Source organism: Panicum virgatum, chromosome 7K (assembly GCF_016808335.1).
Source record: "Panicum virgatum strain AP13 chromosome 7K, P.virgatum_v5, whole genome shotgun sequence".
In the NCBI taxonomy this organism is placed as follows: domain Eukaryota; kingdom Viridiplantae; phylum Streptophyta; class Magnoliopsida; order Poales; family Poaceae; genus Panicum; species Panicum virgatum.
In genome coordinates this window covers 13032930-13175896 of record NC_053142.1, presented here as the reverse complement: position 1 = coordinate 13175896, position 142967 = coordinate 13032930, and the positions used below count along the sequence as shown (strand labels likewise).

At 49.4% G+C, this 142967-nt stretch overlaps 5 protein-coding genes and 2 long non-coding RNA genes across 7 annotated transcripts; 3 read left to right on the top strand and 4 right to left on the bottom strand.

The window, feature by feature from the left end:
- Positions 1–5665: 5665 nt before the first annotated feature.
- LOC120639937 (ABC transporter G family member 1-like) lies at positions 5666–11555 on the bottom strand. Its single transcript, XM_039915854.1, has 8 exons — positions 11297–11555; positions 11068–11147; positions 10479–10943; positions 7184–7265; positions 6937–7065; positions 6656–6858; positions 6484–6570; positions 5666–6394 (listed from the first exon to the last, which is right to left on the bottom strand). The coding sequence occupies exons 1-8, from the start codon at positions 11553–11555 to the stop codon at positions 5774–5776; spliced, it is 1926 nt and encodes a 641-aa protein (XP_039771788.1). The 3' UTR covers positions 5666–5773.
- A 19017-nt stretch (positions 11556–30572) lies between these two features.
- Positions 30573–36982, top strand: LOC120639936 (putative cysteine-rich receptor-like protein kinase 35). The gene is given in 6 exon segments (XM_039915852.1): positions 30573–30594; positions 30872–31057; positions 31168–31290; positions 31293–31404; positions 31494–31581; positions 36968–36982. Coding segments are annotated over 6 exon segments (546 nt in total).
- Positions 36983–59909: 22927 nt separating this feature from the next.
- Positions 59910–66229, top strand: LOC120639816 (1-aminocyclopropane-1-carboxylate oxidase homolog 1-like). Its single transcript, XM_039915759.1, has 3 exons — positions 59910–60462; positions 65395–65716; positions 65794–66229. The coding sequence occupies exons 1-3, from the start codon at positions 59963–59965 to the stop codon at positions 66052–66054; spliced, it is 1083 nt and encodes a 360-aa protein (XP_039771693.1). The 5' UTR covers positions 59910–59962; the 3' UTR covers positions 66055–66229.
- On the bottom strand, positions 60782–64587 carry LOC120639817. Its single transcript, XR_005661677.1, has 4 exons — positions 63575–64587; positions 62801–63303; positions 61668–62254; positions 60782–61062 (listed from the first exon to the last, which is right to left on the bottom strand). It is a non-coding gene; the product is annotated as an uncharacterized LOC120639817 (long non-coding RNA).
- A 1287-nt stretch (positions 66230–67516) lies between the features above and the next one.
- LOC120639935 (subtilisin-like protease 4) lies at positions 67517–69790 on the bottom strand. The gene has a single exon (XM_039915851.1). It carries the CDS (start codon positions 69788–69790, stop codon positions 67517–67519), a length of 2274 nt encoding a protein of 757 aa, XP_039771785.1.
- Positions 69791–71624: 1834 nt separating this feature from the next.
- LOC120642902 lies at positions 71625–71950 on the bottom strand. Its single transcript, XR_005662783.1, has 2 exons — positions 71784–71950; positions 71625–71698 (listed from the first exon to the last, which is right to left on the bottom strand). It is a non-coding gene; the product is annotated as an uncharacterized LOC120642902 (long non-coding RNA).
- A 9587-nt stretch (positions 71951–81537) lies between these two features.
- LOC120639815 lies at positions 81538–127631 on the top strand. Its single transcript, XM_039915758.1, has 22 exons — positions 81538–82723; positions 84365–84480; positions 85313–85521; positions 86125–86244; positions 86665–86793; positions 86872–86997; positions 95631–95686; positions 95771–95870; positions 96604–96721; positions 96820–97032; positions 97439–97763; positions 98665–98758; positions 99117–99225; positions 99355–99623; positions 111341–111468; positions 111721–111955; positions 112794–112982; positions 124183–124466; positions 124560–124767; positions 124865–125104; positions 125590–125675; positions 126982–127631. Exons 1-22 carry the CDS (start codon positions 81888–81890, stop codon positions 127139–127141), a joined length of 4350 nt encoding a protein of 1449 aa, XP_039771692.1. The 5' UTR covers positions 81538–81887; the 3' UTR covers positions 127142–127631.
- The last annotated feature ends 15336 nt before the right edge of the window (positions 127632–142967 follow it).

Sequence of the window (142967 nt, the reverse complement as noted above, 5' to 3'; positions counted from 1 at the left end):
CTAATGTCTCTGAACCTCTGAATATAATCGGTGACAGGTTCATCATTCCTTTGCTTGATCGCCATCAGGTCGGTGATCTTCATCTCATGCACTCCTGCAAAGAAGTACTTGTGGAACTGTTTTTCCAAATCGGCCCACATGATGATGGAGTTGGGTGGTAATGAAGTAAACCGCGCAAAGTCCGATCCAGAGAGAGATAATAGGAAAGAGTCGAATCCTCAGAGCATCAACTGAGGAAGTGTCCCAACACTAGATCAGGAACCGGCTGATGTGCTCCACGGTAGTCAGGTTATCCTATATATCTAGAGAACTTGGTAAAATCTGGCACTCTATATCAAGATGGTAAAGCAATCATATCATAAGCCTCAGGATAAGGCTTACGATACATGACTGCCGGCTCTTTAAGCTTCAAACCGAATTGATTTCTCATCACATCGGCTATCTGTGCTGACCAGTCAACAGCTTGAGGTGTAGCAACTTCGTGAGAAACAAATGGTTGTTGTACCTGGGCTTGCACATGTTGTGTCGGTTGCGGAGTTGGAGACGCAAAAGTCTGAACTGGAACTTGATGCTGCTCTGTCAGCGTTTGCTGTTGGTATTCAGGAATATATTGTTGCTGATGTGTTGCCCCCCTGAGCTGGCTCATTCACCATGTGTGCCATAGAGTTCAACGTTGCCTAGATAGTGTACGGATCATACTACAGGTGTGGTGCTATCAGATACGGACCCGATACCAAAGTGTACGATCCACCAGCCTCTTGCTGAAGCTGCTAGTGCATTACCAGCAGCAAAGATCTCTAAGGCAACGGTAAAGCACCTTGATTGGATCCCATCTGGCCTGCAGGATTCACAGCCTATGGCCACACGCCTGCCATCATCTGTGGGGGCATCCCAAAAGAAGAAGTTGGCACGTATCCAGGCAGTGTGTTAAATAGATTTCTTGGCGCCGATGTGATCGTCGGTGATGGTGTGGCAAATACCGAAGCCATTGCACCGGAGTTCCAAATGATTGGGACATTGTCGGCTGAGAAGACTGTACGGGCATGGGAGTAGACCTAGTGGCTGGGAGCTAATGCCCGCTGTAGCCGACGCCGTTCCTCTGCTTGCTGCGGTGGCCAATGACCCCGGTTGGGAGTAACACAGCCCTGTGTATCCAGGAGTCTAGTTGTTCCACATAATCTTGTAGATTGCATTTTGAACTGAGTTCGACATGATCTCAGGTTGATTGATCAAGGCATGATGCATGGCCATGTCGAACATCTCCTGGAACTTGACAGTATCTTCAGTGATGGTAATATGGCGTGGCGTGGGAAAACTATTATTTGTATCACCTTGCCTCCTCTGCCGACCATACTAAATTTCATGAGACACTCGTCTTCAAAATTCTCAACAACTTTGGCAAGCTGCTGCTTCTGATCATCATTGAGCTGCTCCTTTGCCACCTTGATGGTGATTTTGGGGTGAACTTCTGCACGGGTGTTACCTTTGTCGGCTTTGGCTTCGTCAGTTTCGCCAACCTCAGCCATGTAGATGTAGCCGTACATGATGTTGTCGTGGCTGTTGATGACGAGTCCCATCAGGCATGCCAAGAAGCGTGTTGATGCGAAAATCCCACTGTAGGGGACTCTCACACTCCACGGACACTAGGGCTGGGGAGATCTACTTTGCTCCGACGTACCGAACCCAATCGGCATACGTACAGTACGCTAGGCATGCTAGTCAATTTGACCTGCAATTAACAAGGAAGTTAGACATTAAATTCTAGGAGGTTATTGGCTAGCCAGCCGATAATGATAGGCACGCACAGATTGGCCATCGTACAACCAATTCGTGGGGTTTCAGGCCACACTCATAGTGGCGCAACCTGCATGCGACACCTAGATCCCATCACGATCGGCTGTCGTTGAATCCGACACGATGATAGCTAATAGAGAACATATCTTGGCTGGATAAATATGATGTAAACATAAAACAAACTAGATTAAAAACAACCTAGCAAGATCTAAGCATACATTGATAACTTGGTGGTAAAAGCAACAACAAGCTAGACTAATCGAATCAAATTAATCTAGCATATCACTAACTTTTACCGATAATTGGTGAGCTAACCAGACGCCGCAGAATGGATCTGGAGAGCTCGATAACTAGTGAACAGTTAGACCCTACCGGATGGATCTAACATGCTCGATAACTTTGAGAGGCATAGACGGAGGAAGAAGTGATGCGCCGTCTACTTGAACCCATCTACGCAACTCTACTCGGAACTTTCCAATAATTGATGGAACATACCTGGTAAGAACTCATAAAGGGAAAAAGCTAGTGCAACTAGGGCGAAGCCTCCGTGCAGAAAGGTAGATGCATTGAATGTAAATGTTTTGTTTGGATGTGGTTTATCAAAGTTTACAAATGACGGAGGTCAACTATTTATAACCTAACCCTAACCTCCCTTGCCGATACGGCAAGATTACAGCTTGAAACATGTGAAAGAAACTTGCCTAACTTAAACAGAATCAAATCCAAAAGATTACTTGCTAACTTCATTCATCAGTTCTTTCTATAGCTCCATCAGCTGCGATGCATTCCCCTAGCCCAAAGGCCCAATATGCTTTTTCCTCTTCTCCGATCTAGCGCTGGCCCATTCTCCATCGGCCGCTTGCCCAACAGATTGACACGGGCCAAAAAAATATTGTCAACAACCGGTTAGACCGGTCTAGTTACCGGTCAGACCGCCCTAGGGACCGGTCAGACCGCTCGACGAACCAGTCTGACCAGTCAGTTTGTTATCGGTCCTCTTTTCTTTGTCTTGCCCCCTGAGTGTTGAATTCTTTGTTGCAGCTCAAGAAGTCTTGTTCTGCAGCATCTTCTTCTCAGGTCTCTCTTCTCCATTGATCACATTTTTTTTCTATTGTCGATTCGGCTTGACTTCTCCAAACTAATACATTGGGATTCTTCAAACCGAGCACATGCATAAGCATTGGAAAAGGATTTTGGTCAATTTGCATTGTAGGAGGAATCAATCTTCCTTCATCTATGGCCGATTGTATTTTTTTACGAAGCACATTGTAATCATTAGTAGCATGAGAAAAAATATTATGGAATTTGCAATAAGCACCCCACTTTAACTCTTCTATTGAAGGAATTGTGTGAGAAAACTTAATTTTTCCAAGATTTGCTAATTCATCGAAGATTCTCTCACACTTGGACACATAGGAAGTAAACTTGATCTCTTCCTTCTGATTTTTTAATCGGCTTTAAAGAAGAACAAGTACTTGGCTTGTCATTCGGTGACCACACAAATTCAGGGGCATAAACCTCTTTAGACTCATCTTCTGAAGAATCTGAATGATACTCAAGAGCATGACTATTGGAACGATGATGCCTATGACTTTCTTGAATCTCTTTGCTTCGGCTTTCTGCCGCCAAAGCTCTTTGATGCACTTGACTAACAGCAAAAAAAAAATCATGGCCCTCTAATTTTTCTTTAACAAGAGATCGCAAGCCATTAAAAGATAAATCTGCTAAGACTTTTGTCAAGATTGACATTAAAGCATCGGTTTTTTGTATCGCAGAATCTTCTAATGTAATGATTAACAGACTCATCGCGCATTTGAATAGCCGATGTCAAATGGGACAATATAAGCTCATAATTTCCAGAAAAGAAATAATCATGAAATGCTCTAATTGTTCCCATGAAGTAATGGAGTTAGGAGCCAAATAACTAAACTAAGAGAAAGCGGTTCCAGTCAAAGATAAAGAAAATAAGCGCATTTTCAATTCGCTTATAGAACCAGCTTCTTCTAATTGGGCAAGATATTGGCTAATATGTTCAATAGTGCTTTTTTATTATCTTTCACATTAAACTTAAAAAACTCAGGCAACCTAAAACCAGTAGGATAATTAACCGTATTAAAAGAAATAGGATACGACATTTCATTAGCTTGAGTTTTGCCTCTAACATCTACTCCAAGATTTTCCTTGATCATTTTAGCCAAATCATTCTTACATTCATCAAGTATTTTCTCAATATTAATTGAAGAATTTGGCTGTATGGGGGTAGACACAATTTGCTAGTTTGGGACTGCGTGACCGGTTGATACGACCGCTCTGACAAGCTGGGGTGAACCGGTCTGACCAGTTGTTGGGGTCGGTCTGACCGGTTGTTGCCCATTTTGCCAACGCTGCACATATCGGTCAAACATCTCATCTGTGATAGGACCGATAGGTGGCATAGTACCTCTGGGGTGGTACTAGTGGTGTATTATACGCATGAGCGGAATATGGAGGTGAAGAATTTTCCATCTCATACATTTGGCGAAAGTTAGCCGAACTAGGGATGCTTGTAAGCGGATCAGAATATGTTTGCTGAGCCACCATCGCATCCGTTGGTGTTACTGTTTGACCACTGAAATAATGCATCGGCATTCCATACTATTGACTCACTGGTAACATTGCCGATGATTGAGAGACCGGAATTTCAGCAGGAACAACAATAGAAACAGGTGATGTATCATCAGTTATCTCAAGCTGTTTGCCGGCTGCTATCCGCGACTTAGCACTAATCAGATTAACTAAACGTACATCTCGCTCAGAGAGCAAATTCTCAACTTGCTCAAGAGTAACACCAGTAGATGTTGCACTTACAGGGGTTGTTACCTTAGCAGATGCATCTGTAGTAGGTGTAGAAGGAATGATGATGTCTTTGTCCTTGGTGACCCTCCCATGTCGATCTATGGAGAAGTGCGACATATAGTGCTTGATGACTTCTTCCTCTTGTTGTCGAATCTCCTCCTTCTCCTCTCTGATCTTCTTCTTGATTTTATCGAAAGCTTTCTGATCTTCGGCCGAGAGTTGTTCAAAATTCGGCCTTTTGATGTTTTTGGCATCAATATCACCGGGTTTAGGGATTTTACCGGCCATGGGAGCTGATTGATTTTTTCCCCTTTTCCCAGCAGAGTTGCCAAAATTGTGTTGACGCCTTTTTTGGATCAACACATGAGTGCGCACGATCGCGCGGCGTGAGGAGGAACTCGCTGCAGTGCCTCCTGCGTGGAGCGGTCAGACCGGTCAGGGGGATCGGTCAGACCGGTCGCCGGGGTGAATCGGCGAAGTCTGACAAATGCTTGCCTGGGAGAGACCCCGTCAGGGCAGGTGCATGTAGAGTTGTTCTAAAGTCGGCAGGCCACCTATAACACCTTCAGACGTCACGGAGACGAAGAAAGAACAGCAGATATGAGATTGGAAGAGCTAGGATTTAGAGATAAAAGTAAAGGCAATAAAAGATAAACAAAAGTAATGTATTGTTGTGTTTTTGATCGATTGGATATCCTCAATCGGCCGTGGCCCCTTATATTTATAGTGTACCGCAAGAAATCCTTTTACATATCTAAATCTATGAACAATCACTAGTTATACTTGGACTCTGCATGGACTGGTCAGACAGGTCAAACCCACCGGTTAGACTGGTCGGTCATGCTAGACCGGTTACGGGGAACAGTGTCGGTTAGACTGTTTCGGCACACTGGTTAGAACGATCTGTTTATTTGGGCCAATTTTGGTCGTCAACACTAAATTATGGAGTGGTCTCAAATGTAAAATAACATAATAAAATTGTAGGCTAAATGCGCAATCAATTTCAAAATTTTATGATATCCTTGAAGAATTATCATATTCAAAATCAAATTTAAATTCTGGTTTAATTTAAAAAGAATTTATAGGACAATTGTTATATACTTGTGACCATAATTGACTAGCCACTAAATATAAATTAACATCATTAAACTTTCATACATCGACATTTGATGATCGGTCCACGCGTCTCAGCCAGCTTTATCATAGCCAAGAAAGTTGCCCGGTAGATTATAACCATTGCACACAAAATTGCAAGATCTACCCACTTAGAGTAGCCCATCTCCACTTGTAATCTCTTTAGTACGTGGTCACCTCCCGTGAGAAGTCCATTAGGATTCAGTTGGTCCCCAAATGCTAATCCAAGGAATTCGTTCTTGTACAATCCCTGCATTCCGTACTTGTGATAGGAGATGAAGTACATTGGGTACTTCCATATAGGTTTTGGGAGGTCATCAGGGAACCTGAAGAATCCACAACTGAGCAGCAGGAGCGCTTGTATTCCAGATCCAAGGGCGACCCCAAGGAGAATATCAGGCACCATCGCTGCAACAGTCATCATCAGTCCTTCCACTAGCATTGTATTTGCCCACAATACTGCCACAAAGTAGATGAAATGGTCCATTCCTCGTTGGAGACCAGTCATGTAGTATATTATTGCACCTGGTATTATGCACATTAATCCTAAGAATGGAGCTGATGAGAGTGTGTTGGCGATCACAAATGCAGTGGCACCATAATGCCCATTCAGCCTTTCCTTTCGAAATACCTGAATTCCCAAAGGAAAATTTCTTTATTATAAAAGCTGCAGAATTTCAGTTTCTTGCGGACAGTTGAAAAGTTTCATTAGAATAACACCTTCATGTCCTCTGCAAAAGATGGGAATCCTCCAAGTGAAGTCATTGTCAGTATTGTTGTTATACACATGATCAATGATACTCTAGCCTGGAATGCGTATGTTATTAGTCATTGATTTTTCTCTTTCTGTCTCATATGGTTTCCGCTACATATTAAATTGTATACATCTTACCTGGATGGATCCCATACTAGTGTCGCCAATATTATAGAAAATACTGCCAATGCAGAGGCAGACACAAGTGAAAATTGCAAATCTCAACCAGTAGTAGCCTATGTCTCGGTGCATATTGACGCATGATCTTCTGATGAGCACAAGCAATTTGATGAAGAAACCAGCTTGCCTTTCCTTAATTAATGGCGGAACCGGTGAAAAATAAATAAAATAATAAAGTTCTTTATGTGTTTAGAAAAGCTCACCTTATTTGGGGGAATGAACTAATTAAAGGATATATACATCATTCTCTGTCCCAATGGTCTGAATGTTGGTTGCCAAACTATGGAGAGATCTGAAAGAGTTAATGAGAGTTTCAATAGCTTCAGCTGCACTTGGAGACTTGAGACTGGATCCGTTTTTTATTTCCTGTTCCACCAAATCACGTTAATGCTAGACAAAATGTATACGTATTAACAATTTTTAATTTCTAGATATTATAACCATTCCAATAAACGAATTAGGAGTCAGAGAAGGTGTATACCTCATCAAAATCTTTGTTTATAATTCGTAGGTAGTGATCAGAAGGATTCCTCCTCAAGGGACAAGGAAAGCCATTGGCTGTGAAGAACTACAACATTGTAGAGAGATAAGGAAAACCATCAGCACTGAAGGACAACAAAAAGTTGTGTCCGCAACATATATTGAACAAAACAATAGTACTGATTGCTACATTATGCATTCTAAAAAGATTGAAGACCCATTTTGCCCTAAAACTTGTCTTTCAGTTTGAGCACCCCCGAGATCCTTGCTACTTGAAACTCTCGAAACCGTTCCGATTACCAACCCCCCCTCTGGCATGGGATATATGTGGCATGTCAGTCCCACATGCCAGATTCCAACTCAATGTTTTGCTACTTCAGTTACATTGGCCCCACCTGCAAACCCCCTTCTTTAATTTGTGTGTTCTGCTTAATGTCTGAACGACGCCAACATCCAATTGGCAGTCCTCCGACCGTTGAGGAGGTCGAGTCGAACAAGAAATTCTTACCTGCATGGCCGAGTTTGATACTCCCATCCAAAAGCAACAGAACCCACAAAACCAATCTTGATGACAAATTGAATTCATGTAACATAATTCAATCAATTGAGAAGTAACAAGCGAATGAGATGAATTTCCATCACCGCCTAGGCTCAGATGACTTTCAAGGATGTCTCTGTTGAGTAACCATAGAGGATGTCTTTGAATGGAGTCGAGTTGAGCCTCAAGACAGAGGAGGCAGTTGAGGGAGGTGCTAGTGGATGGATATCCCCTTGTGATGCTATCGAGAGAGCCAGAGATGGGGATGTAGGGCATCGACGAACCAGGGAATCATCATGGAGGGATCTGAGCTAGACGAGGATTGATATTTGGTGGGGAGGAGGAAAAGTTTGATTTAGGAGGTGCATGTGCATTAGCCGCTGGAGGATGAGGGGATGAGGTGGTTGTATAATTGTCGACAAGGTCCTCATCATTGATGGAGACGGAGATGAGTGAGTTGAGGTTCTCATTGGAGATATGGTTCTTGAGCGTGAAGAAGTAACTGCAAGAGGAACTTATGCATCAACCATCCAGTAATGAGTTGTGCATCAACCGAAGTCAGTCTCCGCCACCGGCCACTGCCCACCGCCGCAAAGGATGGAAAAAATGAGAAAACAAGAAGTCGATTTGAGAAAGGGAAGGAAGGGACGGGGCATTCGCTAGAGGGAAAAAGAGCTTGCCGGGGCCAGTGTTGGACGTCACAAAAGTAATAATCTGAACTGAACTCCTACGCCTAGGACCCGCATGCCATCGCCATGTCAGCAAAATACCTTGGAAACCACTTTGAATTGCCTTTGGAGTTCAATAAATATTTCTGTGTTTGGAGTTCATGTTCTTTTTAAACTTAGAGATAAATTTGAGGGTGGATTGGCCTTTACTCTTTTAAAAATAATAAATATGTTGTTTAGCCTACTACCTAGGCCTTGTTTAGTTTCCTTCGAAATTCCAAAACTTTACAAGATTCCCATCACATCGAATTTTTCAATACATGCATGAAGTATTAAATGTAGCTAAACGAAATAACTAATTACACAGTTTATCTGTAATTTGCGAGACGAATCTTTTGAGCCTAGTTAATCCATGATGGGACATTAATTACCAAATACAAATGAAAGTGCTACATTATTTTACATCCAAAAGTTTTTGCATCTAAACAAGGCCCTAGTTTGGACTCCATTTTAGGAATAGTCACTAGAAAATGTAGGTGTTTTGTTGGAGATAAGGATAACGGGTATCCCAAACATAGTCCGTTAAGGTGTGTTAGGCCAAGTAATAACCAAGCAATACGGAACAACCGAGGCCCAACATGACAACCAATAGATCGGAAGGCCCATGGGTGGAGGGAACGGCCCACTCCCCTTGGGAGGCCGCCGTCTCACTCAAACGCCCGACCCCCACAGAAGGGGGGCCTGTCTCGACCGACCTCTGTGGGAGGGTTCCGCCTCGCTCGACCCTCACGCAGAGGGGTTCCACCTCGCCCGACCCTCGCGTAGGAGGGCCCACACAGCCCGTAATCATGGCTCTCCTGGATATCGGGAGAGATCCCGGATAAAGGCTGGCTGCCGGAGTGGACCCAAAAAGTCAGGGACATGACCGCCCTCCACTCCTGTACGGAGACGGAGTGAGTGACAGGTAAGCTCGCGCCGATTCAGGAGGAGGCACGGTCTGGCCACTCCGCCATGTCATGACGGGACTAAGAGCCATGCCCCACAAATGGAGGACGCGGCAGCCAGGCTGGAATCCGGCTGGCAGGCAGAAATCCCGTCTCCCACGACGCTACGATAGATTTTGTGTCAGAACGTACGGACTGGACGTCCCCAACAACTCAAGTCAAGATAAGTCAACAGGACCCACCGTTGAGTCATCAAGCAGGGTCGGGAGTCGCCAGATCCCCACTCTCTCTCTCTCAGTGTAAATCCTCACCCCTTGGGCTATAAAAGGGGGAGGGCGCACCCTTTGCAGGGGATCCGAACATTCCCACTCCCGCACTCGCCACACACACACGCACAACTAAAGACTTGAGATCCTTGCTCCCTCTCTCTCGCCCGTTTGTACCCCTACTGCAAACATTTGAGTACAAGAGCACGAGAGCTCGAACTGGACGTTGGGACGTTCCGCCCGATCCAGTATAAAACCTTGTCTTTACTTTACTACCATCCGATCCTGTGACGCGTAAACAAATTTACTAGCCGGTGATCCGAAACGCGGACATGTTTGTACTCCCAGGCCTTCCCTATGTTATTGATTCAAATAAATTCTAAAGGAACTGTCTTCCCAAAAAAAAATGTATAGAATGATTGTTTGTCACATTCCGACTTGATTATACGAAACTACTCCCTCCTTCCCCGTTTATAAGGCATACACGTATATCAAGATTCAAACCTTCTCATCTTTGACCAATAATTTGACTATTAAATTTTTGTTTTTATAATGCAAATTTCATATGATTGGATTCATAATCAAATATAGTTTACAATGATTATAAGTTTATAATCAAAAGTGATATAATATATGATAAATAAATGGTCAAAGTGTTGTTTAGAAGACTGTGTCATGTTCCACCATGCCTTATAAACGGGGAAGGAGGGAGTATTTGTCATTAATTACGTGGTAATCTATGAAATAGTAACGGTTAGGTATTTTGATACTGGGCACGACTCTGAAGTATTTAGTATTTGTCAATTTCTAAGGCTTAGCAAATGAGGAGTGCACGAGACTTATTTTTTTTAAAAAAAATCAAACCGGTTAAAAGACCGTACTAACCTCAGCTGCCTCAGGAGTTGGCCCAAAGTACACCATCCTCCCATTCGCAAGCAGGCAGAGCCCATGGAAGAGGTCGAACACCTCCGTGCTCGGCTGGTGAACGGCGGCGACCACCGTTGTCCCCGTGGTCCTCGCGAGCCTGGCGATGTGCGCCAAGACATGGTACGCAGCGGCGCTATCGAGCCCGCTGGTGGGCTCGTCGAGGAAGAGCAGGCGCGGCGACGCGAGCAGCTCCATGCAGATGCTCACCCGCTTCCTCTCCCCGCCGCTGATGCCCTTGCACACCCGGCCGCCGATCCGCGAGCTGGCCACCGCGCCCAGCCCCATCTCCCAGATGGCGCGGTCGGCGCGCGTCAGCTTCTTGGCCAGCGGCATGGAGCCCGGCAGCTGGAGCAGCGCCGAGTAGCGGATGGCTTCGCTCACCGTCAGCGTGGTCATCAGCGTGTTCTCTTGGGTTACATAGGCCTGCGATAACACTCATCATGCTGCAATCCGGCAGCTCTGCGTATATGCAAAATGAAATACTACTAGAGAATTATGGTGTGTCATCACTTCTCATCAGATTACAAGAAGGAATGGAATGTCTTACCAAGGTGCCGTAAGAAAGCCTTTTCCGCCGGCCATTGATCAAGATGTCGCCTGTGCCATTCATGTCTACCCCGAGTCGACCTACATTTGCATTAATTCAATGGGGAATAGGAATACTGATGATCTCACCTGCTCCAAGTTTTCTACTTCCAAGAAATAGAGGGAAACTTCGTAACCGAGATCCTGATTACACAATGAACGGAATAAACGAAAGATTGTTTCTGCGTTACCGGACAGGGTGTCGAGAAGCGTGGTCTTGCCGCTGCCGGAGGCTCCCATGAGAGCCAGCACTTGGCCGGGGCGGGCGCAGCCGGTGATCCGGTCGAGAATCTGCTTGTGCCTCCCATTCTCGTCGACAGCCGTCACCGAAACATCCCGCCAGGTGAGGAAAACCCCATGGCCGGTCTCGTGCTCGCCGCCGACGTTGAGCGGCGTCGTCGGGCACGGCGATGGTGTCCAACGCTGCAGCATCGCCGACGACACCGCCATTGCTACTTGCTAGCTTCTCGCAGCGGTGGGTAGACGTGCGGGACTGGTCCTATATATTTGCGCAGCTGCTTCCCTTGCAGTTGACAAAGCGAATATTTATAGCTTGTTATTTATCCTTGATATCTATGTCACAAAATTAACCAGAGTCTCATAAAATTAAACTATATATGCGTTAGTCAAACTAGGACAAATATAAATATATAATCATAAATGATGAGCCACGTCGCCAACGTAGTTCTCAGTTGAAATTGCAGCTGCCTGGTTTAATTTTAAAAGAGCTCCATAGATGCGTGATCATGTGCATGGCAAGGTGCGCTCCGCATGTGGCGCGAAATTTATATATATCTTGTTGGCATGAGATCTCATACGGAGTACAATAATAGAACGTGTAGGGCACGAGAACTGTCTTAATTAGCTGGCATAAGATACCGAAGCCCTCCGCTTTATATTCTGAAACATTTTTAAAGACGAGATCGGATCGTCTTCAGATATACGAAGTCAGGATGAAAAAAGATCAACAAAACCACTTGTAAGTAAACTGGCTAGCTTGAGTTTAAGTAGTTTGATTGCAGTTAATCTTGATCAAACCCACTATACTAATAACATCCCAAACTTCATAGCACTATTCCCGTGCACTTCCGTGCAATTTTTGAGCATGCAATGTTATTTATATCATTTGAATTGAACTCCGTAAATTTATTCGAGCCTTAAGTTTTATGGTGAAAATTCCATTCCTTTATGATGGAATTTTGGTCTTGGCCCATTATGAAATTCAGAAATTCTAAATAAATCTCAAAGACTCATATGTGTGTGGCAGAACCACCTGAATTATCCCGGCTCAAGTGCGCAGACCATCACCATAAAGGCAACACCGGCTCAAACGCACTTCAAACGGAACAATTCTTGGTCTGTCGGTTAACCACCGGTTCTTGGATCGAACAAGCATACCCCGCACGAAGGCGAGTCCAGAGATATTACAACCACAATTTTACAACACAGGCAAAGTAGTGATTACAACATGTTTCAAAGTACTTATTACAGAACCAAACTTTGTAAAACAGTTATACAAGCCATAAGTGTAAAGCTTTAGAGTTTAAACAGCGGAAGATAACACACGACGGCTACAACACGTCGCAAAAGTATACCAGGCTAGCCCAAGCATGGTATCACTCGTCAGGGTCATTGCCGGCCGAAGACGTATCCCACTCTACGGACCAGCCAGGAGGCAAAGAGCAGGGCCAAGACAAACTAGCGACCTGGTCCTCAAAACTCATACCTGAAAAAGGTTTCAACAGTAAGGCTGAGTATTCTAATACTCAGCAAGACTTAACCGTCAACGGGTATACGTAGCCCACCTAACTAGACTATGCAAGGTTCCGTGAGGCTCTGGTTTTCCTTTTTGCTGAAAAGCAATAAAGAGTAGGTCCTTACTTTCAAGTTTTAGCTTCCAAGATTCTAGTTGATTAACCATTCTATGTAAGCAACTACTATCCAATCATGGTAGAACTCTAAGCAAACATCAAGATTGATCATAATAATGTTGCTCTTATTACTCTGTGTGGCAAAGGGATCAAGCAGTCCCAAACCATGAGAAACGGACGATTCGAATCGAATTTGTTAACCTGGCCAGGCAGACCTAACACACACGTTTGGAACACCGTCGGGTCGTTCCCAAACAACCGTTTACCTTTCTTTCCGGCTTGTGGATAGGGTCACTCTCCCCGACTACAGGGCTCCAAGGTCCAACCTTGTCCCTCGAGGTCGCAGTGTTGCGCAACATAAAAAAATAAAACCTATCCCTAAGAGAGAGTGAAAGGTATATCCACTCCCCGGTCCAATCGGCAACTAGGCTTACTGCGTACCATATTTACGGCATGTGGCTAGTACGTTCAAAAATTTAACCACCGCTACCACACACCGCGACCTTAGCAAGTTCATCAACACAGACGGGGTCTCACATAAGGTCATGATATTAAACACAACCCCGTCTATCGTCCTTATATTGATAACAGAAAGTAAACAAGCAATTCCTATAGAGCTCGCGAGTGACAGGCAATCACTCGACTTTTACCGGTCCTATAAGCTTAGCAATTATTCGAACTCAGTTCTAGTGTTCAGTACATAGGTTCCTAGGATCATGCACCTAGGGTTTCAATTCAAATCCTAAGAACTGTAAATGCGCAAGTAAGTAATAACAGTAAATAGTAATAATTTGAAATATAGGTTATGTCTGAGGCTTGCCTTCTCGGTAGTCACTAACTATTTCAGCCATGGGCTCTTCTGAACTTTGGTCCGGGGCTTCAGTTAGTATAGCAGTGTTCACCTGGGCTTCGAGATCACCTCCTTCGGAATCCGGGATCAGCTCGTACGTCCCGTCCGATAAAGCAGTCGTATCTATATGTGATGCAAGAGATGAAATTATAAACAAACTCCACTTCACGATAAAGTTGTAGTCTAACAATTAACAAACATACTTATCACATGGGCAATCGTTTATAGAGTAGTAACTTAACATTTCTAACTACACAAGGCATCATGATCAACGGCACATAAGAAGCTTACTAACTTCAAAAACAAGTGGTAGTTGTTTCCTATAGCAAGTAAATCATGGTTTGCTAATAAGTAAACAACTCAGCACCCATAGAGTAGTAAATTCATAAAAAATTACATAAAATAGAACGTAATCAGAGTGATCTACCCTGAAAATTTCATACTAAAACATGCAGCCATTTATTCAGGACAAAACATTTATTCAGACAACTCCTAGAACAAGATTGAATTCAACAGAACAAACCACAATACTTATGAAGCTCAAAATTTTTCATAATAGACTTCATATGATTATAAACACCTCATAAATTATTCAGAATTTATTCTGCATAGAATTAATTCTGAGAAAATAAAAAAACTGACAGTAATTTAACAAGATTCATTTTTTAGCTTCTGTTCTAATCATGAACTGGAGCTCAAATTTTAAATACAGTAACACAATACTAAAACAAGGTTCTACAAAAATTACCAGGATTTTCTAGATAAGGAAACTATTTAACATGATTAAATCTTTCTTAACAAGTATTAATTAAAATAAATAGCTAAACATGAGAACTGACCACGAAATTTTTATATAAATACTAGAGTTACATGAACAAACCACTATAAAAATTTCAGAGCATAAGAAGGCTTCAAGCAATAGTTAAGAAAAAGATAATACAACTAGTCTTTTTGTAGCTAGTAATATAAATCTACTTCTACAGCAAAAACTTTCAACTAACACTCATCATATTATGATCCTACTACATATACCTACTCTCAAGGATTCCAAAACATCAAGGTTTACATTTTTTTGAATTTCCTACGAATTTCTATGGAATATCAAAGTTTACAGCAAAAAATAACAAAGTGGTCCTTGCTGCTACTATTCATATGAGTCTTGGGCTATTCAAATAACCCCCTATGTTCCCTTGAATTCTAACCGAGGGGTCCCTGCCGAGGTCACAGAGAGAGGGCGCGGGGTTTGACCGCCAAATCCGGCGAGAGGGGTCACCGGCGGCGAGGTTTAGGGTGGGGAAAACGGAGAGGAGCCCGAGGCGAACTCTTGGGTGGCTTGGGAGCTCGAGAGGAGGACCGGAGCTATGGCGTCGATGGCGAGCAACGGCTGGCGGAGCTCGGCTACGGCGGCGGGGTGGTTCCAGTGAGGATTGGGCAAGGAGGAGGGGTGGGGGAGCTGCGCCACGACACGGCGGAGCTGCTGGTGAGGTCGATTGAGGGCGGGGAAGGGCGGAGGAGGGGGTTCAACAGTGAGGTCGAGCTCGCCGGGGTTCGAGCGGAGCGGCGGCGGTGTTCTGGAGCGTGGAAGCGAGTAAAAGGCGAAAGAGCGAGGGGAACGGGTCGCTGGGGTATTTGTAGTGCTGCTGCGCGCGAGAGGAGAGAGCGGCGGGCTCTATCCCGAGCTCTCCACGGCGGCGACGAGGTGGCGGCCGCGGGCGGTTCTGGGCGCGTGGCACGGAGAGGAGAGCGCCAGCGCGAGGCAAAAGGGCGGTGGAGACGGTCGGGCGCGATGCGTGGGTGCCAGCGCAAGCAGGAGGTGGCCCGGAAGGCGGCCCAGTGCGGCGGGTGGCGCTGCCCAGTGGCAGCGAGGAGCAGAGCAGGCAAGCAGGCTGGAGGAAGGGGAAAAGGGACCGGTTTGTAATTTCCAAAAATTCCAGGGACCCAACTGTAAACCAGCAATAACTTTTAATCTAGGGCTCAAATGAAAAAGTGCCCAACATGAAAGTTGTTCAACTTTTCAAGATCTACAACTTTGATGTTGTGCAAAAATTGATTTGATCAAAGGATAAAGAGCTATTTTTGAAAACATAGAAGGGATTTTGAATTCGAAGGACTTTTGTCTTTTTCAAGGTAAATTCACTTTAAACTTAGGCTGAAATGAAAGATTTCCTGCCATGCAATGATTGCACTACAATTTGCAAAAACACCCTCCACAAAAGCTATAATTCCACAACCTATTCAAATATAACTATAAAGATGACCCTGGAACAATTCATAATTGCACAAAGGTCCTTAAAGTTTTAAAATAGGCCCTTGCTCAAACAATTCACACATGAAGCATAGTAAATAAATGTAGTTTTCTTGTGCAGACACCTAGGGTGTCACAATGTGTGTGCATGATGGAGCTAGTAGTGCAAGACTTTATTCCCACCTTGCTTGTGGAAGATTAGAATGGTTAACTTAAATAGTGAGGCTATTCTTGCCTCTCCAAGCTATGTGTGTGGGAGAGAAAGAAAGCTCCACACACGCGCTCACAACTCTTAGATGTTGTATGGTAGGTAAGTTATGTGCCTTAATGTGTTTATAAGATATGTTGAACCTCTAGGAGACTTGGTTAATCTGTAGCAAGCTCATGATGAATATACTCTATCTGTGGAGTAGGCTACTGGCACACGTGTACTGGACTCTGAGTGAAACTTGTTCTCACTAAACGTCCATGTGAATGGTCTGCCAAAATCCGGCTCCTCGCATTGCAGGGGTGCGGCTTTCTTTTGCTGTTTTATTTTTTGGTTACTTGCCCATTAAATTTATAAGATATGGAAGGTCTAATCTATATCCTAATCAGATTACGGATCCGATCACGACGCGAGGTCGTGGGCTCTCCTATAGCATGTTTTAGATTAAATTCTTTTACAAAACTAATTGGAGTCATAGGCTAAGATTTTAAGTTTTCTAATTCACCTTCCTACCCCTCTTAGGCTACGAGCACCCGATCAATTTCAAATGCTTTGTTGTCACACCCGGTTTCAGAATAAAACCGAATGCATCTTATATATGCGCCAGGATCAAGTTTACACACATATAATAGATAACTTTATTACACTCCGATAAATAGACACGAAGGTCTTTAGAGGTGCCACTGATATCCTAAGCGAACAACTTCTTCCATAGGCAATTGACTGGCGAACGCACGCCTAGAACTCCTTGAAGTGCTCCACTTCCACATTCTCTTCTGAACAACAATAAGGCAAGGGTGAGTACTCTTATGGTTGGTACCCAACAAGTGGGGGAAGAATGCAAGGCCATCAAGAGAGGCGGGTGTTTATTGTAGTTAGCATTTATAGTTCATATTTCATTAGCAAGCACCTATTATCTAGGTATAAATTTATACCAGCCCAGTTAAGCATATAAAAGATACATCATCATAACAAAATCATAGAAATCACAGATCAAATTATTCTTCAAGTTTGATTATCATGTGAGGGTCCAGGCCGCTCGTGTCCGTGAGCACGGTTGACATATCAATTTTACACTCTGCAGAGGTTGTATACTTTCACCACAAGTCGCATAAAGTTCAGAAGATCTTTGGACCCAAGCATGCTGTGCTGATCAGGCACAATACCAAACTTCCGAGGTGTGATTGCATAGAGATGCTATGAAGCCTTTACAAAAAATTCCCTAGTAAGTTGTCCGCCAAAATTTCCAGGGCAGTAGCAGAGCATAACCCTCCTTAATGGGCATAGTGTCTTAGCAAAGCCCACTTCCCAAGATGACTGGGTTATACCCTGTATGTCACCGCCTCTCTTGCCCTTTCGGTAAGACCGCTTCAAACTATAGAGTCTCTAATTAATTAGCCAAGACCAGAGTCATATGCTTCTTGTGGTTGTACTATTTTTTTGGGTGAGTCATATGATCTTGTAATTATCCCAGTATAACAATAAATAAATTCATGATTAACATTCCAAAGATTATATTATAACCATCCCAATATAAAAGCATCTAAGCATTTCTACCAAACATATAAATTAAAGGAAAAAGTCTATATCACCCCCTCACCAATGGAGGGTGGACTACATAATCCTCCAAACTATGAAACGGTCTATATCACCCCTGAACGTTCCAAAACCGGTCAAATTACCCCCTAAAAAGTTTTGAAAAATCATAGTAAATCACAGAAAAATCATAAAATGGAAAACTCAATTGCGTTGGACTCCAAATGAGTAGATCTAAACTGTGAACATATAATATGGTATGCTTTAGTACATTTTTTACAGCTATGAAGAAAAACATAAATCTAAAGCTATAGCAAAAAAAATATACTAAAGCATACCATATTATATATTCACTATGTAGATCTACTTATTTGGAGTCTAACACAATTGGATTTTCCATTTTATGATTTTTCTATAATTTACTATGATTTTTCAAAACTGCTTTAGGGGGTAATTTGACCAGTTTTGAAAAGTTCAGGGGGTAATATAGACCATTTCATAGTTTGGGGAGTTATGTAGTCCACCCTCCATAGGTTTCGGGAGTAAAAGACAAGGTAAAATCCTTAATTGGGCTCCCATCATGTTTATGCAACAACACTAAAGTAATGTGAATTTATCATGCAATTTGTTGGGATCAAAATATATTTTGTAAGGGGAGAAGTCCACTTGCCTTCCATTTCAAATTGTTGTGTCTTCCTCGAACTGTTGCTCCTGATTTCCCTCGAACAATGCATTGTCGACACGATGAAGCAAGCAAAAGATAAACAATATAAGAAACAACACAACAAACAGTATAAACAAAGAATGATATGGTGATAAAGATGGCGTGCACATTGCAAGGATCGCATGAGCGTGAGAATCGATGAAAATAAAGTTAAAACAAAGAAGATATGGCTAAAATAAGGTTCCAAGAGCTAGATCTGAACCAATCAAGGGCTAGAACATAATTAAATGTTAGATTCAAGGGGTAGCATGCAAAAAGACAGGTTCTGGATGGCGGGTTCTATTTTACAAGAACTCAGCGGTTAAAATGAAAGAAAAAGGGACCTTTTGCAACTATATTTGAAAAGCGCAGGATTGCGGGTTGATTTGCGAAACAAGGGCCTTTTTGCAAAACTGCCAAGGGTTGCCCGGTATTGTGGTTGATTTGACTCGACTGTGTTGGATCTCATCCGTTGGATCAAGATCCAATGGTGCAGAACGGATTGGGCGGCTCGGCTCACGGCGGGTGGCTCGACGGCGACTCGGTTGAGCGCTGGGCAGAGCCGGTGGCGATGCGCGATGGCGAGTGGCGGCGGGTGTCGGTGAGGTCGCCGGAGTAGGCCGGAATAGCATTCCGAGGCTTGGTTAGTGGTGTGGAAAGGTAAGAGAGGGAGAGGAGGTAAGGGAGTGAGTGAAGCACGTCCATCAGCGAAGAGGAGCGGCGGTGTAACTCCGGCGAGCAATTGCTGGCACATGGAGGCGTAGCGATGGTGCGTCGACGTGGTTGAGAGCTCGGGCGGCAGTGCTCCGATGTGCTGTGGAGCAGGGGCGAGTAGCGGAAGTGAGGGAGGGGAGGGAAAGGGGATGCAGGGTCTCAAGGCGTGCATTTTATAGAGGGAGTGAGGGAGGAGAAAGGAGGGCAGTGGCAGTCAGGGCATGGTGGTTACCGGTCATGAAGGCAGTGAAGGCGGTGGCCATTACCGGCCGAGGGAGGAGGGGAGGCAAAGGGATAATGGCCGCAGTGATGGAGGCATTCAAGGCGGGCCGAGGCGTGGTGGAGAGGGAGGCGAGCGGATGTGGGGAAGGGGAAGCGTGCGATAGGGAGAGGAGGCGGAGCGGCTAGAGGTGGCGGAAGGAGCTGACGGACGGGGCCTGGTTGGAAGGGATAGGGAGAGAGGGGAGAGGTGGAACGGGCCGGTGCAGCTTACTGGGCCGGACGCTGGCCGTGCGGGACAGAAAGAAGGGAGGGAGAGGAAGAAATGGGGCGGGCTGAAGGGGGAAGAAAAGAAAAGAAAAGAAAGGGGAGAAAAGAGTTGGGCCGGCTTGGTAGAAGGAAAGGAGTGAGGAAAAAGAAAAGTTTTTTTACAAAGCAAAAAGGATCATTTGAATAAAATTATTTTGAATTAAAAAAAATTTGATTTTGGGTGTTACATTTTCTGAAACATGTTTGGACTTTTTTATTTACCTGCAAGGTTAAAGGGAACATATCTGGTAGAAACCACAACCTTCGTGAAAACCCGTGCAAACCACGGCAAACAAAGTCATCTAAATTCACGAAAAAAATAACACATGTAGATGATATGATAATACACAACCTTAAAAAATATCATATCCAAACTCAACTTCGTTTGTGAGATATAAAAATAACAAATTTCTTCGATGAAATTTGTTATTTTTATATCTCACAAACAAAGTTGAGTTTGTACAAGATGTTTTACAAAATTGTATATCATCATATTATCTACAATATATGGGTCATGTAACATATTATCTAAATTACCAATATATCAGAGTAAGATATTTTACCATGTATTTGTACCAATTTGTTACGACCAAACAAACAGTTTTTGAAAGCAGATGTGGGAAGAATGGAACTGGAGAGATGTAATGAAACAACAAGCTTCGCTTTTGACCTCCTATATATGAACAATATGGCTTAGGCCTGGGCATTACATTTTTAAAGACAAAAAAGATGATGAAAAGAGAGTTCAGTCTACATGTTGAATTCAAGAACGATCTGGAGACATGAATCCTTATGAGTTTTAAGAAAGGTACCACTATATAAAAGTTATATTTCTATGAGAAAATTCCCTATGTAGCATCCATAAAACTTGCTCTTCCCTCTATAGCACCCAAACTCAAAAACTTCCCCATGACTTTACCACTGAAATTTTTGTTCCCTATCTAGCACTTCCGTCCATTCCGTCAGCCTTTTCCATGAGTTTGGTTGTGAATCTAGCATGAAAAGACTAAAATACCCCTTGCCTCCCCACTCAGTCCACCAAAATCCCGTGCGCCTCTCTCTTCTTTCCCTCACTAATGTCTGAACCCTAGATCTAGAGAATGGCTGGTGAGGCCCTCGACGGCGAGGACGGTGAGGCCGCTCGCGCGGAGCCCTAGAGGGACAGTGAGGCCGCGGGTGCGGATGGCCCCGGGCGGCGCGAGGCCGCAGGCGGCCATGGGAGGCGGTCGGCCGCTGCCGTGGACGCGCCTGGGGGCGGCGAGGCTGCTCACGCGAACGGCCCTGTACGGCGGTCGGCCGCTGCCGTGGACGCCCCTGGGGACGGCGAGGCCGCTCGCATGGAGGGACCTGGGGGCGGCGAGGCCGCTCGCGCAGACGGCCATGTGCAGCAGGCGGCCGCTCGCGCGGAGCCCCCGGGTCGGCGCTCGGTCGCGGGCGCGGAGGGCCCTGTGGCAGAACCGCCCGAATTAATCCGGCTCAAGTGCGCTAACCATCACCATAAATGTAATTCCGGCTAACACGCACTTCAAAAGGAGTAATCCGACAGTCCAGTCGGGTAAAGTCCCGATGAAACCACCTGAGCTGCCATCGAAACCCAAAGCTTACATGCAACTCACACGAAGTTCGAAATCTCATAAAGGTACTTGAAATTCAAATTTAAAGTAGTTCAGTGTTCAACTGTAATGGAAATAAAGCGAGTTCTAAATGACGATACAATATGTCATGATGAAGCCCGTACATGACATCACTCGGCATTGTCATCGTTGGCCGGAGTCGGATCCCACTCCACCGACCAACCAGGAGGTAAGGTACACGACCAAGTCAAGCTAGCTATCTAATCTTCAAACATATCACCTGAAAATAAAGTTGAGCCACAAGTAAGGCTGAGTATACTAATACTCAGCAAGACTTACCTGACTATGGGTATACTTAGCCCACTACCTAGACATGCAAGGCTTTTGGCTGGAGGGGTTTGTTTCGTCGAAAAGCAACTAAGAGTAAATCCTTAATTTCCGATTTTAGCTTCAAAATTCTAGTTCAAATATTCATTCTAAGTGAGCATCTATCCAATAGCATACATGGTGGAAAATAATTATTTTTCATCATTCAACCATATTCATCATCATCATTGTTCCACTTCTTACTCTATGTGGCAAAAGGGTTAAGCAATCTCAATAACCGCGAGAAACGGACGATTTGAATTGAATTTGTTAACATGGCCAAGCAGACCTAAACACACGCATGGGGGATGAAGCCACCCACGCGACTTTTCCCCGGGCATGAAACAGGCCCACCGCCCTAGGGTGCCCTGCACCCATGCGTAAACAAAGACCAGACAGTAGGGAGTATGTTCTACGGCCGGTTCCATCAGGTACTTAAGCTTACTGATTACCATATTCTCGGCATGTGGTTAGTGCGTTCAAACGCTTAACCACCACTACCACACACTACGGCCTTAACATTTTTTACTAAACAGACAGGGCATCCACAAGTACCATAGCCCCTCCCGTGGACCTTATGATTGCAGCATGTAGTAGACATTCAACTCCTATAAGCTCGCGAGTGACAAGAAATCACTCGATTTCTACCGAATCATTAGCATAGCTATCTAGCGACCTACACATACTACTGTTCAAACATAGGTACCTACGATCATGCAACTAAGATTTCAGTCAACTCCTGTAAACTTAAATGCACAAGTGTATAGAGACAATAAGTGGCATAAAGTTGAAGGTAATAGGTCATGCTCCAGGGCTTGCCTTCCTGAGCGTAGCTAGCCTTGGGCTCTTCCAAAACTTGGTTCGGGTCTTCAATGGCTTCTATTAGATTCACTTGAGCTTCACATTGCTCACTCTCGGACTTCGGCACCAGCTCGTACGTACCGTCGGCGAGAGTAGTCAAATCTATATGAGATGCATATGCGTGAGTTGTTTTTGTTAGAAAAGAAACATCAAGCACTCCGCTACAAGTTTGCACAGCCACAAGCTCAAATAAATTTGTACAACAATTTAGTTATAAATCACTGGGGCAGTTGTTTATCGGGTTTAATTTAAACTGACTAACCTCATCAAGTAAGTGAGGGTTTTGTTATTTTTAGAAATGATTATTTTCATGTGCAAGCATGGAATATTCAAAACAGATGATAGGTATAGTTTCTGAAGATGGAATTTTTTTTTATGGAGAACCAATTACTTAAGTACAAACCTACCATAAAATTTTCAGCTATTTCCATTGAGCATATTAATTATTAAAAATATATTAAACAGCTACTGCTAGGATCAGGATTCATTTGTACAGAACAAACCATACAAGTAAAGATGCTACAATTTTTACTGAGTGCTCCTAAACTTATGGTAAGTCTACTGTAAATTCTTCAGATTTAAAGGAGAAAGTAACAGAGCATGATAAATAGGACAAAATAATGCTGCATTAATCAGGTTTAATTCCTTCAGATAGTTATAGCAAGTTCCAGAGCCTCATCTTTTACCAGCATGGTTCTATACTCAAGGTTAACCCATAGAAAAATTATTAGAATTTTATATGTGAAGGAACAATTTTTATTGAATTAGCACATTTACTCATGCTATTAATTTGTTGGGCCAGTTACACTTAACTAAAAAGTTCCAAAATTTTTCTACCGTAACTATACCATGGCATAGATATACTATAGAATTTACAGCTGAAGAAACATAGCATAACAACTTGAATAAATAAATCTACTTAACCTAGGCATAAAGCAAGACCTAAATAAACCTATAGCTAGGCATGATAACTGACTATGAAACTTTTACACAAAGCTATACTTCTAGTGTCTAACTCACTGGCCAAAGATGGCTACTAGAACATGCATAAAACTTGAGATACAATAAAAGCTACATATTCTTTGTATTTTAAATAAAGAAAAAACTATTGAGCAAATGAAAAAGTTCTTGTAACAAAAGTTGTAGATCTATTTGCAAGGATTCGAGAATAGTTGAGTTTGCATTTTTACGATTTTTCTATGATTTATAACCGAATTTACAAATTTGCTGTTTTTGAAAACAAAAGAAAAAGAAAAGGAAACTTTGCAGTTGGGCCCCTGGAAGATTTTGGGGGCTTGCAATCCCACCCTTGGCCGGACAGGGACAGGGGAGGTGGCGGCCGGCCGAAATCCGGCGAGCTCGCTCGCCGGCAGCGAGGGCCCTAAGGGGGAGAGGCAAGAGGAGGGCGAGGGCTACCCCTGGGTGGATCGGGTTGGTCTCAGGGTGGCCGGAGGCGGCCCGCCGGCGTGGAGCAGGGCCGGTGGCCGGTGGCGGACGGCGGCGGCGCCGCTCTGGCGTTCCGGGGCGGAGGCGAGCGGGTCTGGGAGCTTCACGGTGCCATGAGAAGGTCTCTGTGGGGTCTATTGGGACCGAGGAGTACCGGAGGTAGGGGCTCCGCGGCGGCTTGGCTTGGCGGTGGCAATGGTGGCCGGCGGTGGTGTTTTTGGCGCAGGGAGGGAGCTGGCACTTGGTTCTTGGGGTGAGCAGTGGAGAGAGGAGGGGTGAGTGAGCTTCGGCTCGAAGAAAAGGGGAGGGCCGGGGCGAGCTGCAGGGATGGAACTGGGCATGGCCGTGTGCGGGGTTGGTGGCGTCGCCATGAGTGTCGTCGAGCGGCAATAAAGGCCGGGCAGAGAAGCAGCGAGGAGGGGGGCTGCGGTGCCGTAGCGGTGACGAGACGGAGTGAGCTTCAAGCTCATCATGGAAGGCCATGAGTAGGAGCGCAGCGAGGAGGAGAGGCGACGTTGACGCGCGGTGGCAGGACACGCTCCTCCGCTCCGGCTCTGGGTCAAAGGCATTCCTGCGGGAGCTCGGTTGCGCGTGGTTGTCGTCGAGCGTCCATCGGGGTGTGGCTGTCGAGGCATGCAGCAGCAGGCGGTCGCTGCCCACCTTGCCATGGCGCCAGAGAAAGAACAGAGGAGGGAGAGAGAAGGAAGAAAGAGAGAGAAGAGGGTCAACTAAGGTTTGACTCAAATTGATTTAAATTTTTGTATTAAAACTTGAAAAATGGTGAACATCAAAGTTGTAGGAAATTCAAAGAGCTACAACCTTCGTGTTGGGCAAAATTTCATTCGAGCAATTGGTTTGAAGGTTATTTAAAATTTTCAAAAACTATGATCCAAAAATACTTGTCATTTCATGTGGAATCATTATTATTTTGATCATGATGTCAACTAGACTTTTCTAGACCCTATGAATAGGGATGTGTAGATGCATTTTACTAGCCATTTTTGAGTTATTTATGAAAAGTTCCAAAGGCACCATATACTTGCACACATACACATGTACACATACATACATACACATGCCTTTGTAAACCTACAAAAAATGCATTATTTGATTTAATCTTGATGATTATGCATGATGCTATGTTTAACATTTCATGTTTAGTATTTTACGCACTCGAGGTGTCACAGGCCCTGGGCGGTGCGAGGCAGCCGGCGTGGCCCCTGGGCAGCGCTAGTCTGCGGGCGCGACCGTGGCTGGCGGTCGGCTGCAGCTAGCCCTAGCGCAGGCGGCACGGGCGAGCACGCTGCAGGGAGCTTCGGAGACATGGAGGGAAGCAATGGATCCATGGAGACAAACCCAACATTGAAAGGCTCCGGATTAATAGCACGCAGGCCAGCTGGGTGGGTGTTGAATTTACGTACGCAGTAATTTTCCAGAACGTCCAATCCAACAGGCTAATTAAAATAAATGCCTACTCTGCCAAACACCCAACTACTTTCAAAGGACACACCCCTTGCACACCTAGCAGCCTACATCTTCCAGACATAACTTGCAGTGTTGTTAGCAGTCGGAAGCGACGCGCCTTGAAACCATAGCAGTCAGATAAACATGTTTCATGTTGACAGTGGGGGGTGGGCAGCCGGCCACCGTTGTAGCAAATCCACACTCATATATATATATATATATATATATATATATATATATATATATATATATATATATATATATATATATGTATATGTATATGTAGGTCAAGGAGTGGCTCAAATCAGCCCACGGCTGATCACACAGTTGAAGTAGATAAGAACAGGAAGGGCAAAACAAAGAAAAAGGTTGTTGCAAAAAAGATTAAAAAAACTAAGCAGCCGCCGTTTGATAACCCAGCAATGGCCACAAGAAGCAAAATGGTTGATGTTGCTGCCACTCCTGCAATGAGTACAAGGAGTAAACGAAGATTGAATCTGTGATGGTGATATATAATAATGTCATATGACTAATTTGTGGTTATGTGTGGATGTGAACTTTTGAACTTGTACTGTGAATCTGTATGCAAATTCACTCTATTTCTGTAATAAAGTCCTGGATGATTGTGGTTATGTGTGGATGCAAATTTGGATCTTCTCCAAAATTTATTTGGTTAATTGTCATGTTGCAATCCTATATGCAAGGATATGTTGTTTGACATATTATCAGGTCAGCTCTGCAAAAATTTGAAGCTTCTATAGTATGTGAAAAATATAACATAGTGTATAAAATGAGAGGCAAAAAAATACAAGCACATACCCAAAATATTTGGCACCAAACAAATCTGTGTTTCAAAATAGCTCAAAACCTCAAAATATAGAGCACAAATGTAACAGATATGATGCAACCCAAAGAGGGGCAAAAGGGACCTTTTCCCTTACAGTTAACACCGTTAGGTGTCCTTACCAACGGAAGTGCTAGATAGGGAACAAAAATTTCGGTGGTGCAGTCATAGGGAAGTTTTTGAGCTTGGATGCTATAGAGGGAAGAGCAAGTTTTATGGATGCTACATAGGGAATTTTCTCTATTTCTATTGCAATTAGTGTTTATTGTTTCAAGATTTGTCAATGGATATGCCTCCCTCTTGCTGAATATTATATTTTGTTATTTTGAAAATGGATAAAGATGTGAACTTTTGCATCATCCAATGCATACGGTCATTGTCGATTATTTCATCATCATGCCAATGACATATTTGAAAAATTATAAAAATAAATTTCTCTAGATGATATGATATTTTATATCATTCACATAATCTAAAGAAAAATTGCCAGCCATTCTTTGTGTTACCTCCATCGCCACCACTTCTAAAGTGTGGTAAGCTCTCTAGATATTGTCCCTTCTCACCTCCTTTTGCAATAGCTTCCAGAATAATCTGCATATTAAATTTTGTAGAATGTGTATAGGCTCATATGGTTTTCCTCTTCAGCTGTTAATCTTTCAAATTTGACCATATAACCACATCCATAATGCTTACCGATAACATATTTTCTGTTTATAATAATGCTTGTACAAACTGTTTTCTAATCTTATTTTTTATAATAATTTTATTTTTCACTTCAACTCAAATCCACCGTAATTTTATTCAATATACATGCTTTTACAGTGCAATTGTTCCCTAGGTGGCTAGCTCAAACATGGCGTGGTTTTCTAGTCTAGTCATGGAATCTGGCAATCTGGCACGGTTGCCTCATGGAATCTGGCAATCTGGCACGGTTCCCTCATGGCTGACGCCAGTATCAGTCACCGAGTCTATCTATCTATCTACACTATAAAAAACCAAAATAATTGAGAACACTTTCCACCAAAAAAAAAATATCCCCATACCCCTCAGAATAGCCCCACATGGCAGGCTCGAAGTGGTAGAAAGTTTTTTTGGGAGAAGAAAAAAACTATAGAATGCAAACCGTTTCTGCCGATTCCTTTGATTTTTTTTCACCGGACCTCTCCCCTTACCCTCCGCGCGTACCCACCCTATCCTCCGCACCATCCCCGCGCGTGATTGATCAATGTCATTAATCAATCAAAATTGGAATCAAGCAGCTGCCACCTTCCATTTGATCGCTCCCCCTGTCCTCCAAGCAGGATCATCAGGCGCTCTGGGAAAATCCGCGTAGAAGTTCCACCCTTGAGAGGCCAGGCGGCCGGCCCCTGCTCGGCAGAGGCGGCGATATCCCCGACAGAGGCAGGCACAATGGCCCGTGGCCGTTCCGGCGCCGCTCCAGTCTCCGCCCCAGCCCGCCATGCCTCAATCCGCGACGGCTTGCCTTCCCCATCCCGCGGCCGTTCCGACGCCGCGCCCCGAACCCGCCCGCTGTTAGTTACTACGCTGTGCTGCTCCGCTGCGCACGGCCTTCGGGAGGTCTGAGGAGGAGCTCCAGGAGGGGGCGTGCGCTGTTGCCTCGCCCGACGTGAGTGGTTGGCCGGGATCCCTGCGAAGCATGCGCCCAGGAGGAAGAGACGAAGAGGGGGACGGAGGTGGTGTGCAACGGATCGCCACCGCAGCTCGAAAGGCACTGCCGCCAGGCCGCGCCGCTCCGCAGCGCACGACCTCCAAGTGGTCAGAGGACGAGCTCCAGGAGGGGGCGGGCGCGACTTCCACGCCCGGCGTCGAGCGACCGGCCGGCACCCCGCGACAACACCGTGGACACGCCGATGTGCAGGCGCCTCGACGGGTTCGAGGCTGCCGATGCCGAGGTGTTGGGCGGCGGCGCCTTCTCGCGGGGGTGCCGGCGGAAGGAAGCGCTGTGGTGAGCGGCTTCTTGCCTTTGCCGGTGATGAAGTGGCCAGACAAGTTTCTGCTCGTCGCGAATCGCTCGAGGAGTGCGCTGTGGAGTGCACCACCAGGACGGCGAGGGACAAGACGAGGTGCAAGCTTGGTGTGGGCCGGCAACCTGATCGATACCGAGAAGATTGGTGGCGTGATCGGCAGCAACACGCTGTACCTCCGGCTTGCAGGCTTGGATCACTAACCATTTCGTCTTCTGCATTTAGAGTGGATTATTTGTGTGCTATACATGTATGGATACAACTTTATATATACTTGTTTTTGCATAGGTCTCAGAAGACAGAGCAATGCAGTGAGGCCATTGCTGCGCCTACAGTCTTGACGAGTGCCATTCTGATAATCATAGGAATTATCCTTGCCTGGTTTAAATTCAAAGGTACAGACTATAAATTTGTACATCGTCAGAGTGGAATTGGTTACTGAAATTTGGGTGCAGGTAAAAGAAGAAACAATAATAAAGGTAACACTAAGATAAGTCCGGTCTCTACGAGTAAGTCTGACAAACTCCCTGAAGGAAGCCCTACTGAAGACTTCGAACTTCCTTTCACCAAATTCGAGGATATTGAGGCTGCAACACACAATTCCTCATAAGCGTATAAGATTGGACAAGGAGGCTTTGGTAAAGTTTATAAGGTACTTCGCTCCATTTAGTAGCAGCAGCAGCAGCTGCTGCTGCTTTCTCATATCAATTTGTTCGACTTTCAGTAATTACGTTGGATTGTCCACATTGCCGTGTGCCAAAACCATTGTTGTGTGCCATATGTCGGGCACACGGCAAACGCTGTCGGGCACACGGCAAACGCTGCCTTTGGCGTGTGTCGAAGTTGCAGCGCACGGCAAAGAGTTGGGCACACGGCAAAGCCTAGCAAACAAAAGACACACGGCGAAGGTTACATGTTTGCCGTGTGCTACATCAAAAACACACGGCAAAGTGTTAGCACACGGCAAAACATTCTCCAAAAATCTTGATTCTGCCATTGCAACATTTATGGGTAACTTGATATTTTATGTGGGACTCAATTATATTTTGGTAGTTTTTCTTGATCTTTTGCTATATTTAACTTTTTTATTTCAAGAAATGAAATTTCATAGAATAAGTGAAGTTTGAATTGCAATACTTTTACATGGAGTAATAATGAAATAAAAAAATTATATTCACATCATGAGATCCCATGTGAGATCATATCAAAAAATGAATGGAAAATTTGAAGTTCTTGATCATGAACCATGCCCTCGAGCATGTGGCCCGACAGTTTTAAATTTCTATAAAAAGCAAATGAAGTCTGAAAAATGTGAAATTTGTAATGATACAATGATTTCATACGTGGACGATATGGTAAAAATTTAAAAAAGTTTCGCACAAGTTATCACCTGTTCTCCTTATAAATCGAAGCACCTCCATAAAGGATCTATATAGTTGAATATGAGCTGTTGAGATTTGAAGCGAAAGTGACGGTCAATTTGGCTGTTGACTTGGAAACTTTTTATGCAAGCAATACATATCTTACAATCATCCATGCCAATGTTTGGCTATTTTTCAATTTCCTTTGATAATTTAAAAAAAATTTGCAATAAAATAACGAATCTTTGCCGTGTGCCAGACCCTAGGGCACACGGCAAAGTCTTTGCCGTGTGTTTAATGTGGGGCACACGGCAAACTTATCCGGCCCAATAAACACCCCAGCCCGGCCCAACACACACGCCCCTCCCCCACCACAAAACCCTACCCCTCGACCTCCCACTCCTGCCGCCGCCCTCCCCCACCCTCCCTCCTCTCCTCCTCTCCTCTCCGCCGCCACCGCCACCCCTCCCTCCTCTCCGCCGGCGCCGCCGCCCCGACCGCTTCGGCCGGATCCAGATCCGGCGGGCACGGAGTGGCTGCTCTGGCCTTCGGTGCGCAGCCCCCTCCCTTTCCTCTCCCGCCGCGGACAGAGCGGGAGGACGGGCGCCCAGCCGGCCTCCTCCAGCCAGCTCGCCGCGAGGCGCCTCCCTCTCCTCTCCCGGCGCGACGATATCGGCCTCTGGTCCTCCTTCTCCGGTGGCGGTGGTGGCTTCCCCTGCTCCTCCTCCTCCTCCGACGCGCGGCCCCCTACCTCTCCTCTCCCACCGCCGGATCCACGGCCCCGGACCCTCCTTCCCCGGTGGAGGCCACACCGTCACCGGGAGGCATGGCGGCGTGGCCGGATCCGGCCACCACGCGTCGGCCGCCCCCTCCCCTCCTTCCTCGACGGGAGGCTGCACCAGGGGACGGCGATGGCGACGACCTCTTCCTCTGGTGCTCGACATCGACGGTGGAGGGGGAGATGGCTCCAGCGGCGGCTTCCGGTGGTGGCGGCCTGGTGGCATGCGGCGGCAGGCAGGGCAGCAGCGGGCAGTTGGTGGTGGCGGCCCCAGCGGCGTGGTCGTGGCAGCGGCGGCGGGGCGGATTTTTTTTATTTCTGGTCCATTTTTTTGCCGAGTGTCAAAAGTGCACACGGCAAAGCATTTGCCGTGTGCCCTTTGCCGTGTGCTCATATGTATTTTGTTCTTACATTTTGCCAAGGCAATTCTAGGTGGTCAGGAAGTTGCTATCAAAAGGCTAACTAAGGATTCCTTGCAAGGAACTGAGGAATTCAGGAATGAAGTTATTCTATTGCAACATAAAAATTTGATTCAACTACATGGTTGTGTCGAGGGAGGTGAAAAGATCATGATATATGAGTATTTGCCTAATAGAAACTTAGATGCTATGCTTTTCGGTAAGCTTTAGTAACACACACTTCACAAGCTGGTTTATATATATAAACTAAGAAATAGCATTTTCATAGCAAACATCTCAAACACTGCTTTTATTTGAATATGCATGCAGATAGCTCAAGAAAAATATCGTTAGATTGGCCAAATCGATTTAACATAATAAAGGGAGTTGCAAGTGGACTTCTTTACCTCCACCAAGATTCAAGCTTGGCCATAGTTCATAGAGATCTCAAAACTGCAATGTTTTGCTAGACGTGGAGATGAGACCTAAGATAGCAGACTTTGACATGGCAAGGATCTTCGATGGTAACCAGAAAAATGCAAACACACGGCGTGTCGTCGTAACATAGTGAGTATATGATTGAATTAAGTGCTCAAATTAATATGGTTAAATTCAATGTTTTTGCAATAACTTTTGGAAGTGAATTTCGAAAATAGTGTGGACATGGTTCCTGAATACGCAATGTAAGGAGTCTTCTCAATGATGTCTGATGTCTATAGCTTTGGTGTCCTAATTTTGGAGCTTGTAACTCGTATACAGAGAAGCAGTTTGCAAAAAAAAATTAAGGGTTTTCCAAACCTTACGATCGATGTGAGTATATAGCTTCTGAAGTCGGTCACCAATTTCATTTTCTTTTATTTAGTTTCTATAAACACGTGCGTGTCGCACGTGCACTACTAGAAAACAGGCCTTCAGCACCGGTTGAGAAGGGCCTAAGGTACTGGTTTCACAACCGGTGCCCTACAACTGAGACCATTGGCTTGGGTCTAAAACACCGGGTATTTAACCCGGTGCCTTAGGCACCCATTGGTACCGGTTGGAAAGTCCAACCAGTACCAAAGAGGCTACCACGCTGACGCAAGGTGGCAGCCCCTTTGGTACCGGTTGGTCTTTCCAACCGGTACCAATGATATTTTCCCATTTTTCCCAAATCCAGTTTTTTTTGTTATATTTATTAATGTTTATTCTTTTATAATTGCTAAACCCACTCAAGCTCTACAGTACTATACGTTCATTGGTCGTTCGTGTTCGTTTTCAAAGAATATTTGAAACTAACTAAAAGTGAAATGCGAGCATATAATTAAGCTAAATAGATGAACTAATATATTTACAAATTTACAAACATCAAGGCATAACATTTAAAAATATTTACAAATGTACAAGTCATGTTTGTAGTCCAACTACTGGTCTCCTCAGGAGGTCGATGGAAGTCCTCTATGGATGTGACCGTCGTGGTAAAACTCGCCTCTAGGATCCAAGATCTCATTCAAAATGAATCCGGCAAGCTGCTCGCACACGGCGTTGATCCGATCAGTAGAGTAACATTTATCCCCCATTTGAGACATCTATCATTTAGGAAAAAAGGATTAACATCATGTGCGTTAGTACAATTATGAAAATATACTAGTGAATGGTTTGGACGTACTCTCGTGTCTTCTTCAGTAGCCTTACCGCATGGAGTCATGATGTGCAAGTAGTCGCATACGTAGTACCCGCACCAATTAGTTCCTTGTTGTTGTCTCGCACACTTAAGGAGAAATAAATAAATTACTCAATTTAGAACAATTTGGGATTATATACTTCCCTAGACAAATCTTTATGAATCAACATACCGGATAATCCATGTTAATGTTCAGTTCGGGACTCCATTGACCACGTCCTTTGTTATTTTTCACAAATTTTTTCCAAACCCTGCGCTCAAAGTTAAGTTTGATATTCAGGAATTGTTATTAATAGAAAAAGGATTTGATTGTGCAAACTGAACTTATCTGTTCAAGGGGTCTATGATATGTTGGATTGCGAACTTTAGATTTCTCATTGAGTCAAAGACTATAAGATTGCCGGTCTCTACGGAAAGTATGAGTAAAATCCAATGGTAACTGCAGATATAGATAGGATATATACATACATGCATTAGACAACTTAGTATTTATTTAGTAATATAACAGAGGATTGAGTCGACCAAGGCTTACCCAAAGTTGTATGGTATGAATATATAGGATTTGTAACTTTGCCTAGTCAACGAATCGTACATGTTTTGGCACGTTTCCTTGTAATTTTCGTTGAGCACTTTCTGGTTGACTACCAAAGGAGACATGAAGCCGATCTGATGGTGCCATCCATGTTTTCGGCTTCTTTGGGTCTCCTGTCTAAACGATACAATAGAAATTTTATAATGCACACATATAAGTATGTTCTTGTTAACAAAAAGTATTAATGTAGAGGTAAGTGATACTTACAAAACCCAAATGGTGATGATAGAGGCATCGAGGGCTTGTCGATGGTAAATGTGATATAAATTTTCGAAGTACACCCAGAAGTCGTCCTCCCCGCGGAAGAAATCATGGTCACGATACTTGACTCCCAACATTTTCCCTTCGTCATTCGACATTCGCAGGTACCATCTATGCAAATCAAACATCTGCGTGCCTAGACTTTTCTCCTCTTCCTCAGCGACAAAAGGTTTTCCATGCTGGAATGGAGTAATAACGGGAGCGACAGGGATTTCCGCCTCCACTTGCCCCGTTGCCTCCTCTAGCGTTAATCCAGTTTCAGAAAGAAATATAGCGGTCTGTAGGTCCGCCTGGAGTTGTACGTCCGTCGGGTGTAGGAGTGGCAACCCTGGCACCCGTAGGGGCTCGAGTTCTTTTTGTTGTGTGCCAAGCTGAGGAATGGTCTTGCCACATTTTTTCTTCAGATTTCTCACCTTGTGTGCCTTTGTCAGAGTACGATCATAGTCCGAGGGTAAGCTTATCGGTTTTGGTGGGTTGTCTAGGTTTGCGAGAAGCTTTTTCCCTAGTTCTAGAGATACCTTTTCCCTCGGCGGGGGGACTTTAGGCTTCAATTGTTCTTTTATATATCGATCAGTCTCCTCTTCCAACTCCTCAGCGGTTATCTCGTAGGTTAATTTTCTTTCGACCGTTTTCTGCTTCTTCTTTGAGGGTCCAGCCGCTGGGAAGGATGTTGTCTTCTTCTTTCCTTTTTCTGGTGCAGGAGGAGTTGGAGTACTCGTGGCCCTTTGCGCCAGCAGAGACGGTGGTGAAGGAGGTGGTTGTGGGGATGGCGGTGAGGGAGGCCGCGGAGACGGGCGATCAGTCTGCACGGGAGCCATTGTGCTTGCAGTAAGTTTGATGTCGGCCTTGCGCCATAGAACGACCCCGTGCAGTGCGTCTCCCAATGTCTTCTCTCCATCCCCTCCAATGAAGTCGAGCTCAAGATCCTTATTGTTTCCAACTATCTGTTCGACTGTGACGGAGGTGTAGCCAGGGGGTATCGTCCTTCCATGAATTGTAGTAGAAGGATTCAGGGGCAGGGCTGACCCGTATGCGACATGAATGAATATATTTCTTGCTCGCACAAGAATCTCGCACGGTGTCGGTATGGTGACATCATCCACTGGATACCTCTGGTCACCTACCGCCGTTGGCTCAATCTGGGGTTGCTGTTCCGCTTGTACGTCGGGCGCCGCCGTGGATGCACAGCTGCTGCGTCGCTGAGAGGCCAAGCTTATCACAATATCCGGGTGCGACCCAGCAGTGCCCCTTTGGCTCAGAGCTAGCTGCACTACCTCATTGACCCTGGCGTCCATCTGAGATTCCAAGGACGCAACTTTCCTGTTCATCTCTTCTTGTGTGGCACGAAATTTCTCTTCCTGTTCGGCTTTGCTCTTTCGGTGAGTCTTTTAAGAGGAATCTCCGGCCCAAGCAACTTTCCATGGGACCACGCCGATGCCGCGGGCTCGTCTAGGGTGTTCCGGATTCTTTAATGCCCTTGTCAGCTCATCATTCTCCCTTTGAGGCTGGAATGTTCCTTGTTGGGTCTCATCTATTGCAGCGACTAGATCGCGAGACACTTCTTGCATATGCTCGGGCACGACCAAACTTCCATCCAACTAGTTTAGTGGCACGCCATTAGCAAATAACCACAACTTGGATCTATCCGGCCAATCCCAAGTCGTCGGCCTGATGCCTCTATCCATAAGGTCCTGCTCCATCTTCTGCCATTTTTTAACTGACTTCTTGTACCCGGCAGCCCCAAGGTGGTGGATGTAGTTCTTATTTGCTGCATTCACCTTGACCTGTTCGGATTTTTCTTGGGCTTCCTCTGATAGTTTGTATTGTTTGAACTCCTCCCAGTATGGTTTAACCTGAGGAAGTTCATCCCAGTTCGGCTCCTTATCCTTCTTGATGTAATTGATGTACAACTTCTTCTTGAAAGTTGCAAAGGCAAGGGCCATCTTTTTCAAGGCACATTTCTTCACAAGTTCTTGGTCAACTCCTTCAGGAAGAGTGGACATATCCTTGAGTTCTGCCCATAGCATTTTCTTCTGATGTGCAGGCACAACGTATTGCTGTTCTTCGGGTTTGCTCGTTTTCCATAGTCTTGTGGTGATCGGAATTCTTACCCGAACAATAACCCCACATTGGTTGACAAATTTTGTGCTAGCAGCCTCTGGAGCACTTGGACAGCCCTCTGTGTCCACTTCTGTGACGACCTATCTTCCCTCCATTTTCTTAATTAGCCGGCGTCTCCCTTTTGACTGGCTCAATGAAGTCGATGCGGAGGTCAACTAAATTACAGAAAAGTATGTTAATCGCAAAACTAATCTACTGAAGTCACCATGCATATAGTTTTAAGATTCATACTGGAACATGCTGCTGTTGATTGGGCGGAGGCGCAAAGTCATCATCTTCTTCATCGGCATCTCCAGACATATTCAGGAATGAATCAGCTGTCCGAGCATCTTCTTCAACGATTGGCTGGGTGGTGTTGGCCCTCGTATCTTCGTTTATTGTGTCCAACATGTATTGTTGCTTGGCGACCTCGTCATCACCGAAGGGGTCCATACTTAACTGAAGGGGTCCATCCTTAACTGAAACCGTAAAAATGTGTTAGAGTATGTGTCCATCCTTAAATGAAGTAGAAGAATTCAATTCTTTGAACGAATATGCGTGTTTGAGTGTGCGTGTGCGTGTGTGTTAGAGGGACAGAGAAAGAGAGAGAGTTAGTGAGTGTGTGTGTGTGTGTGTGTGCGAGTCAGTGTGTGTGTGGGTGTGTGTGTCCGTGTGTTTGTGTCTAAGTGGGATAGAGAAAGGGAGAGAGAGTTAGTGTGTGTGTGTGAGTCAGTGTGAGTGAGTATGTGTGTGTGTCAAGGGTCGAGGGTCGATACTTTATATAAATGTGTTAGAGTGAGCCACTCAAGCACAGAGCACAGAGGGCCACTCCCAGAATTAAGTTGCATATACCATTAATCAAATTAATTAAAAAGGACCAAGTGTGTTATAGCGCGGCACCTAGCACAACTAACCAAAATGCAACCCAAGGGATATATATATAAAGGATATAAAGTGGCTAGGAAAGTCCTTATAGGCATACAGTATTAAAATGCAGTATGAAATTGTATTTAAAGGTGATAGGAATGTTCATGCTATACTTGCCTTCCTCAAACTGCTCCTGCTGCTCGAAGTGTCCCGCGGAAGCTGGCTCTTGGTACTCCTCCGACTGCTCAATGTCTACTCACGATCGCAATGCCAAAACAAGATCCAGCACATACACATACATGCAAACAAAGGCAAAAGCTAAGAAACAGTACAACAATACATAAAACAGCAAAAAAAACTCTGCTAGAACTATTCTACGCGTTACAACGATGGCGTGGATATAAAGAACACCTAAAACGGAGCTAGAACGCGAAAACTAGGGCTAAAACAAGGTCCAGGGACTAAACTGCGAGAAAACTAGAACTACAGGGGGTTCTGCGCAAAAACCAGGGACTAAAACATAATTAAAGGTTAGATCTAGGGTCTAACACACAAAAAGACAGGTGCTGGATGGCGGGTTTGATTTCTAAAAAGGTCAGGGGCTTAAACATTAAAAACTGGGCTGTTCTGCAATTATTTTTGAACTGCAGTGGACCACGGGTTAATTCCCGAAAACTCCAGGGGCTCTTTAACAAAAAAGGCCAGGCCGAACCGGTACGCGCGGATCTGATCCGTTGGCTCACGATCCTGCGGTTCAGATCAAAGGGGTATGCCGTTCTAATCCTGCGCATCGGCGTTAGATCGGGCGGTCAGGATTGGTTGGGCGCACGGGGCGGCGGCGAGGGTCGCCGGAGACCATTCTCCGCGGCGGCGCGCGGTGGAAACTCGCCGGAGTTCACCAATCTTGGTGCTCCGGGGGTCTATTCGAGCGGGTCTTAGGTTTGGGAGGACCAGCAGGACATGGCGAACACATTTGGGCACTCAGGACGAGCGGTCTGGGATTGCACGTGGCTCGCCACGGCCAGGGGCGGCACTGGGTCACCGGTGAACTGCGCGAACGCAGTTCGGGCCCAAGTTTGGGCTGGGTTTCGCACGGGTCAGCACCAGCGTGGCACGGCCTAGCTTCCTAGGTACTCAGGTCGGGCTGCAGCACAGCGGATAGGGCCGTCGCCATGGCACGACGGCGCTGTGTGCGGCGGCGTGCACCGGTAAGCGGTGTTCTTGCCTCTAGAACAACCTACGGGCCTCAACATCTAGCGCAAAAGAAGGGGGAGGTCGTGGGGATGCTCACCAAGCCCTGGAAATGGGAGGGGAGACCCAGTGCAGAGAGGTCGACATCGAGGTCCGGGCGGCGAGTCGTGGCGGAGCTCGCGAAGGAGGTCGAAGCAGGGGTGCTCCGGGCCGGTTGATCCACCAGGGAGGTCCGTGCGGGCTCCTGGTGCTCAGGCGGAGCTCCGGCGGGGGTTCTTGGCTGCAGCGGTCCAAGGGACGGTGGCGTCGACACGGCGAGGGGGTGGCGGAGGCCGAAGGGGCGGCGGCGTCGAGGAGGCCCGTAGAGGAGGCGCCAAGAGGAATGGCGGCGGCGCACCGGGGTTCGGCGTCGAGGGGTCGTCGAGGAAGACGGAGAGGTCAAGGCGAGGCGGCGGAGCGCGCGGGGCGGCGGCGAAGGACGATCGGCGCGGTACGTGGAAGGAAGAAGTGAGGAAGAAGAGAAAAAAAACAGGGCACGGCCTTATATACACCAAAGGCCTTAGGCACCGGGTGATAATTTCAACGGGTGCCTTTGAGGGCCTAAGGCACCGGTTTGTAACCCACCCGGTGCCTTAGGTAACCCAAAGGCACCGGGTGATAATTCCACCCGGTACCTTAGGGCTACAACGGGCGGGAGTTGAAAAGTGCCTAAGGCACCGGTTAGTAACAAAAAAACCGGTGCCTAAGGCTGCTGAAATATTTGTACTTTAAAGCTTTTCCGCCAAATCTACCGAAAGCACTAAGTAACGCAGTGGTAACCCTAAGTTTTCTAATCGCAGAGGCCCGGGTTCGACTCCCGCGCGCCACTTTTTTTTTGCCAAAAATTTGGTACCGGTTGAAACCTTCAACCGGTGCCAATAGGTTATTTACAAAATCGATTAATTGAATAGTAAATCTTTTCAATGTATAACTAATCATATTAATTATAATAAATCATAATAAATCAAATAATTGCATAATAAAGTATTTAACTGCATAATAATTCTAATTACTGAATAGTAAATCATTTAGGTGCATAACTAATTATTTTAATAGCATAATAAATGATAATAAATCAAATAATTGCATAATAAAGTATTTAAATGCATAATAATTCTAATTACTAAATAGTAAATCATTTAGGTGCATAACTAATTATTTTAATTGCATAATAAATCTTAATAAATCAAATAATTGCATAATAAATCATTTAAATGCACAATAATTTTAATTACTATATAATAAATCATTTAGGTGCATAACTAATTATTTTAATTGCATAATAAATCATAATAAATCAAATAATTGCATAATAAATCATTTAAATGCACAATAATTCTAATTACTACAAGATAAATCATTTAGGTGCATAACTAATCATTTTAATTGCATAATAAATCATAATAAATTAAGTAATTGCATAATAAATCATTTAATTGCCCAATAAATTAATTCATTGCATAAGAAATCTGATAATGTTCACAGAAAATATTACAAGACATAATCATTCAACTAAGGGAATATTAACGATGGTTCGCTTTACAATCGTCCCTTCATTATGATCATGACATGCGTACGGAGCCTCCTCTTCGTCTAAAAGAATACTTGTGTCAACCTCCACTGCGAACGGAGTCATATCTTCATCCTTATTGTATTCTTCTTCATCTGTGACATCGTCGACTCCCACAATTTTCCTTTTTCCTGCCAGAACAATATGGCGTTTTGGCTCATCTCCGGCACCTACAAAACTTGATTTATTCCTTGACTTGTCCTTTCTCGGTTTGCTAGACATGTCCTGCACATAGAAAATTTGAGTGACATCTTTAGTTAGGGCGAATGGTTCGTCTCGATAGCCAAGCTCTTTGAGGTCTACCGTTGTCATTCCGTACTCGTCGATATCGACACCTTTTCCTGTGAGTTTAACCCATTGACAACGAAATAGAGGTATCTTCAACAGCCCATAGTCGAGTTCCCAGATCTCTTCAATGAAACCAAAATATGAGTTCGTTTGGCCACTAGAGTCGGTGGCATCTATACAGACACCACTATTTTAATTGGTGCTTTTGTTATCTTGGGCTCTTGTATAAAATGTGTAACCATTAATTTCATATCCTTGGTACATCAGGATTGAATTTGCCAGACCCCTGGCCAGCCAAGCTAGCTGCTCATGAATTTGATCGTTGGCCATGACTTCCTTCTGCAACCAGGTGGTGAATGTATCATTATGATGTTTTGTAATCCATGTCTCAGACTTCAAAGGGTATATGCTTCGCACAATTTGCATGTGCTCCTCCATGTATGGAGCCACCAAGGCTGATTGTTGCAGAACTGTGAGATGTGCTTTGCTCAACGTGGCATGATCTGTGGCATTTACTGATTTTCTTCCAAGTGTGCCCTTTCCAATCAGCCGCCCCTCATGACGTGATACTGGAATCCCAATTGGGCAGAGTTCTTCCACAGAGTCAACACAAAACTCAATGACCTCCTTTGTGACGTAACCCTTCGCAATGCTTCCTTCTGGACGAGCCCGATTACGAACGTATTTCTTTAGGACTGCAAAGTATCGTTCGAAAGGGAACATATTATGAAGGAAAACAGGACCGAGAATACTAATATCTTTGACCAGGCGAACTAGAAGATGCATCATAATATTGAAGAATGATGGAGGAAATATCATTTCAAGACTGACTAAACTTTGAACAACATCCTCTTGTAGCCTGCTTAAACTCGATGGATCGATTGCCTTCTGAGAAATTATGTTGAGAAAGGCGCATAGCTTTATAATTGTTGCTCGAACATTAGCTGGTAGAATACCTCTAAATGCAACTGGAATCAATTGCGTCATCAACATGTGACAGTCATGGGACTTTACGTGTGCGAATTTCTGCTCTTTCAAGTTCAGTAGCCTCTTTATATTCGAAGAGTAGCCTGATGGGACCTTGATACTGTTCAAACAGTCGAACATACTTTGCTTCTCTTCCTTACTAAGAGTGTAGCACGCAGGACCTAGATAATGACGTCCTTTATCCCTTTTTTCTGGATGTAGGGCGGCCCGTTGTTTCATACGTTGAAGATCTTACCGCGCTTCCAATGTATCCTTTGGCTTTCCATAGACACCAAGGAAGCCTAGAAGGTTCACACAAAGATTTTTTGTTAGGTGCATCACATCAATTGCGTGGCGGACGTCTAAGACTTCCCAATAAGGTAACTCCCAAAAAAATACTCTTCTTCTTCCACATAGGTGCACGTCCGTCATCACTCTGCACTGATCTACTGCCGGGTCCTTTTCCAAATACTACTTTTATATCTTTGACCATTTCAAACACCATTTTCCCACAACGGTGCCTAGGATTGGTACGATGATCTGCCTTTCCATCGTAGTGAGCATGCCTCCTCCTTAATGGGTGCTTGATCGGAAGAAAATGACGATGACACATATATACGATCTTCCTACACTGCTTGAGGTACGTGCTGTCGGTTTCTTCTAAACAATGGGTGCATGCCCTATAACCCTTATTGGATTGTCTGTAGAGGTTATTTAGTGCTGGCCAATCATTGGTGGTTACGAAAAGCAATGCACGAAGGTTAAAATGATCCTTTGTGTGCGCATCCCACATACGAACACCCTCCTCTTTCCACAACAATAAAAGATCCTCAATCAGTGGTTTCAGATACACATCTATATCATTACCGGATTGCTTCAGGCCGGGGATAAGCACCGGCATCATAATTGTCGGTGTCCTGACCTGGGGGTCCGGATCCCAACTAGCAAATGATGCGTGTTTCCTCGTCCCAAATGTTGATGCAAGAGGCAACACAGTAACACACGGGTTTATCCTGGTTCCGGCCGCGGGGCCGTACGTCCAGCAAGAGGGTGTGCGAGGGCACTGTATTATCTTGCACCCGGAGTGCTTGTAGTAGGGGGTACAAGCGAGGCGAGAGAGGGAGGGAGGCTCCCAAGTCTCTGCTAGAAGAGGAGTTGAGCGTGACGAATAGCGATATTGGGGCTAGGAGCGAGCGTGTGCTCTGTGGATGGTGTTATGCCTAGAGAGCCGACCGACCCCCCTTAAGGGAAGCCCGCCTCCTCCTTTTATAGACACAAGGAGGGACGGGTACATGTACAGGGGATCGCGGAAGTCGTCGTTTTCTCCCCGAGCTGTGGGGATACAATAGTCGAGTGCTGTGGGAAGTACACTGTGGGGTATGGCGTCGGGCGTGGTGGACATCCTGGGCATCGTCCTTGACCTCGCGGAGATCGCACCGGCATCCTGCCAACCCCAGCAAGCAGCGTGATCGTCACTGTAGGGTGTACAGTCCTCCAAACGTGGCGTGGTGGCGTCCCGTGGGCCCGGCAAGTCAGGGTCTTGTGCTCTAGCGGCAACGGGGCACGTGGCGATCCCGGACCCCCTGGACAAAGTGCCGACGTGCGCATTAAGGTGGTCTGAGGGTCACGTGGAGGTCCCGGACCCCTCGAAGGGGGAGGCCCGAGCCCCCGGTTGCTAGCGCTGGGCGTACCTCTCCGAGGGGCTCGTGGTGACACCGGACCCCTTCCCGGGCAAGGGGCGGGTCCAGTGCCATACGCGTGATGAGGTGGAGTCATGACGGCCGGAGTTGGTAGAATAGTAATGGAACTATGCCGAGCGCGCTTCGTCCCGCGCCGCAGGTCCCACAGTGTTGCCACAGCGTCCGGGATGGCAGAGCAGGGACCGAAGTTGGCGGATGGGACTCCGGTCACAGCCACTATGGGGAATGGCGGCATGACTCAGTCTGTCCTGGGCGCTGTGGAGGAGTGGTTGACACTTAATGCCTCTGTACGACGGGCGGGTGAGCGGCAGGGCCGTTTGTCCCTTGTGCCGAGAGGTGGTCTCGAGCGAGGCGGAGATGAGTTGCCCGCTCGAGGGTAGATTCGCTACCCTCGAGGGAGGCGGAGATGAGTTGCCCGCTCGAGGGTAGATTCGCTACCCTCGAGCGAGGCGGAGATGCGAGGCGCAGTCGAGGGTTTTGATGGGAGCCCTCGAGCAAGGCAGAGATCGCTCCTCGGGTCCGGGGGGATGCGAATGGGCCTCATGATGGGCTTCTTTGAGTCCTTTTCTTTCTTCCAGATTGGAAGGAGCCCGTGGGCCTTTGTGGGCCCAGTTGCCTTAACATGTGTTTGCGTTTTTTAGGGTGATCTTAGTACCCCGATTAGGGTGCCCCTAATCGTGGTACCCGGCAGTAGCCCCCGAGGCTTTGGTCGAGTCAAGGGATTTGGCCAAAGGGTAATTCGGCGATTTCCCCCTTGACGTGATCGGTCGGTGCCGTGCACCCGCCAAGTGCACCTAGGTGCCAGCCCAGCGGATGTGACAACTCGCCGGTCGGGGTAGTGCGCCTGCGGGGAGAGTGCTTCGGGGCGTGTGCCCTTTTTGGTTCGTTCCGGGGACGAGACGCATCCGCGTGCTATATGAGCCAGGGCGACGGTGGCGCCCGCTGCTCAGCAGCTGGTGCTTTCGTCGCGCTGTCCCGTGCTCAGGGCCTCGGCCCCGCTTTCCCTGGTCGCCTTGTGACGCGCCGTTCGAGGGCGGCCGGCCTAGGCCGATGCTGTGCCGCTTAGCGTCCAGGGGCTCGGCTTTATTTTGTTCGATCATGTCTTGGCGCGATAACCGAGGGCTTCTTTTGCTTGTGGAGTGCCGCGCCATCACGGGCTGCCCAAACCTTCGCCCTTCGACAGGCTTGAAGCTTGGAGCCCGACGCAGCTATAAATAGGGGTTAAGGGACTCCCTTTCTTCTCCAACTTTCCTGCTCTTACTTCCAGCATCGCCTAAGTCTCGTAATGTTTTCCCTTGCCCTTTGCGACCGGCCCCCAGATGGGGTGGCTTTGTGTTCTTAGGCTTTGATGCTAGAAGAATGCTTGCGAGCGGCGGGAGAAAGCCGGAGAGGGCATGCGCACCATCCCTTAGCTTCAGTGGGATCAGCAGAAGAACATCGGGCCCGTGGGGTCCTGCTTCTGCAATGTCCCCTAGCCTGAAGGGGGATGGAGACGCCTGACCATGGCATTAGTGCCAGGTTTGGTGGCTGTTCTTCGCATCGTCCCCCCCGGCAACAAGGTTGCTCTCGGGGAGACGATGTGGAGGGTGATGTCCGCCAGCATGACCCCCTGCATAGTCTTCGGTGGAGGAGATGCTAGAAGAAAGCTTGCGAGGAGAGCATCCCGCTGGACCCGTGCGGTCTGGGGGCTGTTCCTCGCATCCCGAGAAGCCTAGCCGCCATGTCGGCCAAGAACTCGGTGCTCTTCACCAGCGCTCGCTCCTCTCCAAGACAGGGAAAATTGCCACACAGGTGGCAACGTGTTTGTATTTTTCGACGGCTTCGCGCCGGTAACCCTTTGTAATCTTTATTTGCATCGAGCAATAAAGTCCCTTTCTCCTTTACGGGGAGGATGACCGAGGGTATAGGGGTATACAAAGGGTTTCAGTCCTCGAATATGTGTGAAGTTCCCTCCGTGGGGGCGCGTCAGCGCACCCGCGGGTGTAGCCCCCAAGGCCTTGGAGGAGTGTTTGTACACGTCCAAGGGCTATAAACGTCGCCCCGCTGGGTTGCTTCACTGGGGTGGCCGTCCAGCGTCTTTTTCAGCCGGCATCGGCACTCTTTCAGCCGCCCTCAGCATTCTTAGTGCTGGTACAGCGACCCGGCATTCAGCTTAACCATCAGGCGGGCGCGCGTTAATAGTAGGGGATTTGGTTAGACACGCGGAGCTTCACAATCGACGGTCGTCGACTCGTTCGAGGGTGCGGTCTAAGCCGTGGTGTGCGAGGAGCCCCCGAGCCTAGGCCCACGTGAAGGCATTCAGGGGAACCCTCGACTTTGATTACGACCCTCGTCGCCCTTCCGCAGGGAGGAGGGGTGAAGCGCACCATGCTACCCATGCCCGAGCCGCGAGCTATGGCTGCTTAGGTGAGCTATTAGCAGGTAGTTCAAGCGGACGTCCGTGCCCCGTTCGATAAGTGTCGGCTCCTGGTCCATGGACACGTCACATAAAGCGCTTGCGAAGGTTCGCTAGGCGGGGCTCGGACCCGTTCGATAGGGTCCAAGGGCTCGATGCTCTCCCTCGATGGGATCCCCCTACTAGGCACCCTCAACTGGCCATGAACACTGCGTAGGATGTCTCAAACTCCACGTTCGAGGGTAGCTTGTATGGCACATCCATGCAGTCCCTGAATCTGGCGATCTGGGGCGCCTGTCGAACCCTCGACGGGCCAGGCTTTGAACCCCTGATCAGTAAGGCCTCGGAACATGATTCCTTCGAGGGTGAAGAGCCCCCGGGAGGAATATTCCGTCACAATTCGCGAACGGCATGGAATCGCAGGTTACGCGAGTGAGTTTTTCGCCGATCGTGGGCGACGTGGCCTGGTTCGTGCGGTGCAGTGCGGGCGCGCCTTTTCAGGCGTCTACCTCGGGTAAGCGAAGCGGCGTGGGCGGCGGCTGACGGATGGAACAGCGCAACAGTCGCGCCGCGCCCGTCGGTTACCGTGCCGTAATTATTGCCGAGTGCGCGCGTGGGAGACTCCGCGCTCGTGGGACCCGGCCGTCAGTGACAGCAAAAATCTCCCGCATTCAATGTGGTAGATTTTGGCCGTGGCAGCGGACCCGTCCATTACGGTGAATAAAAGCGAGGAGAAAGGGGGTGTTTTGGGCTGACCTGGCCATTTACCTCCGCCTCCCCTGCCCTATTCACCCCCCTGCATTCTGAGCACATAGCCAAGAGCGAGAGGAAGTAGAGGAAGGGAAGCGAGAGCGCACCTTAGCCACCGCAGAGCTTGCCTACCCATGTCCTCCCTTGGTCTAAAGTAATGGCGGACATCCAGGAGTCGTTGCCGTGGGGGAGATCCACCGCCCCCGAGGCGGTTTTGGAACAGCTAGTCGAGGACAGGTTGCTCCCGCTGAACCCCGACTCAGGGGCGCCGGCGTGGATCTCCCCGCGGACGGAGGAGACAGAGCCGAATCCCCCCGAGGGCTACGTCGTGAGCCTTGTGAGGCTCCATGAGTGGGGATTCGGCGTTCCCGTGGGGCGATTCATAAGGGCGTTGTGCGACCATTATGGAGCGGAGCTGCACAATTTCAGCCCCAACTCCATCTCGCAGGTGGCGGTCTTCGTCGCCGTCTGCGAGTGATATTTAGGGATCGAGGCACACTGGGATCTATGGATCCACCTCTTCCGCGGTGAGCTCTTCGTCGAGCACGTGCGGAATCAAGCGAAGAGGTGCGCGCGCGCAGGAGGCCTGACACTCCACTTGCGTCCCAGCTGGAAGAATTTGTACATCTCCAACAAGATGACAACAAACAACGCCGGGTGGTCGCGAGGGTGGTTCTACCTGCACAACTTCAGCAGCAAGCTCCCGGCGTTCACCAACAGGGTGCTCCGGGAGAGGCCCGAGAAGTGGAATTGGGGGGTATCGCCCCCAGCGCAGCAAGCCAAGCTCAAGGTCCTCACCGACGCGCTGGAGCGCCTGGATCGAAGAGGGTTGACGGCGGGTGCCGTCATTACGAATTTCCACCGGCAGAGGGTGATCCCTCTCATGGAGCGGGTCCTGCCGATCTTCAAGCTCATCCCCGGGGCCCGGGCCTCGGGCTCGAGGACGTCGGTCGAGCTGCTCCCCCGGGACATCGCTGCCCGGAGGGCGAGGAGTGCGGTGGCAGAGTTCCCCAATGACCAAGAAGATCTTTGGAGGATCAAGTTGCGCCCCGAGCCGGGGTACATTTCTCTGGTGAGTCTCGATGCCAGATTCGTTGTTGTCTTGTGCTGTTCCTTTCCCCGCCTCTCGACTTCAACTTGGTTGTGTTTGCAGGGGTTGAAGTGCCACCCCTCGAGGCCTCCGGTCCCGGAAGAACGCCAAATCAACCGCCTGCACGCAGAGGCGGTGAAGAGGTGGAAAGACGCGGCAGAGGCGATGGCCGAGAGGAAGAGGAAGAGGAAGGAGAGGTACGACAAGGCGTGCAATATTGCACGCGCAGAGGGGAAACCGCGGCCTGCCACGCCCGAATCCACGGACAACGAGGAGGAGGCCTCGGATGCCAAGGCTCACCCCTCAGGCGATGACGAGGTGGCGGCAGCGGCGGGCGCGAGTTCCCCGCTGGTCTATCAGGGGGATGGCGATGAGGTGCCAGCGACGGCGGAATAGAGATCGCCCACGCCGGCGGCGGGTCGAGGGTCGCCCACGCCGGCGGCGGGTCGAGGGTCACCCTCGCCGGCGGTGGGTGGTGGAGGATCGTGTGCGCCCGCGACAGAGCGGAGGTTGCCCCAGCCAGCGACGTCGAGGGGGTCCCCGCGCCCACGATGTCGACGGGCGACGTCGGGTCCGCAACGAGCGTGGAGGTGTCCGCGTAGATGGCCTCGAGGCCTCAGCCTGCTCCGGGGGTGACACCCTCGGATCAGGCATCGAGGGGCGTCGGTGTGCCGCGGGCCCGAAGGAGCGGCACAGGCAAGCGCAGCATGAGTGCCCGGTAAGTGTCTCTGGTTTTATTTGTCGTGTTTATCTGATCGCTCCCCCAATCCTGCTAACCCCAACCTTCCTTCCCCGATTTCCAGCACCGGGGCCGCTGCCAAGAACGCGGCCCCGCTCGCGCTGGTCAAAGCCCTCAAGACCGGGGCACGCGCCACGCCGCACACGGCGCCGCAACCTCCGCCCGTTGTAGATATCGTGGCGGAGGCCACGAAGCTGCGGGCGGCGATGGCCCGAGGGACTCAAGCGGCGCAGTAGGTTCTAGCGCCGGGGAACGGGGGGGACGCTAGCCAGAGCGGAGCCGAAGCCACCGCTCCGGTCGACGCCGCGGGGGATGACGGCCGGGGCGTCGCAGATGACGCCGCCCGGCCGGTCGCCGAGGAAGGATCTGGTGGGGGTGCACAGGAGTGCCTCGCTGGCCAGGCGGAGGTGGAGACCCTCGTCCCCGAGCCCCCGAGGGCTGGGGTCAAGGGAGTCGCAGAGGAGTCGGTGCAGAGAGCACCGATGGTGGAGGAAACTCGCGTCTTGGCGCCCGGAGAGGTCCAGGACGTGGGTGTTGTTGCGGTAATGGCTGCGTCGACAGTGACGGCGCAGGCGGCGACGGACTACGCGATCCCGGTGGTGCAGCTGCCAGATTGCAGCGGGGAATACGGGGATTCGAGAGACATCGACCCCAAAGCTGCGGCGAGCATCGCCGACAAGATCACCGAGTTCACGTCGGCCTGCGCGGAGGTGCTCGGCGAGAGGACATCCGGGGGGCCCCAGCATGGGGCAATCATTCGGTCTGTGGTCCCCCCGGAGCTTCTCCGCAACGAGCAAGAGGAGGAGGAGGCCATCTAGCAAGCGCAGTACGAGGCTGGTTCTCAGATTCAGAACCACCTCAAACGCGCCCTGGAGCTTCATCGGACGACGGACTACCATATCAGCCAGGTAAGCAGCTCCTCCCCAAGAATCGTTCATATTTTTTGCCCTGATTTTTCTTGTTTTACCCACGTCTTTCCTTTCGCAGCGGCTGAAGGATATCTCGCGCAGAAAGAGCGCCGAGATGACCCGACTGCACTCCCAGATAGGCTGGCTTGGGCAACACAACGCCGAGTTGGTGCTCAAGAACATCGAGGCCAACACCAGGATGACGGATCTGGGGGCGCGTCAGCGTGTGCTGGAGGAGGAATTAGCACGGGTTACCGGCGAGCGTGACGCCCAGAAGGTCGCAACAGAGCCGAAGGCTCGGGAAGTCGAGGAGCAGGCTGCCGAGCTGCAACGCCTTAGGACCGCACTTGATCAAAAGGAGACTGAGCTTCTCCAGAAAGAGGTGACCATCGTCACGCTATCCGGGACCCTCCAGGAGATGGGCAAAGCCCTCGAGGAGAAGGAGGTGGCTATCCAGATCGTGGAGGCCGCCCTCAAGGAGAAGGAAAACTCCTTGTGCTCACTCGAGGAGGCCGCCCGAGTCCAGAGGGAGGAGGCACAAAAGAGCATCGTGGGTAAGTACTCGAATTTTCGCTGTAGTTGGGTTTTACTTTTTCACAGCTGGTCTTGACTCTTTTGATCAGAGCTGAGGCAGAGGGTGGCGGACGAGACCGCGGCGAAAGAAGCGGTAGGCACCACGCTCATGGCAGCTCAAATGGAGTACGCTGACCTTGAGCGGACCGCCGTGAGCGTGTGCCAAGAGCTCGAGGGGGAGGGCGCTGTATCTGGCAGCTCGGTGATCAGTCGCCTGCGAGCGCTAGGTGGCCGGATCACTAAGCACGACAAGAGCACCTTCCGCCCCGGTGTCCTTCGCGCCCTCGCCGTGGCCTCGACGCACTACCTCATGGACCTGAAGAGGGTGTCGTTGGGGTACGTGGTTCCAGACGACGCCGATGCGGATGCCGCGTCAGCCATCATGGACGACGCCGATGCAGCCGCCGAGTAGTTCGCCGTGGTGCTCGCCGAGAAGCTCGAAGCCGACATCCCCCCGATAGCTGAGTTTGACGCTGTCGCAGATCCACAAAGGGGGGGGTGACAACCTGTAGATAGGCTAGGCCTCGAAGCCCATGTAATAGATTATTGTTCATTGTAATCGCACTTTATATTTATGAATAAAGAATTTCGTTATCGTTAAAATCGACTGTGTGGCCCATCGAGGCCTTGTGCGTTCGGGCCTTCGTTTTCTTTACTTTATTTCCGTGTTCTCGTATGCGACTTAGATAGACTTCTGCGAGGAATTTCGCGTTCATAAGCGACATAGGCATGGGGGTGAGGGGGGTGCCGTACGTATGTGGCCCCACGACTCGGCCGGCCCCATACCGTAGTTGCTTACATCTCGCGTTCGTTTTTTCCAAGTATAGGAGAAGCTTAGAGACGAGACGGAAATATTTCGAAAAAACGTTGGGTATTTTTGGGGACGTTCGGGGTTTCCCCCCGTAGTAGCCCCCGAGGGAGGCTTGGCTTTGCCGAGGGTAAAGCCAAGCGTACCTCAGTGTTCGTACGCGTCCGAGCCCTCGAGGGTTCGGAAGGTTCCCAAAAAATAAACAAGTAAAGCGTGCTTCTTTATTATTTTGGGAAATCGAAAATGTGAGTACAAACGATGTACAAATAGCTCGGAATTCTAAGGATAGAAGCGACGTAGCTGCTGTATGTTCCAAGCGTTGGTGAGGACTTCGTCTTTGTCGTTCGCCAGCTTGTACGTGCCGGGTTTGAGCACCTCGGCAATTATGTACAGGCCCTCCCATGGCGGTGAGAGCTTGTGGCGGCCCCTGCTGTCCTGTCGAAGCCTCAGCACCAAGTCCCCCTTGTTGAGGTCTCGGCGCCGGACTCTCTGCGCTTGATATCTTCGTAAAGACTGCTGGTAGCGCGCAGAGTGTAGGAGTGCCACATCTCGAGTCCCGTCCACTTGGTCCAGCGAGTCTTCGCGAGCTCGCTGGTTCTGCTACTCTTAGTATGCCTTGAGCCTGGGTGACCCGTACTCCAAGTCCGTGGGGAGTATGGCCTCGGCGCCATAGACGAGGAAGGACGGGGTAAAACCCGTGGCTCTGCTTGGGGTCGTCCTCAGGCTCCAAATGACCGAGGGTAGCTTCGTGAGCCACCTCCGGCCAAACCTGTTCAACTTGTTGAAGATTCTTGGCTTCAGTCCCTGGAGGATCATGCCATTGGCACGCTCCACTTGCCCGTTCGTCTGTGGGTGTGCCACAGCCGACCAGTCCACACGTATGTGGAAATTGTCGCAGAATGCCAAGAACTTCTTGCCTGTGAACTGGGTGTCATTGTCGGTGATGATCGAGTTCGGGACCCCGAACCTGAAGACGATGTCAGTGAAGAATAGAACCGCTTGCTCGGATTTGATCTTGCCGCTGGGTCGAGCCTCGATCCACTTGGAGAATTTGTCAACTGCCACCAGCAAGTGGGTGAAGCCCCCGGGCGCCTTCTGCAGCGGACCGACGAGGTCAAGTCCCCACACAGTGAAAGGCCATGTGATGGGGATGGTCTGCAGAACGTGCGCGGGGAGGTGCGTTTTTCGAGCGTAAAATTGGCAACCCTCGTAGGTCCGCACGACGTCGGTGGCGTCGACAACTGCGGTGGGCCAGAAAAAACCTTGCCGAAACACGTTACCCACGAGGGTACGTGGCGCGGCATGGTGGCCGCAGACGCCAGCGTGGATGTCGCGGATCAGCTCCTTGCCCTCGGGGATGGGGATGCATCGCTGCAGGACTCCCGAGGGACTGCGCTTGTATAGCTCGTTGTCGATTAGGACAAAAGACTTGGCCCGCCTAGCGAGGTGCCGCGCCTGAGCGTTGTTTGAGGGTAGGACCCCTCGAATCATCCAGTCAAGGTACTGGGCGCACCAATCTTGTGAAGTGGGGGCCTCGTCGATCTCCATTGCTTCGGCCCTATCCGCGGAGGAAGTCCCGAAGTCAATGTCCATGGGCTCGACCTCGTCCGCCGGGGGGTTCCCGCCGGAGGGCCCAGTGGATGAGGGGCCTGACTCTGTCGGATCCTTGAATTCGATGGAGGGCTTGGTGATGTCGTGAGCGAAGATGTTCGGGGGGACGGTGGTCCGCCCCGACACGATCTTGGCTAGTTCGTCAGCGTCCTCGTTGTACTTGCGCGGGACATGATTGAGTTCTAGGCCATCGAACTTTTCTTCGAGGCGGCGCACTGCTTTGCAGTATGCCTCCATCTTCGGGTCGTGGCAGCTAGACTCTTTCATCACTTGGTCGATGACAAGTTGAGAGTCACCGCGCACGTCGAGGCGTTTGACGCCGAGCTCAATGGCGATGAGGAGGCCACTGAGGAGGGCCTCATACTATGCCATATTGTTAGACGCAGGGAAGTGCAAGCGTATCACATACCACATATGGTCTCTGAGGGGTGAGATGAAAAGGAGGCCGGCACCGGCGCCGGTTTTCATCACCGACCCGTCGAAGAACATGGTCCAGCATTCAGCCTGGATTTGTGGTGGGGGTAGCTGAATGTCCGTCCATTCAGCCACGAAGTCAGCCAAGATTTGGGACTTGATCGCTTTGCGGGGGGGCGTAGGTGAGAGTTTTTCCCATCAGTTCCACAGACCATTTGGCAATTCTACTCTCGGCTTCCCTGTTGCGGACTATCTCTCCCAAAGGAAAAGACGAGACCACGGTGACGGGATGGGCCTCGAAGTAGTGGCGCAGCTTGCGCCTAGCCAAAACCACCGCGTAGAGCAACGTCTGAATCTGCGGATAGCGTGTCTTAGTTTCAAACAACACCTCGCTGATGTAGTACACCGGCCGTTGGACGGGCAGAGCATGGCCCTCCTCTTGTCTTTCGACAACGACCACCACGCTGACCACTTGGGTCGTCGCAGCTACGTACAGATAGAGGGGCTCGCCGTCCGTGGGTGGTATGAGAATGGGAGCGTGAGTGAGCGATGCCTTCAGCCTGTCGAGGGCTTCTTGAGCCTCGGGGGTCCACGTGAAGCGCTCGGTTTTCCTCAAGAGTCGATACAGGGGTAAGCCTTTCTCGCCGAGGCGCGAGATGAACCGGCTGAGGGACGCTAGGCATCCCATGACCCTCTGTACCCCCTTTAGGTCTCGGATCGGTCCCATCCGAGTGATGGCCGAGACTTTCTCAGGGTTGGGTTCGATGCCCCGCTTGGAGACAATGAAGCCCAAGAGCATGCCTCGAAGCACCCCGAACACTCACTTCTCGGGATTGAGTTTTACCCCTTTGGCCCGTAGGCAATCAAACGCGATCCTAAGATCAGTAACCAGGTCGTCCGCCTTCCTGGATTTTACAACAATATCGTCGACGTATGCCTCTACGTTGCACCCGAGATGGTCTCCGAAAACATGGAGCATACACCGCTGATATGTAGCTCCAGCGTTTTTGAGGCCAAAGGGCATCGTAACGTAGCAGTACATGCCGAATGGTGTGATAAAAGAGGTCGCGAGCTAATCGGACTCTTTCATTTTGATTTGGTGATAGCCGGAATAAGCATCAAGAAAGGATAAAAGTTCACATCCCGCAGTTGAATCTATGATTTGATCAATACGTGGCAAAGGAAAGGGAACCTTCAGACAAACTTTATTTAAACTAGTGTAATCTACACACATCCTCCAGTTTCCGTTCTTTTTCTTCACTAATACAGGATTAGCTAGCCACTCGGGATGGAATACCTCCTTGATGAACCCGGCCGCCAGAAGTTTCTGCAATTCCTCGCCGATCGCTCGGCGCTTGAGCTCGTCGAAGCGTCGCAGGCACTGCTTCACCGGCTTGGAGTTGGGTCGGATATCAAGGGAGTGCTCGGCGACCTCCCTCGGTATGCCAGGCATATCCGAGGGGCTCCACGCGAAAATGTCGCGTTGGCGCGGAGAAAGTCGAAGAGCACCACTTCCTATTTGCTGTCGATGGTGGCGCTGATCTGCAACGCCTTGTCGTCGGGGTGGCTCGGGTCGAGGGGCACCTTCTTGATACCCTCGGCGGGTTCGAAGCTCCCCATGTGTCGGTGTGTGGAGTCCAAAGCCTCGCTTGCCAATCTGTCGAGGGTGGCTGCGAGGGCCTCGTCCTCCGCTTGAGCCTCCGCATGCTCAACGCACTCGACGTCGCACTCGTAGGCATGCTCGAATGAAGAGCCGACGGTGATGACGCCCTTCGGACCCGGCATCTTCAGCTTGAGGTAGGTGTAGTTGGGGATGGCCATGAACTTGGCGTAGCAAGGACGTCCAAGGATGGCATGATAGGATCCCCGAAACCCCACCACCTTAAAGGTGAGTACTTCCTTGCGGAAGTTGGCTGCCATGCCGAAGCAGACAGGCAGATCGATCTGGCCGAGGGGTTGGACGCGCTTTCCCGGTGCAACGCCATGAAATGGCGACTTGCAGGGACGAAGCTTGTTCAGTCCAATCCCCATGAGCTCCAAGGTGTAGGCGTACATGATGTTGAGGCTGTTGCCTCCATCCATGAGCACCTTGGAGAAGCGAGTGTTGCCGATGATGGGGTCGACAACGAGCGGATACCGTCCCGGATGCGGAACGTAGTCGGGGTGGTCCTCGCAGCCAAAGGAAATGGTGTCCTTCGACCAGTCGAGGCAGGATGGCGTGGCCTTGGAGACGGAGAACACTTCTCGGCACTCACGCTTGCGTTGCCGAGAGGTCATGTTCGTCGTTGGTCCTCCGAAGATGAAAAAGGTGTTCTCCACCGGGGGGAACTCGTCATCTCCACCTTTGTCGCCAGCATCCTTCTTCCTGTCTTCGTCGCGATGTGTGACGCGGTTGTAATACTTCTTGAGCATTTCGCACTGCTCGAGGGTATGATTGACCGAGCCCTTGTGGTAAGGACACGGCTTCTTAAGGATGTCGTCGAACAGGCCACCACCGCCTCGAGGGGGGCCTCGAGGTCCTTTGCGGTCTAGGGTGGCAGCGAAGGCCTCCTCGGAGTCATCTGCCCGCCCCAATCCGCGCTGGTTTGGTGGGACCAGCTTCTTTCCCTTCCTCCCCCGCTTCTGTTTCTTGGCGGGGGCGTTGGGCTTGACGTTGCTGCCCTCCGCGGGCGCATCGTCCTTGCGCTTGTTCGGCTTATCATCGAAAATGGCACCAACAGCCTCCTCGCCGGCGGCGTAGTTGGTGGCGGCGTCGAACAACTCGTTGGTGTTGGCGGGTCGGCTTCTCGCAAGCTCGTGCACCAGGTTCCTGCACGTCGAACCCTCGAGGAAGGTGTTGATGACCTCGACGTGGTTGACGCTGGGGAGCTCGGTGCATTGCTTAGAGAAGCGCCGCACGTAGTCGCGCAGGGACTCGTTGGGCTTCTAGCGACAACCTTTGAGGTCCCAAGAGTTCCCAGGGCGCATGTATGTGACCTGGAAATTGCCCACGAAGATCTTGACTAAGTCAGCCCAGTTGTGGATCTGGTCCGCGGGCAAGTGCTCGAGCCACGTTCGTGTGGCGTCAGCAAGGTGAAGAGGAAGGTTGCGGATGATGACCGCGTCATCCGTTGCACCACCCAGCTGGCATGCTAGGCGATAGTCATTGAGCCAGACCGCAGGATCTGTCTCGCCCGAGTACTTGACGAGGGTGGTGGGCTGTCGAAAGCGCGGGGGAAAAGAAGCGGTACGAATCTCCCGGCTGAACACCCGAGTGCCCGGAGGCTCCGGTGACTCGCCCCTGTCATGCTCGGGGTCAAAACGTCCACCCCGTCGAGAGGTGTATTTCCTGCCGCCGACGATGTAGCAGGCGTCGTCGTCGTCGGCGTGCCCGCGCGTGTCGTGGAGTCGATCCTTTACGGGAGTCTTTCCGATGCGGCCGTGCACCGAGGGTGCCTTCACACCGGGTGCTACGACTGTCTTGCCCTGCCCAGCTGGTGGAGTGTGCACAGAAGCCTCATGGTCCTGATGCGTAATCCCACCGGCAGGCTTCGGTACGATCGAGCATATACGAGACGCAGAGCTCTTGGCCTGCTGCACAGCAGCTTGCTCGATGAGCACCTGTGCCTCACGGCGCAGATTATGGCCCGAAGGCGTCGATGGCTCGGGCATGGCTTGGAGTAGGTTGGCCACAGCGACGAGTTTTTCGCCGGTCGTCTTCAGTTCCAGAGGTTTGTCGATGTTGTCATCGGCCAGGATGTGCTCCCGGCAACGCGCGCCGCCGCCTGGGCATGTGCACCACGCGCGGTGCGCTACTGCTTGAGTGCGGTGCGCAACTCCTGTGTCTGCTGGCGTTGCTCGTCGAGCTTGGCTTGAAGCTCTTTGAGCTGTGCCTGTCGAGCTGTGCTTGTCCAGCTGTGCTTGTCGCGCTGCCGGGCTTGACGAAGAAGAAGGGGCCACAGGCGGCACCACCGGTTGGTTCGCCTATGCGTCTGCCCCGCCGTCCCCGTCGTCTCCCAGGGCGTTGTCGTTTTGCTCATCCGCAAGATCAGCCATGAAGCACTCCCGAGTGGGATTGTACTCCTCCTCACTGGAGTCCTCAGAGCAAGTGAGGCAATAAGCCGTCGCGAGATGGAACAAGCGAAAAGCGTCGGGGTCGCGGACCCCGGAGTAGTCCTCGGCCTCCTCGGCCGTGAAGTTGTTCATGAAGAAGTTGATGTCGTCGGCGATTGAGCTCGCCGTTTCGGGGTAGGATTCGTCGGGAGATGATGCGATGACGTTGCGGATCGACAGAAGATGATGACCCAGCAGATCCTCATACTCGGTGAAGTTAGTGCTGATTGAAGAGGCGTAGGTGGCAGCGTTGCGCATCCCGAAGGGAAAAGGCGACGGTGAGGTCGAGCCCCCCTGGGAGGCACTGGTGCTGCAGCAGATGATGATGCCGGCGCAGATGACGCCGAGGCACGTGATGACGAAGAGATGGCCCCGTTGGCTGCGATGCTGAGTTGCGACATGCCAGCCTCAACCCACATAGGGGAGCTGTGGCGTGCCGCACGGCACCGCTCCGCGCGTGCTTATCACGAATGATGGCCCGAGCGCCTGTTGCGCTGGGCTGGTGAAGTCAGAGTGACGGTGTTGCGTTTGGGCGAGAGGAGCTCCATGAGGTAACCGTTGCCGATTGCTTTGAACTCGAGACTCCCGAACCAGATCACGTATCCCGCTGGGAGCGGATCCGAGACGCCCATGGGGTATGGGTTTGATCTGCCCACCATCCCTGGAGATCAAATGGGAACAAGAGAGAAAATGTCACGCAGCGCCCCCTACCTGGCACGCCAACTGTCGGTGTCCTGACCCGGGGGTCCGGATCCCAACTAGTAAATGATGCGTGTTTCCTCGTCCCAAATGTTGATGCAAGAGGCAACACAGTAACGCACGGGTTTATCCTGGTTCCGGCCGCGGGGCCGTACGTCTAGCAAGAGGGTGTGCGAGGGCACTGTATTATCTTGCACCCGGAGTGCTTGTTGTAGGGGGTACAAGCGAGGCGAGAGAGGGAGGGAGGCTCCCAAGTCTCTGCTAGAAGAGGAGTTGAGCGTGACGAATAGCGATGTTGGGGCTAGGAGCGAACGTGTGCTCTGTGGATGGTGTTATGCCTAGAGAGCCAACCGACCCCCCTTAAGGGAAGCTCGCCTCCTCCTTTTATAGACACAAGGAGGAACGGGTACATGTACAGGGGATCGCGGAAGTCGTCGTGCTCTCCCCGAGCTGTGGGGATACAATAGTCGAGTGATGTGGGAAGTACCATGTGGGTATGGCATCGGGCGTGGTGGTCATCCTGGGCATCGTCCTTGACCTCGCGGAGATCGCACCGGCGTCCTGCCAACCCTAGCGGGCGGCGTGATCGTCACTGTAGGGTGTACAGTCCTCCAGACGTGGCGTGGTGGCGTCCCATGGGCCCGGCAAGTCAGGGTCTTGTGCTCTAGCAGCAACGGGGCACGTGGCGATCCCGGCCCCCCTGGACAAAGTGCCGACGTGCGCATTAAGGAGGTCCGAGGGTCGCGTGGAGGTCCCAGACCCCTCGAAGGGGGAGGCCCGGGCCCCCGGCTGCTAGCGCTGGGCGTCCCTCTCCGAGGGGCTCGTGGCGACACCAGACCCCTTCCCGGGCAGGGGGCGGGTCCGGTGCCACACGCGTGATGAGGTGGAGTCATGACGGCCGGAGTTGGCAGAATAGTAACGGAACTGTGCCGAGTGCGCTTCGTCCCGCGCCGCAGGTCCCACAATGTTGCCACAGCGTCCGGGATGGCAGAGCAGGGACCGGAGTTGGCGGATGGGACTCCGGTCACAGCCACTGTGGGTAATGGCGGCATGACGCCGTGTGTCCTGGGCGCTGTGGAGGAGTGGTTGGCACTTAATGCCTCTGTACGACGGGCGGGTGAGCGGCAGGGCCGTTTGTCCCTTATGCCGAGAGGTGGTCTCGAGCGAGGCGGAGATGAGTTGCCCGCTCGAGGGTAGATTCGCTACCCTCGAGTGAGGCGGAGATGAGTTGCCCGCTCGAGGGTAGATTCGCTACCCTCGAGCGAGGCGGAGATGCGAGGCGCTGTCGAGGGTTTTGATGGGAGCCCTCGAGCGAGGCGGAGATCGCTCCGCGAGTCCGGGGGGGATGCGAATGGGCCTCATGATGGGCTTCTTTGAGTCCTTTTCTTTCTTCCAGATTGGAAGGAGCCCGTGGGCCTTCGTGGGCCCAGTTGCCTTAGCATGTGTTTGCGTTTTTTAGGGTGATCTTAGTACCCCGATTAGGGTGCCCCTAATCGTGGTACCCGACAATAATGAATTTTCGTTTCATACACAACCAGGGAGGAAGATTGTATATACAGAGTGTTACAGGCCAGGTACTATGGCCACTGCTCTGCTCACCGAAAGGATTCATGCCATCCGTACTTAAGCCGAACCTTATATTTCTCGCATCATTTGCAAATGTTGGGAATGTTCTGTCCACTTTTCTCCACTGCGACCCATCAGCGGGGTGTCTCAACATATTGTCTTGCTTACATTCTTTTTTGTGCCATCGCATCAATTTAGCATTCGTTTTATTCATGAACAAACGTTTCAGACGTGGTATTAGAGGGAAATACCACATCACCTTGGCAGGCACCCTCTTCTTGACACGCATCCCCTCAACGTCGCCTGGATCATCTCGAGGGATCTTATACCGGCATGCGTTGCATACAGGGCATGAATCCAAATTTTCATACTCACCTCGATATAGGATGCAGTCATTAGGACAAGCATGTATCTTTTGTGCCTCTAATTCTAAAGGACAAACAGCTTTTTTTGTCTCGTATGTTGTCGTCGGCAAGGTGTTACCCTCAGGGAGTAAGTTTTTTATAAGTTTCAGCAACTCCTCAAATCCCTTGTCAGACAAACCATTTGATGCCTTCCATTGCAACAATTCCAATGTCGTACCCAACTTCTTTTGGTCTTGTTTGCAATCAGGGTACAACAATGTTCTGTAGTCCTCCAACATACGCTTCAGATCTCTCGATTCATTTTCTGTTTCACAACCTTCCTCAGTTTCGCGCAGCATCTGACCAAGATCATCTTCGACAACATATCTTTCAGTATCTTCTTCAGGCTCACCCATTGCAGTGTAATTGAAAAAGGCATTATAATTGGCTGCAAAGTCAGGAATCCTGTCCTCTTCTTCTACATTATTATCCAGCATAATTCCTCTTTCGCCATGCTTGGTCCAAACATAGTAGTTCGGCATGAAACCACTATTGAACAAGTGACTGTGGATGGTTCTAGATGATGAGTAATCCTTCTCATTCTTACAGAATTTACATGGACAACGAACGAAACTGTCATACTTGTGTTTCTCGGCCGCTTCTGTGAATTCATGCACGCCATCAATGAACTCCTTTGAACGCCGGTCGGCCATGTACATCCATTGCGGACTCATCTGGTTTCACAATACATTTATATACATCATTGTAGTGTACAAATAGTTCATTCATACTACCAATTTATAACTAATATTGAATACGCTATTAATAAAACTGAACTACAAAATTATAACGATGCATATGGCCTTCTGACTGCATGACTGTGTAAAAACTTTGTTTCTCTATATGGAACTTTATATTTTGGTATAAGAAACGACGCATGTGGCCTTCTGGCCTAGCTGAGCTGCGGGTCTCGAATTGGCGCAGCATGCATCTCGAATGTGAAATCTTGTAAAGTTTTGGAATTTTGAAGGGAACTAAATAAAACACCCTTGCATATGTAATTAATAATATTTCCATACAAAATTTGAATTCAAATATATAATTGATAATGCATATAACTATAATAAATAGATACTATTCACTTATCAAATAAATTGATAAAACATATAAATACAATAATTTGATAGTATTCACATATCAAATAAATTGATAACACATATAACTACAATAAAATGCTACAACTAAAAATAATTATCACATGTATAAACTAAATTAAGTGATAACTGTTTCTAAAAACCAATTGCTAAGTTATGGAGAAAAATAACTAACTTTTTTTTAAAAAACAAAAATTTGTCTCCCCTCCCCTCACTCAGCTGCCATGAACAGTGAGTTCACGGCAGCTTGGAGGGGTTAGGGTATTTATAGGCGTGGCTCAAAAGCACCGGTTAGTGCTCAACAACTGGTGCCAAACAATAGGCATAGACACCGGTTGAAGTTACCAACCAGTGCCTTTGTTGTGGGCACGTGGCGGTACCGGGTTATGGCAAAACCCGGTGCCATTATCCGCCCTTTAGGCACCGGTTGGTGCCACCAACCGATACATATACCTCTTTGTTCTTTTGGTACCGGTTGTTGGCACTAACCAGTGTCTATACTGGGGTTTTGGTACCGGGTAATGCTTTAACTTGGTACCAAATCCCTTACTTTTGATCGCCGCTGGCCAAAAGTAGCATCTGTACCGGTTGCAAAAGCAGCTGATAACTTTGGTCAGGACCTTTGGCCCGTTTTGACCTTTGTCCCGTTTTAGTGGTGCATCCTACTCGTCAGAAAAAATAAAGGAAAAGAAACAAATAAATACGCACAAGTCGCGGTCTCCACCAAACACAACTCGTCGACGTCACCATGTCCGTCGCCCCCGCCAACGACGACCGCACCGCCGAGCTCCACGCGCTGGACGCAACCCTCGCCGGCGTTCGCGGCCTCGTGGCGTCAGGCGCGACGCATGTCCCGCACATCTTCCGCCTCCCCGACCCGGTGGAGCAGCTCCGGGATCCTCCTCCCTCGGCGCCCGTCCCGGTGATCGACCTCGGCGGCGACCGCGCGGCCGTGGTGGACGCCGTCGGCCGGGCCGCGTCGGAGTGGGGGTTCTTCCAGGTGACGGGCCACGGGGTGCCCGAGGAGGCGATGGCCTCAGCCGTGGCGGCGGTGCGGGCGTTCCACGAGGCGGACGGTGGGGAGGGCAGCGACAAGGCGCGGCTCTACTCGCGGGAGCCCGGGAAGGCGGTCAAGTTTCACTGCAACTTCGACCTGTACCAGTCGCCGGTGGCCAACTGGAGGGACACGCTCTACCTGCGCATGGCGCCCGACCCGCCGTCCTCCGACGAGCTGCCGGAGAGCTGCCGGTGAGCGTGCTCAGCTCTCTTTTTGCGCGCCTCATTCCAGTATTAAATTAAATCTTGGTCAGTACTTCGTGATTCGATGGTGACTAGTCAAGAGACAGAGATACAATTTGTCAGTTCTCTGGATTCATTCGTGGTTCGATAGGCTTAATCAAATGAGCATGCATGATTAGGTACTCCGTGATTTGTTGATTTGGCGTACCCTGTATGTAGTCCTTGTGGTAATCTCTAGGAATCAGATAGTATTCTTTCTTATCACTAAAAAAATGATTTCATCAATTACTAGTTGAATGCCCGTGCATTACTACGGGAGCTAAAAAAATAAAGTGTAAAAAGATATAAATCTACCAACACATAACAATATTCATCATACATAATGCTGTCGTTCCAAAAAGAATTGAGATAAATCGAACTCATTGTTCACAATTGTCATCAAGGTAAACTAAATACTCAAATAAATGTACACTACATTCTATTTTATATCCTTGCCTATGATACGGCTAAGATAATCTTTTATGTTCGCAGAAAAAGTAGTTTTCAATAAGCATTCAAGTCTGACGCCAATACATTGATGATGAAGTTCTCCCGCATAGTACGGGCAATCTGCAAACAATTTGGATACATAAGTATACATTCCATATGTGATGTATGTTATAACTATGATTTACATTGAATTATTGACAACTGTGGCTGAAACAACCCATTTAGAATAGAAAAACAGTTTGCTGATAACACTGACCATAATGTCCTATATAAGATCGATGTGTGAACCATCCATAAGATGTGTTTTTAATGAAGTTTCAATAAACACAATTCACACGTGGTAACCATTTAGTACAGACTGGAAGGGAGAAAGCCCTGCATCTTCTAATAGAGATGTATAAAAATCAGTATCAATACCTAGTAAACCATTCCTTTACTAATTAATAAGTGGATAAATTACAGAGTCAAGGTCCGTTGATGCATCACAGAGTACAGGCAATGAAAAAGATATTGAGCACATGGTCTGAAACTGTCGCCCTTTTAGATTAGCGTTCACTATTGCCAAATACATATATGGTACAAACAATGATAGTACAAAGATGCCAACAGGCAAATTAGCTCCAATCAAGCATGATAGTTCAATATAACATCACAGAGATACATTTTCGAAGAACTGATTTCTAATGGTGCAATGGTAGAAGCAGAGATGAAAGGGCGTCACATACCTTTAGCAGACCAGTCGCAAGCAATGAACTATAAGCATGGCCAGTAATCTCTTATCCTCAAAACTCCTCAACTTGGTCAGTGGAAACGAAAGAAATAAGACGTGAGCGAGTGATCGATACCAGAGAATGGACAGTAGAGATCCCTTCTTTTGGCTGTGTTGTCAGGAAAATGTGTGGTGAAAATAAAGGGTGTCACATAAAAAATCATGATCAGCGCACACAGTGACAATCTCCCAAAAACTTATCAGAATGTGCTGTCAACAGAATAAAAAATTTGGCAGGATAGAGAATTTGCAGCACACACACCAGAATGGAGAAAAACAGTGACGGTAGAAAAGGAACCATGGCAGTTTTTGCTTATATCTCTTGAACTCAGAACACCCCAAACCTCATTTTTTTTTCTCTTAAATCTATTGTAAAGGCTTTAATTCAGAATGGCACTTAACTCTGCAAGTAATCATCCATAACCAGTCCTAGCATTAACATTCTTAAAGTTCACATAATCAATAAGACAATGTACATCACCTAGTACTATCTTTTTATCCTTCATACGGATTGTCCATTGCATAGAACAAGTAGAGTCGTGCCTATGAACATGGTATATGAGAGAAATGTCAGCTTTTTTCTATACATAGGATGATTCAGAATCTAAGCTAAAAACTCTGAATAAAAAGGAAATCAAATAATGTGAATTGCATGAAAGTAATGTTGTCCCATTTTTTCTAACCAATGAAAGTTTCACCCTTACAGATATTTACAGTATAAAAAAGCATATATTGAAGTTGTTAACCACAGAATCATATAATCTTAGTTTCAGAAGCCATCTATGCGCATGACGATTGTAAAAAAAAATCACTCAAATAACTGCAAGGGGCTTTTTAACAAATATGGAATTCATGCAAAGGCCTAGATATACACAGCAAGTTCAGTATTGAAAAAGAAAGCATGCAAATGAATGCAACTAAAGATCAATGGTTGCCCCAAGGAAGCAGAAAAACATAAATATCGTCCTTCGTCAGATCACAGCAACAGTTCACATTGAATGGCACAACAACAGTTAAAAAAATTCCTCTGGGTGTCTCCAAATCATCAGAAATTCAAAACAGAGCAAAAGATTAAAAAAAATTGCTCACCAACCAACAGCCCACAAACTCATCATCTTCGTCTTGTCCTCCTTTTTCTATTGACCGGCTAAGAGAGCCAGCAGTCCCACCTGCGGCGAAGGGCTAGCACTCTCACTTGCGTGGGTGCTTAACACAGAAGTGGCAACACCCCACCTGCAGCGGCTGGCACATGAGTCCACGATCCCCGGCAGCAGCGATGCCCCGAGGAGTTCCACATGCTCCTCTGGTAGCAGCACTGTCCATCCGAGGAACGTGGGAGGACCTTCCAATGCGCGCCGACTCAAAGTCGCCGTCGCGCTCCTCTACCACACCACACGTCCACCGCCTCCGATACACCTCAGGCATCCACGCCCACTCCTCCATCGCATGCCTGACCCGACAGCCATGGGTATTGAGGTGCATCAGCAATGGATAATGGCGGACGGTGGGTCAGCGGCGCATGTCTTCGGAAGGCAGGGATGCAGAATTAGGGAAGCATGGCAGGGGCGTCTGATCCACCTTGTTATTTTCAGCTGCAAGTAAAACAGAAGATATACATGAGAAACTTTTCGCTAAAACTTTGTCCAAGTATATGGGATGAACAAGAGCATTGGTCCATGTGCAGAATTCAGCTGGAAACAATTACTGATGGCAGCAACACAAAGCAAAACTATTTATTAGCAAGGGCGCAAGGCGCCACCAGTTCATTTCTTGCAATAATTGAAGAGTCTTGCAGCAATCAGGGCCTACAGCATATGAGGGGCATTCAATTTGGGGAGGGAGGGAGGGAGGGAGCTCCGTCACCTAGAATATGGAGGTGGCGCAGTGGTGGAAATGTATGGCCGTTCCAGCTCCGATGTAGCGTCGATCCTGCACTCCTGGGAACAGGAGGGGGACGGGGCAGCTCACCATGGAGATGGGATGGGGCAACTCCAGCGGCGAGGAGGATGGGCTAGTTGGTGCTGCTAGTGCTAGCGAGATGGGTAGGTCTCTGCACTCGATGCAACTGAGGAGAGGGAGTGAGGCAGCGCCGGCAGCGAGGAGGATTGGCGGGCGAGAGTTGCCATGGCGATTGGCGAGCGAGATGGGCAGGTATCGCCGGCGCCGGCAATGAGGGGGGTCTGGCGGCGCTGGCGGCAAGAACTTGGGCTATCGGTTGTTTGGATCGATTCGATAGCTGGCGGGGGCGGTACGGCATGGTTGCTGACGGGGGACGGTGCGGCGGGGAGGACGGCATCAAGGGCGGGCCGGTGCTCCAGCTACCAACAGAACGGTGGCGATGGTGATGGCGGCAGGGGCGCGGAGGCGGAGGAAGAGATGAGGCAGGGGCGCGTGGGTGGTGGATCGGAGGAGGTCGCGAGGAACCGCCGGGAGCAGGACAGCCGTGGCTGGCGCCGTGCGAAGGGAAGGTCAGCGTCCTGCCTCGGCACCGGCGGCGGCGTCACACCGGCGAGCGCGCGGGCGCCGAGGGAGACGCCGGGCCAGCCGCGCGCATGGATCCGCAGGAGGTCGAGGCGGGGCGAGCGTGCGGCGGTGCCGGGCGCCGGGCGAAGGGGAGGGAGGCGTCCTCGCTCGGGGAGGCAGGGCAAGCGTGCGGCGGCCGGGTCGCACCGTCGAGCGCGCGTGCGTCGGCGGCGCGGACAGCGCTGCGGCGGGGACGTTGAGCGCGCGTGCGGCGGTGCCGAGCGCGTGGATGTGCACGAAGTGGAGCGGCGGCGGCGCGGCAGCGGCGACGGCGAGCAGGGACGGAGCGGTGAACCGTGGAGAGGGGCGAGCAGGGACGGAGCGGCGAGTAGGGAAGGGACGGAGTGCGCGAGTGGGGGAAAGAATAGGACGAGCGGTTTCTTTTTCGTACGGGAGCGGCGAGACGGGGAGAGGCGGACACACAGCGCAGTGGCAGACACACACGGGTGAGGCAGACGCACGAGAGAGAGAGAGATCAGACTCATTTCGTTTTTTTATGTAGTAGTAGATAACAGCTGAACCATGATATAAGAGCGCATCTAACAATAAAATTAGCATCTCCCGCCATTCCGAATTGCAAGTAGACTGTTTTGGCAAATCTAGATATACTATAATTTTATTATGTAGTACATCTAGATGCATAGCAAAAACTATGGATCAAGATTTATCAAAACTACTAACAATTAATAACAGAGTGAGTATATGGTTGTCCATGTAAAACAATGGGCTTAATAGTAAATAACATCTCTAATGATCTGGCTATGTCTTATTCTTCAGAGCTTATATAGGGTCCATATATAATGGGGACATTAAGATGCTCCATACGTATATGTGTCGTAGACTATCTACCAGTCTTTCTCTATCTTCAATTATTCTCTCCGTCACGTATAAACAAATGATGTTGGCACTTTATATACCTAGCTGTTCTGTTGAGTGTTGACGGTGATGTAAAACGCTGGAACTTTTTGTCCTTGTCTAAAAGAATCTATTACCACACTGAACCCTTGAACAGCACATCTTTAAAAGCCTCTTTCCTATCGATCGTAGATAAACTGTTTGCTTATTTCTTCCCGTCACATGGTAGACTCACTCCATATTTGATTAACTAGTCAGGCTTTCTGTTAATAGTAGTTCTTATATTGGAGTACGATGATTTGCAGAGATGCGCTATTTGAATATGCGAAACAAGTGAAGAATTTGGGAGACATATTGTTCGAGCTGCTCTCCGAAGCTCTTGGCCTCAAACCGAGCTACTTAACAGATATAGAGTGCAATCAGGGACAAATTATACTTTCCCACTACTACCCTCCGTGCCCCCAGCCTGAACTTGCCATTGGAACAAGCCGGCATTCCGACTCAGGCTTCCTGACCATACTTCTGCAAGACGAAGTTGGGGGCCTGCAGATCCTCCGTGAGGATCAGTGGGTCGACATTACACCGACCCCTGGAGCGTTCATCGTCAACATAGCTGATCTCTTGCAGGTATGGTTGGATCAACGAGGCTTTGATTGAAAACCAGAACATGCTGGGACTGACTAATTATTTATTTACATGTTCAGTTAATCTCCAACGACAAGTTCAGTAGTGTGGAGCACAGAGTGGTAGCGAAGAATGCCGAACCGAGAGTTTCGATCGCATGCTTTTTCAGCACGCATTTTCATCCTGCTTCGACAAGAACATATGGTCCAATCAAGGAGTTGCTGTCAAAAGAGAACCCTCCTTTGTATAGGGAAACACGAGTCAGAGATTATATTGCACATTACTACTCTCTTGGATTGGATGGCAGGGAGAAGACTGCCCTATCTGGTTTCCGGTTGTGAATCCTGAAAGAAAGTGTTTTACCAGCAAGAAGCAAAGATTTGAACAGTGGTTATCGTGTAACTGGTCATAAGATGTCCTAATATAAATTTAAGCTTACCACAATATTTATACTCTCGAACTATTACAAAATTCTGATTTTCAACTTTCAATTACAAAACCAGATAACAGAGGCCATCCAACTGTTGAAACTGGACAAATTTAGCCCCTTAGGTGATTTTGAAAGTGATTTTCTATTTTTTTAGAATTAAAAATATTCAATTTTAAACTAAAAATTAATAATTGATTTATTTTAAATCAAAAAATTATAAAATGGGTTCATAAGTTTTCTAAAAATGTAACCTATCTATTGGCACAATACTTGTCAGTTATTCAGATCCAATTCTTTTATGTTTATAATATTTGGTTGCTTGTAATTATGCCTATTATTTTTTTAATAACTAAGATTCAAATGGAGCAATAATAGATAGTTTACATTTTTAGAAAAAAAAATTGGTGCTAGTTTCATATTTTTTCTGATTTAAAATGAATTTGTTTTGATTTTTTAAGATCTAATTAGATTTTTTCTATTTTATAAAAAATGCAAACCACCTTCAAAACCACCCAATGGCCAAATTTGTCGGGTTTCATTAGTTGGATGGTCTATGTTGTCTGGTTTTATAGTTGAAGGTCGCAAAATGGACTTTTGCAATAGTTCAAGGGGTAAATCGGACTTTTTCCATAAACGTTGTGTAGAAGCCTAATAAATTGAACAGGATTCAGTAGTTTGGTGTCTGCACATTTATTTGTGTGACAGATATGTTTATGAACTTCCAATCCAAAAAAAAAAAGATGTTCACAACCTCGCAAAAAAAAAAGATGTTCACGAACTTTATGTTTCTTTCTGAAAGCAAGTATGGCCACGAAGATAGTAGATTGATTATGGAGAGGAAACCCTCATATATATTATAGGCAAGGAACCCTAACATGATAGCTTATAGAATTTTTTTTCTCAAATACACAGGAGAGTTGCGCATCTTTGCATTAAGAGGAAAAGAATTATAGTTTGATTACAAACACATTACGTGCAATTCCTTATACGGATTACTAACAAAAGAGACAACCTAATTTACGCCCTCCAGGAGCAATCCAAGACATCGTCCTTGAGATAGCTTATAGAATCAAAACCAATCAAGGGAGTCTTGCCTATATATTAAGCAATCCTATCATCACAAGGAAAGGTCGAGCGCACTTCGGATGCCTTAACATTGTAATTTTAGAGAGAAGGGAGGAAACTGCTCTTCTCTTCAGTTACGTTCCATGGCACTGTGCTGACCAAGGGCCTACGACTCGTCGCAAAAGTCAAAAAGCGAGCTCGATCAGAGGAGATGATCTATGAAGTCTTTGGCACTGATATTAAATTAACCTTTGCCGATTAATGATGCTTTAGTCAAGCAATCAAAATACATACAGTAGCTAATACTCCTAAACCAATTTCATTGTCCCATCAAGGACGACGATTGGGCTGCGTACGGAGTACTTGCCGGAGACCCACCGGAGGCTGCCTTCCACCGTGCCGTTGACGGGATTGGCAGCTCTGCGGAACCTTACACTGAAATCCATCTTCTGGTTCACAGTGCTGAACTGCAGCCTCGGCGGCACCACCTCGACCGCCACGGTGTTGGGTGCCACGACCTCCGCCGCGTACACCGACACGGCCTGGCCGATGTTGGTCACCGTTCGCTTGACCTCGACCACCGGCGCGGCCGGCGTGAGCGTCACCAGGAACGACGGATAGTTCAGGTCCTTGCCCTCGATCTTGCCGGAGGTCGCGCAGCTCGCGTTCCGTAGCGGCTGCGCGATGATGTCGTTGACGAAGCTGTCGTTGTACCCGAGGCCGCAGATGTAGCGAAGGTAATCATTGGTAGTGAGGTCGTAGATGAGGCCCGGGTCTAGCGCCTTGGTGGGGTTCACTATCCCGGAGCCCATGAGGAGGTGTGACGCCGGCTTGCCGGTGATCTCGTCGGTGATCGGCGTGCCGTCCGGGTGCGTCACGTCGGCTGTTGTCATCAACGCCGATCTGATCGCGGAGGGCGACCACCCTGGGCGCGCTCGCTTCAGCACGGCTGCGATCCCCGAGAGGTGCGGCGCGGCCATGGATGTGCCGCTGAGCATGTCGAAGGTGCGGCTGGGCACGCCGGCGCTCCCGCCCGGGACGGCGGCGATGATGTTCGTGCCGGGGCCGGTGATGTCGGGTTTGAGCACGCCGAGGTTTGACATGTTGCAGGGGCCCCGTGAGGAGTACTCCGCGATGGCCGGCTGGAAGGCCGGGTCCAGCACAATGCCGGTGAAATAGAGGCTCGCCGTGGGGTTGGCCGTGGAGTTGACGTACGCCATGATCTTGGCGCCGTCGGCCTGGCTAACGCGTGCCGCCGCGATGGTCACGTTCCCCATGGCCCGTGTCGCGGCGCCCTCGGTCTCGTCGTTGAACATGATGATGCCCACGCCACCGGCAGCGCGGACCATCTCGCTGCGCATGGTAGGGCCCTCCGAGCGGTCACAGAGCACGATCTTCCCACGGACGTCGACGGCCTTGAGTGCGCCATTCTCGAACACGCCGGAGACGTACACGATCGGGGTTGCCTTGAGGGCCTTGTACCTCCTGTTGGCCTCGCCTTGGAACACCAGCCCATTGCCGATCTTGACCGTGGAGATGACGCGCCGGGTCATGGTGCTCGCAGCCACGGTGAGCACCCAAGGCGCGCAGTTGGTGACGGTCCCGAGGTCCGAGCCGGCGTTTCCAGCGCTGGTGCTCACGAAGACGCCCGACATGACGGCTGAGAAGCTCCCGACGGCGGTGAGGTCCTTGTAGAACGGCTTCTGCGTGTCGTCCCCGGCCGAGATGGAGATGACGTCCACGCCGTCGACGAACGCGCCCTGCTCTATGGCGATGAGCTGCTTCGTGGACGGGCACGTATCCTCGAAGCAGACCTCGTACGACGCCAGGTGCGCGCGCGGCGCCATGCCGGAGGCCGTGCCGACGCTCGACCGGAGCACCTGGACGTCGCTCACGAAGGCGCCCACGGCGGTGCTGGAGGTGTGCGTGCCGTGCTCCCCTGCCGTCTGCGACCGCCCGCCGATGAGCTTCTTGTTGCACGGCGCGCCCCCGAACTCGCACTTTCCCCGCCACTTGGCGGGCGGCGGCGGCATGCCGACGTCGGCGTAGGACACGTGGCGCGGGTCGATGCCGTTGTCGAGGACGGCGACGATGATGCCCTCCCCCATGCTGCGCGCCGCGGCCCACATGCCAGCCTGGGGCGTGCTCACCCCGAGCAGCGCCGGCGTGAACGTTGTCCTCAGCCGGTAGTCGACGTCCGGGATGGCGTCGACGCACCAGTTGAGCTTGCGCAGCTCGTCCAGCTGCTGCGTCGTGAGCCGCGCGGCGAACCCGCTCACGACGTGCTGGTACGAGTAGACGAGCTGCCCGCCGCCGTCCGGAGACCGCGCCTCTTCCAGGATCGTGCCGGCGCTGGTGTTCAGCAGGGAGGCTAGCAGCGAGGCGTGCCACTCGCGCAGCTTCTCGCCGTCCTCCTTGGGTCCATTGGCTCGGCAGACGACCACCAAGTACGTCTGCACGGCGTCGCCGGCTCCACCGGTGGCAGCTACGGCGGCGGCGTTGTCCCCGGCAGCGGCCGTTGGGTGGAGCAAGATGGCAAGGGCTACGAGGGCCAAGAGGGGCCGTGGAATTGGGATGTGCATGGCGGCAATTCGCTCAAGCATCGGATCTATCCGCCGGGGATGGAATTGAAGGAAGTGGAGAGCTGGTCTTGGGTTTTGATGGCGTGCTTTAAGGCCATGACCCACCATGAACGTCCGTTTGGAGCAAGGAGCAGAGTATTGCGGGTGGTGGTTCGCTATTCTGGTGATCAGCTGCGGACGACCCGGGCTAAGCAAAAGCTGTTCATCGTCAACCTGGTTAAATCACGCAGTGAAGTCCCGGGTGAAAACTAAAAAAATAACATTTTTTCTATTTTTATGCAAAAACATTCCCACAATTAGTTTGTAATATAAACTGGAGTAAAACACATGGGCAGGTATCGATCTTGTCTCGAGGTGTCATCTAGACCAAAACTCTCAAAATACATTTTTAGATCCCTAAACTTGTCTGGATGTGTCATTCGGGTCCCTAAACTCTCGAGATACATCTTCAGATCCCCAAACTTGTCTCAATGTGTCTTTGAGTCCATAAACTCTCAAGGTTAATTTTCATATCCCAAAAATTGTCATTAATTAATTGTATTCAAAATGTTTGTTTATTAAACTGTTTTTTCCAGACGATTCATTTAGAAATCTTACTGCTAAGACCATTTTAATTCCGAATTAGCTGCTTATTAATCATACATTATGGGTTAATCTAGATCATTTGATATCAACGGTGGACATTATAGTTTTCTGGTTTAACATGGAAATATCAGTGCTAATCCTGAATATTTCCTAATAAATATTTATATTTTGCATGCACTTTGTATAAATTTATTAAGATAATTGTTCCCACTCTCAATAAAAATTAAAATGGAAATTTTATTAAATTTAAAGTAGCAAAGAATCTTTTATTAACTAGCAAAACAATATTTATATTAAATTACAAATAGTGTCTTAAGAGTTTACAGACCTGCATGACACCACGGGATAAGTTATGGACCTAAAAATGTATTTTGAGAGATTAGGGACCTATGTGACGCCTTGGAATAAGTTCAGAGATCTAAAAATGTATTTTAAGAGTTTAGGGGCTTAGATGACACAACAGAATAAGTTTAAAGTTTGTTGGTGTATTTTACTCTATAAATTGGATGTGATCGTGAAATCGGTTTCTACAAATGATGTAATAAACCAGAATGGACATATGCATCCGAAATGTAAATGCAGTAGACCAGGAGTGGAGGCTCTACGGACTAGGGATCAACAAAACAAAAGGCAAGCAATCCAAGAGCCAACTCAAGGTTTGTGAAGGGAAAAGCGTTAAAAAACAATAATATTTAGTTTTTGGTTGCAACACAAATTCAGCAACACATATATCTTTATCTTCGTCATTTGAACTATCAGATTTATAATTAGCAATATGCATATCAGATCGATGAATTTTATAACTTTCTTTACAATTAGAAATTCTATATTTTGGAGATGAGGTTCTCACACTTGGTCAACATAAAGAAAACTATATCCCTCAATTTTTCCTTTAAGATGGGAATGTATACCACTACAAGTCAAAATCGATGTTAAGTCATGCAACTTTAATTCATTGGTCCCATTATGAAAGTAATCATGAAAATTTTATTCTAGCTGATTACTAGAAGTTAATGAAGAAACCCATAAAAGTCATTCCAATTGAAGACAAAGAAAACAATCTCACTTTTAAAGCATCAATGAAAATAACTTTTCTCAACTAATCTATGTATTGTCTATTGTGTCCCATGTAGCTCTATTCATTGGCGAAGCCAGCCCGAGAATTCACCTAGGGCGGACTCATACTCTAAAATTTTCGCTACCAACGACAGCTTGCATGTTTTGAGCAAAAATGGTAGAACAACCAACAAGAATCAAGATGTTACCTTTTAATAATGGAAGTATCAATAATAGATGTTTCAATAGACAAATGAAGTACAGAACCTGTCATTTTTTTTACACAAGTCAATTAGAAAACAACATCAATCATAAAACATTGAAGAAGTGTAAAAAGGACGTCTAAACATACCTTTCCTAAAGCACTAAGGACTTCGAGGCCGCTTTTGATGTGGAAAACTCATCTTCCGATCTTTCATGGATTGAAAAGTCCTCTTAATTTTCTCCGGATCAAGTGCTCTAAAAATCGCCTTCTCAATGTAGCACAAAGCCAAGTCATTAAGCCACTCATCGCCCATTCTATTGCATAAATTAGTTTTGATTATATTCATAGCTGAGAAGTCTCTTTCAACTGATGCGGTTGCCACTGGAAGAAGCAATGCTAGCTCAATGATGTGATAGACCAATGGAAATGCATGATGCCTCCCAGTTTCGACCAACTTCATGGCCAAACTTGCAAAATCATTACAAGATCTGAAAGCATCAACTCTTCGCACATGTAAAATGAATGTCTCAAGTTGATCCCTTATATTTGAGGGATCAGTAAGTGAAAAATCTTGATCATAGATCTCCGTTAGACGAGCAATCTTATCAATATCAAACATGGAGAATGAATTTCTTGGATCAAGACAAGAGAAGCAAACAAGTACCTCTGATGATGACTCATTGAAGCGATGATCCATCTCTGTGAGAATAGCATCAAGTGCAACCAAGAAAGTATCAACACGATAATGGTGTTCTTTAGTTATCAAATCATCATCAAGCCTTGAACGACCCCATCTTGGTCTAAGCTCACTGAAATCTGGCAGCTTTATCTTTTTTGCAACACAAAAATCTTTGACTTCTTGAAATAATGCCGCCCAACCTTCATTTCTAAAGTTTACCAAACGTGTTTTGACATCAACAAGCAATGACATGGCCTGAACAATATTCTGATCCTTTTTTTGTAGTAAGAGGGATAACTCATTAGTAATACGAAACACTTTCAACATCAACTTCATATTCAAAACAAACGTAAAGCTCTCCATTTTCTTCAACAAACCGGCTGCTCTGCCAGGATTGCGTTCATCCCCATGAATCATAGACAATACCCTTATCACAGATTCCCACATGTTCTCAATACGGAGTAATGTGGTGAAATGAGAGCCCCATCTTGTATCACCGGGTCTAGCCAAGCTAGTTCGTTGATGCTTCCCTTTCCCAGAAAAAATCTCCCCACTATCCAATTTCTCTATAATGGTATTACGATGATCAGCAATTAAGGTATCTTTCCTTCGGCAAGATGAACTAGCACTAGTCACAATCAAACCCACATAGTTGAAGAAATCAGAGAATGAGGAACAACAAGTTGAAACAGCCACAACTACTAGTTGCAATTGATGAGCAAAGCAATGCACATAGAAAGCATGTGAGTTTTCATCACGAATTTGTTTTTGCAAACCATTGAATTCACCTCTCATATTAGAAGCCCCATCATATCCTTGCCCTCGAAGTCTTGCAATATGTAAACCATATTCAGCAAGAACATCCAACAACGCCTTCTTCAATGCACTAGATGTTGTGTCTGGCACATGCTTAAGACCCAAAAATCTTTCTACTACCATTCCTTTGTCATTGACGTACCTGCAAAACAGTACATTTGAATATATGATTAAATGAGATCACCGGTTAGTATGACAATTTACAATTCAGCAATTAAATAGTAACTAACCTCACAATCACAGCCATTTGCTTCGCTATTGAAATATCACAAGATTCATCAATCAAAACTGAAAAAAGTTTATCACCAATCTCTTTCTTGATCACTTTCTTAACCTCTCTTGCAAAAGCAGAACAAAGGTCCTTTTGAATGTCGGGAGAAAGCATTTGAGCATTTAATGGACATAACTCCTCAAATGCAAGCCGTACCTCATCATTCCTTTTTTTTGTGCCACTCAATCATCTCTAAAAAATTCCCTCTATTTAAGGAAGAGTCAGATTCATCATGACCTCTAAATGCATGAGCTTGTGCAATAAGATAACCTGCAACATCTAACGAAGCTGTCACACGAGTTTCATATTTCCTTTCTGCATCAACACTCCAATTCTCAACCTTATGTTCAACGCTTGCCCTTTGATTCTGAAAATCTACACAGGCTGTCCTAGCTCTATTGTGGCAGCTATTCGCGCCACCAACATGTTGAGGAAGTCCTTGATATGCATTTTTCCAATTTCTGTACCCATCTTTAGTGAATGCATCATGACCAAAGTGTTTTTCTAAGGGCTGCTGCTTAAAAAGAAAGCAATAGAAGCAATATGCTGCATCCTCTTTAATACTATATTCCAACCAATCATTGACAGTTAACCAATTCTCTACAAACATCCTCTTATTAGTTGGATTTTGAGGAAATTATGACCAAAAAGTTTGGTTGGACCCTTCACCAAATAAGCCCTCCTAACATCATCTCTAATGTTAGGATGGAATTGCTCAATTGCTACACGAAGGCCCGGATCAGAAGCAACATGAACATCTGGATTAAAAACCCTAATACCTTCGACATCATGCTCATGTGATGGTTGGTCTTCATTTTCAGCAGCTTGCATTTCTTGTACCGTTTCTAGTGAATGCAGCACTTCTTGTTCTTTAGATTGAGCCACATTACCACTTTCATGAGTGCTTGGGTCCGAGTTACTATCACTTGTTGACTTTCTACTACTAGAAACAAAGAAGCTTTTCAAATCTGCATAGTTAATGAATTGAATCAGTAAATCGACTATAACTAATCAAGTCAAATAATGAAGCACAGATTTGGCAATACCTAGTTTCTTATAGCGCTTCTTTTTTACTGGAATTGAAGCTGCTTGCCTAGTTGTGGCGCCACTGTTTGAACTGATCTCATCTCCAGCTGTATCTCCCCCACCCACAAAGGCTTCATCTGCTCTCCCATCCATCACCAAATGAACAATATTGCAAAAATCTCCCAAAATCCAAATGACCAAATCCCCAATTGAATCGGCCAATCCCCAATCCTGGCCGGCGGGAGGCGGGCTGCTGTAGGAGGCGCCGCCGCCAAGGGTCAAGGGCTCGAGGCAGGCTGCAGGCGGCCAGGCGCGCGGCCGGCGGGAGGCGCCACCGCCGAGGGCCGAGGCGGGCTGTGGGCGCGCCGCGCGCTGGGCCGGCAGGAGGTGCTGCCGCTGAGGGCCGCCCGAGGCGGCCTGCAGGCTGCAGCGGTGCACGAGACACCAAGTCTCGGCCCAGTACGCGGTTGCCTATCTTCCTCTCAAATTTTAGCGTCGTCCTCGCTTCCGGCAGCCGCCGCAGCGATTTGCTCCCTTCCCGGCGGCGTGGAGAACTGAGGTATGAGGATATCCTCTACTGCTCGGCCAAGGGGACCTAGGGCGGCCGCCCGGGCTCGCCCTAGTGGTGGCTCCGCCCCTGGCTCTATTGTCTTCACCACTAAATTTTAAGAAATAGAAACTCACAAGCCAAGAGGATAATGAGCCACACTAAACTGAGCTGAATAAGATTTTTGGTACAACCTACAACTGCCCAAATCCACACCAAGTTTATTTTTCATCATGGTAGCCTACTCTTCTTTTTAATTTAGCAAAACCTGCATTCCAATTTTGAGTAGCTGGTTTATATGTGTAGAAGCAACATGTTGTACAAAGGATTGACACGTGATATAGTTTCAACAGGTTTTATGGGCGCACGTCGCAAGTAATGAATTACCAAAACCATCATTCGATACTAGTCACTAGGAAGACCAGTACCTTGTAGGGATGGTACATTGTATGCTAGCTATTGAAGTTTAAGGTGGTACAAAATCTATGATTTCATTTGTTTGATTAGAATAGCTAAACTAGAAACAATATAAATCATATGGATGGGTTAGGGTGAACCACCGAAGAACTGAAAGTTATGGTTTCAGAATCCGCAACATTCAGTTTTGATGTGTGCCGCATTTGTTTTGTATGGTCGTGGGCTCTATTCAGCAAAAAAGTTCATCAGCATCTTGTACATAGGGTTTTCCTAGGGAATAGCAGGTTTAGGGTGAACTAGGTTTGGGAGATGACCTACTATCAATAACATCACTACCATCTACGATTTTACCTTTTTTTATTTTAAGCAATTGATCTGTAAATCTAGCTATTGCATGAACATAAGTTTGTTTGATTCAACAATTCTCTTATCCACTAAAGAAGACAATAAACTCAAGCAAGTCAGGACTCAAAGATACTTACATTCTTTATTATCTAAACTCGCTTGTCTTTACGCGATGTCCATACAATATTTATTACCTCAACATGCTTGTCTTTATGGTGAATGAGAGAATCATGAACTCTTAGACCCTTGCGACTTCCCCTTACGACTTTTCTTGAAATTTTGAAGAATTGAGTTTTGAGATATTCTTCAGCTTCCATGCATCTTTGACGCTCCTCCTCCGTAAGCTATTTGAAAGTTGTTGGATTATATTATCCTTGTCGAACTCAGTGTTGGCTCCCATCTCAGGCCCTCTTTGGTAGAGATCCCAAAGCATCTTCTAGGCTAAATCCAGATGAAACTATTCAAAACAATTTTTAAAACAAAAACTAATTCTCTGAAATGAACTAAGGGACCAGCAGCTCCGGTTCATTTCTTGCATAGAATACATTGAAAGAGCATATAGGGCCCTAATTTGATTTTGGCGATCAATGACAATATAATCATTGTGAATAATACGTGTTTTGCAACTGAAATCTTAAGTTAGTGCAATGATGGGTTTTCATGGTTTTCTTGGCCCCCATTATTATGATTTTCATTATGTTGGTTCAAAGGATATGCGCGAAGATCAAGGACAAGTTAGTTCTAAGTGTCGTTTGACGTTGAGAGACACTAGCACTTTAGGACTTTGTTTTTCCTTTGGCCGTAATATAAAGGGGGGAGTAGTAGCTTGACCTAGATAAGCCTAGAGTTGGATGTGATGCACACTTGTGAACATCTAGTATTAAGTAGCTCACTTGAAGCCATGAGAAGATAAGATATGAGTTAGAAACTCAAAGAAACTGAATTGCATGAGTTCATACAACTAGAAGACAGCTGATTTGAACTGACCAACTAATTTGATCCATGTGAAGTAGGGCCATCAAACCCGTTAGTGGTCTATGGCTCTAACTCAAAGTGGTACTCGAAAGACATATTAGTCCGGTGCTCAGTCAAAATATTGGATGAGTTCATTCAACTAGAAGACAACTGATTTGAACTGACCAACTTATTCGATCCATGTGAAGTAGGGCCACCGAACCCGTTAGTGGTCGATGGCTCTAACTCAAAGTGGTACTCAAAAGACATATTAGTCTGTTGCTCAGTCAAAATATAGGGACCGAATCAATCGGTCACCTTGTGCTGCAGCAGCTCAGAACCATTGGCATCCCATTTAATTCGATTGCAACATTGACATATTCATTCGGTGAGTATTCATGACCGAATCAATCTGTCATGTGTTATTGATTAATTCAGAGTGGACATTTTGCCCCAACCGAATCAGTCGGTCATTGTTGCGTTGGCAGCATTTGGGGTAACAGCTAGTTTTTTGGAGGGGGGCTATATATATGTGTTGTACAGCTCCAAAGAGACTCTCTTAGCACCAGCAAGCTTTCATACACACATTTGGTAGTCAAGAGTAAGTGAAGCACTAGAGTGATTTGAAAAGTTATTAATTGAAGATTAAGGACAACATTAGTGCTTAGAGAGTGTGCATCCATCTTTCTCTTGATCTTGTGTAGGTCAAGTGAAGTTCTTTGTTTGTTAGTGATCAACATCACCTAGACGGTTTGGTGGTGGTGTTCTTGGTGAGCTCTTAAGAAGAAGTCTTGTGAGAATCCCCAAAAAGTAGCCCCAAGAAGTTTTTGCTTAGTTTGGAATCCGCCGATCTGGAGTTGGAGAATGGAAATCCGCTAGAGAGCACTTGGTCCTTGCATGGATCAAGGGGAGCGATACCCTTTGCGCGGGTGCTCCAACAAGGATTAGGGAAGAGTGCCGACCCTTCGATACCTGAAAAAAAGATTTGCGTTCTAATCCTCTGATTACTTTTTGCAATTTCAGTTCCTAGAATTATCATGCTAGTATAGGGTTAGAACTAGGTTGAAATTTTTTGGAACGATTAGAATAGCCACACTTTCTAAGGTCTAGACACATGGGGTGATTATGCTTATGTGTCAGTTTTAATTTCGCAGGAAAATTTAGCTAGAGCCTAATTCACCCCCTCTTAGACATCTTGATACTTTCATATGTTTTTTGGGGAAGTTAAACATAAAGAATCACAATGAGTTACTTTCAGCCATTGAATCACTTCGCTTAAAGAATCAACTCCCATAGAGAATCAGAAGCGGGTGGAGCACTAGCAAATTGACCTTACCAGGAGTAGATAGATCGATTTTTGGCAACAAAGATCTTCCCCAACAAAGTGCTCAAAAAGTGAGTTGAACAAATATGTGCTAAACACCAAACACTAATGTGCAACACTTTTGCAAATCGTGCATGTCGTGGTGTGCAAACTCACAGCCGGGTGGCGTAGTGCACCCGCATAAACCCAGAGGGTGAGTACTCGGGGGTAGCTAGGATTAGCCCAATCTAGATGCAAGAACACGATGAACACAGCAGGTTTAGAGCGGTTCGGGCCGCCGGAGCGTAATACCCTACGTCCACTGTGTGTTGTATTGCTTGTGCTCTCAAGAGGTTGAGAACGGGATTGTTCGGAGTGAATCCGAGCTTGTGTTTTGAGAGTGTCCGGCCTGTCTTTCTTGCAGGCGTGTTCTCCCTTTTATATGTCCAAGGAGAGCACGTACACTGAGCGGAGCCCCGACAGGTGGGCCCGGCGATATATTTGATATTGTACACAGCGGAGCCTTAAATGCTACAGATCCGAGGGATAATCTTGAGCTGTCTTGTCGGAGTAGAGTCTAGCCTCTGCAGCCGCGCGTCGAGGTCATGATGAAGCGCCGAACTACTGACTCAGTCGCTGTAGCAGCGTGCACTGTTGCTCCAGTTAGTAGCTAGTCATCATGACTCGTCACCCATGCGCGCGGCGCTGAGTCTTTAATGCTTGCCTTGGTAACTGACGAGCCGCCTCGGTAATTGGCGATCCACAGTGTGGACTGACAAAAGCTGCCCCGTGCCCAACGGCAGCAGAGCACGCCTCAACCACTCGCACTTAATGCGGTTGGGTGAGGGAGCTTCCAGCGGAAAGCTTGCGCCCGCGCTCGCATCTGCGTGACACGTGGCGGCTCCGGACCCCTCCCGAGCAGATAGCTGAGCCGAGGGCTCACGGGGTTCTGGATAGGCACGTGGAGGTCCCGAACCCATCTGCGGTAGTCCGGATGGCACGCGGAGGTCCCGGACCCACCTGCGGGGGTCCGGGTCCGCAGCCACAGGTGCTGAGCATTTCCACCTCCGGGACACGTGGTGACACCGGACCCGTCCCCCGAGCGGGAAACGGGTCCGGGACCGTTGGTCCGGTGAGATGGAGTCGGACCCAGGGGTCCGGCTGCTCAGCTCTTTAGGGCGTAGTTACGGATAACTACGCGAGTTTTGGCACAGTAGGAGTGGGTACCCCAGTTGCAGGGTACCGACAGTGCACATAGAACAGCCCTACCACAAACTGGAATTTTCAGTTCCCATAGACGGGAACTTTCTATTTTGAGAAACAAAAGCATCCAATTTTTGAGAGCTCGCCATGAAAACCAACAAACACCTTCCTGGAAAGAACTCAATCAAGGATGGATGGCGCACCTGGCTAGGGTTGCGCTAGCATTGACAGACTAGCAAGGATGCCCTCAAATAGCGTAGAGATGCAAAAAGAACAATAATTAGAGTTTTAAAGAAGGTTTTAAATTTGAAGAATAAAATAAGATATTTGTATTTAACTGATTGGATAAAAAATCTTAGTTCCCCGTTTGGTTCTGTTGTGCTACTTGCGCTACAAAAAGAATCTCGCATGCATGAAGTATTAAACGAAGTTTATTTATAAAACCTTTTTACAGATGAGTGCAACTTTGCGCGACGAATCCAATAACGGTAATTAATCCATGATTAGCTACAGTAATGCTATAATAAATATTCTTTAATCGTGTGGTCAATGGCCTCATTAGATTCGCCTCGCGAAGTAGCGTAGGGGTTGTGTAGTTAGTTTTGCAAACTGACTTTATTTAATACCTCGAATTAATGGTCAAAGTTGCAACAGTTCCTAGCGTAGCACAAACTAAACAGGCTCTATGATGACCGTCATATGCCCCAAGCAAGTCCAATTGGTTTATAAATATGTGATAAATTTGTGTTCTTCATCCGCAAAATTTGAATATCTGATTAACACTAGAGCCAACATATGCCAATTTTGACCCCCAATAGCTGCCCGTAGCAACGGCTAAGGAATTTCCTAGTAAAATTAACCACTCAAGGTGAAAGACGGCAAATACAAAGAGATACAAGTGCTACCATCGGCTACCATATACGTTGTATCCCTCCAATCAGATAATATGCACCACTTTTGTAGAAAACATACGTCAAACAAGATTTTATATTCTAGACCAATTCGCTAATAATTTTATACCTAAGATTTGTTCACAGGAGTCGTACTTGGCCCTGTGGTGTAGGAACCATGGGAATAGATTCCAATGTTTGACTTCGACGGTGTGGAGTCATCAGCATTACAAGATTAAAAATTTAACCGATCTTGAAAGATAATCAAAACTAAGAGAAATTTCTCGACCCCGATCAAGCTAACACTGCTCGCCGCGCTACCACCACTTGCCGCCATGTCACTTTCACACCAACGAATTAAAAAGCCGTGGCCCGTGACCACACAGCTGATGAGGTGGCGGAAGGCCGCACGCCAGGCCCGCCGAGCTCACCTCACCCGGCGTCGGCGGCGACAGGGACGCCGCCGCGGCATATTTGCTTTTCGTGCTCGACAGAATTGAAAAGGAATTCCCGGTTCACGGCGGTCAAATGAGTCAAGGTAAGGATGATTCAGATCGGATACGGATGAAATCAGATCTGAATATAATTTTTTACCATATTTTAGTCTGAATACGAATGCAGATCTCATCGGATACGAATACAAAACGGATAGTTCGAATCCGGATTCGAATCCGGATACCTTCTCGATTTGAAATATAAAGCTATCACGAGTATCAATTTATTATGTCAATAATTTTATAGTAGATCAAAATCATTATACAAGTAGGGAGTAAAGGATTAGAAGATAGCTAATAAAAAAAGAATATAATTATCTATGTATAGCTTTTATATTAAATATATAATACTAATTTTAAAGGTAAAATAAATAAATATTTAAATACTTAATAATTAAAATATATAAAAAAGATTTTATTATTAAATAAATAATTAATTTGACTCGTATAAAATAATTTTAATCATAAAATAAATATATTAAATAGTTAAAGTTAATTTAAATAAATATATTATTAGTTATCTAGATTTCTAAATAATTTAAATAGTGTACATCATTAAATAATTAGGTATAAAGATAAGTTTAAGATTGTCTCACTAGTAACTTTTTCTTTGCGGATACGAACGGATACGGATGTGATCGGATATTTTTCGAATACGAATATGAAATCGGATAGAGAAAAGTTCTCAAAGTCGGATTCAGATGCATCCATATAACATCTATATTAAAATCGAATACGAATACAAATATTTATATTTATATTTTAAATAGATACGAATGCAGATAATTCGGATGTTCTGCCATCCAGATTGATCCTTAGGGACGGGAGGGGAGCAGTCACCAGTCAGATCCAAGAGCAACATCCAGCGAGCCAGCGAGTCATCACTCATCAGGCGCTGCCGCGGGCCCCACCCAAACAAATCTCCCCAGCTGGCCGTCTCCTCCCCGTCTCTCTCTCTACTTTCTCTCTCCTCCGCCACTCCCGAGTCCTCCTCGCCAGCAGCAGCAGCAAGCACACTCCGCCGCTTCCCCTACCTACTCCCTCGCTCACTCCCCCCAATCCACCCTATCCTCCCCGCCGTGCGCGCGCGGGCGCTAGGGGTTTGGAGATCTCCTGCGGCGCTCCCGTGATCCGGGCCGGTCCGCCCGCCACCGCATCCTCGTCAGGCGGTAGGGCGCGCCGCCGCCGCCCGATCCGCTCCCTCCCGCGGCGAATCGGGGGATGCTGCGAGTGGGCGGGTAGCCCGGTGCCCTGCTCGCCTCCAGCGCTTGCCGGGCCGAGCAATGTCCCGGAGCGACCGGCGGCGATGAGGTGCGTCGCGTGGTGGGCGGTCCTGCTCGCGGCCTTGGGTGCCCCCCGAGGGGACGGCATCCTCCCCGCGCTCGCGTTGGTGCCTGAGCCACGGCACGATGACCGGTTCGCGCTGGTTCCTGTTGAGGCCGGTGGCGGCGGCGATGGCGGCGGGGCCTTGGCAGGGCTGCGCGGGGAGCTCCCATGCCAGACGTACTCGGCCAACTCCAGGACTTGCGAGGAGTTGAACGGCTCCGGGTCGTTCAACACCACCTGCGTCATCAGCTCGAGCTCCTCGCTGGACGGCGATCTATGCGTGTACGGCGACGGGAGCATGGAGATTCGGCCCCACGTGAAGATCATCTGCCCTGTCAGGGGATGCTACATCACCGTCAATGTCTCTGGGAGCATAACGATCGGTGATCATGTCGAGGTGATTGGGGGCTCAGTCAGCTTTGATGCGGCCAATGTGACGTTGGACCACCACTCGACCATCAACACCACTGCGCTCGCCGGGGAGCCGCCTCCCCAGACGAGTGGGACGCCGCACAGCCTGGAAGCGGCTGGCGGAGGGCATGGTGGGAGGGGCGCGTCATGTAAGGTGTCCAATGACACCAACTGGGGAGGCGATGTGTATGCATGGTCGACATTGGCGTGGCCCTGGAGCTACGGCAGCATGGGTGGCAGCATGTCCGCTGATCAGCAGTTTGGAGGGTATGGAGGAGGCCGTGTCATGCTTAGGGCGAGGGACTTTATGAATATTGATGGACATGTGCTTGCTGAAGGTGGTGTTGGCAGCCTCAAAGGAGGCGGTGGGTCTGGCGGAAGCATTATAATACATGCTTTCAAGCTGTAAGATCTACATCACTCAAACTTGTACCTGTTTTATTATGAGTTACCATGGCAATCTAACTTCATCGGCAAATCAGAAACTGTGTCCTACTTAATATTGATATACTAGGATAACTGATTGTGCAGTTATCACCAGCAAGAAAAAGCCACTGCAATCTAGGCATTTAAACAAGGCTGTTCTGAACTTTGGGGATTCTCATTTCTCTAATATCCGCTCACCTTTGCTGTCCATCTTCTGGACAAACGTGGCCCCCCCTTTTTTTTTTCTTTTCTTGACCTCTTTCTGCCGTTTTTTTGAATCATGAAATCTTTATAATTGCGACCACTTTGGTTTGTTTTGTGTGTCATGCTGCCTTTTATGGCTTTATCTTATCTTAGGCAGAAGGTTTTCCAACTTGTGGTTACAAAGGAGAAACTGTTTGCTGGTTGACCAGAAAAGGAACATGCAATACACAATGATGAGCTTGTTCTCTGCTTTATGAGAGGAGCTATAGGTGGTCAACTTTGATCTAGTATTTCTCTTTCTGTACATTGATCAGAATATGATCTCGTCTGGTGATCATGCCAAGAGGTTGAGTCAGACCCAGGTCACCATAATCACACAATGAGTAATGCTAAACCACAAGACCAGCAATTAATTGACGAATCAAGCATTGTGTCCAAGAAAAAAAAAGATAGACTAGAGGCAGGAGAATTTGCACAGAGCACACCTCTAGCAGCATGGCTTAGTTTACATGTCCAAGTACAAGTCTCCATGATGTCATGGTCGATTGGGCGATAACTGTTGCAATGTTGATGACGTGCATGCTCTGCTGTGACCATCTGCGACTTTCTGAATACTCTCAAATCAAACGGGGCAACCACAGTTTATGGGTGTTCTTTGTTTGATTCATCAGGGAGCTATATACACTTGAAGGTCTGGCTAGGGATGAAGAGAAAGAACGTAAGGGTCTTTTTGTCCAGTGTCACAAAATTCAGTGTTGAGTGTTATGGTATTTTTGTAGAGTCTCAAGGCTTTGTAATGGCAGTTCTTAGAGCTTTATGGTTGCAGCTGATTTCTCAAACTGCTTGATGGTTGTGGTGATATCTATTCTATTATATAATTTCCTGTCAATTCCAATGATATTTGCCAGTAAATGAATGTTCATATATTGTTCCAAACAATGCTGCTATTGGCAGGCCACGCCCCTTCCATGCAATTCCTCGGTTGCTGTCTTGCTAACCAGGAAAGCAAGGGGCTGGATTAACATGGTGAACTGATTTTGGAAATCATACCATACTAGTCAATGACTTGGCTTATTTCGTGCATATTTTGTCCGATTGTTCTCATTAACCTAGTTTTGCCCTTGCAAACCTTTTGATGTGGTGCACACTAAGAAATTTACAGCTTTGGCATGGTTTGCAATGTCTATGTTTGGCATAGGATGGATCTGCATTCTGCAGGATTTGGCTGGAAATACATTGTTTTTAAATAAAGGATATATCTCTATTTGAAGAAAAAGAAGTGGAATAGATACAAAGTTTTTTTTGACTTTTGGCCAGGGCTAATGGTCAACCCAGTAATTGTTTTCTATAATTGTTACTGTAAGTGCAAACTGTCAATATATTATTTGATATTCACAAACATTCCCTACTTCTTAGATATGGAAATGGTACAATAAGTGCTGCTGGTGGTAATGGATGGGGTGGTGGCGGTGGTGGGAGGATATCTCTGGATTGTTACAGCATTCAACAAGATCTGGAAATTACAGTTCATGGTTAGTATTTTCTGAACTTAGTTTTTCTGCAAAGGGTTGTGTACAAAAGAGCATCTGGCATCAATTAACGAATAAAAATACTGTTTGGCATGATGTATCGGTTGGTTGTAACACTAGCTACAAATTTTATTCAGGGAATTGGGGATGGGACATGCTATTATGCCATTGCAGAAATAGCTCTGTGGATGCATTCTGTTGAATTGATTACAATAAAATATTTTGATTGCTTACAATTAGATGCATTGTACTTATATATAAGATAGTGGTCAGAGTACTCAATTTCCCATTATTTATTAGGAGGGTCAACTTATGCTGACTTACTTTGGGATTGTTTTGCATATCAATAATTATCTCACTAGTATGTAAAAGCATCATTCGTACATACATAAATGTATCAGTTTAGGGTTTGAGTTTCATTGCCTCAGAGGCATACACGTTCAATGTACAATGTAAGCTTTATGTTATATTCTCAAACACACAGGAGAGATGCATATCATTAGATTAAAGAAGAACAACAAGGCTAGAACTCTTACAACACACACCTACACACCGTAGAGATTCTTAGGTTATATTTTCACCTGTGACAATATAGAACAAGAACACCCTCTACCATGGAACCTATCCTCCTTCAGATGCTAGGGCTTTTAGCCCCTAGGGTTTGCTAGGACTTCTAGGCCCTAAGATGTCACTGTTATGATTTCTCATTATCCATTCTCTTTGATATATATGCATTTAAAAATGTTTGTTTTTTTTTCTTTCCCAACCTTTTCCAGTGTAATTCCTCTTTCTGTCTCTGTCCTTCGTTGATATCATTCTTTTTGGAACACATCAGGTGGCCAGAGTTTTGGATGTGCTCAGAATGCTGGTGCAGCAGGTACAATATATGATAGTTCATTACAGACTCTCAAGGTGAGCAATGGAAATTTCACCACACACACAGAAACTCCATTGCTTGGTTTCCCAATGAGTAGACTTTGGTCTAATGTTCTTGTGGAGTGCAATGCACGAGTGCTGGTTCCCTTGTTGTGGTCCAGAGTGCAGGTTTGTTTCAAGAGCCCGATTAACATCTTATTAACAATTTCCTTTTAAATCTATGTATATGTAGATATCTGAGCTTCTTTGTTGCGATTATGCTACAACAATATCCAATTTTTCTGGTGGTATTTCCCCTTTTAAGGGGTTGAACTATAAGACATGCAGCAGTCTAATTCCGAAAATTAACATGTCAAATTAAAATGCCCTTTGCATCAACCTTGTTGCTTGTATAGCGCTGCTAGATCTTTGGGCATGGAAATTGTTTGGATACTGATTAAACTACCATAGCCTTAATGAGTGTGATTGTCGGCTTCTCCTTTTGTCTGCACCATTGTCAACTTTCTGTTACATGGTTCAGTTAACATTATGCAGTTACATATACTGAAAATTTAACTATATTGTTTCAGATTTGATCTAGAAGATATTATCAGACACTCAGATTTGTTTTATATGCTATTTTGAGAATCTTATTTATGTCCATTAATTTCATTTGCCTGATCACTTTATTTCTTCCTATATTCCTGTATTACCAATTTACCATTCTCCCTGTTGCATCCTAGCATTTCTGTTGATAGATTTGCTCTCCCGTCACTATTTTCTTATTGTCAGGTGACAGGTCAAATTAGACTGCTTAGTAAGGGCAGTATCTGCTTTGGGTTATCAGAAAATCCAATATCAGAATTTGAGCTGGTAGCAGAAGAGCTTTTAATGAGTGACTCTGTGATAAAGGTAAAATGCTCATTGCCTTCAGATTCTTTTGTTTCTTTTGATGGGCGTTCTAAGTAAATAAGTAATTTTCATATGCATGTCAGGCGACTGACAGTTGAATTTAATTATTTTTTCTAAATATGGACTTGGAGACATGGCAATATCTATGTAAATAAATTACTTTTCTTGTCATCAATGCAGCATATATCAGATGCTATGTACCATATAGGTGTCCCTTTTTCTATATATTGGATTGGATGCTATGTGACATGGTAGAGGCATAAAGTTGTTCAACACTATTATATTACCCATTGAATTTATACGGAATTGATGCTTGTGAAAAATATATTCTGTATTGGGTAGTTGATGCATTCTATGGTTCCTTCATCAAAATGTAGTTTTAGTTACCCTTTTTTGTATTCCTTATTTTGCTTATGGAAGGTCTACGGAGCTTTCAGAATGTATGTCAAAGTGCTCTTGATGTGGGATTCAAAGATTCAGATTGATGGTGGGGCTAAAGATGTTGTTCTTGCATCTATGCTTGAGGCAAGAAACCTTGTGGTCCTCAGGGTATGTTTCTTGAAGCCCTTACTGCCAAAATCTTTATTTTAGCACTGGGGTTCAGTTTTCTTTTCATTACTGTGGCAGCATGGTTCAGTGATATCTTCCAATGCTGATTTGATGGTCTATGGGCAAGGACTTCTTAACTTGAGCGGCCCTGGCGATGGAATCAAAGCCAGGCGACTGTTTCTCTCTCTATTTTACAACATTGAAGTAAGATTGTAGTATATGTACTACCTACGTTGTTTTCATAGTACCATGTTACCATGCTGAATGCTATAAAGTTTTTTCGTCTTTAATATTCCTTTTGCGAAGAGCAAATGATATGATTTATATCATTATGCTAAGTATGGTTTGCATCAACTATACTCCTAAATCTATTACATGTTTGTTTCCTCAATGTCTTGAGTATAATTAATTTTGAACTAAGTATAATCAAGAGGTTTGCAACAGATATTTTATCAGTGTCCTCCAATATTTTATTCATAATATATCAGTACAGTTTATAATTAGCAGAAAGTGAATCCTCTAATTTTTTCAATAATATACTTAGGCCTGTTTATTGATGCAAAGTTGAGCTTCTTCCTCATGTAATATTTAGAATTCTGGGCCACTTGAGAAGATGTTGGGTTTCGAACTTAAGTACTGAATCTACTTCATAGGGCTTCTATATAAGCTTATTTACTGAAAAAGCTGAAGCTAGTAAACATGACCACATAGGCCTACAAATGAATGCTGGCATTGTAGTGCTGACTTTCATGACATACAATAAAAGATTCAGTGCTCTGAATTTGAATACCGTAAGGAAAATGTGATGTGTATTACTCTTTGAGGTAACAGAAATAGTTTACCTGCTTGTTGACATTGTCTATCTGTTTGTAGCGTGTCAGGTAGATTCTGTTGGTGTATATGTGAGCCCATGTATAGAGGCCCATCTAGAGGCCCATGTATAGGATCTATATATCCCACCCTTCTAGGGTTTGGAGGAATACACACAATCATTTCCTCCTACATGGTATCAGCTAGCTATCCTCCTCTCTCCTCCTACCTTTAGCCGCCGCCGCCGGTAGCCATGGCCGGCTGGCCTCCGGCGCCGCCACCCCTCCTCTCCTCTGCTGCTTCCCTCTCCTCTCTCCTCTGCTGTTGCCGGCGCCCTTGCGCCGCGCGCGTGGCCCTAGGGCCGTGCGCCGCGCGCGTCTGCTCTTCCTCCTCCGGATCCGGCCGCCGCAGCCCTTTCTCCTTCGGATCCGGCCGCCGCCGCCGCCGTCCTGGGCGCGAGCGCGGCCTCTGGTGCCGTCGGGGCACCCTCCTCGGCTCCGCGCGCGTGGCCCCAGGGCGGGGAGCCTGGATCCGCAGCCGCTGCCGCCCTTGCCGCCGAGCGCGAGCGCGCCGCGGGGGCCGCGGTCCCATCCCCGGCGCCGTCCACGCTCCTGGTCGCCGCTGCGCCCCTGGCCGCCCTCTCCTCCCTGCCCGGCGCGGATCCAGCACCTGTGGAGGCCGCGGCGAGTGCTCCTCTGCTCGTTACGGGCGAGGCAGCTGCTGGGGGTGGGGTGGATGTGCCGCCCCCTCTTGGGCCACAGCCCAACGGGCCGCCCCCCGCCTTCCCACAGGCCACCACCCCCTGGGCCGCCGGCGCCGCCGGTCCTTCCTGCGCTGGCCCATCCGGCCCCGCCGCCGCCGCAGCCGCCGCCGCGCGCGCCGCAGGTCGCGGGCGCCGCGGACGCCCAGGTCACCGCGCGCGACGCTGGCACTGCGGGCGCCGACGCCACCACGGAAAGAGGAGAGGGAAGGGAGGGGAGGAAGGGGAGGCTCCGGCGGTCGGCGGCCGGTTCGTTCTCCTCTGCTTCAGGCGCCGCCGCCGGCTGGATCTCCCCTGCAGGCGCCGCCGGGGCCGCGGGCGCCGCCGGATCTGCTCCGGCCGCCGGCCCCTGGAGCGCCCCAGCAGCCGCCGGCCCGTGGCGCGCCCTGGACTCTGCAGCCGCAGCCGCTAGGTCCCCTCCGGCTTGGCGCGGCCCTACACTCGCCTTGGTCATCCTCGGGCCGGCTGGCGCTGCTGCCGCCGGGACTAAAGGTGCTGCCGCTGCCGTCGGGCCGCCGGATGGCCCCCTGCAGGCGCCAACCGCGCAGGAGACACCCGTGCAGGGGCTGCAGATGCCGCCCGCGTAGGGGCCCCTGCAGCTGCCGCCCCCACTTGTCCCTAACGCCGCCGCCGCTGCAGATGGCGCGGAGGACGCCGCCGCAGCCCAGCTGCGAGCCGTCGCCGTCGATCCGGCCGTCCTGCGGGCCGCGGCACAACTGTTGCAGGCCCCGGGGGCCGATCCGACCGCCCTGCAGGCCGCGCTGCCGCTGTTGCAGGATCCCGCCGCCGCCGCGGGCAAGCAGCCCGCCGCCGACGCCGCGCCTGATGCCGCGTGGGCCGAGCTCGGAATGTCGCCCGCGGATGCGTCGCCGTCCTCCGCGGGCAGCAGGCCGATGCCGCTCTCGCCGCGGCCCTCCTCGCCGCCAAGTCGGAGGCTTCGGCGGCCCAGGAGCGGCTCTGCGTTGCTGCTCTCGCCTGGGAGCGCGAGCGCACCGCGGCCGACGCCTCCGCTCTCCGGGTCGCCGAGGCGGAGCACTTCCTCCGCATCTCCTCCGGCCATCCCGTCATCCCCGAGCCCGGCGCCTCCTCCCGCCAGGCCCCGCCCGCTGGATCTGGAGCTCGGTACGACCCGACCGACCCCTTGGTCGCCCAGCTCCACCTCCAGGCCGCCGGCGTCCAGAACATCAGGGCCCTGGTCACCGTCCTCCTCGACCCAACGTCCTCCTACGGATGCTGGCGGGACCAGGTCCTGCTCGCTCTCCGCCGCTACGCCCTCGACGACCACGTCCTCCTCCACACGTCGATTGAGGCGCATGACGTGGTGTGGCTGCGCCTCGACAGCGTCGCCATGTCCTGGATTTTCGGGACCATCTCCCTAGATCTTCAGGACCTCGTCAGGACCCACGGAGGCACCGCGCGGTAGGCCTGGGTGGCGCTCGAGGGGCAGTTCCTCGGCAACGCCGAGTACTGCGCCCTCCAGCTCGACGCCACCTTCCGCACCTTCGTGCAGGGGGACCTCTCCATTGGTGAGTACTGCCGGCGGATGAAGGGCATGGCCGATGCTCTTCACGACCTCGGGGATCTGATGTCCGATCGGGTCTTGGTGCTCAATGTCCTGCGCGGCCTGAGCAGCACCTGTGACCACCTGAAGAGCTGGATCGCCCGCCAGAGGCCCTACCCCTCCTTCCTGTAGGTCCGGGACGACCTCGCCCTCGAGATCACCAGGGGTCTCGCGCCCGGATCGCCCTCGTCTACCTCCACCGCGCTCATCGCTGCTCCACCGGCTTCCTCCGCCGCCCCTGCCACCTCTCTCCTTGGTGCTGCTCCCGCCGGGCAGACCGGAGGTAGGGGGGGTTGGACGTCGTCAGTGCCCTCGAGGAGATCACCAAGGGTCTCGCGCTCGGATCACCCTCGTCCACCTCCACAGCGCTCGTCGCTGCTCCACCGGCTTCTTTCGCCGCCCCTGGCACCTCTCCTTGGTGCTGCTCCCGCCGGGCAGACCGGAGGGGGGGGGGGGGGGGGGCGTGGACGTCGTCAGGGGGGGGGGGGTCGTGGTGGTGGTGGTGGCACTGGTGGCCCTGCTTCTGGGGGTACCGGTGGGGGCCGTCGTGGCGTGCCGACTCTGCCGGTTTCGGCTCCCGCTCCTGCCCCTGCCCCTGGAGATACGTCCTGGCCATCCTTCAGCGCCCCATGGTCAGGGCGCATCCCGATGTGGCCGTTTCAGGGTCAGGGGGGAGGGCCCTCGTCCTCAGCCCCAGCCGGCGGCCATGCTCGCCGCACCCGCTCCCCTGTTCGCGCCGTTCTGGACCCCGCCCGCTCCACCCAGCCAGCAGCCGACCTGGCCTGGGGGGTGGGACCAGGCCGCACTAGCGCAGTCCTTCAGTGCCATAGGGCGAACCCCGCCGGTCAGCACCGAGTGGATCGCCGACTCGGGTGCCTCCTTCCACACCACCCCAGATGCCGGTATCATCTCTTCTGTCCGACCCCCACACCCCTCTTGTCCTTCTTCCATCATGGTTGGTGATGTGTCTCTTTCCTGTCACCGCCGTGGGTTCTGCTCCCGGCTCTTTTCGTCTTCCCAATGTCCTTGTTGCTCCTCAGATGGTTCATAATCTTCTTTCCATTCGTCAGTTTACAGCTGACAATTCTTGTTCCATCGAGTTTGATTCTTCTGGCCTCACTGTAAAGGATTTGGCCTCCCGGCGTCCGCTACTCCGGTGTGACAGCACGGGGCCCCTTTATACCCTTCGCCTTCCTTCTTCCGCTGCACCACTCTCGCCTTCTTCTTCGCCCTGGCCGTCTTGGTCTGCTGCTTTTGCCGCGACGCTGTCTTCCACCACCTGGCACCACCGTCTCGGTCACCCTGGCTGCGACGTTCTGGCTCAGCTCAGTCGTAGTACCGATGTTCCTGGTACTAGGGCTCCTGCTGAGCCCTTCTGCCATGCGTGCCAGCTCGGTCGTCATGTTTGGCTCCCTTTTTCTTCTTCTTCGCATGTGACGCATGCATTTTATCTTGTTCACTGTGACATGTGGACCTCTCCTGTTCTTAGCCTTTCTGGCTATAAGTATTATCAGGTGGTGGTCGATGATTTCTCGCACTACTCTTGGACGTTTCCTTTGCACGCCAAGTCTGAGACCTTCCCCACCCTCCACTTCTTTGCCTGGGTGTCCACTCAGTTCAGCCTCATCGTTAAGGCCGTCCAATGTGACAACGGGCGGGAGTTCGACAACTCCACCTCCCGTTCTTTCTTCCTCTCTCGGGGTGTTCAGCTGTGTATGTCTTGTCCGTATACCTCTCCTCAGAATGGCAAGGCTGAACGGATGATTCGCACGACGAACAACATTGTGCGCACCCTTCTGATCCAGGCCTCTCTGCACCCGCGCTTCTGGGCTGAGAGCCTCTACACCGCCACCTACTTGCTCAACCGTCTTCCGTCCACTGCTTCTCCTGCTCCCACTCCACACCACACTCTTTTCGGTACCCCTCCTCGCTACGACCACCTTCGGGTCTTCGAATGTGCGTGTTACCCTAACACCTCCGCCACTTCTCCTCACAAGCTGGCGCTCCGCTCGACTCGTTGTGTGTTCCTTGGTTACTCCCCTGACCACAAGGGGTACCTATGCTTTGACCTCACCTCTCGCCGCGTCCTGATCTCCCGACACGTCGTCTTTGACGAGTCGGATTTCTCCTACTCCTCCTCCAGACCTTCTCCTGACCCCGAGCTGGAGTCTCTATTTCCGACTGACCCGGTGGTTCAGCCACCTTTCCCTGTCTGTCCTTTCCCTGCAGGTTTTCCCGGTACACCGGCACCGTTCCCGGTGATCCTTGCTGCGTCGAGCGCGGCCCCGGTGCCCGCAGTCGCGCCACGCGCGGCCCCCGGACCTCCGATCGTGCCCCGTGCGGACCTGGTGTCTCCTGCTGCGCCACGCGCGGCCCCGGTGCCTTTCCCTGCACCTGCGCGGTACACTCAGCCGGTGCAGGTGTACCGGCGTCGTCCGGCGCCGACACCGGCGCCGTCGCGGTACGCTGAGCCGGTGCAGGTGTACCAGCGTCGTTCGGTGCCGATACCGGCGGCGCCTCCTGCTCCGGAGGCTCCTGCGACGCCTCCACCGGAGCCGTCGCCACCGCCGCCTCCGCCGGCTCCCTCTCGAGCCGAGCTGGCGGTGTACCACCCGTCCGTCGTCCATCGGGATCCTCGGCATATCCATGGTGACTCGGCGGATGGCGTCTCGGCATATCCTCCTCTGTCCGCGACGCCTTGGCGGATCCTCACTGGCGTCGCGCGATGGAAGAGGAGTACGCGGCTCTTCTTGCCAACCAGACGTGGGACATCGTGCCGCGTCCGTCTGGTTGCAATGTGGTGACTGGCAAGTGGATCTGGACGCATAAGCGTCGGGCTGATGGCACACTGGAGCGCTACAAGGCTCGCTGGGTTCTCCGGGGGTTCACTCAGCGACCTGGTGTGGACTATGATGAGACCTTCAGCTCAGTGGTGAAGCCTGCTACTGTGCGCACGGTCCTCTCGCTTGCGCTCTCGCGCTCCTGGCCTGTGCACCAGCTGGACGTGAAGAATGCGTTTCTTCACGGCACTCTGTCAGAGACTCTACTGCTCTCAGCCAGCGGGATTTGTGGACTCGAGTCGTCCGGATATGGTTTGCCGACTCAACAAGTCTCTCTATGGTCTGAAGCAGGCTCGTCGGGCTTGGTACTCTCGGTTCGCCACGTTCTTGCTGACATTGGGGTTCACCGAGGCCAAGTCTGACACGTCTCTCTTCATCTACCGCCGTGGGGATGAGACTGCATATCTGCTGCTCTATGTCGATGACATTGTGCTCACAGCCTCCAGTCAGCAGTTGTTTCAGAGTGTCATCTCCTCTCTGCAGCAGGAGTTTGCTATGCAGGATCTGGGTCAGCTCCACCACTTCTTGGGCGTCACTGTTGAGCCTCGCTCATCTGGTTTTCTCCTTCACCAGCGGCAGTACGCACTTGATATTCTGGAGCGGGCTGGGATGACTGATTACAAGCCCTGCTCCACTCCTGTCGACACTTAGGCGAAGCTGTCTGCTTATCTGGGTGATCCGGTGGCTGATCCTACTGCCTACCGGAGTCTGGCTGGTGCTTTGCAGTACTTCACCTTCACCAGGCCGGACCTCACCTACGCTGTTCAGCAGGTCTGTCTCCATATGCATGATCCCCAGGAGTCACCTTGCTGCACTGAAGCGTCTCCTCCGCTACGTCCGTGGCACTGTGGACCTTGGCCTGGTGCTTCACCGCTCGTCCTCTGCTGAGCTGGTGGTCTACACCGACGCTGACTGGGCTGGCTGCCCGGACACTCGTCGCTCTACTTCCGGCTACGCCGTCTTTCTGGGCGGCAACCTGGTCTCTTAATCGTCCAAACGGCAGCAGGTTGTCTCCTGCTCCAGTGCTGAGGCGGAGTACCGGGCTGTCACTAACGGCGTGGCGGAGACGTCCTGGCTACGACAGCTCTTGGCGGAGCTCCATAGCCCGCTCGCCAAGAGTACGCTCGTCTACTGCGACAACGTCAGCGCCGTGTATCTCTCCACCAACCCCGTCCAGCATCAGCGGACGAAGCATATGGAGATCGACCTACACTTCGTGCGCGACAGAGTCGCCATCGGCGATGTTCGAGTACTCCATGTCCCGACTACATCCCAGTTTGCTGACATCTTCACCAAGGGACTACTCTCCTCGACCTTCTCGGAGTTTCGCTCCAGCCTCAACGTAGCCGGTGGCTAGTTGTGGCTGTGGGGGGGGGGTATTTGCCCTTTGTACTCTATTTGTACTCTCTTCTTGTCCAGTCTTGAACACCGCTGCGCCGGTAGTTCAGACTGCGGGGGGGGGGGGGTGGTGGTTTTCTTGTTGTCCAGTCTTGAACATCGCTGCGCCGGTAGTTCAGACTGCGGGGGGGTGTTGGTGTATATGTGAGCCCATGTATAGAGGTCCATGTATAGGATCTATATATCCCACCCTTCTAGGGTTTGGAGGAATACACACAATCATTTCCTCCTACAGATTCATCTAGATGTGTCGCATGGAGAAAGAAGATGGTTAACATATAATATAGGCAAGAGTATCGGAAACCATAAATGCTGCTTATGTCATGCATTTATTTTTCATATAAATGGCACCACTTGTATTTAGTACTTTAAATTTTTCATTTTGCTGTGTAATAATACCATTGCACACTGATGTATAAGATCCTTGTTATACTGGCAACTTCCTATTCTGGTATGTTATGTGTTTAATCAGCTGAGTTAGGGTATTAATGTATTACAATTTTTGTTAAGTACTGTTCCTACAATATTTTCCTCTAGGGTTTGGAGGATATGTGAGCCCATGTATAGAGGTCCATGTATAGGATCTATATATCCCACCCTTCTAGGGTTTGGAGGAATACACACAATCATTTCCTCCTACAGATTCATCTAGATGTGTCGCATGGAGAAAGAAGATGGTTAACATATAATATAGGCAAGAGTATCGGAAACCATAAATGCTGCTTATGTCATGCATTTATTTTTCATATAAATGGCACCACTTGTATTTAGTACTTTAAATTTTTCATTTTGCTGTGTAATAATACCATTGCACACTGATGTATAAGATCCTTGTTATACTGGCAACTTCCTATTCTGGTATGTTATGTGTTTAATCAGCTGAGTTAGGGTATTAATGTATTACAATTTTTGTTAAGTACTGTTCCTACAATATTTTCCTCTATATGTTTCGATTGGCATCAAGTGGACCTTATTTAGTTTCGAACCCCCCTCTGGATGAAATTAGAAGCATGATTCCCCTGAAAATAAATTATACGGTGTGCACGTATTACAAGACCAAATTCTATAGCTTTGATCAATAATTAGACTAGGTATGTATGGATTTAGTGGCACAGATAATGTACGACAATAATTGTATTGTAATATACATTCCTATGTTTATGTTTTTGTCCAATTAGTAACTATATGTGTCAATAGAATTTGTGGTCAAAATTTCAATTTAAAATACTACTCAAGGGGAGGAAGTACCGCTTGGGCACATTGACTTGCAACTTCGGAACATAACAATTAAATTCACTTTCTGTGGTCATTCTAGGTCCTGTGCTACTGTACTCATTTTTGTTTTGGTGTGTTTATTATCCAGCCAGTTTAAGTTGTCATATCAAAAAATAACATTGTGATATTTTGAATTTTGTTCTTAAATATTTACTTTTCTGGGAGTTAACCATGTTCATCGGCATGTGAACAGGTTGGTCCCGGTTCCCTTGTTCAGGCTCCACATGACGAGGCTGTTCAAAGTAGCTTGTAAGTTATGTTATCTTACCGTGAATTAATAATCTTTAATTCCTTCTAAACAGTGCATATGATTGAGATATTTGTGTTAATCAGGGATGCACTTTCACGCTGTGAAAGTAAAACATGTCCTACTGAGCTTATTACCCCACCTGATGATTGCCACGTTAACCACTCCTTGTCGTTTACACTGCAAGTAAGTATAATTTAATCTACATTCTTTTCATTGTCACGTGATTTTTTATAATAAAATAAACAACTTTATTTTCTAGCTGGATGTTCTACCAAGTTTTCTAAGTTTATTTTCACTCAATGCTTAAGGTTTTGGGTGAAACACACATGAGGTCCTAATTCAGTACCTAAAGACTTCAACAAGGTCGGGTCTAGGGGAAGTTTTTAGGCTGCTTTAGCGTCACTTATTTTGCTAGGAGATCGATTCGAAACTAGGACCTCCAGATGTGGAGAGACACTGTCCTCCAGGCTTGCCCTTTTCCAGTAATGCAATTTTAAGGAAAAAAATTACTTGTGGTATGGTTAGAATGTTGGATGCTTGCAAGCTTGATGATTTGATGTGAGGGGTGTGTTGGAGTACATTGCCCATCTTTCTTTTCAATATCTGAAACTTTTTGGTTTATGAAATACAATCTCTTGGGACTAGATAATTTGTATGATAATTGTCCGAATCATGTTTATTAGCTTATGAACTCTTTACGTGGTTCAGCTCAGTAATCAGACAATTTTAGTATAAATCTCTTGAAATTTGGGCTTTATTTAACTCATTTTGAAATAATATTTGTTCCTGCTGATACAAAAAATGAAACTAAGTTAACCTTTCATCATAATCTCATGTTCGCAAAATGTCTCAAGCTAAATTGCAGCTTTCATTTACATTGTAGCCATCTTCTTATGTTTTTTTTCTTTTCCTGTAGATTTGTCGGGTTGAAGACATAACTGTCAGTGGCGTTGTCAGGGGGAGTATAATCCATATTCATCGAGCAAGGACTGTGACCATTGCAAAGAATGGCACCATTAGTGCCTCAGAGTTAGGTGATTCTGTGTTTTTGTGCAATAATTAATAAAGGATCTATATTATGTCCTGTCAGTGTCATGACTATGTTAACCCAGCAATTTGGATTCTTTGATAGGTTGCAAGGAAGGCATTGGAAAAGGAACCTTTCTAAAATATGGAGCTGGAGGTGGCGCTGGGCATGGAGGCCGAGGCGGTGTGGGGATTTACAATGGAATGAAAAGCGATGGAGGTCTAGAATATGGCAATGCTGATCTTCCATGTGAGCTAGGAAGTGGTAGTGGTGGTTCTGCTGTGTCAGCGGATAGCACTGCCGGTGGGGGATTAATTGGTTGGTACCATCTTACTTTATCCTTTGAAGTCTATGTTCTGCAGATTTGAATCCTGCATTTTCCTCTCTTTGTTTTCCCATTTTCCCCTTCATGCTGTTTGATAGCATCCCCTGAGTTTGCTTTTGGCATAGTTTCTCTGACTAACAGTAGAATGCACGTGCAGCATGCACATGTTTGCAGAAACAATAGTAAATAAAAATTTAGACTAATGAAAAACTTAACCCGTACCACAATATATTTTTTTGAAAGCTGCACCACAATAATTTTCATCAAGATGAAAGGAGAAGCAACTCACTATCCAGTGCACTGTTCTGTGACATATCTTTTCCGTTCTAGAAGTGCATTTTTCTTCAATCTTTTGAATAAATTCTTTGCTCTAATAGCTGATCATTTTTCACTATTCAGTCATTGGGTCCATGAAATGGCCGCTTTCAAGGCTGCTAATTTATGGCTCAATGAACTCTGATGGTGAGAGTCATAGAGGCATGACTGGAAACTCAAATGGGACTTTTAAAGGTGGAGTTGGTGGTGGTTCTGGAGGGTCAATTCTATTATTTCTTCAAGGTCTTCTGCTAGATAAAAACTCATCATTATCTGCATCTGGTGGCAATGGAGGTGTATATGGTGGCGGAGGTGGTGGTGGTGGCAGAATACATTTCCATTGGTCGAATATTGCTACTGGAGATGAATATGTTCAGATTGCTTCTGTCAATGGTACAGTAGCATCAAGGTATGCAATTCTTTTCGAATTGCACGTCGAGTAAAGTAGGTTTCTTGTTTGTCTTGTCACTCTACATGATCATTTCGAATTTTTTTTGCTTAGTGAAAACCAAATCCATCACAGTCCAGTTGTGCAAGAATGCTACATACCTTCAATGAGGATTGTAGTTTTATTCGGTTATTCCAATTACTACTTTCAGTTGCGATACTTTATGTATGCGCTGCTATCTTTCAGAAATTTCTTGTTGGTTATTTCCACCATTAGTCTTTCCAGCAACCCAGCATTATGAATTGCAATACAATACATGCTATCAAAATTTTTGGACTGTACCTACTGATATAAATTACTGAAGCAATAGATTCATCACATCAAGAAAGCTTCTTACATAGTTGAGTACTAGAGTGATTTTATAGAATATTTCTAAAACGATTGTAATATTATAAATGTTCTGCCAACATGGTATCAACAAAAATTTATCAAAATTATATCTCAGAAACCACACTCGGGGATAGGGATGCAACATGCAAGTGGGTTTATCCGCGAACCTGCAATTAAGTCATTTTTAGTGGGCTCCTGTGAAATGCCAAAAATGTCCTATTTGCAGGCTTGTGGTCAAACCAGCTTGCATCCCTATTTGCGGGGTAATTGGGTAAACAACCATTTCCTTGTGCTTGCTTGACCAGTAATGGAAAGGGAGAAAAATACAAAAGCCTCATTTCTCTCCATATGCTTCCTACATAAAAAACTCCAAACACCTTGTGGCAACAAATTCCAACATGTATGTATTCTTTAACAACGCAACCACTGCTGCCTTCTTGAGTTTTGTCAGAAATACAATGTTTAAAATATTACTGGTATTCCAAGGGTCATCCAAGTTTCTGATAATTCATATTACTTTTCTTTTGGATAGTGGAGGATCTGGTAACAATGCTGGGCGTTTTGGAGAAGATGGAACAGTAACAGGAAAGAAATGCCCCATGGGTCTCTATGGAACATTTTGCACCGTATGGATACTAAACTAATAATTTCTTTGTTTGTATGTACATTTTCCATGTGATGTATGCTGCAACAAGACATAGGACTTAGCATACTTTTTAGTACAGATATTCAGTTACTTATTTGTTCGTTTCATTTAGGATCTTAGACATTGAGAACAGTTGTGACCTGTAGATTACTAGAATAACTAGATTAAGCTTTATATCATGGGGATGGTTTATGCGGTGGTGGCTTGGGGAAGTGTTGATCGAATACCCTAGAATATAATATTGACCTGGTTAACTCACTGCAATTTAGTGCATGCTTTCCTTAAACCAGGAGATGACTTTTTATTTGTTCATTATTGCTGACAATAGTTCATTTCAGGAATGCCCAGTTGGTACATATAAAAATGTTACTGGGTCTTATTCATCTCTATGCACTCCTTGTCCAGTGGATAGTCTTCCAAACCGTGCTGACTTCGTATATATAAGAGGTAAATCATCATCGTGATTTGTAGTTGAGTATTGATGTTACTTTTTTTTTTTGAAAAAAAAGTATTGATGTTACTTTCAATATCCTGATGTTGAATGCACGAAACTCAGCATTTACTGTCTTCTGCTAGGTGGTGTTACCCAGCCGCCCTGCCCATATAAATGCATATCTGATAAGTACAAGATGCCAAACTGTTACACACCACTTGAGGAACTTATGTATACTTTTGGTGGTCCATGGTCTTTTGCAATTATCCTCTCTTTTACAATTACTCTTTTGGCACTTATCTTGAGTGGTCTAAGAATTAAGATTGGTGAGAGTGATATCACCTACCGGGCAACAAATGCAATCAACAATGATGGATGTTCTTCTTTCCCTTTTTTGCTTTCTTTGGCTGAGGTATACTTATACTTCTCATTTCATTCAATCTATTTTCTTTTATTACAAGCTATTATGGAATAACTGAATCTTGAGCATTGAACAATTTACTCCTTAGGCACTTGTATATAACTTTGATTACTGTCAGTTATTTATTGGAAACTATTTTTTTTGAAGTATATTGGAAACTATTTGATCCTGTGACTACCCTTACCATGGTTGTACAACTCATGGATTCACATATTTTAAAACTCTAGAAGTTGATCCTTGTTGGACAGAATGAAATGAATCCGTCATGAGAGATATATGTTTGTGTACCTCGATATGCAGTTATGGAAAGGCATATGCTAAATTTGCTTCTGAAAAAAAGTAAAATTACCTAAATGACCCCCCAAAACAGAACGGATATCTCTATATTAGGTAGATTATGATTGTATCCATATCCTACCAGATCTGTAGGAGAGGCTTCTTGCTCTCCAAGTCATGTACCCCTATATATTCAGCCTCAAGGCTCAGGCTAATACAATCCATCAATTACACCAATCCTATCCTTTCTACATGGTATCACGAGATTAGGGTTTGAGATCCTATAGGCTATTTTCCGCTGCCCTAACCCTAGCGCCGCCGGCGCCCCTCCTGCCTCCTGCGCGCCGCCGGCCGTCCCCCACGGCTCCCATCTAGGGCGCCCCCTCGACGGCCTCCTAGCGCGCCCCCGGGGAGGTCCCCCATGACCTCCGCCGGGGGCAGCGCCCTCCATCGCAGCGGATCGAGTTAATCCGCCGCCATCCTCGCGTCTAGCAGCAGCAGATCGTGACGTACCTCGTCACCGCCGCCATGAAAGCCGTCGTCGACGACCCCGATCTGCGCTGCCGTGGTGGCAGCCGCAGTCTCCTCCGGCGTCCGTGCCCTACCCTGTGCTGCCGTGGTGGCAGCAGGGGCCCCGACACAGCGCGTCGACCTCGTCGCCGACGGCATGCATGAAGGCGCCGCCCCTTCACCGCGCGGGCTCCAGCCGCCGCAAGGGAGGGAGCCGCCCGGCTTCAACCGCCCCTCCACGGCCCCTCCCGGCGGGGAGCCGCCCGGCGCAAGACCTCCAGCGCCGCCGCAGGGAGCCGGCCGCCCGCCTCCCTCATCGCCGTCTGCCGTCCTCTCTCACTCTGTTTCTTCCGCTTCAGATGCGGTCGTTGACCGTGACGGGAGAGAAGGAAAAAAGAGATTGAGAGGATTGCGCTATGCGCACCCAGAGGTGGTCCACGAGCTGCTGCTGATTTGTTTTTTTGGTAATTCCTCTGTTTTTTACTCGAGCACTGCTCGAGATTGAGTCGCCCACCGCCCGTCGACCTCGCGCCTCTACTTCGACATCAGCGTCGACTTCACCGGCTTCTTCTTCGTCTTCGACATGCGACATGGTGACATGGACGGTGATGGATAAGTCTGTGTACTTGGTCTTTGTGGGGCTGCACAAGAGGAGATGCTCTTGCTGCAGCACGTTGTGCTTTGCTGCCCCTAGAGGACAGCAAGGACAGCATCTTGACTACCTTTCAGTTGGCATCTAGGACAGCAGCATCTAGGACAGCAGTTAGGACTAGCAGTTAGCATCTTGGACTAGTGTCCTTAGCATCTAGCTTGGCTGCCCTGCAGCCCCTTGTATAAATGTATCCCCAGCCCCCCTTGGGATGGCATGGCTTTGAGTTTGTGAATGAAGAAAAACCCAGAAAATTGCCCCAAGTTCATTGTCATCCTCTCAACTCAATGAGAGTTAGAATTGAGCTTCTAACATCTGGTATCAGAGCCGTACTTTCCTGTAGGTTAGACATCTCCTGCTCTTCTCCCTCCCAAGCAGCAGTTCAGCCACCAGCAGCAGCAGCTAGCGCAGCAGCAGCAGCTAGCACAGCAGCACCTGCTGCACCCTCTGCTCCACCTTCCTCACCCGAGCAGACGAGCAGCAGCTCGTCTGAGGCTGCGTCTTCTCCACGCAGCAGCCCCTTGGAGGCGCGCCATGTCCGACGCACCGTCTCAGCGCTCGGTCGCCTCGAGCGCACGGCGTCAGCGAGATAACGAGCTCGCCGCGGCAGAGGAGCGCAGGCGAGCGACGGCACAAGCCGCTGCAGCAGCGGCGAGGGCGGCCAGGCTGGCTGCAGCGGAGCTGGCTGCAGCGGAGCTGGCGGCAGCCAGGGCGGAGGTGGAAGCAGAGGCGGCGGAGGATGCAGCGCGTGCGGCGGAGGTCGAGGTTGAGACCTTGCGCGGCAGCCTCAGCGGCTCCATCGCCGGCGACGCCACCGCCGACGAGGACCTTGAGGAGTTGGAGAGGGAGAGAGCGCGGGACCGGACCGCGCGGTGGGCAGCAGCCAACCCCGGCGGCGGCGGCCTGGACGGCGGTGGTCCAGGGGCCCGCGCGCCCGGCGGTGGCCTGGACGGCGGCGCGCCCGGCGGCGCGCCCGGCGACGGTCCAGGGGCTCGCGCGCCCGGCGACGGTCCAGGGGGCCGCGCCCCTGGCGGCGGAGGCCGCGCCCCTGGCGGCGGGCGCGCCCTTAGCGGCGGCGCGCAGGGCGGTGGCGGCGCTCCTGGCTGGGGTGCGCGCGGCGGCGCCCCCGGCTACCACGACCTCTGTTAGCAGCTCAATTTTCACTCTCATTGAGCTGAGAGGATGACACTCAAGTTGGGGAAGTTTTCTGGATTTTTCTTCATTCACACTCACAATGCCATGCCTTCCAACGGGAGGGGTGGCCACGCTTTTATACAAGGGCTGCAGGGCAGCCAAAACACACACCAAGGACTAGTCTAAGATGCTATCCTCTAGTTCCTAATTGTTGTCCTCTAGATGCTGTCCTCTAGATGCTAAAGCTAGTCTAAGATGCCAATGTGCTGCAGCTGCAGCAACCACCACGCAGCAAGGACCATGCAAGGTCTGAGATGCTGGTCAAAAGAGGAACTGAAACCTGTCCTAGGTGGAGACCCACAAAGACCGAGATGACATAGACTTATTCCTTCATTCTCCCCCTAAGTCTTGTCCGTCGTCTTGTGGGAGGGTTGAACCATTCCGGTCCTGGAGCAAAGCTCAAGGAACTTGATCCTCCCAAGGGGCTTGGTGAGCAGGTCCGCAAGCTGATCCTTGGTGTTGATGTAGCTCGCCTTGATGCTTCCTTCCTCCAAGCAGCCTCGGATGAAGTGATACCTCACCCGGATGTGCTTGCTCCGTTCGTGGAAAACGGGGTTCTTCGCCAAGGCCAGAGCGGACTTGCTGTCCGCCCTGAGCTCCACTGATCCAGTGTCTCTGCCGAGTAGATCACCAAGCAGTCGAGCGAGCCAGAGCGCCTGAGTCGACGCGGTGGAGGCCACTATGTACTCGGCCTCGCAGCTGGACAAGGCCACCACCTGCTGCTTGACCGACTGCCAGCTAACGAGGCACTTGCCGAGGAAGAAGAGGATCCCGCTCGTGCTCTTGCTGGTGTCGATGTCGCCGGCGTGGTCGCTGTCACTGTACCCGACGAAGTGTGCCGCTCCAGGGCACCTCGGGTAGTGGAGACCGTGGTCGAGAGTCCCCGCAACATAGCGGATGATCCTCTTCACGGCCTGCTGGTGCTCCGTCGTCGGTCGCTGCATGAACCGACTGACGTAGCCGACGGAGAACGCCAAGTCCGGCCGTGTGTGGGCGAGGTAGCGGAGGCTCCCCACAAGACGCCGGTAATGAGTAGCGTCTACCTCCTCCGCCGTGCTGTCACGGCTCAGCTTCAGCCTCTCCTCCATCGGAGTGAGAGCTGGGTTGCAGTCGGTGAGCCCAGCGAGCTCGACGACGCGCTTGGCGTAGGCGGTCTGTCGAAGTGTGATTCCGGAGTCGTCCTGGTGCACCTCGATCCCCAGGTAGGAGAGAGGCCCCAGGTCGCTCATCTGGAAGGTGGCCTTCATCTCCTCCTTGAACGCCGCCACCTCCACATCCTTGGTGCCGGTGATCACCAAGTCGTCGACGTAGACACCCACCAGCAGGGCATTGCCTCCTTTGCCCCGCCGGTAGATGGCCGCCTCGTGCGGGCTTTGCTCGAAGCCCATCCCCTTGAGCGTGGAGTCCAGCTTGGCGTTCCACGCCCTCGGGGCCTGCCGCAAGCCATAGAGGGCCTTGCGCAGACGTAGCACCTTACCCTCCTTGCCGGGGATCGCAAACCCCGGCGGCTGGTGCACGTAGACCTCCTCCTTCAAGTCGCCGTTGAGAAACGCCGACTTGACGTCCATGTGATGGACACGCCAGCCCTCCTGGGCAGCTAGCGCAAGGAGGAGTCGCACGGACTCCATCCGTGCCACGGGAGCGAAGGCATCGTCGAAGTCGACTCCCTCCTGCTGCACGAAACCTCGTGCCACCAGGCGAGCCTTGTGCTTGACGACGGTGCCGGCCTCATCCCTCTTCAGCTTGAACACCCACTTAAGGGTGATCGCGCGGTGACCGCGAGGGAGGTCAGCAAGCTCCCAAGTGCGGTTCTTCTCAACCGCATCCATCTCCGACTGCATCGCGGCACGCCATGCCGCGTGTCCCTCGGCCTCTGCAAAAGACCGAGGCTCGCCGTCGTCGCACGCGAGGTGCAACTGCGCCTCCAGGTCGTGAGGCACCGGTCCCGGCACCGGCTGATCGCCGAGAAGGTCCTCCATCGTACGGTACCGCAGCGGCTCACCGTCGTGGTACGCGTCGATGCGCTCCTCGTCGTGAGAGAGCGGAGTAGCGAACTCCACCGGGCTGTGAGCAGGTGCTGGAGTAGGCGTGCCCGGAGGAGTGGCTGTCGGTGCTGGAGTGCGCGGCGTCGCCGGCTGTGGTGGTACAGCTGAGGAACTCGGCGCAGCCGGAGTCGTAGCTGAAGGGCGTGGTGCCGCCGGTGTGGCGGGCGCCGGAGTCGGTGGAGGCTCGGGGACCGGGGTAGGCACGCTCGGCGAAGAAGAGCTGCCTACTCCCCCAGCTCCCTCGAAGTGGACGTACTCGACGGTGAAGTCGTCGTACGTCGGAGTCGAGCCGTCGTCCACCGCCTTGTCCCACGCCCATCCTCGCCCTTCGTCGAACACAACGTCGCGCGCCGTGCGCACACGCTGTGTCTCCGGGTCGAGAATGCGGTAGGCCTTCGAACCCGCCGCGTAGCCGATGAACACACCCGGAGTGCTCCTGTCGTCGAGCTTGCCGATGTGGCCAAGCTCCTTGGTGAACGCGAGGCAGCCGAAGACCCGCAGGTGGGAGACCGCCGGCTTGCGCCCATGCCAAGCCTCATACGGCGTCATGCCGTCGAGTGCCTTGGTGGGCGAGCGGTTGAGGATGTAGACGGCCGTCACCACCGCCTCTCCCCAGAAGACAGTCGGCATCCCCCTCTGCTTGAGGAGGGCCCGGGCCATCCCCACAACCGTCTGGTTGCGCCGCTCGACGACGCCGTTCTGCTGCGGGCTGTACGGCGCGGAGTAGTGGCGCTGGATGCCCTCATCCGCGCAGTACGCCGCGAACTCGGCCGCCGTGAACTCGCCGCCGTTGTCGGTGCGCAGCACGCGCAACTTGCTGCCGCTCTCCGCCTCCGCAGCAGCCTGAGCACGCCTGATGGCGTCCGCAGCCTCTCCCTTGCTGCCGAGGATCATCACCCACATGAAGCGGGAGAGGTCGTCGACGAGCAGCAGGAAGTAGCGTCGTCCTCCCGGTGTGACCGGTGTCACCGGGCCACACAAGTCCCCGTGTACGAGCTCGAGCCGCTCCTTGGCTCGGAAGCTCGCCTGCTGGGGGAAGGAGTGCCGCCTCTGCTTCGTCAGCACGCAGACGTCGCAGAGCTGCTCCACGTGGTCGAGGCACGGGAGGCCTCGCACCATCTCCTTGGCGCCGAGCCGCTTCAGGGCCTCAAAGTGGAGGTGCCCAAAGCGCTCGTGCCACTGCCATGCCTCGTCGTCCCTGCGAGCTGCAAGACAAAGAGGCTGGGCCACCCCGACATGGAGGATGTAGAGGCGGTTCTTCCCTCGAACCACCCTGGCGAGAAGCTGGCGACGGTGGTCCCAGATGCGGAGGACCCCGCTGTCGATCACCACGCGGGAGCCGCTCTCATCGAGCTGCCCAAGGCTGATGATGGAGTTCCGCAGCGCCGGGATGTAGTAGACTCCGGTGAGCATCCGGTGCTCTCCGGACTTGGCGGTGAAGATCACGGAGCCCACGCCCTTGATCTCCACGGCGGAGGAGTCCCCGAACCTGACGGAGCCACCTACGTCGACGTCCAGGTCGGAGAAGAACTCCCGCCGCCCGGTCATGTGGTGCGTGGCGCCGGAGTCGAGGTACCAGCCATCGACCCTGTCGTCGTCGGAGCCGTTGCCGAGGAGAACTCGGGCACGCGGCTCGTCGAGGTGGAGTAGAGCGGTGACAGGCGGTGCCGCCGGCTGCGGCTCCATGTCCCCGTGGAGTAGGAACAGAGCCGGCTCGTCATCCGGCTGGGCCTCCGCGACGTGGGCTTGGCCCCCACGCCTCCGCTGCGGGCAGTCCCTGGCCCAGTGGCCGGGCCTGCCACAGTGGTGGCAGGCGTCGTCTCGTGCCGCCTTGGGCCTGTCAGCGGCGCCGCCCTGAGCATCTCCGCGGGCGCCACCCTCGGCGCGCCCTCGTGCCCCGGCTTGGGCACCTCCGCGCCCCTTTCGCGGCTTGCCGCGCTTGCGGCCACCAGTCGAGGAAGAGGGCTCCCCCCTCCTCCTGTCACCGCGCCGAGCCTCCCACTGCTCCTGAGTGAGGTGGAGCTTCCCACCGATGGAGATGCCTCCTGAGGGAGGCTGTGGCTCGTCGCTATCGACGACCTTGAGGCGGCCTATCGTCTCCTCGATCGTCATGGTGGAGAGGTCTAGCAGAGACTCGATCGAGCGAGCGGTCTGCCTGTACCTCTCGGGGACGCAGCGGAAGAGCTTCTCGACGGCTCTCTCCTCGTCGTAGGTGTCGTCGCCGAACTGCACCACCTTCTGCAGTAGAGTGTTGAGACGGAGTGCGAAGTCATCAACATCCTCACCTGGCTTGAAGGCCAGGTTCTCCCACTCCTTGCGAAGTGCCTGGAGAGTGGTCTTGCGGGCGCGGTCGCTGCCGATACGTGCCGCAGCGATGGAGTCCCAGGCCTCCTTGGCAGTTCGCTTCTTGGAAAGCGTGAACTGCATCTCGGGCGGGGCTGCTGCGATGAGAGCATCCAGCGCCCGTCGATCCTCATCGTAGTCGACGTCGCCGTACCGGACTGCCTCCCACATATGCCGCACCTGGAGCTTCACCTCCATGACCGCGGCCCACTCGACGTAGTTGGTCTTGGTGAGGGTGGGCCACCCACCGCCGGGACCGACGTCCCTGACCACCGCCTGGAGGCTGAAGGAATAAGTCTATGCCCACTCGACGTAGTTGGTCTTGCTCAGGCCGCTGCGGAGGCGGAGAGCGGCCGCAAGTTGCGCGTGCTGCGCACCGACAACGGCGGCGAGTTCACGGCGGCCGAGTTCGCGGCGTACTGCGCGGATGAGGGCATCCAGCGCCACTACGCGCCGTACAGCCCGCAGCAGAACGGCGTCGTCGAGCGGCGCAACTAGACAGTTGTGGGGATGGCCCGGGCCCTCCTCAAGCAGAGGGGGATGCCGGCTGTCTTTTGGGGAGAGGCGGTGGTGACGGCCGTCTACATCCTCAACCGCTCGCCTACCAAGGCACTCGACGGCATGACGCCGTATGAGGCTTGGCATGGGCGTAAGCCGGCGGTCTCCCACCTGCGGGTCTTCGGCTGCCTCGCGTTCGCCAAGGAGCTTGGCCACATCGGCAAGCTCGACGACAGGAGCACTCCGGGAGTGTTCATTGGCTACGCGGAGGGTTCGAAGGCCTACCGCATTCTCGACCCGAAGACACAGCGTGTGTGCACGGCGCGCGACGTTGTGTTCGACGAAGGGCGAGGATGGGCGTGGGACAAGGCGGTGGACGACGGCTCGGCTCCGACGTACGACGACTTCATCGTCGAGTATGTCCACTTCGAGGGAGCTGGGGGAGTAGGCAGCTCTTCTTCGCCGAGCGTGCCTACCCCGGTCCCCGAGCTTCCACTGACTCTGGCGCCTGACACACCGGCGGCACCACGCTCTTCAGCTACGACTCCGGCTGCGCCGAGTTCCTCGGCTGCACCACCACAGCCGGCGACGCCGCGCACTCCAGTACCGATGGCCACTCCTCCGGGCACGTCTACTTCGACACCTGCTCGTGCTGAGCACAGTCCGGTGGAGTTCGCTACTCCGCTCTCTCACGACGAGGAGCGCGTCGACGCGTACCACGACGGCGAGCCGTTACGATACCGTACGATGGAGGACCTTCTCGGTGATCAGCCGGTGCCGGGACTGGTGCCTCACGACCTGGAGGCGCAGTTGCACCTCGCGTGCGACGACGGCGAGCCTCGGTCTTTCGCAGAGGCCGAGGGACACGCGGCATGGCGTGCCGCGATGCAGTCGGAGATGGACGCGGTTGAGAAGAACCGCACTTGGGAGCTTGCTGACCTCCCTCGCGGTCACCGCGCGATCACCCTTAAGTGGGTGTTCAAGCTGAAGAGGGATGAGGCCGGCACCGTCGTCAAGCACAAGGCTCGCCTGGTGGCACGAGGTTTCGTGCAGCAGGAGGGAGTCGACTTCGACGATGCCTTCGCTCCCGTGGCACGGATGGAGTCCGTGCGACTCCTTGCGCTAGCTGCCCAGGAGGGCTGGCGTGTCCATCACATGGACGTCAAGTCAGCGTTTCTCAACAGCGACTTGAAGGAGGAGGTCTACGTGCACCAGCCGCCGGGGTTTGCGATCCCCGGCAAGGAGGGTAAGGTGCTACGTCTGCACAAGGCCCTCTATGGCTTGCGGCAGGCCCCGAGGGCGTGGAACGCCAAGCTGGACTCCACGCTCAAGGGGATGGGCTTCGAGCAAAGCCTGCACGAGGCGGCCATCTACCGGCGGGGCAAAGGAGGCAATGCCCTGCTGGTGGGTGTCTACGTCGACGACTTGGTGATCACCGGCACCAAGGATGCGGAGGTGGCGGCGTTCAAGGAGGAGATGAAGGCCACCTTCCAGATGAGCGACCTGGGGCCTCTCTCCTTCTACCTGGGGATCGAGGTGCACCAGGACGACTCCGGGATCACACTTCGACAGACCGCCTACGCCAAGCGCGTCGTCGAGCTCGCTGGGCTCACCGACTGCAACCCAGCTCTCACTCCGATGGAGAGGCTGAAGCTGAGCCGTGACAGCACGGCGGAGGAGGTGGACGCTACTCAGTACCGACGTCTTGTGGGGAGCCTCCGCTACCTTGCCCACACACGGCCGGACTTGGCGTTCTCCGTCGGCTACGTCAGTCGGTTCATGCAGCGACCGACGACGGAGCACCAGCAGGCCGTGAAGAGGATCATCCGCTATGTTGCGAGGACTCTCGACCACGGTCTCCACTACCCGAGGTGCCCTGGGGCGGCACACTTCGTCGGGTACAGCGACAGCGACCACGCCGTCGACATCGACACCAGCAAGAGTACGAGCGGGGTCCTCTTCTTCCTCGGCGAGTGCCTTGTTAGCTGGCAGTCGTTCAAGCAGCAGGTGGTGGCTTTGTCCAGCTGCGAGGCCGAGTACATAGCGGCCTCCACCGCGTCGACTCAGGCGCTCTGGCTCGCTCGACTGCTTGGTGATCTCAGCAGAGACACTGGAGCAGTGGAGCTCAGGGTGGACAGCAAGTCCGCTCTTGCGCTGGCCTAGAATCCTGTGTTCCATGAGAGGAGCAAGCACAGCCGGGTCAGGTATCACTTCATCCGAGGCTGCTTGGAGGAAGAAACCATCAAGGCGAGCTACATCAACACCAAGGATCAGCTTGCGGATCTGCTCACCAAACCCCTTGGGAGGATCAAGTTCCTTGAGCTTTGCTCCAGGACTGGGATGGTCCAATCTTCCCACAAGACGACGCACAAGACTTAGGGGGAGAAGGATGGATAAGTCTGTGTACTTGGTCTTTGTGGGGCTGCACAAGAGGAGATGCTCTTGCTGTAGCATGTTGTGCTTTGCTGCCCCTAGAGGACAGCAAGGACATCATCTTGACTACCTTTCAGTTGGCATCTAGGACAGTAGCATCTAGGACAGCAGTTAGGACTAGCAGTTAGCATCTTGGACTAGTGTCCTTAGCATCTAGCTTGGCTGCCCTGCAGCCCCTTGTATAAATGTATCCCCAGCCCCCCTTGGGATGGCATGACTTTGAGTTTGTGAATGAAGAAAAACCCAGAAAATTGCCCCAAGTTCATTGTCATCCTCTCAGCTCGATGAGAGTTAGAATTGAGCTTCTAACAGACGGTGCCCTAGGGGACGCCCATCTGCACTGCCCTCCTCGCCGCTTCGTTCGCATGTCGACCTTCGCCGGCTCATCGTCGCCTTCACCGATCGGGTCGCCTTCACCGACTTCGCCCACCGTCGTCTCGCCTCACGCTACTCGGTCTGATCAGCCGATGTGCGTGATCCACCCGGCTCTCGTGACGTCCGTCGTCGTACAGCGCGCCTCTTCCCCAAGTATGGAGGGCTGCCGCTGCTTCGCCTCTTCGAGCAGCCGCGGCGCCACCCATGGTCTTCTCCGCCGTTGTTTCCTCACCGCCGCCGACCACGTCCACGACTTCATCGTCGACTCGTCGCTGCGCGCCCCGCGCATGGTCTTCGTCAAGCTGTACGAGTTCATCGCCATCTCTTTCGAGCGCCGCCGTCGCGTCAACCGGATCATTCGGCCTTGTGCTGGAAAGTCTGGGTTCCCCTCCTCGCTTCGTCTAGCACAACCACGTCGCCAGCGTCGCCATCTCATCCCCGACTACTTCGTCTACTCCAGCAATAGCAGGCGTTGGCATCTTCTACCTCGCCTTCTTCTGCGCCTGCGACCGCCATGGAGGCCTTCTCTGCTGGTCCCCCTCGGTGACGGCGTCTGGTTGTGCATCCTCCCTTGCACGTTCGGTATTGGCAACACCGGTGCGTGCCCATCGTCCCCGATGCGTTCCCGAGCCTGGCAAGCTCGGGCATGTGTCGCCTGATGGCCTGACTGCTTCGACTTCGGCATCGCTCCCTCTACGACTGCCTCGACGCGTCGCCATCTCCGTCTCCGGCGTCTTCTCCATTACGCCACCACCATGGCGCCTCCTCGTGCGCCCGCGGCTTCATGTGCGGCTACCTTGTCTTCGGCAACCTCGACATAGCTACGTCGACCACGGCTACTCTACGTACGGCATCATCGACCATGGCTACTCGTCCTCACCTCGGCTACCTCGACATCGGCACAAAGGGCTATCATCTGCTTGAGCAACCTTGTAGTTTTCCACTCCAGCCACAGCATCTGCGGCGCACTGACCGTTGTGGCTGCGGGGGGATGTCAGTTTATCGACTTCTCTCCAGTCTCACCGTCTGCGACGCTCCCGCTGTGACTGCGGGGGGATGTTAGAGTATATTAGGGATATCTCTATATTAGGTAGATTAGGATTGTATCCATATCCTATCAGATCTGTAGGAGAGGCTTCTTGGTCTCCAAGTCATGTACCCCTATATATTCAGCCTCAAGGCTCAGGCTAATACAATCCATCAATTACACCAATCCTATCCTTTCTTCTGAAAAAAAGTAAAATTACCTAAATGACCCCCCAAAACAGAACATAATTGGCTGTTAAAGTATACCCAGAAAGTACTCTGGGATTTCTAGTCCACTTTGTTTAAGCACTTCTTCATATTGTGTTTGTGCTGATAAATAATGTGCCCCTCCTTTATAGGTTCCTGGGGCTAGCAGGGCAGAAGAAACACAGAGCCATGTCCACAGAATGTACTTCATGGGGCCTAATACTTTCCGGGAACCCTGGCATCTCCCCTACTCACCTCCTGATGCGATAATTGGAATTGTGTAAGATTTCCATCTTAGAATTATAGAATAGAAAAGTGCCATTTATATTAACCTTTATTCACCTGAAAGGTATTCTCAAAAGCCCATACACAGTAAAAGCTTTGCATAAGTTTGAATTTATTTACTTGTTGCTATTGTTCAGATAAAAGATTTTGTAGTTCCTTTTGCTCTACTCCATTGCCATCAGTTTGTCTCTCAGTCTTGTACGGATGCCACCAGAAAAAAAGCTAACTCATATTGCTTTCCTTTCAGTTATGAAGATGCTTTCAACCGATTTATTGATGAGATCAATTTGGTGGCTGCATATGAGTGGTGGGAAGGATCTATACATAGTATACTTTCTGTTCTTGCATATCCTTGTGCCTGGTCTTGGAAGCAATGGCGCAGAAGAAAAAAGATCCATCGTCTTCAAGAGTACGTTAAATCTGAATACGACCATTCATGTCTTCGTTCTTGCAGGTCCCGGGCTCTCTATAAAGGCTTGAAGGTCAGTAATCATGATGCAGAAATGTTTTATGTCATTATCTAAAACTAAGACAATCGATGTCATTTCGTACTAGAACCAGCAGCAATTTCCCCTGTCTTTTGCAAAACCGGAATTACTGGTTTGCTCTGCTAACATGGTATGGTCTTTTGTGTCTGTTGAGTACCAGTAGCAGGAGCGCAGGTGCATGTAGCAGGAAATGCATGCCTTACCACAGGAGACCAGATAGAATCTAGGAGCTGTAGTCGGTTGAATGAATTGTTAGCTTACTGCAAGTCCTTAAATGGCCTTAGTATTACCTATTAGGGGCATGGTGTATCTAGTATTGTTAGCTTACGGTCCTGGTGTTGTTAGGCATGTTCAAAAGTTGGTTTAGTTATGTTATCGTGTGGGTCTTGTTTTGGATTCCTAAAGCTATAAAGACAGCTTTTGTGTTGGTTTAGATCAAGCAAGAAAGCAATTGCACATGTTAGTCCAGCTTGGTCAGAGTCATCTGGTAAGCCAGGATCCACCTCTGCATATGACCTAAGCGGTCTTATTACCGTTAGTTGAAGCAACATTGTTGCCAGAACGTTTTCCTCTCAGAAGTAGACAAATATCTGCAGACTTCCATTTTATGATTCTAGCGAACTTTTAACTTCATTCTAAATGCAAACCTCGATGTATACCTGGTGGGATAAAATATTCAACCACTCTTTTGAATGATCTTTTGGTTAGCTTGTTAACCTGAACTATGATCACTACTATATTGAAAAAGAGTTGAAACAACTGCCTTCCAGACTTGTTATTGTATGCATATCAACAAAGATATAGTGCACGTGTAACTGTCTGAACTTTGCAGGTTGGTTCAACCCCAGATTTGATGGTTGCTTACATAGATTTCTTTCTTGGGGGTGATGAGAAACGACTTGATGTATCATCCACCATTCAGAAGAGGTTTCCCATGTGTCTTATTTTTGGTGGTGATGGAAGCTACATGTCTCCATACTACCTGCATAGTGATACATTGCTATCGAACCTTCTTGGCCAGGTAAATATCTGAAATTTTGCTGCAATATTAATACCATACCTATTGTTTGTCATGACTCATGGTCAGGATCTATGTTAGAGGAGTCAAGGGATTATTGGGCCTTAGCCCATTAGGGTGTTAGAGGAGTCAAGGGATTATTGAGCCTTAACCCATTAGGATTTATTAGTCGCTTGCTTAGGGGTCAAGTAAACATCTCTATATAAGGAGAGGAGATGTATCAATCTAATCAAGCAAGAGATTAGAAGGAAATCCCCAACCCTAGCCGCCGCTCTCTTGCCTCGCAGCCGCCATCTCGTGAACAGTACCCGCGGTACTGTAGCGCCGCCGCCGCTTCCGTCATCACTCTCTCCTCTTGATCCCATCAGCGTTCATAACAATCTGGTATCAGTTATGCCAGGCGACGACAAGTCTGAGCCACCACTGCTGCCGCCAACCATGGAGGGTCTGGCCGCCATGATGACCAAGCTGTTGAGCAGCATGGGCGACATGGAGACGCGCTTCACCTCTATGGAGTCGCGCATCACCTCTATGGAGTCGCGCCTTCAACCGCCGCCGACGTTGAACCCCACGGCGTCCATGCCCTATGGGATGCCAGGGTACGGATCTACAACCCTGGCGAGTTCTTCATCGACGGCCGCCGCCACGCTGTCCACGGCACCCCCAACGTCTTCGCCGACATCCAGCGCGCCCTTCTCCTACGGGATGCCGGGTTATGGATCTACTTCGCTGGGGAGCCCTTCCTTCACGGCCGCCGCCACCATGGCCACGGCCGCCTTCCCGTCGTTCACCGCCCCCAGCCCCGTGCCAGGTTCCGCTGCAGATGTGCGACTCCCAAAGATACAAGCCGCTCTCCAGGAGATGATACAACTTGAGCGAAAGAGAGGCGGTCGTGCACCTACAAGCGGCAACGCGCAAGTTCGTGGCGCGACGGCTCGTCCGCGTGATGCGCAAGAAGCAACAAGACCAAGCGACTTCATTCATCCAGGCGGCAGTGCGGCTGCAGGCTGCAGCACGCCGTCTCCTGGCGCGGAGACGGCTACAGGAGATGCGCCGGAAGATGCACGAGGCAGCCTTGATGGCGGTCGACCTTGGCAAAGGGGAGCGCATCCTCGCCCCGTCAGACGGCCACCAGCAATCACGCCGATGTTCTGCTGTCTTCATGCGTGAGCAAGGTGTTGTTTCCGCGATCGGTGAACTCCAACTCTGCGGCAGCGGCGATAGGGGAGGCGGTTTCCTCTTTGCCGCAGGCGGGGATGCACTGCCTAGGCGGAGAGTATAAGGATTTAAATGTCGATTGGGTGGAGGGCAATAGTTGTGTTGCCCAGATAACTCACAAACTCATGGTAAAGGCCAGAGGTCAGCTTGACCAAGGCCGCTTGATTGAATTGGAATTGCAATAACTGAGTTCGGTTACATAGAGAGGAGGGGATGCTCTGCTTATATAGCAGGAGCTCACCCACTAAAGTGCTTAAAGCAAAAAGGTAGCCAAGGCTCTTCAACTTGGAAGCCAAGGCAAGATTAACACAAAGTTAAAGCATAGATTAAGATACAAACACTAGGCTTATAGGCCATCAATCTCCCCCTAAGCCTAGTGCTGAGTGATCTGCTTCAGTCTGACCTTCTTCCTCATCTCCTGGAACTTGTTCTTGCCCAGAGACTTGGTGAGGATGTCGGCCAGCTGATCAGTAGTGGGAATGTGGTCGGCCTTGATGCTCCCGTCCTCCAGGCAGTCCCTGATGAAGTGGTACTTGATCCGGATGTGCTTGCTCCTCCCATGGAAGACAGGGTTCTTGGCCAGGGCTAAGGCAGACTTGCTGTCCACCTTGAGCTCCACCACATCCACCTTGCTGCCCCGCAGCTCCCCGAGCAGCCTGGACAGCCACAACGCTTATGTTGCTGCTGAGGCGGCGGCGATGTACTCAGCTTCACAGCTCTACAGCGCGACCACCTTCTGTTTGGTCGATTGCCAGCAGACCAAGAAATCACCGAGGAAGAACATAGTCCCGCTGGTGCTCTTGCTTGTATCAACGTCGCCGGCGAGGTCGCTGTCGTAGTAGCTGATGAAGCGCATCGCACAGGAGGCATGCTTGTAGTGCAGGCCGTAGTCCAGCGTCCCTGCGATGTAGCGCAGAATCTGCTTGATGGCTTGCAGGTGCTCCACCGTTGGCCGCTCCATGAACCTGCTCACGTACCCGACTGCGAATGCCAGGTCTGGCCGGGTATGAACCAGGTAGCGGAGACTGCCGACCAGCCGGTGATAGTGAGTAGGATCGACCTCCTCTGCTTCACTGTCGCGGCTGAGCGTGAGCTTCTCTTCCATTGGCGTGTAGGTGGGGTTGCAGCCCGCCATGTCGCCGAGCTCCAGGATCCGCTTGGCGTAGTGAGCTTGACGAAGCGTGATGCCGCCAGAGTCATGGCGCACCTCGATGCCGAGGTAGAAGCTCAACAGCCCGAGGTCGCTCATGTCGAACCTCTGTTTTATGGCCGCCTTGAACTTCTCCACCTCCTCTGCATCCGCGCCGGCGATGATGAGATCGTCGACGTAGACCCCGACCAACAGAACAGCGCGCCCACTGCCCCGCCGGTACATCGCCGCCTCGTGCGCACTCTGCTGGAAGCCCATCTCCTTGAGCATTGCGCCCAGCTTCGCGTTCCAGGCCCGTGGCGCCTGCCTGAGCCCGTACAACGCCTTCTGCAGACGATACACCTTGCCTTCTTCTCCGGGGACGGCAAAGCCGGGTGGATGCCGCACGTACACCTCCTTGAGGTCCCCGTTGAGGTGCACGCTCCATCCTTGGGCCGCCAGCGCAAGGAGGACACGAACGGACTCCATTCTCGCCACCAGCGCGAACGTGTCGTCGTAGTCGATCCCCTCCTGCTGGACAAAGCCACGCGCCACCAGCCGCGCCTTGTGATTGATCACGGCGCCCTTCTCGTCCTTCTTGAGCTTGAAGACCCACTTCAGGGTGATTGGGCGGTGGCCGGCTGGTGGATCCACGAGCTCCCAGGTCCGGTTCTTCTCCACGGACTCAAGCTCCAGCTCCATCACCTCGCGCCATGCCGGATGGCCTTGCGCCTCCGCGTATGTGGACGGCTCGCCAGCATGCGTCAGATGTAGCTCCGCGCACACCCGCGGCTCCACCTCCAGCACGGCTTCGTCACCGAGGATGTTGTCGATCCTGCGGTACCAAAGAGGCTCGCCGTCGTAGAACGCGTCGAGTCGATCGCCGTCGCCTTCTAGGGGAGTGGCTGACTCGATTTGAGTCTGCACCGCCGCTCCCGGAGTAGCTGAGGCAGGGGATGCAGAAGTCGATGTGAAAACAGGGGACGACGCATAAGCAGAGGACGACGCGGAAGTAGGGGACGGCACACCGCCCGTCGATGCTACGCTCCCGGTCCCAGTCTCCCCCGGAGACGGAGAGCGTGGCGAGGGTGAAGCCGCGTTCGCAGATGCGTCATGTGCACCCGGTCCGCTGGCGTCGATCAGCTGGTAGTCGAAGACGAGCTCCTCCGCCACCGATGCAGCGTGTTCTGCGCTCTTGCTCCAGTCCCATCCGCGCGTCTCGTCGAAGACGACGTCGCGCGACACAAGCACGCGCCGGAACACCGGGTCGTAGACGCGATATGCCTTGGCGCCGTCCGCGTACCCGACGAACACCCCCGGCCTGCTGCGATCGTTGAGCTTGCGCACCTGGTTCAGCTCCTTGGCGAAGTAGAGGCAGCCGAAGACGCGTAGGTGCTCCATCGCTGGAGCTCGCCCGTGCCAAGCCTCGTAAGGCGTCTTGCCTTGCAGGCTCTTGGTCGGCGATCTATTTAGCAGGTGGACCGCCGTGACCACTGCCTCGCTCAGAATTTGGCCGGCATGCCTCGCTGCTTGAGCAAGGCCCGCGCCATGGCCACCACGGTCTGGTTCCTCCGCTCTACCACGCCGTTCTGTTGAGGCGAATAGGGAGTAGAGTAGTGACGCGTGATGCCTTCGTCGGCGCAGTAGTCGGCGAACTCTGCGGCGGTGAACTCCTGGCCGTTGTGGGTGCGGAGGACGCGCAGCTTGCGCCCGCAGACCTTCTCCGCCTCCACCTGGACGCGCTTGATCGCGTCCGCGGTGGCCGGCTTTGCGGTCAGCAATGACACCCACATGAAGCGCGTGGCATCGTCCACCAACAGCAAGAAGAAGCGCCTGCCGCCGGGCGTCGCCGGCGTCACTGTTTCGCACAGATCGCTGTGCACCAGTTCAAGCTGCTCCTGCGCGTGGTACTGGGCCTGAGCGGGAAACGGAGCCCCCCTTTGCTTGGTGACGACGCAGGTGTCGCAAAGGTTGCCGTCGTGCTTGATCACCGGCATCCCGCGCACCATGTCCTCCTTGCACAGCTTGTGCAGGGCGTCGAAGTGCAGGTGGCCATAGCGTTCATGCCACAGCCACACGCTTGATCATCCTTGCGCGCGGCGAGGCAGAGCTCCTAGCCCTCGGCTTGATCAGGATTGCGCAGCTTGGCCGTGTTGAAGTGGTGGGTGTAGAGGAAATTGGGACTGCGCAGGACTTTGATCATGAGTCGTCCGCGCTGATCCCAAACCCTCGAAACACCATCTCTGATCCTCACTTCCGAGCCGTCCTTGTACAGCCGTCCGAGGCGCATGGAGTTCTTGAGCGCCGGGATGTAAAAGACGCCGTGCAGGAGCCACTGCTCGCCGTTTTTCCCTTCGAACGCGACGGAGCGGACTCCATGGACACCGCACCGAGCCGGACACGTCGCCGGCGAGGTCGGTGAAGAGGTCGCGGCGCCCGGTCATGTGGTGGGTTGCGCCGCTGTCGAGGTACCACTCGTCGATGTCCTCCTCGACGGCGGTGTTGAGGACGACACGGGCGCATCGCTCGTCTAGCTCGAGGAAGAGGCCGTGCGCAGCTCGACGGTGCCGCACGCGAGGAGGCCGACGTCGACGTCTCCCTCCGCGACGTGTGTAGCTCCGCGATTTCGCTGTGGCTGGGGGCAATCCTTAGCCCAGTGCCCAGCGTAGTTGCAGTTGTGGCAGGTATCGTCGCGGCTCGCTCTGCGTTCGCCGCCGGCGTCACCTCCCCTGTAACCGCGTCCGCCGCCGGGATCGGCCGCGCTGCCAGCGCGATCTCCCTTGGGCTTGTTCTTCTTGCCGCCGCGGGGACGCCGCCGCCGCTCCTGGCCATCCTTGGACGTGGCGGCGTTGTCTCCCTTCCTGCCGCCGGTGCGCCGCTGCTCGGAGTACCACAGCTTGCCCTGCTGACTCCGACGCGCGTTCGCGGTCCTCGACCACCTTGAACTGCCTGGCAACATCGTCGATGGAGAGATCCTGGAGGTCGAGAAGGGTCTCGATGGAGAAAACAAATTGCTCGTACCTCTTAGGCATGCACCGGAGAAATTTCTCCACGGCGCGTCCCTCGTCGAGATCGGTGTCGCCGTTGCGCACCATCTGCTCCCTCAGATTGGTGAGGCAGACAGCAAAGTCTTCAACTTGCTCGTCGGGGCGAAAGGTGAGACCTTCCCACTCCCCGCAGAGGCGCTGGAGCGCGGCGCGACGAACGCGATCGCTCCCAACGCGCCTGGCTTCGATCGCCTCCCAGGCGAGCTTGGCGGTGGGCTTGTTGGCGAGGGTGGCGCCGATCTCCAGCGAAACGGAGGCGCAGAGGGCCTCCAGTGCCCGCCGATCCTGCTCGTAGTCGACGTTGTCGAACTTGATGGCGTCCTAGAGGAAGCGCGCTTGCAGCTTGACCTTCATGAGGAGACTCCACTCGTAGTTTGACCGCGTGAGCATCGGCCACCCGCCTCCGATCTCACGGTAGATTTGCACGGCCGGCGAACGCCCGCGCCGCCCACGATGCCGTGGTGGGGACGGCAACCTGCAGCGGTGGCGGTTCTTCGGCTGGCGCGATCCACCGGAATCCTCTGTCTCCCCCCTCCTCTTCCGCCTCCTCGCCCCTAATATCTGCTCGCAGAGCATCAGCGGCTTCCACCGCGGCCGCTGCGTTCGCAGCTGCCTGTGCCGCCTGGGCGGGGGCTGTCTCGGCGGCCTCAAGACGTGCCCTTCGCGCCTGCGCGCCGTCGTCGCCGCCCACGCCAGGGACCTTGCTGGCGTCTGCAAGCCGGCGTGCTCTCGAGCTGGAGGTAGACATGGCGGCGGCGGCGGCTGCGGAGGGAAAAGCACTAGAACCCTATCTCTTGATGCCAATTGTTGCCCAGATAACTCACAAACTCATGGTAAAGGCCAGAGGTTAGCTTGACCGAGGCTGCTTGATTGAATTGGAATTGCAATAACTGAGTTCGGTTACGTAGAGAGGAGGGGATGCTCTGCATATATAGCAGGAGCTCACCCACTAAAGTGCTTAAAGTAAAAAGGTAGCCAAGGCTCTTCAACTTGGTAGCCAAGGCAAGATTAACACAAAGCTAAAGCATAGATTAAGATACAAACACTAGGTTTATAGGCCATCAAGTTGAAACTGATATTTTTCAACACTTTAAACAATTCTGTCAGTAACCTATGGAATATCTAGAGATTTGTTCGGAATCTTCGCAACTTCCAGAGATTTTGCAAAAAACTTCGGAGACTGGAAAAACTGCTGAAATCACAAATCGACTAACCAAACATCAACTAAAAGTAGATCGAGCGAATTTCCAATGCTTATTTCCACACCTATTCTCCAGACACCTACACTCAAAGTTATCCAACACGTAGATCGAGAGGAAACCCTAGGAAAAGAGGCTCAAGACAAGAACTCCAACAAATCACAAAGACACAAGGATCATGGTTTAGAAGGAGTCGCCTAGGCGTCCAGGTGCTAAAAGTTTCTGGGCGTTCGGGTCGCCTAGGTTTGCAGGCATAAGGCGTCCACCTTGCTTGATTTGGTGTTCAAGTTTCGCCAAGGTGCCCTTGGCGGATGCTTTACGCGTGAAAAATAGGGGGTCCGCGGGGAAGTGGGGGCGTCGGAGGAAATCAGAAGAAAATCGTTGCTGCGTGAAATTGCGCGTCTTCCGCCTGCCGCGGATGAAGAAATTGAGGGCAAGAAATAAGGGCTGGAGGTAGGAAAGAGAAGGGGGAGAGAGGAATTAGACCTGTAGGAAGGATAGAATTGTGTATAATGTTGTGAAGGATGTATTGCATTAAGGCCTGAGCCGGTATATATGAGAGTACGAGTTGCGGGGTAAGGCATCCCTCGGGTTACATATGGCAGGATATGATATGAATATCTAAACTACCAAATATACTTTAATACTCCCCCGCAGTCAGCGGGAGCACCGCAGACGATGAGACTGGAGAATAAGCCAAAAGTAGGAGCTAACAGAGTTACCCCCCCCCCCAGTCACAACGTCGGTGTGGTGAGGATGCTGCAACTGGAGAGAACCGTCAGAGTAACTCATGCGGATGGTAGCCCTTTGTGTCGATATCGAGGTAGTCGAACTGGAGAGCGAGGAGCCATGGTCGAAGATGTTGTGCATAGGATAGCCGTGGTCGACGTAGAGCTGTTGAGGTTGCCGAAGACAAGGTAGCCGCACATGAAGCCGCGGGCGCACGAGGAGGTGCCATGGTGGTGGCGTAATGGAGAAGACGCCGGAGACGATGATGGCGACGCGTCGAGGCAGTCGTAGAGGGAGCGATGCCGAAGTCGATGCAGTTAGGCCATCGGGCGACACTTGCCCGGGTTTGCTAGGCTCGGGAATGCGTCAGGGACGATGGGCGCGCACCGGTGTTTCCAATACCGGACGTGCAAGGGAGGATGCACAACTAGACGCCGTCGCCAGGGGGACCAGTAGAGAAGGCCTCCATGGCGGTCGCAGGCGCTGAAGAATGGCAGGGTAGAAGATGCCGACGCCTGCTGTTCCTTGGAGTAGTGGTGATGGCGACGCTGGTTACGGTTGTGCTGGACGAAGCGAGGAGAGCCCGGATTTTCCAGCGCAAGGCCGGACGATCCAGGCAACGCGGCGGCGATGCTCGAAGGAGACAATGAAGAATTCGAATGGCTTGATGAAGACCATACGCGCAGGGCGCGCAGCGACGCGTAGTCGACGACGAGGTCGTGGACGAGGTCGGCGGCGGTGAAGAAGCAGCGAAGAAGACCACAGGTGGCGCCACTGCTGCCCGAAGAGGCGAAGCATCGATAGCCCTCTATACTCGGTGAAGGAGCGTGCACGACGAGGACGGGCGTCACGGGAGTCGGGTGGATCACACACGTCGACTGATCAAACCGAGTAGCGTGAGGCGAGACGACGGTGTGCGAAGTTGGTGAAGGCGACGATGATCCGGCGAAGGTCGACGTGCGGATGAGGCGGCGATGTTGGCGGCGGCGCAAACGTGCGCCCCCAGGGTGCTGGCCATCTCGCCATGCCGCAGGGTCGGAGAGGAACAGGAGGCCGGTGAAGTCGGTGCCGACATTGAAGTAGAGGCACGAGGTCGACGGGCGGCAGGCGACGCAATCCTGATCTCTAATCGGGCAAAACAGAAAAGGATACATCAGCAGCATGTCGTGGGGAAATCCTTGGGTGCACGAAGCACAGAATCGCCTCCCTTATCCTCTTTCCTCTCTGCACATCACGGCAGCAAGCCACACGGTTTTGTGCGAGAGAGAGGGAGAGCAGAGGGGCGAGCACGGGCGGTCGACGCGGAAGGTGAGGCTGCGAAGCAGGCGGCCGGGCCGCGAGCTTGCGCTAGGGGTGGAACATGGCGAGCGCGGACACACTGCGGGCCGCCAGGCGGCAAAGCAGAGGAGGAGCTGCGCGGAGGGAGGGCGGTGGAGTCCAACGCGGCCGGCCGACGCCACGGCCACCGGCGGCGAAGGCCTGGCGTGGCGGACACGGTCCGCCGGAGTCGAAGGCGGGTTGCGGACATGTGGGGTCGCGCGAGGAAGATGGCGTAGATTGGCCGGCTACCACCATGGCGGCTCGGTGTCAGGGTCGACCTGGCTCGGGCCACCACCACGGCAGTGCGGGATGGGGTGACGCCTAGCGTCCTCCACAGCGAGCACGGAGAGGGCGACGAGGTGCCCTCGTGGCGACGGATCTCGACGAGGTCCGACGCGGCGAGGAGGATGAAGCAGGGGCGCGGGGAGGCCACAGATACGCATCCAAGGTGAGTTCCATCACAATTCGCCGAAGCTCGACGATGACAGCGGCCGATCAGATCGATTGGCCGTGACACCTAGAAGACGTGCCCCCCGATGGAAATTGACATCTCGCCGGGGGAGAGGGGGGGCGCTGGGGGACTATCTCGGGGGCTTGGTGGTGGTGAGCCCGGGACGGCCGGCGGCGCCTGGACGACGAGGGCACTAGGGAGAAGCGGAAAACTAGGGTTTGAGGGCTAGGGTTAGAACCCAAACTCGTGATACCATGTAGGATGGATAGAATTGTGTATAATGTTGTGGAGGATGTATTGCATTGAGGCCTCGGCCGGTATATATGAGAGTACATGACTTGGGGGGGGGGGTAAGGCATCCCCCGGGATACATATGGCAGGATATGATATGAATATCTAAACTACCAAATATACTCTAATAAGACCTTCTAGAGGCTAGGGCTGCTGGTGCTCGCACCTTCTCAGTGAGATCCCGCCGGCGCGTACAGCCGTGGCGGACCAAATCCTCGCCGAACCGTGGGTGCACGGGCACAGCCCATCCAACGATGCTGCACATCTTTGCCCATCGCCCCTCATCCCCTCCAGCAACTCGATTGGAGCCCAGCTGTCCACCAGATTGAGCAATACTGCTCCACCTTGCCATCTGACTGCTTCAAATCGCCTTCCCGCAGGCCCTCAATTCCTGCAGGCCCACAAGTCTAACCTCTCGCCCTACTAGGCATTAGAGATTGGTTTATGGCTAATTGGCTTTTGAGAGATGAGACGTTAGGCATTTTAGATTTGCTATCTTACTACTAGTGTTATTATGCTTAATATTTTCTGGATACTTATGATAAGTATTGGTAATATTATAGTCCGATTAGCTTCTGAAATTTAGTGGCATTATATTTAAGATGTTTGTATGACGTCACCTAGGTGTTCGCCTTACTCGCCTAGGCGTCCGCGAAGGCTCACTCGCCTCGCCTCACCTTACTGCCTTTTAAACCATGACAAGGATTTGTTTCTCGAAGTTTAACGTCTCCATTGAGGCACCCAAGACGGTCGTTCCCTCCTTGAGCTATGAAGCCTCCCCTTAGCGACCCAAGGTCTAGCTAAGGTCACTTACTATGATGTCGAGGTCGTACAAACGTCCTGGGACACACTAGAAGTTTGGATGATCGATGGGCAACGCTTAGCTGGCTAGGAGCTTGGAGCTCCAAAAGTAACAAACTCGAAATCCACCGACTTGACGAAGAACGAGGTGCTCAAGAGATGGTAAAGTAGCTCACTAGCACTCTCTCTTGCTCTTCCTTCAACTTTTGTTCAATCCCCCTCACCAAATTTCACTTGGAGCACTAGGGAGGAGTAAAAAGGGCTCTTGAACGCTTAGGGAAGAGGTAAGCTCGAGTTACGTGATTGTGGAGGGGGTGAGGGTCAAGTTACAGGGTCAAGTTCCGAAGACTCGGAGACTCCGGATATGTGCGGAGTCTCTGCACATGTCCAGACTCTGGACAGATTCTGTAGAACCAAATAGTTTCAGAGACTCCGTAGAAATCTCCGAAGACTCCAATGTTATCCCATGTGTTTTGCAAGTGCAAAGGTGTCTCTCATAGGTTGGTTAGATCATCTTAAGCACCTTATTCTACACAAATCGTGTATATTTCATGTCCTTTTGATAGTACGGCATTCCTATACTCAATTTTAAAGATACAATATTTAAATCCTCACGAATTTCCACTTTCCAACTTTAATTTCCTTTTTGGTGGCCATCTCCATGACTTAGCTCATCAATCACCTGTGATACCTGTTCATCATTCTCAATAATGACATTAGTCCCACAAGCGTACGTCATTAATCAACCAAAACCCACAAATCGGGCCTAGATGTTCTTTTAATTCACCAGGATAAGATTTATTTGGTGCATAGGGATACTCACCAACAGGCTACAGTCAATAAATCTTGCAGCATTTATTCGAAATTTAATCTTCTTGGATCTCATATTCCATATTTCTTTAGAATTTGTGTTGTTAATATTGAAATTCAAATATTCTTTGGTGTTTTCATGAACATGGTAAAAACAACAATATGTTGTGTTCAATAACCCTGGGTAACGTTGACTTTGTTTTTCTAGTATGTGTCGACTGCTATCTGGAATAGATTAGTCGCTGGTTTGAATGCTCAACTGAGGACAGTAAGACAAGGAAGCATCCGCTCAACTTTGGGCCCTGTTGTTTCTTGGATCGACAGTCATGGGAATCCCCAACTTGAGAGGCATGGTGTTCGATTGGAGCTAGGGTGGTTCCAGTCCACTGCTTCTGGATATTACCAGCTAGGTATTGTTGTAGCTGTGAATGAGAACTTCTACAAGAGCCTCCATCCCCACGAGCATGGACCAGAATTCGGTGAACGCTCAAGGTTTGAAAAAATTGCATGTTCTAGTATCATTTCTTGTCGAATGTTTTAATGCTATTTAATGTTCATATAACTTGAATGCCTTTAATCCTACAGGAAGAACATTGCAGTTCTACTTCAGGATTTCAACCAGGCAAATCAGGATCAGCCTTGCACAAGCTATACTGTTTCTAGGAAGCGGTTGACAGGCGGAGTGAATGGTGGGATTATAAATGAGGGAACACTCAAGTCTCTAGATTATAAAAGAGACTATCTCTTCCCTTTCTCATTGTTATTGCAAAATTTCAGGCCTATAGGATACGCGGTAACTACTGAACCCATTTTGTAACTGCAAAATGTGCTCATTTGTTATAACTGAAATCTGATGTCACCATGACTGAAATCATGTTATAATATTGCAGGAAACATTGCAGCTGCTCATTTGTATTGTACTTCTGGGTGATTTTTCCATCACCCTACTCATGCTTGTACAGTACTACTGGATATCTGTCGGAGCTTTTCTTGCCGTACTGCTGATTCCCCCTCTTGCTTTGCTTTCACCTTTTCTTGCTGGTCTCAATGCACTTTTCAGCCGAGGACCAAAACGGTCCTCTGTGACCCGTATTTTTGCACTATGGAACATCACTTCAGTTATAAACATTGTAAGTCTTCTGACCTTTTTGTCTATTAATTATCTTGTTTAGTCACATGTTACATATTTCGGTTGTTTGCTGTTGTGATCACTGATCAGTAGAATATGTTGCAGTATACAACAGAAATTATTACTGCATGCTGCTATTCTAATCTTGTGAGCATATAGGGTGCACCTATTTGAGAACTGAATTATAGGATCCTTGTGGTGGATTGCGCACCCAGGTCCAAGTCCCACACTCGGCATGAGTGCTCATCTACATCATGTAGTTGCATTCAAATGTAAATGGCATGCTTGTGCTACATGATATTTCAATCTAGTTAGATTTGTTCTAGGGCGCACCCACATGTCTTTGGGAGTGCGTGTGGGTGTGTGCATGAGTGCCTCCGACTTGGACTTGGAAGAAGTGTAACTATTCAACTCTGTTTCTTTGTAAATACGCACATGCATGCAACATTAAAGGCCATGGGTTTTAACCATATTAGTTTTATGCAGATTGTATCAATCATATATGGTGCTTTGTATTTTTGGCTCTCTTCTTTGGCGTTGTCTTCACTTCATCATGTATACAATGGAAAAAGGTTTGTTTCCTTCTATTTTTGCATTGTGATATTGGAACAGGATCCCTGCATTCACTCTATTAACAAAAAATGCAGTAGGTTTCATGCTGCTTTTGTCTTTGCGATGCTACACTACGGAATCTTTTTATTTTCTGGAGCTTGTCATTCCTGGCTCCAGAAATTCTTCCAGCTGGAGCTGTGGGAATATTGAAGATATTTGCTGAGCAATTTTGTTATTATTTTGTTGTAGATTGTTTAAGTGAATTGCCCACCTCTTCCCATCAGCTTAAGCTTTTGGGTTGAATTGGTTGGTGCATGCAACTCAATATGGTATTAGGGCCAGAGGTCTCGAGTTCGAATCCTGGCGGGCACGATTAAATAAAATAATTGCAGCTGATTCCTAATTTCCATGTTTAAGGCTTGAGAGAGCCTCCACATGAGGGGGAGTGTTGAAGTATAAGTGAATTGCCCACCTCTTCCCATCACCTTAAGCTTTTGGGTTGAATTGGTTGGTGCTTGCAGCTCAATATAAATACATATGTGCAAACCACTTCATGCTATTCTAAAAAGGGCGTACCCAGTGCAGAGAGCTCCCGCTCTGTGCGGGGTCTGGGGAAGGGGTGTCTATTCTACAAATTCCAAATCCAGCATGGATCTCACAGCTGGAGCTGCCCCTATATGTGTTATGTTTCTTTGCATTCCAAAATCCAAACGCATCTTCCTATCCATTTCCTGTATTCCTGTATTTTTTTTTCATTCCACTGTTTGCCGCTACACATCGCTGTCCCTGTCCTGTCTTCTCCTCAGTGCTTAGTTTTTGGTTCCTCCATTTCATACAGGCTAAAACAATCGGAAATTTTTCCATAGCACACTAGAAACATCTGGCATGCTTTATTCATAGTTCTTTGTATGAAGCCAATGCAAATTGATTTTAATAATTTGATTGACAAACAGTAGGATAGTTTTGTTGTTTGACTAATTACATACTTAAAATTTATATGAAAAAAACAAATTCAATGGAAATTAGGCACATATTATCTTCTTGTCATGTATTATGTGGTCATCATCCTGATTGAATTTGGGCATGAGTTATACCCAGGTTCTGTCCAAATATTTTTAATAGTGTACTTTTGATCCCTAGTGGCTGCATTGTGACATCTTTAAACATTCATCTGGACTCTATTCAGATTCTGAATGTCTGTTTTCAAGTTATTCTTCCCAATAATACAAAAAGGAACTGACAAGATATTTCTAATTTTGCTTTTCATAAACATTTTATTTTGCAAGGATGTGTAATTGATATCTTTGTTCTATGTCACCTGTTCAGCTTTAAGAGTAGGGAAGACAATGAATGGTGGATACTACCTATCATCCTTTTTCTTATCAAGTCACTGCAAGCTGGACTTGTCAACTGGCATGTTGCGAATTTGGAGATCCAGGACTATACGTTGTTTAGCCCTGACCCTGATAGATTCTGGGCAATGTAGCCGCGTGCTGCATGCTAAGAATGGCAGAAAGTATAAATTGGTTGATGTGGACAAGCTGCATTTTGTCTCTTGCATTTCCATCTGTCCGATGCAATTCCTGGATCTGAAGAATTGGTCTGACATACTAAGACCTGGAACTTCCTCCTATTTCTGGGAGCTCTCCAGCTTAGTGCAGATATGTGGTAATTTTTCTTTATATCAGTTTTGCATCTTGGTTGGGCGTATAGGATAGCTCTGTTGCCCCGTGAGAAGTAGATTTCTACATTTTCTTTGGTTGAGATTCACCCGGTGATTTGAGTGTACAGCAAGAATCCAGTGAAACTGGTGTCCTAGTGGTGTACATTCTTGTAAGTAATAGTAAGCTCAGTCGATTCAATTGTAAACAGTTAATGTTTCTTCTTCTTTAGCTTTACTTTCTGATAGTGGCGTGTTGCAAATTGCCCTGCTTGGTTGGAAGCTGAATGGCTGTGCCTGAGAGTTACAGCATCAAGAATTGTGATGTTCCTTTCTGAGATTGCTTCCGATAGTCTCAAATCTTACTTGTAGATATTGTGTTATGTTCTCTCCTTGGCCATGTTACTCATCTCCAAGTACAACGTGCATCGTGATGTTCAGAAACGGATATGCATAGGGGTGTAGATGGATAATTCTTAGGTGTACCCAACCCTCTAACCCTCTCTAGTTCAAAATTTTATATTTTTTTTTAAAAATGAGATCTCATTTTGAAAAAACAGTATAAAATATTGAACTAAAGAGGGTTGGAGGTGCATCTAAGAGTCACCCTTTTGCACTCTTATTTCGAACCTCTAGTTCATATGCATAAACAATTAAGTTTGTATCCATTGAAGCATTAAAGAGGCGTAATGAGCATGTGTTAATTGAGCCTGTTCCTTTGTGCTAATATGAGTATCAAAATTATCCTTAATGCAAGCGTTCTGGAGGGGGGGGGGGGGGGAAATAAAAAAGTTACTGAGAACTATACCCTAATTTGCCCAAGAGAAAATTGGGAAAAGAAAACTACAATAGGGTATGTTGTGCCGAAGCAAGTTGGGGTTTTTTTTTGTGAAAGGGGAAACTGTATTATGAAGTTACACAGTACACCCTTGGGTTTTTTTTTGCGAAAGGGGAAACTGTATTATGAAGTTACACAGTACACCCCTGCATTTTGCAGGAAACACCCCGGTACAAAGGATAATGACACACCCGGCGATGCCTCCACCATCGTCCATCACGCCGGCGAGCCCGCCGCAGTCCTTCCGCCATGCCGAGGGACTCCAAGACCTTGGAAACTGCTGCAAGAGTCCACACCTTGGCCCAGCCCCGGTGTTTTGATTTCGCTGAACATACATCAGCCATCCCCGCAGCATGAACGGAAGAGGAAGAAATCCACACTGACGGCCGTCGGACCACTAGCAGGAACACAAATCCGCGGTGCCCAGCCACGCCGGCCACCCGGAAGAGCCTCGCAACGCAGGGGAAGAAAGGATTCGCCCCCCTTTCACAACAAAAGAGAGGCCGACTGACCTCAAGGAGATCCCGCCGAAGGAGACGCACGAGCCGCCGTCCTCACCGGAGAAGGCGCACACCGGCCGCCATCACCGGAGAAGACGCACGAGCCGCTGTCATAGCCGGGGATGATCTTTATTCACCAGCGAAGTAGCTCCATCGACCGCTACTCCCGAACAGCGAAGCTCCACCATCACCATCGATGGCGAGCAAAACGTAGGCGTAGAAGCTAAACTACCTACCCAATATACATCTGCCCAACGAATCCCCGGTTCTCCTCCCTCTCCGGCACCGAAACAGCAGCCGGAGAGGAAGGGGACTGGCGAAATCGCCGGTGGAACCTGCAGTCGCCTCACTTCTGCCCTTGTCGCCTGCATGAACTGTAGAAAGGGATAAGTATGGGCAGCGTTTACGTGCCGAAGCAAGTTGTTAACCCTAAAGATAAAGCACTTTCCTAGCACACCTATTTCGAGCCATTGAACACTTGAGGAAAATGGAGGTCTAGATAAAAGGTGCCAAGAGGAGTCAATTGTGGCTACTGGCTCTATGTTTAAGGGTAACCTAACAATTATAGAGACAATTACATAACTGCCTTTGAGCTCTAACTGCACGTTTGCCATTATTTTTTGAACTTTACATGTTGGCCCCTGGTTTTGGAAATCGAAGGTGTAGGAAAGTAGGATATGTATAAGGTCGATGTATTGCATTGAGCCCCTTGGGTGGTATATATAGAGTACAAAAACTTGGGGGGTAAGGCACCTCCCCGATACATATGGCAGTCTGGGATTACATATCCTAACCTACTAAATATACTCTAACAGAAGGCACTGTTTGCCTTTGTTTCTCAACACTGCGAGCTAGACTTCAATAATAGTCCCAAAAAAATTTGAAAAAAAAAGAAAAAGAGGAAAAGATTATACTACCCCTTATCCAAAACACACTTACTCTCCCATTCTCCTCTGTTTCATTCGTGACCCAACTCGTTCACATGCACCGGTGGTAGGGTTAGGGGTAGCTGTCGTCATCGTGTTGGGGGCGCTTGGTGGGCGGGTGCGGGGACGCGGCGGGAGGGCCCCAGCATCTGGTGGGTCGCGGGTGTGGAGGTGCGGCGGGCGGGCGGGCGGGCCCGGTGGCGGGTAGGAGTAGTGAGTGGTGGGTGGGGGGACGAGACGGCCAGGGACCGACGCTGCTCGGCCTTGAGGTCGGTGGCCGGCGTCCGACACGTCCGTGCCGAGGGCCCTGCACAACTGCTAGCGCCCTTGTGCAACTATCCTGCGCCCCTATGCAGCTGGCAGGCATGAGTAGTGGGTGACGGGCATTGCATGCCTGCGAGCCAACCAGTAGAGTGGCGCTGCGAACCAGATGGAACAACTTGGGTAATTTTCGTCGACTTCATCCTTTCTTTAGTAGACAAATCAGATTGTTTGATTAGGTCTTTAGGATGATCTAGCTTATGAAACATGCTCTGGTTTGTAGGACAAATGACAACCACATAAAACATGTTATGGTTCAGGCACATTGGAGCTTGCTGGATGGGGGTCCAAACACATATAGAAAGAGGGAAATCTTGACTACAACTGTTGACAGCCATGACTACGACTTGCTGAAGTTGGTGGATTTCATTGGTGAAAGTTTTGTATGGGGTTCAAAGCAATACATTTCTTTGTGGCGGGCATTGGAGGATGATTGTATTGGGATTACAACTGACGAACAGTTGTCCAAGTGGTTTGAGATCAACAAAGACAAGGGGAAAGTCCATGTTGTTGGTCAAGTCAATGACTTTGAAGGGGCATTACAGTTCTCACCGACCAAGCGCAGGCTTCACCCTACTGTTCGGAACTTTTCAAGTACTACACCTATTGATTTAGATCTCTTCATAGATCCAACATAGCCTACTCAGCGTACAAATGAGCTTGCTAAGGAAGACAAGAAGGTGCATAGGAGAGTCACAGATGATGTACTGAGTGATAGCAGCTATGACTCTGAATTGGCTACATCTTTTAGCTCTGAATTAGATGCATTTTCTGACTCTGACTACTTTGACCCTGAGTATGATCTTGATCATGAGATAGTTGTTGATGATGACAATGATGATGTTCCTGTCTGTTCTTATGATGTTGATGCTACATGTGTTGATATTGGTTGTGTGTTTCGTAATGTTCAGTACAAATTGGCGCAATCTTGAATGATTATGCTTTTTGTACTATAAAGAAAGACAATGAGTGATATCAAACCAAGTGCATGAGAGCTAATAAAGGTTGTGAGTGTACATTTTTTGCCTCTACTAGTAAGAAATTTATTGGATGCAAGGTATAGCAGTTCCTTTCTTTTGTTGGGCAGGTTTTTCCACAAATTTTGATCCTTTGTTACACTGTCATCTTAATTAGATCCTTATTTCCTGTTAATGACCAAAATTGGCAGCAACCGGTCTAACCGGTACTCACAGGCGATCTGACCGGACTGAGTTCTGTAGCCGGTCCAGCAAGGGCCAACCGGTTTGACCAGTAGGTTCGACTGGTCTGACCGGTCCACCAAGAGTCTGAGTGCAATTAAGGATTTTCATAGATTTAGATCTGTAAAAGAATTTCTTTGCGGGGCAAGACCTCCCCACCTTATAAATATAAAGGGCCATGGCCGATTGAGGGCATCCAATCGATCAAACATAAGAGCATATCCAAGAGTTCATAAAAAATACTCCTAAATCTTGTTGTTTGCCAACTCCCAAAATAGGTATGGGAAGACAAAAAAAGTTCATCTCCAATAGTTCTCTATTTTTATTCCTAAAAATGAGAAGTTTGTGGCCCCACAAGGAAAATTCCGTGAGAAATGTCATGGGGGAGGGGCGATAGGGAGCCGCAATTTACCAATTGTTAGGAGATGGGGGACTAGGATGGGGAATTATTGGAGAGTGTTTTTTTTTGCTTTTTTTCCAAAAAAATAAGGATGAGGAAGAGAAATAGAGAATTCTTGGAGATGCTCTAAAACTAATCTACTATTTTATTGTCTCTACTTTTATCTTCAAACCCTAGCTCTTCCAACCACTTTACTTACTGTTCTTCCTTTGTCTCAATGATGTATCAAGGCGTTCTAGGTTGCCTGCCGATCCTAGAACAATCCTATGTGCGCTTGCCCTGACGAGGTCCCTCCTGGGCGGCCATTTCTTGGACTTTGCTGGTTTACCCGGCGAACCAGTTTGACCGGTCCCTTAGACCGGTCTAACCGCGAGGCGCTGCATTGAGCTCCTTCTCGCGTCGCACGCTCGAGTGCATTCATGTGTTGATCCAGAAAAGGCATCAACATTTCCCTTGCAGGTTACGATGAACGGTCCCGAGCACACATGCAGTTCAGTGAATCAGTGTGGTGATACGACGACATCAAATAATTGTGTTGCGGAAAGGGTGGTTGAATTCCTGAAGGAGGACTCAACTGTGGGCCTACAGAGTTACAACGTAAGATGAAGAATAAGTATGCACTAGAATTTCCTTACAACAAGGTTTCTAGGGGTAAGGAAAAAGGCTCTAGATGTGATATTTGGTAAATGGGATGTCAATTATGACTTGCTGCCCACATATAGATATGAGTTACTCAAATCAGCTCTAGGAAGGATTGTTGAGCTGGATACTAAAAATCATGAAGGGGATGCATGTTTTAGAAGATTATTTGTGGCCCTCAAACCATGCATTGATGGTTTTCTGCAAGGATACATGCCCTACATTGCTATAGATACTATCCACCTGACAGGAAGGTCAAGGGGTCAGTTTGCAGCTATTGTTTCTGTAGATGAAAATATATAATAACCTATTTCCAATTGCCTATGGTGTAATTCAGACTGAGTCCAAAAAGAGCTGGACATGGTTCATCCAAAACTCGAAGGTTGCTATTAGTACACTGTTGGCGTTTCTTATGCCCAATAGAATATATATTCTGCAAGCGCACAGAATCACCGCTGTAGCATTTCACCTTGGAGTATTCCAGGGTATCGTATTTTTCCTCAGGGAAGCACTATGGTAAAGAGTATCGTAAATCGAATGATAAATGTACTAGCTTAATCAACCGACTAACTAGACGAGGGTAAGCCAGATATGTAGAAGAGATAAATGGCCAGTCAATGATCGAGTGACACACGGAGGCTCAACTCCTTAGAGAGGTAGCAGCTGGGAGGACAACGAGCGAGATAAGACAGCTGATACACTTCTGAACTATCGAGCTAGCCTCTCTAGTTCATACTAAACACCTAACTAGTCTTCGGGAAAGCAGAGCTTACTTTAGCGGCTGGAAGAGGAAGGACTTCAGAAAGGGATGAGAGGGGAGTCCAACGGCAACTGCACTACTGCTATGAAAACACCAGAATATGGTGGACTATGAGGGATGAACAGGGCTGTCACCACCTGCCGCCTACTACAACAGTTCTGTGGGGTGGAACACACTTTCTAGCTAACACTAAGCTCAGACATCACGACTGCACTCAGTGTTAGGATTCCTCTCGAGGCCTTCGAGAGAAATCCCTCTCAACCTAGAGAACTAACTTGAGTTACTCTAGTCCGGGCAAGAAAACCCGTAAGGTAAGATCCCGAACACTAGAAAGATAATTTAGCCTAAGCTAAAGGTAAAACTTCCACACTCGAGCTGAATACTCAAACTCGAGAAGGTAAATGAATGCAGAAAGTAAAGCTAACTCAAAAAAGTAGAGAAGATAACTTATATTTATAAAGTCAAAAGAAGGATACAAGAGCTATACCAGACTTCTGACGACTCCGGAATCCCAAGCAAGCTCAACTCAACTCTAACTCCCAAACTACTAACCTACTCTAGAAAGCAAAGAGAGATTGAGCTCCAATGGTGTGTATTAGAAGTGAGGGATGGGAGTGCTATTTATAGCCTTCCAAGGTCGGCTCGGAGCAGGTGAAGCACGTGGCGTCAGTTGTAAGCAGGTAAAGTCGGTGTGGTTGTCTTCCACGCGAAGCCAGGATGAGAGAGGCTGCAAGGTGGGGCCGGCCGGCACCTCCTACGCCGGCCGGCCTAGGAGTGCGGCCACGTGGCTACCATCTTCTTCTAGACGTCTCTGATCTTTTCCTTGTGTCAGTGATGGTTGCTTGAAATGTACGCGGGCACGCGCTAGGCCGGCCGGTCTCCCTCTGGCTCGTCTCGGCCCTCCGTTGCATTGATGTTGCACATGTATGCTTGTGATCTTCCTGGGTGGTGGATCGATGACTTGGACATGAGTTCTCACTGAGTTGTGGGTCCTTTGATCTTTGTGCAAGCCTTTGCTGACGCTCACTAACGACCATATTTAAGCGTCAATATAGCCACAATAAATGGATGAACTTGCATTTCTTACACTTATACTACTAATAAATCACCGAATTCCACATGTCCTTCTATATTTCTATGAGTGCAGGTTTTAGCCGAAAATGAAGGGCAATCATACCCTTTTCAGCTAAGGAGCAAGACGCCATCCTATCAAACACCGTCACACGAGCATCCCATAGATCAGATGGCCCACCAGAAAAGAAAACCAATGAAAATAGAGTCAAGACACACACCATTGACAAGTGGGCCCAGAGAACAGCCCAACCGAAGAAGGGTAAGGTCGGTGGGCCTAGTGGGGTGGTCGGCCGACCACCCCATGGGCCCCACCGCCTTTAGGCTTTGACGTGTCACTCTCTAATTGGCTCACAATGATGGTTCAAGGAGTCCCATGCTCAAATCCCGGCAGAGGAGAGGGTGGCTTCCCTCTATATATTTGATGGGAGAGGCTCCAATTTAAGGCATGGAAGAAATGGAAGAGATGGAGAAGATGGAAGATCTCCCTCATCCGCACAAGCTACTCTCTCAAGATGTAGTTTATCTCCACTTGTAGAGGTCTTAGGACTAGAGGAGTTCGGGTTCGAGTCGTAGTTCGAGGACTTAGAGTCCTCATGGAGAGTCCTATATGTCCTTTACCTTCTCTTTATATAATGATCTGAGTTTGTACTCGAGTCTATTTATTTATTCAGTACTTTGGTTCATATGCTCATGTTGTGTATGTGATCCTTCTCGTGAGTTATGATTGTCTTGTGTGATTCTTATGCGTAGACTAGTTCTTGTATCATGGCTTTGTTTCATCTTCCTTAATTGGGCGCTCTAGAACTAAGGCCCCAGATAGACAAGGGTGTCCTTGCGCAAGGCTAGAGTGGTCCTTGTTAGCACAGGCGTGGTGCCTGGGTTGATAACCACGTTTGAATGCAACTCTATCCCACGGTTTGTAGAGGTAGCCGGCAGGTGGTGATAGCCCTGTTCGAGCCCTAGTAATCCTCCACGTTCGGGTAGAGGGGTAGGAGGTATATAAAGCCGTCGGGTGTTCAGGCTTCTCCTATTCATCTGGATGCGGTCTCCCTAGTCCATGTTCGTAGTCTTTTCTATGTGTATGAACGACTCAATCCATCTTGCTCATGAGAGTACGATATATTGTGGCTCTAGTTACCCTTGATCTCGCTCTCTCCTCTCCGATGTCCTAAACAGAATTATCTAGTTATGCTTGTGTGTTCACTACTCACCTTTTATCATGAATACTATTCCTCTGTTCGGATTACTGACATTAATCCATAATGGTTCCCCCTAACTTAACTAAATTCTCCACACTGTCGCCTTCCCTGCGGAAATATAAATGACACCCCGGGTTACTCTCGAGTAAAATGCTACGGCCGTGCGCTTGCGGATTTATTCGTGGCTCATGAAATACCTGCCACCCCATTGACGTCTGCGAACGCCATCACTATTTTCCAGTGGTGACGTTGGTAGGCGTCAACAACCTTTCGGTCCATTTAATCATACCAACGTCCAATCCACGACTCAGAGGTATTGTGAGTGTGTCACATTGCCCCTGTATCGAAGATGTTGCACTATTTTTAGGGGTGCCAGGCCATCCAGCCTAGGGGAGGCCGGTTGGCCTGGGTTTTCGCCCTTTTTCGTCCAATTTTGGTGCTTGTTCACCTGAAATCAAAACTCATCCAAAACTTGTGGAATTCATTAGAATTAAATAAAATATGAATGAAACATGGTGTAAAGCTCAATTTTTTCCGAGATGTTGATGGCCAGAACGTGAAATAATGGCTGTCAACATACACCTACAGGTTTGGCTATCAACACAAATGCATGTTGGCGCTTCTTATGCTCAATAGAATATGGATTCCGCAAGCGCACAAAATCACCGCTGTAGCACTTCACCTTGGAGCATTCCAGGGTATCGTAGATTTCCTCAGGGAAGCACTATGGATAAAGAGTATCGAGGAATCGAATGACAAACTTTACTAGAGATATCAATCGACTAACTTTGTGGGGGTAAGCCCGATAGATAATATAAGGTAATGGCCAAGCGATGACTGTCCAACACACATGAGACTCTAATTCTTAGAGAGGTAAGTAGCTGGAAGGACGATGAGCGAGAAAAACTCCTAATATACTTCTAAACTATCGAGCTAGCCTCTCTAGACTAAACCCAAATTCTAACTACTTATCGAGAACCTAGAGCTTACTTCGGCGGCTGAAAGAGGAAGGACTTCAGAAAGAGGTGAGTCCAATGGCAACCTACAACTACTGCTATAAAAATGCCCGAATGTGGTGGACTAAAAGGGGCGGACAGGGCTGTCACCACCTGCCGCCTACCACAACAGTACCATCGGGTGGAACACATTTTCTAGCTAACACTAAGCTCAGACACCACATCTGTACTCAGTGTTAGGATTTCTATTCTCGTGAACAAGAGAAATTCCCCTCAACCAAGGGAACTAGCTTGAGCACCCTAGTCCGGGCGAGAAAATCAGTAAAGTAAGATCCCGATAAACAAGAAAGATACAAATCCTAAGTTAGAGGAATTACTTCCGCTCACAAGTAAGATAACTTGAGAAGATATAAGTGCGGACTTGAAAAGATAAAGAAGATAACTTATATTGATAAATGTCAAAGGAAAAGATACGCTATACCCGACTTCCGAAGACGACTCCGGAATCCATGTAGAAACTAAAAGTGAGAAGAGAGAACTCCTTTTGGTGTGTGTACAAGTGAAGGATGGGGGTGCTATTCAATGATGCTAGGGGTCGGTATTTGGCCGAGCGTCAGTTGTACGCAGTTGTGGCGGTTGTGCATAACTTCCACGTGAAAAATCAGCTTGAGACGCTGCAAAGTCGGGCTGGCCGGCATTGGATTTTCGCCATTTGGTGCCGACCTTCCGTGGACGCTCCTGATCTTCTCTAGTTGGCGGTGGATGGTTGCTTCAGCTTAACACTAAAATTTGTAGGCCGACCGGCCTCTCCTAGGCCAGCCGGCCTGGGTTCGGCACGTCTCGGCCCTCCGTTTCACCGACTTCTTCATCAACATGTGTATGAAGTCCAGAGAGGTGGCTCCGGGCAAAAAGATCTTGGTAAGTGCTGCAAGTGGGTCCTTCAATCCATGTGCTAGGCCTTTCGTTCTATTTGATCAAACCAACTTGCAATCCACGGTTTCACTACTACAAAATTTCATTAACCGAGGCATTTTAAAATTGCCTCGGAGGCTAGAACATTAAAAAACCGTCTTGGTTAATGCCTTCGATTAACCGAGGCATTAACCGAGGCGGTCATTTTTCATTAACCAAGGCGGTTACAAAAAACTGCCTCTCAAAATCGATTAACCGAGGCTGACGCCTTAAAATGTCCGTCTTGGTTAATACCCCTATTTTCGAAGGCGGACGCCTTATAAAAGTCCCTCTCGATTAATGGACTCAGCCCAAACGAGCCCATTTGGGCCCAGTTGCTGAGAACAAATATATAAAGAAGAAAACCCTGACTTCCTCTAACTCTTCTCTTCTCTCTCTCCACTCCCCTTCCCTCCTGTCCCACTCCCGCCGCCGCCGCCCCTCTCCTAATCTGGCTGCTACACTCCCTTCCTTCCCCTCCCGCTCTCGACCCCACCCTCCACTCCTGCTCCGGCGGCGCATGGCTCGCTCGAGCTCGTGCCCGGACCGGAGAGGAGGAGGGCGGGCGCGGAGCGGGCGACGGCTCCTCCCTCTCTCCCTTCCTCCCTCCCGACGTGGATCAGGGGCCGGGCGCGGCGGATCCGGCCAGGGGCTCGGCGCACGGCCCCTAGCGGCAGATCCGGCCAGCACGGCTTGACACGCGGCCCCCGGTGGCGGATCCGGCCAGCTGGGCCCGACGCGCGGCCCCTGGCGGTAGATCCGTCCTGCGTGGCAGCGCTCGGCCTCTCCTAGCGGCTCGACGCGAGCGGCGGCGGCGCGGGTACCACCAGGTCCGGAGGCGGCGACGTGATGGGCTCGGCGGGCCTAGATGGGCTCGGTGGGGTTTCCTTTTTTTAGTTTTTTATTCGATTAACTGAGGCGGGTAGCAAAACCACCTCGGTAAATAAGTTATTTACCATGACGATAGGTCCGAGGCGGTTGGGGTTGCCCGCCTCGGTTAATAGTTTTTGACCGCCTCGGAAAATAATTTTTGTAGTAGTGTTTAGAGGTAATGTGAGCGTGTCACTTCAATCTTGGAACAAAGACTTGACATACTTATTTGAGGTGCTAGGTGAGGCCGGTTGGCCTGGGTTTTCCCCGGTTTTGGCTCATTTTTGGTACATTAGTTCCTGCAACCACAACTCATCCAAAAACTTGTTGTACTTATTAGAAATATGTAAAATATGTATAGAACATGGTGTAAAGCTCATGTTATTCCAGAGAAGTTGACGGTCAAAATGCATGTCAACAATGTATGTCACTTTTTCACTTGATCAGAATACTTTGAACAGGTTCATGCCCACATACCACATTGGATATTTGCTAATGCTTTTTCACTCCATTTTTTTTTGAAGTAATGGTGCCACTCATGTTAGAGGGGGAAGACCACTAACTGGGAAGGGGAGGGGTAGAGGCAAAGGCAGAGGCAGAAGCAGAGGTGTTTCAAGGCTTGCTGCTTTGCTCAATGTGTGGACATTACCACTGCTTTTATATACACTAGCTATGTTAATTATGGTTACACATGTATACTCTAGCTGTGTTATATTGTGATCCAAATTTATTGCACAAAAGGAAAGGCCGACTTTTATATACCCTTTAGGGTTTGCTCCTCGATAGTTGATTCCTCTTGTAAGCCGCCGATAGGCGTTGTAAACACACACCCGGTATAGTGAAGATTTGCTGGCTGGCGCCCGTGGTTTTTCCCTTCTGCATTGGAAGGGTTTTCCACGTTATATCCTCGTGTCTCCTGTGGTTTGATCTTGTTGTTCTTCGTTGTTGATTCGCCGTCATTTCTAACAAGTGGTACCAGAGCCTTGGTTTCACATTAGGGCTTCGTGATGGCATCGACAAAGTATGGTCTACCGCCGCTGGATTACAAGACGAGATTCTCGCTGTGGCAAGTCAAGAAGCATGCTATTCTGGCGCAATCTCAGGATCTTGATGAGGCGCTTGAAGGCTTCAGGAAGAAGAAGAAAGATGAGTGGACCGCTAAAGAAAAGCGGAGAGGTCGAAAGGCCCTATCTCTGATTCAGCTTCATTTATCTAATGATATTTTACAAGAAGTGATGTAGGAAAAACATGCTGCAGAACTTTGGCTCAAACTGGAATCGATCTGCATGTCCATGGATCTAACCAGTAAGATGCATATGAAGTTGAAGCTGTTCATGCTTAAGATGTAGGAGGGTGATTCGGTGCTGAGTCACCTATCTGTCTTCAAAGAGATTGTTTCCGACCTAGTGTCGATGGAGGTCGAATATGATGTTGAGGACTTAGGTCTTCTTTTATTATGCTCTTTGCCCAGTTCGTATGCAAGTTTTCATGACACCATTCTTTTAAGCTGTGACGAACTAACCCTTGCTGAGGTTTGTGAGGCACTCCAGTCCAAGGAGAAGATGAAAGGTATGGTGCAGGTTGATGGATCGTCCTCAAGGGGCGACGCTTTGCATGTTAGACGCAGACCTAAGCATAGATCATCGAGCGATAACAACGATCGTTACATGAGCAATGATGGTAGAGGCCGCTCCCAGTCCAAAGGTCCCAAGAAGAAATTCTGTGAGTATTGCAAGAAGAAATCTCACAACATTGAAGAATGTTGGAAATTGCAGAATAAGGAGAAGAGAAAAACTAAATCTGATGGTGAGGCTAGTGTTGCTTCTGCTGCTGAAAATTCTGAATCAGATTGCTTGGTTGTGTTGCTGGTCATGATGAATGGATTCTTGATTTCGCATGTTCATTTCATATGTGCACTAACAGAGATTGGTTCAGTTCATATGAGCCTTTGTAGAATGGAGATTTTGTGCGTATGGGAGATGATAACCTATGTGAGATTGTGGGCACCGGTTCTGTTCAGATCAATACCCATGATGGCATGATTCGCACACTGAAGAATGTGAGACATATACCAGGGATGGGAAATTTAATCTCGTTGAGCACACTTGATAAAGAAGGACTCAAATACACTGGTTTAGGTGGAGTTGTAAAGGTATCAAAAGGTTCTCTTGTATGTTTGCTGGATCATCTCAATGCCTCAAATTTATTGTGATATTCCAGCCCAAGAGCTTAATAGGATTGATAGAATACTCATATCAACAAGTTGCAACTTTTTTTCCGGAAGCCGATCTCGAAAGAACTCCAAAGTTAAGCGTGCTTGGCCTGGAGCAATTTCGGGATGGGTGACCGACCGGGAACTTCTTCCCGGGTGCGCACGAGTGAGGACAAAGTGCACAGAAAAGACATGTGTTGGTCTGTGAGGGTAGTCTATGTCCTAAAAAGCTGCCAGATGTAAGCGGGCCTGGCCTCGGGGAGGCGGGACGTTACAGAATGGTATCAGAGCCGACTCTCGCGGTTTCACGGGCACCTACGGGCGTAAGTGCACGGGCACGTGGGGGCGCAGATGCCACCGGCATGTGGACGGGCGCGTGGCGGATTAGTGCGCGGGCATTTGGGATGCGCCGTTGGCACTGAACGCACGGACGTCGCACAGGGACCGTTGGCACTGGACGCACGGACGTCACACATGAGCCGTTGGCACTGGACGTACGGGACATGGCCAAGAGAGGACGTTCCTGGCTTGGGATTGACCGACGAGGACGTCAGTCTCTTAAGGGGGTGAGGATATGACATTCCAGCCCAAGAGATTAATAGGATTGATAGAATACTCATATCAACAAGTTGCAACTTTTTTTTCCGGAAGCCGATCTCGAAAGAACTCCAAAGTTAAGCATGCTTGGCCTGGAGCAATTTCGGGATGGGTGACCAACCGGGAACTTCTTCCCGGGTGCGCACGAGTGAGGACAAAGTGCACAGAAAAGACATGTGTTGGTCTGTGAGGGTGGTCTATGTCCTAAAAAGCTGCCAGATGTAAGCGGGCCTGGCCTCGGGGAGGCGGGACGTTACATTTATATATTCTCAAAGGTAGTACTGTGCATGGTTCTGTTACCGCCGCTGCTGCTATTACTAATTCTGACCCTAGTAAGACTGACCTTTGGCATATGCTTCTTGGACATATGAGTGAGCTTGGCATGGCAGAATTTATGAAGAGAAACCTTCTAGATGGCTGTATTTTGAGTGGTAAAAAGTTCTGTGAGCATTGTGTCTTTGGTAAGCACAAGAGGGTCAAATTCAATACTTATGTTCATACCACAAAAGGTACACTTAATTATGTATATGCTGATTTATAGGGTCTTTCTCGTAAGCCATCATATGGTGGTGCTCGTTACATACTTACCATTATTGATGATTACTCTAGAAGAGTGTGGCCTTATTTTCTAAAAAACAAAGATGATACTTTTGCTGCTTTTACAGAGTGGAAAGTCATGATAGAAAGGCAAATTGAGAAGAAGGTCAAAGTGCTTCGGACTGATAATGGTGGAGAGTTCTGTTCGGATGCTTTTGATGATTACTGCAGGAAGGAAGGCATTGTTAGGCATCACACCATCCCATACACTCCATAACAGAATGGTGTGGCCGAGCGCATGAACAGAACCATCATATCGAAGGCTCGTTGCATGCTGTCCAACGCCCACATGAACAAGCGTTTTTGGGCCGAGACTGCTAACATTACATGCTATTTGATCAACAGGTCGCCTTCTATTCCACTCAACAAGAAGACACCTATTGAGGTATGGTCTGGTACACCTGCAGATTACTCACACTTGAAAGTTTTTGGCTGCATTGTTTATGCTCATGTTGATAATGGAAAATTAAAGCCTAGAGCTATTAAATGTCTGTTTCTTCGTTATGGTTCGGGAGTGAAAGGATATAAATTGTGGAATCATGAAACTAGAAAGACTTTTATGTGCAGAAGTGTTGTTTTCAATGAGTATGTGATGTTTACTGACAGCTTGACCACAGATGATGCTTTAGTTGAAAAATTGTAGCCACATGTCAATGTGCAGGTGGAGCTTATGGTTGACCAGGAAAATAAAGTTGTTGGTAATGAAGTTCCAGATAATGTTCCTGATACTGTTCAGCAATCACCTCCAGTTTCACAGTCTGTTTTGTAGCAAGAGGAGGATCTAGATGTACCTATTGCTCTTCGCAAGTCAAAGAGAAGTTGTGGACTCCAAAATGTTTAATTGAGGAGTGCAATTTGACTTATTATGCTTTGAGTTGTGCTGAACGGGTGGAGGATGCTTGTGATCCAGCAACATATACTGAAGTCATTGATTCTGTTGATAAGGACAAGTGGATCTCAGCTATGTAGGAGGAGATGCAGTCCCTTGAGAAGAATGGCACATGGGAGGTTGTGCACTTTCCTAAACAAAAGAAGCCTGTCTGCTGCAAATGGGTCTTTAAAAGAAAGGAGGGTTTATCTCCTAGCGAGCCTCCAAGATTCCTGCTGTTGTAAAAGGCTTTAGTCAGATTTCTGGTGTTGATTATAATGATGTGTTCTCTCCAGTTGTGAAGCATAGTTCAATGCATACTTTCTTGAGTATTGTTGCTATGCATGATCTTGAGCTTAAGCAGTTAGATGTGAAAACTGCATTTTTACATGGAGAGCTTGAGGAGGAAATATACATGGAACAGCCAGAAGGATTCATAGTGCCAGGCAAGGAGAATTTTGTTTGCAAATTGAAAAGGTCCTTGTTTGGTTTGAAATAGTCCTCATGTCAGTGGTATAAAAGGTTTGATTCATTTATGTTGTCACATGGCTTTAAAAGATCTGAGTATGATAGCTGTGTATACATTAAAATTGCTGATGGATCACCTATATACTTGCTGTTATATGTTGATGACATGCTTATTGCTACCAAGAGTAGAGTAAAATAACTACATTGAATAAATTGTTGAGTAGTGAGTTTGATATGAAGGATCGTGGTGCTGCTAAGAAAATTCTAGGTATGAAGA

What these genes read in the sequence shown, in the direction of transcription:
- LOC120639937 (XM_039915854.1), bottom strand. Translation starts at nt 11,555, where the DNA reads ATGGCGGTGTCGTCGGCGATGCTGCAGCGTTGGACACCATCGCCGTGC. An exon ending in GGCTTTCTTACGGCACCTTG is followed by an intron (nt 10,944 to 11,067) that starts GTAAGACATTCC and finishes GTGTTATCGCAG; the next exon opens with GCCTATGTAACCCAAGAGAA. An exon ending in AATTATAAACAAAGATTTTG is followed by an intron (nt 7,066 to 7,183) that starts ATGAGGTATACA and finishes ATTTGGTGGAAC; the next exon opens with AGGAAATAAAAAACGGATCC.
- LOC120639816 (XM_039915759.1), top strand. Translation starts at nt 59,963, where the DNA reads ATGTCCGTCGCCCCCGCCAACGACGACCGCACCGCCGAGCTCCACGCG. An exon ending in GAGCTGCCGGAGAGCTGCCG is followed by an intron (nt 60,463 to 65,394) that starts GTGAGCGTGCTC and finishes GATGATTTGCAG; the next exon opens with AGATGCGCTATTTGAATATG. An exon ending in ACATAGCTGATCTCTTGCAG is followed by an intron (nt 65,717 to 65,793) that starts GTATGGTTGGAT and finishes TTACATGTTCAG; the next exon opens with TTAATCTCCAACGACAAGTT.
- LOC120639935 (XM_039915851.1), bottom strand. Translation starts at nt 69,790, where the DNA reads ATGCACATCCCAATTCCACGGCCCCTCTTGGCCCTCGTAGCCCTTGCC.
- LOC120639815 (XM_039915758.1), top strand. Translation starts at nt 81,888, where the DNA reads ATGAGGTGCGTCGCGTGGTGGGCGGTCCTGCTCGCGGCCTTGGGTGCC. An exon ending in GATGCGATAATTGGAATTGT is followed by an intron (nt 111,469 to 111,720) that starts GTAAGATTTCCA and finishes CTTTCCTTTCAG; the next exon opens with TTATGAAGATGCTTTCAACC. An exon ending in CTCTCTATAAAGGCTTGAAG is followed by an intron (nt 111,956 to 112,793) that starts GTCAGTAATCAT and finishes TGAACTTTGCAG; the next exon opens with GTTGGTTCAACCCCAGATTT.